The sequence below is a fragment of the Microcebus murinus genome, chromosome 2 (assembly GCF_040939455.1).
Source record: "Microcebus murinus isolate Inina chromosome 2, M.murinus_Inina_mat1.0, whole genome shotgun sequence".
In the NCBI taxonomy this organism is placed as follows: Eukaryota; Metazoa; Chordata; class Mammalia; order Primates; family Cheirogaleidae; genus Microcebus; species Microcebus murinus.
The window spans coordinates 9,408,392-9,535,352 of NC_134105.1; the positions used below are offsets into that span (position 1 = coordinate 9,408,392).

A 126,961-nucleotide genomic window follows, 5' to 3' on the forward strand; every position below is an offset into this window, starting at 1 on the left:
GCATGCTCCAGGCAGCGGCGGGGCCCTGCTCAGCCCTCGACACCTGCCTTCCCCAAGCCACGTCCACCGCCGTGTCACCAGCGACGGGACCTGCCTGGCATGCCCACCCGAGGTGGCCCGGAGACCCCAGCCCCCCGTGCCACTGGCCCGGTTCTGCCGCAGCGCCCCGTGTGCTTGCTCACGTGTGTGTGTCTGTTGCCGTGTCGTGAAGCCGTGACCGTCACCCAGTCCAAACAAGTGCACAGCCCTCGAGGCCACAGTTATGCAACTTTCAGTGTGTGTCATAACAGCGTCACTGCTTTCTAGACTCAATAACTCTTTATTTTAGTAAAATGCCCCAGGAGTCCGTGGAGCTCTGTTGGACTTGCAGGGGTTTTATTTTTTTGGCCTTAGAATCTGCAGAATCGAGGAGGGACTGAGCCCGGCGCAGCCTCGGACCCGGGTTGCGTTTGCCTTAGCAGATATGTTTATACAGATGGATATAAAGTTTTCTTTTCCTTTTGGCTTTTTGCTTTTTATTCTTTTCTTTCCTTCTCACCCAAAAAAAGCTACTTCTTCATTCGGTGGTACGATTATTTTTTTTAACTAAAATAAGATAAAATTCTATATTCCTATGTGTGTGTGGTTCTTGATGGTTAGTGGGGCAGGAGAGGGACGGGGCAAGGAGGGGACGGGGACAGGGCCATCTGGGTGCCTGGGACAGTCACGTCACAGCCTGGGAGAAGCGCAGGGACCATTACCAATGGGAGAGGCAGGCTTTTGATGCCCACAAGCTGTCACCAGGCTCTAGTCTTAGTGTTTTGCCTAGATTAGTTCATTTAAATCCAGGGCCGGGGGCTGTGGCTCATTCCTGTAATCCTAGCAGCTCAAATGAGACGGGAGGATCCTTTGAGCTCAGGAGTTTGAGACCAGTCTGAGCAAAAGCGAGACCCTGTCTCTACTAAAAATAGAAATAAATTAGCTGAACAACTAAAAATACATAGAAAAAGTTAGCCGGGCATGGTGGCGCATGCCTGTAGTCCCAGCTACCTGGGAGGCTGAGGCAGCAGGATCGCTTGAGCCCCGGAGTCTGAGGTTGCTGTGAGCTAGGCTGATGCCACAGCACTCTAGCCCGGGCAACAGAGTGAGACTCTGTCTCCAAAGAATAAATAAATCCTCACGGTGAGCTTATGGGGGGCATTTTTATTCCTCATTTGCAGATGGGAGCGGGGAAGCCCGGAGGCCTCCCGGAGGCCCACAGGTGCGTAGGCGGCAGGATCTGGGCCGGGCTGCGAGTTCACAGCCGTGGCCTAACCCTCTGCCAGCCCCGCCTCAAGAGCAGAGAAGAGGCCACGGCACACAACACGGGGGCTGGAAGTGGCATTAAGGCCCCGGGGATTCTGGCTTGCTGCACCCTATAGACCCCTGTTAGGCACAGAGACACCCAAAGTCTTGAGCAGGCCGGGAAAACTCCCAGGAGTTGGGGGGGATGGGCACCAGCAGCTGCCTGTGTGGCTTTGGACAGATCCTCCACTGGGGCTCAGTCTCCCCATCTGCTCAGTGCGAGGGTGGGCTAGGGTCTGGGGTCTCCCCAGCCCAGTGGTTCCAGGTCGGGTTCCCTCCTCTTGGGGAGCTGGGGTTTGGGATTGGGCTGCGCACGGCTGCCCCCGGGTGGCCATGGGTGGTACTACAGCAACCGGGGCTCCCTGGCAGGCCCTGCCCAGGGAGGGCAGCGTCCTGGACTTGGTTTCCTGGGACACGCCACCTCTACACGCTACCGGGTGCCTGAGACCCTGCCACCACTGTCAGCGCAAGAGTTAAGCGCTGCCTTCCAGCACCTCTCCCACAAGGGAAGAACATCAGAATCCATAACACCCACCCGGAAGGGGTCTCAGGAACAAGGCATGGAGGGAGCTGGAAGGCAGGGGCTTCAGTTCGGGCTCCAGAGCTCGGCCCCGCTGGCCTGGTGACAGACATGGGCCTCAAGTCCTCGGAACGTGAGGCAGGGGCCCGCTGCCCCAAGCCAGGGCCCTCAGCCTCGGCCTGCACACGACTCTGTGCCCAGCCTGGCGGAGGAAGCAGGGGGAGGAAGGAAGAGGCCCAGGGTGATCCAGGGACCGAGAGAGATGGTTCCTTAAAACCCTCCCGGCCCCGTCACCAGACACCCCACCCCCACTGAACCCCCAGCCCTCACTGAACCTGTAACCCCTCACTGAGCACCAACCCCCTGCCGGGCCCCCCACCCCTCTCTAAGCCCCTGTACTTCCATCTGGCTTTGAGGAGAAACCTGCCAGCACCTCGGGCCTCACCCAGGACATGACAGCTGCCACCTGAGAGTCCCGTCCCAGCGGCTAGGAGACTTGGGCCCCAGTCGCTAGCACCTGCCTCTTTTCTCAGGCTCTCATCCCATCCCCGCCCTCCCCGCCTGGCATTGCTCCTGAGGCCCCAGGGCACCATCTGACCATGTCACCACCCCCTGGCCCCGCCTCCACTGAGTCACCTGTGGTTATTTTTCCATTTTCTGGTACAGTCTGATCCCGAGTGGCTCAGGGACTCTGAGGTCACAGGTTCTGGAATGAACCTGTCACTCCAGGCCCTGAAAATCCCAGCGTTCAGCAGCATGGAGGTAGGGAGTCTAGTGCCCTCACATCTTCAAGCCCTTGAATTTATTTTGGACGTGGAATCTGTAGAGAAGGACTCTTTTCCCAGCCTGCACTCCATCAAACTCCCGCCCAGAACGAATCTCCTCTCACACAGAGCTCCCAGCCTTTGGCCCATCTCACCAACGAACACTTATCGCCCTGGCCAGCAGGGAGCTCCCCCGGTGCTGAACGGGGTCTTACCATGTCTGTACACCCAGCCCCAGCACAGGCCTGCTCGCAGTATGTGCTCAGCGATCGTGGGAGGAGCGCATGAATGACCAGATGTTTTCTGTGTATATAGTGTGTCGCTGCCTCACAGTCTGGGCAAACAAAAGTCATATCTTTAACCACTTCCGTACGGCGCTCACCAGACTCGAACCCGTGCCCACAGGCGGCACTCACAGTCTGCACGACAGTCTGTGCTGTGCATTGACGACGAGTCCGTTTTGCTCTTGTGTGATGAGAAAGCTTGAAAGCACTGAAAGCTTGTTTTACTTTACAGGCAGCTTTCCTTGTAATGTAAATCAGAATAGGTGACACATACATACGTGTTTTTATTACGTTATTTTTAAATGTTCACAATTTTATTTTGATAGATGAAAAATTAGAAAAGTCACATCACGGCTGTCGGCTAAAGTCGCTGTGCGCGTTCATCTGTGGCTGTCGACTATAGCAGACGCTCGTACCGCAGTGGTTAAACACGCAAGTTAATCCAACGCCAAGGCCCCACCCTTGCGATCGCAGGACACTCGCTCTCTCGGGCTTCCCCTGCAGGTGCCCACAGGCCACGTGGGGCTGCTGCTGCGGTCTTGGTTTGCTTGGCCAGAAGATCAGGCCAGCCAACCCAGTGTCACCACAGTAACTCAGGCAGTCTGGGCCACCTGGGTAATGGCATCCTCTGACGGGCTCGGCCCTGCACGGGGGGCTGGCCCGGGCCGTGCAAAAGCTGGAGCGGGTCCCACCCTGCCCTCCGTTTCCCAGCGAGAGCAGCTTTCTCTCGGCCGCCCAGGGCACAGCCCAGGCAGCTCTGGGACCAAGGGCAGGTGCTCAGGATGATCCGCAGAACATTCTGGAACTCTGGCTCTGCACTTCATATAAAAGCTCACGTGAGCAGGGGCCACAGTCAGGGCCCACGCACCCAACGGGGACAGTGGGCACAGTGCCAGGAGCCCAGGGTTCCTTTAGGGGCCTACAAAAATGTGTTCATTTCATCAAAATCAACAGGAAAAAAATGACTAGAATCCAAACCGGACTACATTCACCTTTGTGCCCGCACAGCCACAAAACATAGTTTTAGTACTTTTTGATGGAGGAAGGGGCCCGTGAAGGCAAATGTGCCCCACGACCAGGTCAGTCTCAAGCCACTGAACTTGACATTCAAGTCGCAGACTCTCAGGACTGAAAGGAACCTGAGAGTCCGTCTGGTCTTGTCCGCCCATTTTAGAGGTAGGTAGACTGAGGGGCCGACAAGTAAGCTGGCTCCAGGAAGAAACCTGGCCAACCAAGCACCTGCCGCTGAGCCTGGGCCATCCGCAGCCCGGGAGCAGGTGCAGGAGAGCGCAGCCAACGTCGGGTTAAGGAGGGAGAAAGGAAAAGGCAGGAAGCCACCTAACAGCACTGCAAAGACAGAGGAAACCGCGTGTCTTAGCAGTTTGAAGCCCCCGCTGGTGTTAGAAGCACCCCCTTCAAAGCCCGGCTCTGTTGCCACCCAGCTGTGTGACCCTGAATGGTCACTTAGTCTCAGCGGCCTCATGTTTAAAGAGAGGATAATAGCATCTACTTCGCGTTGTTGGAAGAGTTGGGTAAGATAATGCAAGAACTAGTGAGCACAGAGCCGGCCACATGGTAGGTACCCAATAAATAACTAGAAAGAATGAGGTAGGGAGAGAGAATGAGAGCACACTATAAGCAAAGTGGGGGGGAGGGGGAGTTGCCAAAAAACATTCCGCAGCTCAGAAATTGCTGTCGCAGGATATTTGGGAAGTCCACGCTTCTGAGCTAGCCCCATCTCTCGTCCAAATTAAACATAACCACCCAAGGTCAGGGAAAGAGCCTTATCAGAGCAGGTTTCTCTCCAAGGGGGTGCCTAGCCTTGACCAGGGTTCACCCCCCTCCTGCCTATAAGTGCACCCCAGCCCGCACTGCCGGCCAGTCGGCCCTGAGCACCCGCACCATGTTGGGCATCACCGTCCTCACCGCGCTCCTGGCCTTCGGTAAGCGATGGGGTGGCCTCTGGGGACAAGGACAGGACCAGGCGGTCCTCCGCTCTCCAGGAAAGGCTCTTCGGGGCCCACCGTGGGTTCAGATGCTACTGACCGGCTGTCTGTCAGGCCAGCCTCTTCCCGCTTGGCAATTCTGCTCCACGGCTGCAAAATAGGGACAGTGACCTGCCCTGCGCTGGTCGGGTCACAGGCCAGGGGATCAGCGGCGGGGTGTGGAAAGCACCGAGCAAGGGGCAGGGACACAGCATACGCCCCGTCCTGGGTTCACTCCAGGGACTTCGGGCCTGCCTTTCCCACAAGCAGCTCTTCCCCGGGGAAGCTCTGCTCCCTCTCGAGGTTTGGTGGCACTCTCCCATATTAGGAGCCAAGGGACTTGGCCTAAATGCCACTCACTCTCTCTCTGCAGGACCTGAACAAGTCACTTCACCTTTCTAAATCTCATTGGCTTTTTTGGCAAATGAGAGCACTTGGTTAAGAGTCCTTCCAGCTAACAACAACAACAACAATAATAATAGCGACTCTCCCTAGCTCTCTGGGAGGCCAAGGCGGGCGGATCGTTTGAGCTCAGGAGTTCGAAACCAGCCTGAGCAAGAGCGAGACCCCGTCTCTACTATAAATAGAAAGAAACTAATTGGCCAACTAATATATATAGAAAAAATTAGCCGGGCATGGTGGCGCATGCCTGTAGTCCCAGCTACTTGGGTGGCTGAGGCAGCAGGATTGCTTGAGCCCAGGAGTTTGAGGTTGCTGTGAGCTAGGCTGACACCACGGCACTCACTCTAGCCTGGGCAACAGAGTGAGACTCTGTCTCAAAAAATAATAATAGCGACTCCTGTTTATTGCATGTTTATTATGTCCCAGGCACTGTGTGCTAAGCCCTTGTTCTGCAAGAGTTAATCCTCAAAACACCTTGAGAGGTAGGATCTATTAATACGCCCATTTTACAGATGAGGACACTGAGGTTCAGTGAGGCTCAGTGTCTTGCCCAATGTCACATGGCTAGTTAGTGGTACAGGACAGGCTGGTGACCACTCCACAACGACAATCTGGCACTCTGTGGATTTAATGTGCACACACACACACACACACACACACACACACACACTGCCATCATACAGTGGCCTAAACAGGGACAGAAGAGCAGGAGGGACACAGGCATGCCCGGGCACTCACACACATGCCAGCCTTCCTTTTAGTTCCCTCAGTGTGTTAAGCGCCGTCTCTGTGCTGGGCCTTTTGCTAAACTCTTTATGCAAGTTGTCTAATTTAGCTCTCAGGACGAACTCACCAGGTTGGTGCTATTCTTCCCATTTCACAGAAAGGGAAGCTGAGGCTCAGAGAACTAGGTGGCGTCCCAAAGTCACGTGGTCAAATATGAACCTGTGTCCACCTGCCCCAACATCTGTGCTCTTTTCACCTGCCCTCCTCCCCCGGTGGGGAGGCCAGCCCCACTCACCTGCCCTCCTCCCCGTCTGCCTCCCCAGCCTCCAGCTGCGGGGTCCCCAGCATCCAGCCCAACCTAACGGCCCGGGTGGTGGGAGGAGACAGTGCCGAGCCCCACAGCTGGCCCTGGCAGGTAAGCACGCTGCAGGGGCGGAGAAGGAGAGGGTGCGGGGAGGGGCCCTGGGGACCTGTGGGCTGACACGGCGCCCCTCCCCCCCTGCAGATCTCCCTCCAGTACCTCAAGGACGGCACATGGAGGCACACATGCGGTGGCACCTTGATCGCCAGCAACTTCGTCCTCACCGCTGCCCACTGCATCAAGTGAGCAGGGACGGTGCCCCAGGGGCCTGCGGTCACCCCGGGGCGGGGGCCTGACTCGCTGCTCTCACTGAGCACCAACTGCACACCCCAGTGCCAGGTGTGGGGCCAAGCAAGCTCCACCCCGTAACTCAGTTGTTCGTTTAGTCAGTCAACAAGTGTTTCATGAGCACCTACTAAGTGCCAGGAAACACAGCCGCAAGGACAGAGTCTGTGCCCTCAGGGAGCCTATATTCCAGCTCAAGGCAGAGCAACAGACAATTCAACAATAAATACATAATGGACTGGGTGGTAATGAAGAAAAATAAGGTCAGAAGGTGACAAAAAGAGCAAGGGGGCTCTATTTTAAATGGGCTGGCCAGGGGACCTCTCGGAAAGGACACACTTGAGCACAGACCCGAAGGAAGTGAGGGAGGAAGGCACGGGTCTGGGGGAAGGGTGTTCCGGGGAGGGAACAGTCCTCGCAGAGGTCTGGAGGAAGGACCCTGTGGTTCGGGTGGGAAATGACAAGGAAGCGGTGTGGCAGGACAGGGTGTGCCAGGGGAGGGCGGGAGGGCGTGCATTACAAGGGGGACAGGTGCCCGATCACGCAGGGCGGTGTGAGGACTTTGGCCTCGACCCTGAGTGAGACAGAGCTGTCGGGAAGGGTTTCGAGCAAAAGAGGGTCGCAGGCCGACTTACATTTGCAAAGACTCACACTGCCGGGTTCAGAACAGACAAGGAGGGAGGCCAGAGTGGAAGCAGGGGGCAGGTAGGTGGCTGTCGCCATAACACAGGCAAGAGGCAGCGGGAACTTGGGTTGGTTTATTCTCACAGCAGCCCTGGGAGGTAAGTTCCATATCAGCTCCACTTCACAGATGGGGCAACTGAGGCACAGGCTTCCCGGCTAGTAGAGGCGAGACTACAGCATGAACCCAAGGCCCTTGACTCCCAGTCCCGGGTCCTTTCCCTGCACCCTGGGAAGGGACAGTGGGGACAGACGCGCCCTTCCTCCACCCCAAAGGAGTCCCATAGTGGCCACAGGGCTGGGTCACCGAAGCCCCGAGTTCCCTCCCCATCTACCCCACTGGCTGGTGGGGGCAGGGGCCACCCTGACCCGGCCCCTCCCTCTGCCCAGCAACGCCCTGACCTACCGCGTGGGCCTGGGCAAGAACAACCTGGCGGTGGAGGACGAGCCAGGCTCCGTGTTCGTGGCTGTCGACACCATCCACGTCCACGAGAAGTGGAACTCCTTCCTGGTGCGGTGAGTGCCCCGCTGACCAGCTCACGGCCCCGGGGACAGCGCAGAAGGAGGGGCCCCGCGGCGGAGCTGCGCAGCCTGTCCCCCCCCCCCCCCCCCCCGCACCGGGCCCCGCCCCCACCTAGCAGCCCGCGGATGACTCTGTTGCACAGAATGGAAAATGCTGAGCAGGGAGGACACCCCTCCCGTCCCCCTCACTGGCCAAGGGTCTCTGAAGGTACACGAGGAGTGAGACCCCTGAGCCCCCCACAGTGTCTTTCCAGAGGGTGAACAGGACCCGCCTTTACCGAGCGCCTACTGTATGCACACGCTGCAATAGGCACTGTATATGCCCTCCCTTATTTAATCCTCACAACAGCCCCGGACAAAGAACCAGGACTCAGAGAGGTTGAGGCGTTCGGCCCAGGTCACAGGGCCCAGTGCTGCCCTGTCTAAGGTTGCCAGCTCAGCTTTCATCCTTGTAACATGAAAATATTGAAAATGGCATCTGCAAGTGCCGCTCTTTTATCATTGTAATTTCCCATTTGCTGCGGCTTGGCTTCGTTTCCGATCTGTCCTGGGGTCCCCGGTTAACCCTTTCCCCACTCGTTTCCCGATCTGTCCTGGGGTCCCCGGTTAACCCTTTCCCCACTCGGCGACACATGCAGAGAAGCACCACGGCCAAACAGGGTGGGCGATCGTACCAGAGGGGGAATCATTCCTGCTCTGACATCCGGAAAGGCCAGGGAGAAGCTGGTGGTCGGGATGTCGATGGAGGAGCCCTGGCCACCCCCTTGGCCTGACGCCCAGCTCACAGCCCGAGCCTGGGGGCCTCCCGCCCACTCACCCTCTCCTCCCCGGATTCCAGCAACGACATTGCCCTCATCAAGCTGGCAGAGCATGTGGAGATGAGTGACACCATCCAGGTGGCCTGCCTGCCGGAGGAGGGCTCCCTGCTGCCTCAGGATTACCCCTGCTACGTCACCGGCTGGGGCCGCCTCTGGAGTGAGTACACCCCTGGCAAATCCCAAGAGCCTTCCTGGAGGAGGCGGCACGAGCTGCCTACCTTTGCCCACCGCTGCTCATTTTTGCCTAAACATGTTCACATCGTTTTAAACTTTGTAATAATAACAGCTAATATTTATCAAGCACATACCATGTGACAGACACTCTAACAAGCACATAGGAGGGGTGTTGTAAGGATTAAACGGGTTAGAATTTGTCTGGCCGGGCACGGTGGCTTGTGCCTGTGATCCCAGCGCTTTGGGAGACTGATGGGAGGGTGGCTCGAGCCCAGGAGTGTGAGGTTGCTGTGAGCTGTGATGACGCCACGGAACTGTAGCCCGGGTGACAGAGCGAGACCCTGTCTCAAAAAAGAAAAGAGTTTGTCAAGTGCATAGATTAGGGCTTGGCACAGAGCGAATGTCTATAAATAAGCTAAGATGAGCTTATCTGGGGTGGGGCTGAGAGCCTATGGCATGCCATACGCCCGAATAGGTCCCCGCTGAATTAAAAGTTAAATGGGGCCGGGCGCAGTGGCTCACGCCTGTAATGCTAGCACTCTGGGAGGCGGATTGCTCGAGGTTGGGAGTTCGAAACCATCCTGAGCGAGACCCCGTCTCTACTAAAAATAGAAAGAAATTAATTGACCAACTAAAAATATATATACAAAAAATTAGCCGGGCATGGTGGCACATGCCTGTAGTCCCAGCTACTTGGGAGGCTGAGGCAGGAGGATCGCTTGAGCCCAGGAGTTTGAGGTTGCTGTGAGCTAGGCTGACAGCACTCACTCTAGCCTGGGCCACAGAGTGAGACTCTGTCTCAAAAAAAAAAAATAAATTAAAAAAAAAAATAAAAGTTAAATGGAAATCAATGAAACTACAGGAGACTTAGAGGAAAATGAAAATGCTGCTCAATAGTTAGAAAATCTCAGGCAAAAAGACCTTTTAACGTGTGCCACCAAAGGCAGGGACCTACAGGAAAAGAGTGACAGTCACCCCCCCAGAAGCCAATCTAAAGACAACTTGCGCAGTTAGTCCTTGCGGGCTGCGCATGGGTGAGCCCTGCCTCCGCCCGCTCCCCGCCCCACCCACGGAGGGCTGGCGGCATGGTGTCACGGCATGGTCCCCACAGCTCCCGTCCTGACGGCCTGGGGCAGGGCAGACAGGGTGGGCGGGCCTCCCCGCTCACCACCCTGTCCCTCTCCCCAGCCAACGGCCCCATCTCCGACGAGCTGCAGCAGGGCCTGCAGCCCGTGGTGGATCACGCCACGTGCACCCAGAGGGACTGGTGGGGCTCCATGGTGAAGGACACCATGGTGTGCGCCGGGGGCGATGGCGTCATCTCCGCCTGCAACGTGAGTGGCCAGGCCCTACGCCCTGTCCCTGCGAGGAGACCCAGCCCTGGCTGGGCCCAGCAGGCTTATGGGGAACCCGTCACCTTGACCCCCACCCCGTCCCCCACACTGTGGTGAGCGCGTGAGAGCTGCACGTGAGTATCTGAGTTCAAGTCCCAGTCCCGCCTCTTACTAGCTCTTTAACCTTGGGAAGGCTGTCGAACCTCTCCGCGCCTCAGTCTTCCCATCTATAAAATGGAGCTATAGTAACCACTTCACAGGGTTGCTGTGAGGACTAAGTGAGTCTAAAGGACATAGAAGAGGCTTCACTGGAGTCTCTACCCCTGTTCCTTCATGCCACGAGCTCCACCAGTCTAGGGAGACAGGGAACTTAGGGAGTCTGACACGGAACCATGAAACAGGGACTGTCCCCGTTTGCAAACACAGGACCCTCTCGCCACTCGCACCCTCCTTCCCCACTCCTCCAACACGGCTCCCAGCATCCTCGCTTCTCTGGACAGCTCACGGGGTCTTAGACATGGTACTGACGCACAGAGAGGGTTAGCACCATCCCAAGATCACACAGCAAGCCACGAGCTGGTCCAACCGCCCCAGGGCCTCCCAGAAGGAGGCCAAGGCAGCCCCAAACCACATTCCGTTGGCCAAACGAGGCCCACACAGGGGCTACCGCGGCTGAGAAGCCAGCCCACACCCCCGCCCCACCCCGCCCCTGCTTCCCGTCCCTCTGGGGCAGGCCTGGTGGCTGATGCCCCGCTGGCCTGGCGCAGGGGGACTCGGGCGGCCCGCTGAACCGCCAGGCTGAGAACGGCTCCTGGGAGGTGGTCGGCATCGTGAGCTTCGGCTCAGGGCTGGGCTGCAACACCCTCAAGAAGCCCACGGTCTTCACGCGGGTATCCGCCTACATCGACTGGATCAACCAGGTGGGCGCCGCCCCGCGCCCCTCGCTGCGCTGTCAGCCCCGCCTCCCCGTGCCCTGCCCCTCGCTCCTTCATTCATTCACTGGCTCACGCCTCTGTTCACTCGTTCACGTGCTCACCCGGTGACCCGCTCGCGCACTTATTCACAGTCACTCTCATGCATGCACTCGGTCATTCGAGGGGCCTGGACTTGGGCGCGGGGAGGAAACAGCCACGAGCTCCTCCGCCCATCCGTGCACCGCGGTCGGCAAACACTCACGTCCCCACCCAGGCGCCACACCAGCAACCCCGAAAACTGAAACGTGGCCCCCGGAGAGCAGGGCCCAGCAGAGGACAGGGCCTGGTGTGGATGGCCGTTTGTCCTCCTAAGGGTGGGGGCACAGAGGGGCACCTGGGCTGGTGGCCTTCCCACTGGGGACCGGTTGTGCTCTGAGCCCCCTTTGCACCGTGGGCGGAGACCCCCGCACGGAGACAGGCTGGCTTGCCAAGGCTGCAGGCTGCGCCCCCCAGACCCGCCCTCCCGCCCGCAGAGCCTCGTGCTGCCCAGAGGTGGCTCGCCCTAGAGCCGCTCACACTGTTCTCTGTCCCCTCAGAAAATGCAGCTGTGATTTGTCCTCGGGAGCCACCGCAGCAAGTCCCTGCAACAGTAATAAACCGCCTTCCCTCTCAAGCGCCTGGATTCTTGATTCGCGCCTCCCCTGTTGGTTCCCGGGCTCTCTGAGAGCTGCCCCTTTGCACCAGGGATCCGGAGAGACCCCTCAGCCAGGCCGGCTGGGCTTGCAAGGAGCTGCTGGGGGCATGAATGCGGCTGGGGTCCCAGGAAGCCGTGAGACCCTGATCAGATCACTCGCTTTTCTGATCCTGCCTCCACAGAGGGGCCTGGTGGGTCCTGGAGCCCCCAGCTGCAGGTGGAGGATGGGGTCTCCTAGGGCAGCCTCCCCAGCCCAGAGAGGCCAGGCCAAGGAGGATGCCCGGAGCTCAGGGACAAGCCCAGGCTCCCTGAGGAAGGAGCTCCCTGGCAGGTCCCCTGACCCAGCACGGGCCCTGTGGCTGCAGGCGGCCTGGGCTCCCTGCCCTGACCCACGCGGGGCCCCAGGCTGGGCATGGTGCGGGTACAGGAAGAGCCCCCGGCGCCCGCTCAGAGGGCACAGCTTTGAGGAAAGCAATGGTGTCCACATAGAGTCACAGGGGTCAGAGCTGGACAAGAGGGAAAAGGGGCCCGGAGAGAGGAGAGTTGGGGCAGGGCACAGGTGTGGACAGCTGGCAGGGCGTGAGCCCTGAGAGCTCCAGGAAGGGACAGTCCTCCTAAGGCTGACCGGAGGGCACTTGGGACCAGGGACAAGAGGGACCCAGTGTCCAGTGAGGCACATTCCGGGTGGGGAACCTGACCCAGACCACAGGGGTCCCTGGTCTGGGGCGCCCTGAGAACGTGCTGCCCCACAGAGGAGCCCCACCCCCGCCTCTGAGCCCCGCCCAGGGGCGCCCTTGGCCACAGCCGCCTCTCACTGGCCCAGGTGTTGTCCTGTCTCTCCATCAGACTTTGTGCCCTGGACGGGGTCATCTGATGTAACTCCCACTCCCCCACGCTGCCAAGGTGATGCTCAGGAAAGACTTTATTTGCGCAGCAAGCAACAGGGCCTACAAGTAGCCTAGTACCACTCGGAGCTGGGAATCTGGAGGTGGTTCAGACAAGATCCCGGCTCCGCGGGAGACAGACCTGCAAACAGACCATCGAGTTCCCTGGTACACATATAAAAATGGAAATGTAGACCAGGACGACAGTAATGGGACAATTAAACCACTGTTAGTTGGCAGGAGGAATCCAGGATGGCTTCCTGGAGGTGGTGATGCCCAAGTTGAGCCTTACAATTTGACTAGAAGGTGACCAAGTCCAGAAAGTACCCCTGTTTGCTTGACCCAAGGTTTGTTCCCAGCTACCTTCCTTCGTGCCCGTCTCTACATTGCAGGTTATATGCTAACCACTGCTGTCCTCAGCTCCCTTACAGTTAGGGAGCTATCGGACTCAGTTCTGGCCTATAAGGTATAAAAATTAAATAATATCTAACATTTATTGAACACTTAGTATGTGCCAGGCACTGTTCTATATGGTTTACATTTATTATCTCAAACCCCCAAAACAACACTATGAGGTAGGCTGTTATTAACATCATCCCCATTTAACAGGTGAGAAAACTGAGCCCAGAGAGGATTAGTGACTTCCCAAGGAGGTTTAAGCAGAAGGTGGTGGTGCTGGGATCCAGACTCCAGTAATCTGGCTTCAGAGCCCATGCTCTTGTCCACCATGCTCTGCTGCCCCACAACGTAAGGAGAAATCCCCTGGAAAAGCAAATGTTTCCTGCTAAGGTAGGGTCTGACAAAGCTGATGCCTTCCTCTTCCCCCTCTTCCCCTTCTTCCTGCCTTGAATGTGGATGCGATGCCTGGAGCTGAGGCAGCCATCTTGTGGCCAAGAGAATCACAAGAGACATCAGCTCAGACCTCATTAAGCTACAGCTCCCACGCCAGCAACCATCCTCCTCTGAATGTCTTTCTAGGGGAAAAAGATAAATCTACATTCGTTTTAGCCACTGAGGTAGGTTTTCGGTTACTTGCAGCTCAGCACATCCTAATCAACACCCTAGTGAACAACAAAAGGGGTCACTCGCCAACCCAAGGAGCAGCACGAGCCAGGGCACAGTGACTTTGGAAGAGAACTCTGGCAGCTGGTGTTTCCAGAACACAACGGCAGGGGCAGGGGTAGCACGACAAACTGCCCTGATTCACCTTGAACTGAGGGATTTTCCAAGACACGGGTAGTTCAGTGCAGGAACACCAAGACGCCCGGTCACCCTAGCAGGGACAGTGAGCAAAGGCCCTCCACGGAAGGCCGCGTGCCGTGGCAGGGCCCGATGGCACTGTGTTCTGGGGGCAGAAATGACGCGGCCCTGCCCGAGGCGGCAACGAAAAGGAGGGAGGGAGGAGCTCCGCGGTGATGTGAGAGGCGCACGTGCACGCTGAGCAGCGGCCTCCTCCAGCCCCGCATCTTTATAAACTTCAGGAATGTGATTGAATCGTCAAAACGACTACGTGTTAGCAGCATGGTGAAACCCAAGCCACAGTTTTCTTTGTTCAACAGCAGTGTGAACTTCTGAGATTTAGGGACGAGATCCACTGTTGTGCCCAAGAATCAATGCCTGTGTACAGTAGACAGAATAATGCCTCCCCAGAGGTGTCTACATCCTAATTCCCCGGCACCTGTGAGCGCGTCGCCTTGCCTTTCCGATACGATTGCATCAGGGTCCAGGGTGCTCGTCCTGCATGATCTGGCCGGGCACAGTGTAACCGACGGGGGTCCTCACCAGGGAGACAGGAGGGTCAGAGAGGGAGGCATGGAAACGAGGGCCGGGACTCGGATTCAGGGAGAGCTTTGAAGATGCTGCGGCTGGCTTTGGAGACGGGGCGGGCACCCCCAGGATCGCAGGCAGCCGCTAGCAGCTGCAAAAGGCGAGGGAACGGACTCTTCCCTAGAGCTGGCAAAGAGCCCAAAGAGACAGGGCCCTGAGAGGAGAATTATTGCTCCCAGACAGTCGCACAAGGCTTCTAGCCATTGCACCAGCTGCTGTAGCATGATACTGCTGCCTAGCAACCAACCCCCAGCCCCTAGTGGCATCCAGTGGTGGGCAGTTACGTTACTGCTCACACATCTGGGGGCAGTGGCAGCTGAGTCAGGCAGCCCTGCTGATCTGGGCTGGACTCACCCTATGCCTAGGGGTCGCCTGGGTGTTGTATGGGTCAGGCTGGGACAGCTTGGCTCTGCAAGAATCTTCCCCCTGCCCTGGGTGGGCACTGGGAAGTCACGTGGCAAAGGGCGTGGATGCAGGAAGTGTGAATAACCAGGGCTGTCTTGGCGGCCCGCCACATCCACATTCTCGGCCTCAGATTAGTGGCATGAAGTATGGCAGGGCAGAGGGAAGGCATCTGTCAGGCTGGAGCCCTGAACTCTGCCACTGACAGGCAGTGTCAATGGCCGGGTCACCTGACCTCTCTGAGCCTCAGTTTTCCTCATCTGTAAAATGGACACATGCCCTGTCTCCTTATAGGAAGCCAATGAAATAACAGAGGCTTGCAAATAGGAGGAGTCATTGCTCCTAACTCCTCCCTCCCCGGACTCCTGACAGCAAATCCTCCCGCTCTGTTTTGTTCCCCAGGAGAGGAAGCCTCACTCCATGCCGGCCTTAGGCCTCCAGCTCATCCTTGGGGTCCAGTTCCTATCGGGTTGGGACACGTGTCTACAAAAGTTCTCGTGGCCGTGGGTAGGGGGGGCCGTGTGCAGACAGAGAACACACACACACACAGCGTCTCCCCAGAGCATCTGTTTTCTGTAGAGATCTGGAAGGAAGAAAAAAACATTATATTAAAATAAACCAAGCTACATTACTAAGTCGCAGAATTCCAATTAAGCTTTCCAGACGAAGGATGAGGCTTCTGAGACATTTCGTTGCTGCGACTGCTGTGTGCTAGACCCCAGATCATCACTTTGCTACAAACTTGAGCCTACAACGCAAATCTGTTTTGTAAATAAAGTTTTATTGGAACAGAGCTATGCCCATATGGCTGCTTTTACACCACGACGGCAAAGCTGACAAGTTGTCACAGAGACCATATGGCCCAAAAGTCTAAAATGTTTACTGTCTGGCCCTTTACACGAAACGTTTGCCAACCCCTGATCTAGCGGGACTGTCTGATGGAAAAGTTTGAAGAACGCTGGTCTGTTCTGATACCCGAGGGCTGCAGGTCTAAGGCACTAAGTGCGAACACTCACTGCACACTTACTGAGCGCTCTGAGTGAGCAAACAGACTGTTGTTTAGTCCTAAGGACCCTAAGAGATGACCTGTACTGACCTTGTGTCTATGAGACAGGAGGAGAAAGCCAGGAATAGAGAGGTGGAACTTGCCCTCTCTCGGAGTTTCTCAAACCGCGCTGAGCAGAGGAACGAGTTCACCTGCGGGTCCCAGTGAACCGCAGGTGCGGAAGGTGGGACATCTGCATCTCTAACAGCTCCTGGCCGTGCTGCTGCCGCTGGTCCAGCCCACACTCAGTAGCCAGGATCCAAACACACAGTCGCCACAGGGGCGCCAGGACCCACGCCCCTTGCCACTGGGCTACATAGATCCTAGAGGGATTGTTCTGGATGGGTCGAAAGCCCTGTGGGAATTTCACAGCTGGACCTGCCTGTCCCACTGAGACCTCAGGGACCCAGCCCAGGTGAGAACTTGACAGATTGCCTTGTTGTCAAACAATGTATAAGTGAGCTCTCAGGGGGTGGGAGGGGAAGAGGACTATAGTGGCTACTTGCTCTCTGCCCTCCCAGCCCCCATGTCCTCCCCACCCAGCACAGAAGCCTGGATTCTGGTTTAGGTGCTGTCCCCCGGCATCCCTGCTCTGGTGGTCTGGGTGTAGCACCTGCTCCAGGCCTGGCCAATCAGTGCATGGCATCCCCTCCACCACCACAACCATTGGTTCAGGGATGGGCATGTGCCCTGAAGCAGGTCCAATCAGAGAGGTCACAGGAGGTCCGCAGGGAGCTTCCAGAAGCCTCTCACTCGTGCTGGGTTACAGGATGCAGAGATGTGAGGCTACTACAGCAAAAGGAGACAGGAAGAGAAGGGGCGATTTTGTTCCCCAGGGTACACTTGGCAATGTGTGGAGACATTTTGGTTATCACAACTGTTGGGGGTGGGGTACTGGCACCTAGTGGGTGGGGGCAGGGGTGCCGCCAAATGTCCTGCAATGTGCAGGACAGCCTCAAAACGAAGAGTCATCCTTCCCAAAATGCCCTCGGGACTGCAGTTGAGAAGCCTTGGGCCAGAGATTCTGCAGTGATCTTGTCCCCAAGGAAGGGAGACCCTGGGGCTGCCACAGGCCACTTAACAAAGCCTGAGAATGGAACTCACAACACCAGGCAGAGCCACAAGAGGGGAGAAGCCAGGTCCTGGGGACATAATCAGGGCCCAGGAACCAGACATACCTGAAGGCACCTCTGCTACTGGACTTTTCCATTTTGTGACCCAAGGAATGACCCTTTGGTTTAAGCCAATTTGAGTGAAGTTTTATGTCACTTTCAAATCCTGACAGCAAAGTGGTAAAACAGACTGGCCTTGCGTTCCTCTCCTGCTTCATAGATGGGCAAGCCCAGGCTGGGGTTGAAGTCATGTGTGAATTGCCCAAGGTCACTCAGCACACCCATGGCATGTGCCAAACTCGTGTTTGTTCCGTAACCTCAGACAGGAGAAACCTTCTTTTTATATTAAAACAAACACAGATACGGGGAGCACAATGACAAATTCACATTAACCTTTACTAACCTTTAAGATAAAAAAGAGACTTCTGAAACGGTTGTTTTCTGCAGCAACTGCTACAGGCTATAAACAAGAGTCTGGACTGCTCCAGGGAGTCAGGGGTAGAGTTGGGACTGGAACTGGACTCTGCTGACATCCAGTCCAGCGGGATTTTCCACCTAACTGCCCTCATATCTGCATGATCCTTGGGAGACTATGAAGTCCTTCTACACCTGTTTTCTTACTCACACAACAGTTCTGCAACCAGGGCCTGGATTGCTATCTCAGAAACTAAGGTTCAGAAGAGAAATGATTTGTCTGGGCCACCATACTCCAAACTGACCGAGCAAGGACTCGAACACAGGTCCTAAGAGTTCGAGTCCACCTTCCCCTGTGCTTTTCCAGCTGAGGCAAACACTGGAGTCTCTGATCACAGAGCAGAGCCGGCTCTCAGCGCCTGGCCTGCCCAGCACTGTGCTCTGCCCAAAAGCAACGAGAGTGACAGTCTCAGCAAGAGCAAGAAAGTCCATCAGGAAACCCACTCACTCACTCCACCTCCCCTGCCAACAAGGGGCTTATGGCAGTACTAGGACGTGGTGCACAGTGCTGGAATCATAGGTTCAAGTCCCCATTCTGCCACTTAGAAGCTGTGTAATCTTGGGCAAGTCACTTATCTGTCTGCACCCGGCTTTCTCCTCTGAAATAAGGGAGCCTCTTAAGGGGTTTTCTAAGGCTTAGATTAGATAACAAATGTGAGTGTTTGGTGAGTGTCGGCTTGCCTGTCTTTGTTCTCCTTTAGAAGAAACTCCTGTTTTGACCCCATGTGGAAGACAAAGTTATTGGGCAAATGCAAACTTCTATCGTCTTAGGAGCAGACAATGAAACCCAACCTGATCCATGCCAACAAAGCCCTCCTCTGCCAGGGCTCCCCTTCGCCCCATCACTGGGGCTGCCAAACCTCAGTTGTATGGGCCTGCCTTGCCCCTCTGCTGGGTAGCATGTTCCCCACATTATGCAAATCCTCACCACGACGTTGTGAAACAGACTGGACACAGGTTTCTCTCCCCGTTTCACATGGGTAGCCTGGCTTTGAGACGTACATGACTCATCCAGTGTCACAAAGCAAGCCACGGCATGGCCAAGGACAGGCTTCCTCAACCCCAGCGCCATTGACATTTCGGGCTGAGCAAGTCCTTGTTGTCCTGTGCATTGTAGGATGTTTAGCAGCATCTCTATTCTCTACTCACTAGATGACAATAATGCATCAACCTCTGCCATGGCAACAAAAATGTCTTCAGACGTCAAAGGTCCCCCAGCAGGCTAACCCAGCCACCTTGAAAACGACTGAACCAAAATGCTGTTTGTTCAGCACGCCAACTTAATATTTTCTTACATAACACAATCCAAGGCCAGATGCAGTGGCTCATGCCTATAATCCTAGCTCCTAGGGAGGCTGAGGCTGGAGAATCACTTGAGGTCAGTAGCTCCAGACCAGCCTGAGTAAGAGTGAGACCATGTCTCTAGTAAAAAAATAGAATAAAAAATTAGCTTGGCAACTAAAAAAAGAAAAAATTAGCTGAGTGTGGGGCACACCCCTGTAGTCCCAGCTAATTGAGACACTAAGTCAGGAGGATTGCTTAAGCCCAAGAGTATGAGATTCTGTGAGCTAGGCTGACACCACAGCACTCTAGCTTGGATAACAGAGTGAGACCCTGTATCAAAAAAAAAATTCAACCCCAAGGACCAACAACTAATATTTTTCTTCCTTCCCTAACACAAATATAACCTCTTGAAAGCAGATAGAACCCATATTCCAATACCTACCTTTGGCATTTTTTTTCTAAGTATTTCCTAAGTGATAGTTAGGATGAAATAGACAATAATATCTGGACACAAGCCGGTTTTTCCACTGGGCTTTGGGAAAATTCCGATCTTGCGAATTCCCAGTGTATCTCTCGCTGATAAGCCTGCCCTTAAGACCAGGGCATTAGCCAGGCCCAGGCGTACAGAACCCCAGGGACACACCATGATCAGAATCCTACTGCTGTCTGCATTGGTAGTTGGAGGTAAGTCCTGTCACCCAAAGACCCTGGATTTCCAGCCCCTGGTGGGGCTGGGAATGGGACCTTCCTGCCTTCCCCTCTCCTCCTTCCCGGCCCCATTGCATGCATTCCTATAGCTGTAAGAAAGCTGGAGTGGAGTTCAAAAGAACTGGAGCAAAGAACAGAACTCTATGATCTCTTAGGATCCTCCAGAACTAAGATTTTCTATTTAAGGGGTGGGAATGCTGTGAGTGCAGAGTACATTGCTTGGGTCACTGCTACCTGGACTCACAACCCTCTTATCATAGCTCTCAGCTGTGGGAGCCCCACTTACCCACCCCAGGTGCCCAGGGTGGTTGGAGGTGAAGATGTGAATGAAGCCCAACAGCTGGCCATGGCAGGTGAGTCAACCACACTGTACTTCCTCCTTCCCAGCCCCACTCCCCTCACATCACCACTTTGCCCTTCCACCATGGGCTCTATTGTGCAGGCAGAGGTGAGGATTGGTGGGCAGCATGGCCACTTCCCCAGTAAAATATATTTCTGTGGCCTGGGCCAGCCCTGGGGGTCAGGAAGAGGTGCCTCCTCCAGCTTCAATAAGGAGCTACTCTACCCCACTATTCCTGCCCACAAATTCACATAGTCTTATGATGTGGCCCGATTACAGAACGGGGGATGACACAGAACATAAAATAATGACACAGACACACATGGACATGACAATGACTCGAGTGACCAATGCACCAGTCGCTTTATTTTTATACCCTCCAGACCCAAGGTTAGTTCCTTGTACATGAGCATCTGAGCATAGCAGCAATATCAGCCAATTCCGGAGTTGTTTCAAAAGGGAAACAATTTCCCATGGTCTCAGATCTCAAAACAGTTACTAAAGTTAAGGTGCCGGACAGAGCTCAAAAGCCAAGGCCGAGATAGGCAACATAAAACAATGCAGCCATTTGAAGTGCTTCTTGGTCTCAATCCCAGGCAGCGGCTCCTTCCTGGCCCCCACGGTTGTGCCTGTCTTAGGTCGCCCCCCCAATGGGGAGTGTTACCCATCATTGACTACCAACCATCAATCGGGGGCCAGTTCTTGGGAGAGTTCTTCTTGTTCTTGTTCTCATGGCCTCTAGACTCCCACCACGGGGGCCCTCCAGTAGGGGTTGGGAGCATTTGCTTACATGCAACAACTCAGGCCTCTTATCAAGTCACAAGGCAGCGACCGTGTCTGAAGAAAATGCTGACTACTGCTGCCTCAGGCAGCGCACATTACAGATGTAGTGAATGATTAGTATAAGGTATAACACCAGAATCAGTCTTACTCTGCTAACCAATCAGATGCTTGCATGCAAATATACTGTTGTCCTATGAACCATTCATCAGCACCTATGCAATTGAGCCTTGCTTTAAGGAACCAATCAGTGCTGTGTATGCAGATTAATTCTTAACTACAGGCAAAGCAATGAAAATTGATGTTACCAATGAAAATAAATGTTTCCTTACATTCACATAACCATAGTGATAGCAAGACTAAGATGCAGGTTGGCACACGGGCACAAAGTACTAGGACATGTCAGTGGTGAGACTAACCCACATCTACCCCAACTCGAACTCCCGGCCTCAAGTGATCCTTCTGCCTCAGCCTCCAGAGTAGCTGGAATTACAGGTGTGCACCACCCCATCCAACTGTTAGTGACAGGACTCTCAGTGCAAATGTATGGAGTTCACATCATCATAAATAAATATAGGAAAATCTCTCTTGTCTGACATAATTGGGACTGAGTAATTGAAAAGCCGATTATAGATAAATTATTTTAAATCATATGTATATGCTTTAAACGTTTTATCTTAATTTAGACCATGTAAATAAACGTTCATTCACGTTTATTTTTAATCTTTTTAGTTGTTTTTTGTTTGTTTGTTTGTTTTTGAGACAGAGTCTCACTCTGTTGCCCTGGCTAGAGTGCCGTGGCATCAACCTAGCTCATAGCAACCTCACACTCCTGGGCTCTAGGGATCCTCCTGCCTCAGCTTCTCAAGTAGCTGGGACTACAGGCATGCACCACCATGCCCGGCTAATTTTTTCTATATATATTTTTAATTGGCCAATTAATTTCTTTCTATTTTTTTTTTTTTAGTAGAGCGGGTGTCTCGCTCTTCCTCAGGCTGGTTTCGATCTCCTGACCTTGAGCGATCCTCCCGCCTCAGCCTCCCAGAGTGCTGGGATTACAGGCGTGAGCCACCTCGCCTGGCCAAATCTTTTTAGCTTTAACTGTCTTTCTCATATAAATCATCCCCATAATATATCATCTACAAGTTCATTTCTTTAGAGCAGAAACCTTGAAACACTCATGAAGCAATCTGAGTAACGAGCCCATCCAGACTTTTATGATGTTTTCCCCCAATCTTTCCACTTTCTCAGACATTAATTCAAGAGAATGTTTTTTTAAGAGCCATGGTTATCCAGTCTCTTCCAATCATTTAACTTAGTTTCCATATAAATCACAACTCTCTTTTTGAACCCATATTTTGTTAGTTACACGTTTAATCAGATTTCATTACTGCAAGCAGAACAGACGCAAACAAGTGTGGGAACAAACCCAGCTGAATGATCGTGAGTTTCTACACCTCAGTGATGGGTGCACCCAGGGTTCTGCTAGCCTTGACTGTTCGGGGTGCCTCATGCCGCAGTCACTGTGTATCGAAGGAATGGCCACCATCTAGGCCCTGCCCCTCCATTAAGAGAGCTTTGTGGCTCATGCCTATAGGCCTACCTACTTGAGAGGCTGAGGCAGGAGGATCACTCGAGGCCGGGAGTTTGAGACCAGCTTGGGCAACATAGTGAGTCTCTAAGAATAACTTTAAAAAAAGAGAGGGCCAATGATAGAATGGTGCCTGCTATTTCACAATTTGTATACGTGGCGTTTTGTACTTTTGCTTTTCTCAAAGTCGCAAAGTACTTCTTCTCTGGGAGGTTAGAGGAGGGGCCGTGTCCCCTGTGCTGCAGGGCCCCAGAGCACAGGCACACTTGTGCCGACATCCCCTCAGTGCTGCCGACCGGAGTATTTCCTCACCCTTTTGTACCAATGTATCCCTGCCTTGGCAACCAACTAATATGAGTTTTGGAAGACCCTGCACTTCCTGCTTCTGTTTCCTGGGAGAGATCCGTTTATTGGGGTGGGTGGGCAGGTCTAGCTGGGCAGGAACTCCAGGGAGGCAAGCAAAGCACTAACTTTACGGGAAAAATTTAAGGGGGCAACACAAAACTTGGCAACCGAAATGAATGATATTTGCATGCAATATTTTTAAAAATCAAACTTTATACAAAAGTATGCATAATGAGCAAAATATCAATGTTTTAAACAAAGCCAGGATTAATGTGACCCAGCACTGTACTGTCTGAGAGGACTCTTCTAGCCGACACCCACCCCAAGACTGTGGCCCCGGGTCAACACTCCTAAAACCGAGCCACCACACACTGAAAAATAAAGGGCTACAAGCTTTTTTCTTTTCTTTTCTTTTCTTTTCTTTTTTTTTTTTTTTTTGAGACAGAGTCTCGCTTTGTTGCCCAGGCTAGAGTGAGTGCCGTGGCGTCAGCCTAGCTCACGGCAACCTCAAACTGCTGGGCTCAAGCGATCCTCCTGCCTCAGCCTCCCCAGTAGCTGGGACTACAGGCATGCGCCACCATGCCCGGCTAATTTTTTCTATATATATTAGTTGGCCAATTAATTTCTTTCTATTTATAGTAGAGACGGAGTCTTGCTCTTGCTCAGGCTGGTTTGGAACTCCTGACCTCGAGCAATCCACCAGCCTCGGCCTCCCAGAGTGCTAGGATAACGGGCGTGAGCCACCGCGCCCGGCCAAGGGCTACAAGCTTTAAAACTAAAGTAGAATTGAAAGTTTTCCAAAAAGTATAAAGTTCCCAAAAACAGATTCTGGATCCAGGCAGGTAGGGCTCAAATCCTGGGATGACCTGGAGCAACTCGATTGCCCTCTGGAGACAATACTAGAAATACTCTAGAGCCCATATGGCACAGACCCCATTGTGCAGATGCACATCAGCTGCCTTGGTTTACTCAGCTGTGAAAGGGGAATAATGATACTGCCTCAGAGGGCTGCTGTGGTTGCAAGGTGATCTGATGCACATTCTAAGCTCAGCACAGTGTCTGGCCCCTGGCAAGTGCTCAAATTATTACACACGTAAAGTGTTTGCTAAAGTGTTTGTGATTACAGTATTAATCCTCCCAAGAGCCCTGCACAGCGGGTATTATGTTCCCATTTTCCAGATAAGGGAAGGACTTATCTGGGACCAGAAAGGGTACAGTTAGCCGAGGGGACAGAGAGGATTCGAATTTGGTCCAGTCCTTGCTCTTTGGGCCACACTTTGCTGCCCCCAAGTAACATGTATTACATGGACACAATTTCACATCTGTAGGACATCTTCAGCCTATTTTTAGATGGGGGGGGGCATTTTTAGGTGTCCTTTTCCATTTTCTATAATTTTAAATATCTTTTTAAAAGCCAATTCCTCTAAGGTTCCTTGATGTCGAGCAAATGAGCAATGCCGAGTGGCTAATCAGAAATGCAGGCATCTGCCAGCACAGAGAGAATCATTCCCCACAGTGACAGGACCCCTGGTCAGAGCAGCTCAAGCTCTGCTGTCACCTCCCTCCTTTCTGCTTGGCCATGGCACAGACTTGAAAGACAGGAGACCAGGAATGAAGACAGGAGACCAGGAATGAAGACAGGAATGTAGCTAATACATAGCTACAGTAGTTAAAAAGTTTTATTACAGTAATAGACAAACAAGCCAGTGCAACAGAATGCAGAATCCAGACATAGCTCCATGGATATATTGGAACTTAGCATATGATAAATGTGGCATTATATATCAGTACAGAAAAGATGCATTATAGTCAACCTAGAATATGGGACAGCATGGGACTGGAACCGTGCCAAATGCTACCGCCCTAAAATTTATAAAACCTAAAAAGAAATAATTTTTTATCAAAAAGAGAAACATGCTAAGGAGCTGGGGGGGGTGGAAGGAAGTCAGGTGCACTCATGCATTCTCACATTCCTAAACTAGAGCAACAGGTGACAAGATCTACAGCAGAGATCAGCCCCTTGCCCTGGTAATTCCACTTTCATTCCTGGTCTCCTGTCTTCATTCCTGGTCTCCTGTCTTCATTCATTCATTCATTCATTCACTCATTTGCTTACTCAGCACTTATTCAATCAGTATTTATCATGGACCTGCTACGTCCCAGACACTGTTTCTAGGCACCTGGAACACAGCAGCAGGGGAAAATTCAGGGAGGTTTTATTAAAGTGGAGGAGTAAGAAATAAACAATTGAGTAAATTCATAACATGTCACGTACTGAAAGATAAGATGATAAAGAGTAAAGCAGGACAAGAGGGAAGAGAGACGTGTACACAACTGCATGTGTGTGCACGTGTACATGACTGTGCATGTGTGTGTATGTGTGTGCGCACCGTTTTGGATACGGTGGTCATAGAAGGTTCATAGAGAAAGTAACCTTGAGCAGAGACATATAGGAAGTGAAGTAGAGAGCTATGCTGTTACTTGGGAGAAGAATATTCCAGGCAGGGGGAACAGCAAGTGCTAACTAAGGCCCTGAGGCAGAAATGGGCTTGGTACATTTGCAGAACCGCACGAAGGTCAGTATGGCTAGAGGAGAGGGGCTGGAGGCCTAGGAAATGAGAGAGGTCAGGGAGGGCCTAGGAGGTCATCGTACAGTTTGGGATTTTACTGTGTTCAAGGGGGAGGCACTGGAGGGTCTGAGCTGAGCAGAGACATAATCAGACTTACATTTATTTGTTTTCTAAATTTATTTATTTATTGTTAGAGACAGGATCTTGCTCTGTCACCCAAGCTAGAGTGCCGTGGCATCATCATGGCTCACAACAATCTCAAACTCCTGGGCTCAAGCCATCCCCCCCCACCTCAGCCTCCTGAGTAGCTGGGACTACAGGGGAATGCACCACACTGGGCTAATTTTTCTATGGTTTATATTTTAAGAGATGGGGTTTCCTACATTGCCCAGGCTGGTCTTGAACTCCTGGCCTCAAGTGATCCTCTTGCCTCGGCCTCCCAAGGTGCTGGGATTATAGGCGTGAGCTATCACTTCCGGCCCCAGACTTACATCGAAGAGGATCATTCTGGCTGCTGTGTTGGAAAATACGAGTGGGAGCAGGGAAAACAGACAGGACACTAGACGAGAGATGACAGTGGCTGGGGCGAGCAGCTCAGGTGGTGCCGGGGTTGCCGTCACTCCACGTGTTCTGAAAGTAGAGCTGATGGAATTTGCAGATGGATTTGAATGCGGGATATGAGAGTAAGAGAAGAGCAAAGGATGACGCCAAGGATTATACTTGAGCAGTAAGAAGGGTTGCCATTTACTGAGACGGGGAAGCCTGCGGAAAGAACAGGGTTGGCCAGTGGAATCCAGGAGTTTGCTTTGAGACGTATTAAATCGGAGGGAGCTAAGCAATAGCTCTCAAGAAGGGAAAGATCTCAACAAATCAACCTGCAAAAAGATGTTCAGAGCAGTTATGTTTGAATTGTCTATTTCAGTTTTTGATATTTTGTTTGCCCTGAATTTTTGTATCAATTTTGATTTTTTTAATAGCATTAAAATGATTTTTCTCTTGATGGCTGAGTTTTTTGGCACCTCCTTAAGCTTTGCACCTGTGAGTGCCTCACTCGCCTTACCGGGTCCCAGCCCTGCTCTCGGGACACCGGACAGCAGCGCGGCCTGGACCTTTCAGCCACCAGCGTGCTTGTGCTTCTCCACAGGTCTCCCTGCAGTACAGCTTCAATGACAAGTGGTACCACACCTGCGGAGGGTCCCTGGTGGCCAACAACTGGGTCATGACAGCTGCCCACTGCATCAGGTAACTGCCACGCCCCAGGCGCCTGGCCTGCCCACCACCAGTGCTGCCTCTGGGAGGGGCCCAGATGGCCTACACCACGCTGTGCAAATGACCACCTGCACAGCCAAGGCACAAGCTTCGTCCATCTATGCTTCTGCCTGTTGGACGGTCCATGGGTCCATAAGTGGCATGGGCCGATTGACCTGTGCCAGGCACTAAGGGAAGATGCAGAGGAGGGGACGGTATAATCCCTGCCCTCCGGGGTTGTAGATGTGGCCTCTGGATCTGGAATTGGGTTCCCTCTAGCAACTTAAATAACTTCTCCAAGCTACAATACCATCACCTGCAAAAATGGGATAACAGAATTGAGTGTGGATCAAAGGGGCCTGGCACTTAGTAAGTGCTCAATTAAAGTGAATTATAACATATACGCCAATTATAAGGCCCAGGGGGAAAGAGAAGATTCTGCAACGTTGTTCACTTATCCTCTTCCTTCCCTGTGACCTCTGCTTATCACATCAGCTGGAACTCACCGAAGCTCCTGAGGTTTGGCTGGGCCCGTGTCACTCCTTGCTAGGGGTGGTTCCTTTCTCCCACCTAATTCATAATAAGTTCTACGAGGTGATGGGAAATTAATAAGGCTTGGGAGTCAGCAGTCCTGGCTTCTGGTCCTGATTTCTCACCGACTGTGGGACTCTGTGGGACTAGTTACCCCTCTCTGGGCCGCAGTTTCCCCATCTGAAAATGAGAGCTGGAGGGTTAAACCAGAAAATGCCCTTGAGGGCAAATAACTCCTGTGTCTCTGTGTTCATCTCAATCCCTTCAAAACAACATAGAGATTATGGTATCATAACTTTCGTATTGTAGCTTGTAGTTTGTGCAGTAACAATCATTACATAGTTGTAGTTATTATGCTATATAGTTTATGTTACATTAGAACCAACTGCCCCTGGGGAAGAAAAACCCCCAAACTCCAGCTGGTGGCTCCCCCAGCAGTCACTTACAACCCCATCACTACCCAAAGCCAGGCCTCTGGAGGGGACACATTGCAGGGATCCTCAAATGTTTTAAACAGGGGGCCAGTTCACTGTCCCTCAGACTGTTGGAGGGCTGGAATATAATTTAAAAAAAAAAAACTATGAACAAATTCCTATGCACACTGCACATATCTTATTTTGAAGTAAAAAAACAAACGGGCAAAAACACCTGCATGTGGCCCGTGGGCCATCGTTTGAGGACGCCTGCTGATTAGAGTGTCCCTGCCAGTGGGGGCAGCCGGGAGCCCAACCTCTCCGCTCGGCCTCCTTTCTCCCAGATCCTCCTGGACCTACTGTGTGGTGCTGGGCCGGCAGAAGCCCTCCACCGAGGAGTCGGGCTCGCTGGCTGTCATGGTCTCCAAGCTCGTGGTGCACGAGAAGTGGAACTCCAGCCAGGTTACCAAAGGGTACGTCTGGGTGCGCTTGGAGGGTAAGGCTGGCAAGGAAACAGGGATCTCACACAGGCAGTGGGCTCAGCCTCACCCCGTCCTTTGCTGGCTCTGCAGGGAGGTGGAAAGAGCCCTGACTCTTAGGCGTGGAGCCAGCCCCAAAGGTCCCTGGGGTGGGGGCTGACCTGGGGAAGGGAGAAGCAAAGACTGCTAGAGTGACCTGGGTTTCCTACCAGCTGTGCCTGCTGGCCGCCTGGCCACCCCAGCCCCTCACTGACCATGCCACTACTCCGTGCCAGGGATGGCGCTGCAGATCCCACGACTGGCAGGGGAGTAGGGCACAGTCTCTCTGCCTTCCCCCTCTCAACAAGGCGTCTGTCCTGCCTGTCAGGGCAGCCTGGGGGTCACGTCCACAGAAAGATGACAAGGGTCTCAGAGCTCTCCAAAGCCCCACAGGGCAGAGAAAGTCAACCCTCTCTTCGTGCTCGGCCTCTCCACTGACCCAGGAACGACATTGCCCTGCTCAAGCTGGCTGTGTCTGTCTCCCTGAGTGACAAGATCCAGCTGGCCTGCCTCCCACCTGCTGGCACCATTCTCCCCAACCACTACCCCTGCTACGTCACCGGCTGGGGAAATCTGCAAAGTAAGTGGGGGGCCCAGAGGGAAGGGAGGTGATGTCACCCCTGTCCATCCAGGGCCTCTCGCCGCCCTGGAGAGGCCAGATGGCATAGACTGGTAAGTGTGCCTGGGTTCAAATCCCAGCTCTCCCGCTAGATAGCTGTGTGGCCTTGGGCACGTTACGTAGCCTGTCCACGCCGCAGTCCTCAGCTGTAAAATGGAGATGATGATAGCGCCCACAGCACAGAGCTGTCCAGGCGATTGAAGGAGGGCTCCCAGGGGAGGCCCTTAGACAGGGCCTGGCACATCGCAGCCACCGGTGTCAGCTGTCACGATGCCTATGATGGAATGAGACTTGTACAGACCGCATGACATCTTCCGTACGGCCCAAGGCCAGAGTCAGAAGAGCATTTACTCTGTGACTCCCGCCTTCTGGAGCTCCACAGGGTCCCTGGAGACCTCGGCAGACCCTGCACTCCCCATAACGAAAGCTGTCCCATGTGCCACTAACCAATCAACTGTACAGTAGTGTAGACAAACAGTATAGACACACAGGGCTGCTGCCATGGCAACGCTGTGGAGGGGAGAGAGTAATGGGGGCCAGAAAGAAGAGGCTACAGCCCCAGCAACAGGGAGACCTTGTTTCTACCAAAAATAGAAAAATATCCAGGTGTCCTGGTGCTGTGCTCCTATATTCCCACATACTCTGAAGCTGAGACAGGAGGATCGCTTGAGCCGCGGAGTTTGAGGTGGCTGTGAGCTATGATCGCACCACCACCCTCCCACCTGGATCACAGAGAAAGACCCTGCGCCCCCCAAAAAAAAGAGCTAGACAGAAAGCCCAGCAGGTGTCCACTACTTCCCTTTTTCTCAGGAATTCCTTCACCCCTGTAATGCTCTCTCTCTGGTCATTCAGCCAAGGGGAAGAGCCCTGACGTGCTGCAGCAGGGCCGCTTGCTGGTCGTGGACTACGCCACGTGCTCCAGCTCTGGCTGGTGGGGCAGCATCGTGAAGACCACTATGGTCTGCGCCAGGGGTGACGGCGTGGTCGCCAGCTGCTTCGTGAGTACAGAAAACCAGGTGCCCCCGTTATGCCACCAAGTGTGGCTGGGGATGGGGAGAGAGGCTCCAGGAGTCCAGGGGTCTGTCCTCCCCCGCCTCCTGGCAGAAGCACCCAGAAACAGCTCCGGACATATCCCGTGACCTTTGACCTTGTGGCCTCCAGAAGACACGTTTTGAGATTCTCCTTGCAGTGTCCACCCCCTCAATACTGGGAAGTCCTTCCTTGGGTCTCAAGGCCTCCCATTACTGTCATCCTCTTGTTTATTCTGTCCTCTGCGTAGGGATGGAGCCAAGGGGAGGCGTTCTGAGGGTGAGGGCACTTCTGGCTTATCTGTCCAATTAATCTCATCAACGGCCCAATGTGTCCCCTCAAGGCAGCTGCCACAGAAGCCTTCCTGGAGACATACAGCACAGCCCTTTGGACTTTGTCCCGTAGTGCAGAGTGGGACGGAGTGGAAGCAGCTCCACACCTTTGAGATCACTCCGTACCCCACACTCTCTGCCCACATAGACAACCCCCCGCCCCCAGGAAATTCCCCTCTCGGTGGCCGGGAACACTGTCAGGGCTCCTAGGTGAACCTCACGGGGCTTTGTGACGATTCGCTGAGACGAGGCGTAGAAAGCGCTCAGCCCGGCGCCGGGCGCACGGAAAGGAGGGGTGCTAGCGCTTGTCGGGATGGCGGTACCACCCTGAGCTGTGACACCAGGGCTGGCCCCAGAGGGCAGAGGGGCCCACGGTAGAACAACTGGAATGCCACAAGCACGGAGGTTCTAATGCTCGGCCTTCCTCAGGGGGACTCCGGGGGGCTGCTGAACTGCCAGGCGGCCGACGGCAAGTGGGAGGTGCACGGCGTGGTCAGCTGCTCGTCCTCCCTCAGCTGCAACTACTACCACAAGCCCTCCGTCTTCACTCGGGTCTCCAACTACATCTCCTGGATCCAGTCGGTAAGAGCCACGCGAGCCCTGAGCCCAGGGGCACTGCCCTGCTCACCTGCCCCTGCCCGGAAGGAGGAGTCTGAGAACCCCTCCTTCCTCCTGAGGTGTAGGCAAGACCCCCCCTCAAAGTTTCTGTGTGCACAAAGTTGAGCAAAAAGGAACATGGAGCGTGGCCTTGTCCACAGAGGTTGAAAACAAAGGGTTCTCCTTCCTCAGGCGGGTCCATGAGGATTAGTGGGACATTTTGGTTTTTTTTTTTGTTGTTTTGTTTTGAGGCAGAGTCTCACTTTGTTGCCCAGGCTAGAGTGAGCGCCATGGCGTCAGCCTAGCTCACAGCAACCTCAAACTCCTGGGCTCGAGCAATCCTGCTGCCTCAGCCTCCCGAGTAGCTGGGACTACAGGCATGCGCCACCATGCCCAGCTAATTTTTTCTATATATATTAGTTGGCCAGTTAATTTCTTTCTGTTTATAGTAGAGATGAGGTCTCGCTCTTGCTCAGGCTGGTTTCCAACTCCTGACCTTGAGCAATCCACCCACCTGGACCTCCCAGAGTGCTAGGATTACAGGCGTGAGCCACCGCGCCCGGCCGACATTTTGGTTTTGCTTCCCTGTGTGTAGGCACCGAGTCCACCAGCCAGTGCTAGAACCACTCGGATTCATCTGCAAAGCCCAAAATCTAACAGTTTGAGACCTCTGCAGCCTTAATCATTGGAAACCAGTCCACAGCCACTCTTCCCAGTCGGCTCGGGGCTGCGGTTCTGGGATTTCACGACTTCCAGCTGTGGAAAAGGACAGACCCAGGCACATGGGGCTGAGGTGGCCCCCTATTCTTGTGAATGTGAACTCAGACAGCTGTCCCCTGTGAGCTTCCACACCAGCTCAATTTCTATATTTTTGAACAGTGAACACACATTTGTTTACAGTAATCATGAAATTATGTATTAACAAAACAATAGCAGTCACCAGTATTAGGGAGCAGCCATGGGCACAGCAGCAGTGAGCCGAAGCAGAACAGGAAGCGTCATCACTAGAAAAGGGGACCTGGGGGAGGGTGGGGGCCCCGAGCCCAGTGATGGACGCAGGGAGGGAAGAAGAGGACACTCTGCCAATCAGAGGCACTTTCTTAACCACCCCTGGCATTGCCACCACCTTAGTTTGCTCTCCTGTAAAATGGGACTTGACCCAGACCAGGGCTCCTCCACATTCTTAGGAGCCAGAGAGAGTGACGGTGTGGCCTTTGTGGCAGAGCCCCCAGCGAAGGGGAAAGCTGGCATCTGACTGCTTAGGTTTAACTTGCAGAGAACTGTTAGATTGACTTTGACTCACACTCATGAAACCAAATATGAACCTGCAGCCATGGGCATGTGGTCACAGGAGGAAAACTGGAGTCAGAACAAGCAGGTGGCTGTTTCCAAGGTTTCCCAGGAACACCTGCCAGCTCCTCGTTCACTGCTCTGTCTGCTGCCATTTCTTTGCCAACACGTGCTCATAGGCATCAGAGATTCCAGCAAAATTTGTTGGAGAAAAATGGAAAATCAGAAAAAAAGAGTAGCCATTAATTAGCTTTTGCGCTTTTTTTTTTTTTTTTTTTTTTTTTTTTGGTAAATTGGGGGAAAGCCATTTTCATTTGGGCAGAGGGAAATGTGAGTCTAGCTGCTGTGGTCCCGCCAGCGTTTCAAATGACACTGGCCTGGACAGAGGATGCTGAGGGGCCTTTTCCCAGCCCAGTCCTAGGACCCCTTTCCAGCCCCAGCTGCTGCTGAGTCTCTGTGCAGCTGGTCTCCGCAGCACCTTGGGGGCTCAAAGCAGGGGCCAGGGGCAATTGTCCTGACTCCTTGTCCCAGTGTCAGCTGTTCCTAGCAACACACACAAGCATGACAGAGCACGCCAGACTCTAAAGCGTGGCCAGATGGCAGCAGGGATCAGCCGGGAAAGCGAGCCTTGCAAGGCACTGGGCAGAGGTCCTGCATTCACGGGAGGGCAGCCAGGGCAGGCACAGATGCCCGGGAACCGGTTCCAGAAGTGGAAGAGCCAAGCGCCCAGCTGTCCTCAGGTGGGGGGGGGGCGGTCCCCCGGCAGCTGCAGAGGGCCTAATGAAACCTTGCAGTGGTCCCAGCCCAGGGGCACACCATGTGCAGCTTGGAGTCACCCACAGCTGCAGCCTGTGGGTGCTCGGGAGCACCTGCCTGGAGAAACCCAGACAGGTGACAAGGTCAGGAAGCTGCCAAAAAAAGATCTGAGCAGTGAAGCTTCAGGAGGAGACAAGTGGCCAAGGGCATTTGTCCTTTCAACAGATGTCTCCTGAAGACAGCAACACAGGGACCTTCAGCAATCACTAGCTTTATTTTTTTTTTCAGAAGATAATGCATACTGTTTGTAAAAATATTAAAAGAATGAGTGTATCAAGTTAAAAAGCAGAAGTCCCCTATCGTTTCACATCCACAATTCCACTCTCCAGAGCTGTCACTGTTAACAGCTCAGGTGTGGTCTTCTGGGCGGCACATGCCTATATAAACTGTCTACATATGTACATAGACACATGCTGTCTGCTAACCAAAAGATAGGGTCCTGCTCTCCACACTCTTCTGCAACTTCGTTTATTCACTTAACACCCACTCACATTTTTTTTTTTTTTTTTGAGACAGAGTCTCGCTTTGTTGCCCAGGCTAGAGTGAGTGCCGTGGCGTCAGCTTAGCTCACAGCAACCTCAAACTGCTGGGCTCAAGCGATCCTCCTGCCTCAGCCTCCCGACTAGCTGGGACTACAGGCATGTGCCACCATGCCTGGCTAATTTTTTCTATATATATATTAGTTGGCCAATTAATTTCTTTTTATTTATGGTAGAGACGGGGTCTTGCTCTTGCTCAGGCTGGTTTCAAACTCCTGACCTCAAGCAATCCGCCCGCCTCGGCCTCCCAGAGTGCTAGGATTACAGGCGTGAGCCACCGCGCCCGGCCCACCCACTCACATTTTACATGTCAGTACATACATCGGTGTCATTCTTTCGAGCAGCCAAACAGTGCTTCATATTGTGAATATAATGATCAAAGCTTTCACCTATTTCACATGTTTGACACAGTGCTCAAGTGAACATTCTTGCACATAATTATTGCACACGGGTCTGAGTGTTGTGCTATGGCAGCTTTTACTGGATCGTGAACTTGGCATATTAAAATGTTTAATAGATACTGCCAAACAGCCTCTGAAACCAGGTGACAGCCCACCCACAGTGCTAACAGTGCCTTGCAAACAGCAGTTTTGATATGAGAAACAAAGGAAATCTAAAAGCTCACCCATCCACACATTTGGCATATAATTTTTAGGGGTTAACAGACCCCCCTCCCCCTGTCCCTAAAACCCAAACAGGAGACAAGCTAAGACCCCCTTTATAGGAAGACCCTAACAGGTCAGTGAAAAGCTGTGATCACATCTTTTTCTGGCAAACATCATCAGAACTCCTCAGGCAGGCACAACCCCAGCGCAGGCTACCTGGGATTCATATGAGTAGCACAGCCTGGAAGGACAATGACGGGAAACTGCCAAGCGCAGCACTGCTGTGTGGTTAACTTGATTATTTTGTGTGCACCCTGCAGGTGATTGCAACGAACTAACCACAAGAAGTCTCCACCACTGTTTCAGACTTGGGAAGGTCACAGAAAGAAAATGATATTATAATAAAGTAACAACTACATGAATCACATCTTGGTGAGAGTCTTATTAGCAAATCATCTAACATCCAGGGCCCTAAGAACAAGAAATAGTCTGGGGAGAGCTTAGAAGACCCAGGGGTGGGGCCTTCTCTGGGGAAGCCCGACGGCCCACTGTTGCACACCACACTCACACTGCAGCCCAGGGGGTGCCTTGGCAAGCGAGGCACATGGCAGGCATAGGCTGACACTCAGGAGACCCGGGTTCCAGCCAGGTCTCTCCACTGGATAACTGTGTTCCCTGGGACAAGAGACTTAACTCCCTGAGCACATGGTTCCCACCCTAGTTGCCTTCCTGGGAAGGGATAATGATCAAGTGAAATAAGATATGTGGAAATGAGCCCAGGCATGGTGGCGTGCACCTGTATGCTCAGCTACTTCAGAGGCTGAGGCAGGAGGATCGCTTGAGCCCAGGAGTTTGAGGCCAGTCTGAGCAACATAGCAAGACCCCAAGAGACATGGGGAAATGTTTCGAAAAAAACAAAAGTGTCCTTTATATGGAAGAACAAAAGTTTCGAGCAAAATGAGGGGGGAAATAGGCAAAGAGAATCCATATTTCCCCAAAATTTATTTGTTAAGAATAATGCAATACAGAAAAAATTAACAACTTTTAAAACTTCATTTGAATTCACAGATTCCAGCTGTTCAGACTCTAGAAGCCTCCGGCTTGCTGATCTAAGAGAGATGCTGGTTTGTTTGTAGCCAAAAATCTCTGCAGATCAGTGATTCCCAAGTGGGGGCACTTTTGTCCCCCAGAGCATATTTGGCAATGTCTGAAGACATTTTAGTTGGCCCTACTCGGGGACAGGTGCTGCTGGCATCGAGTGGGTGGAGGCCAGGGATGGTGCTAAACATTCTACAACAGACAGGACAGCCCCACACGTCATAGTGTGGGGATTAAGCCCCGTCTAGAGAAAACCCAGGGCTCGCAGGCCACAGTCACTAGCCCAGGGCCAGCCACTAGTGAAGAGGCCACGAGGTATCCACGGCTTTCTTCTGTCCCTCGCCTGCCCCTGCTGAGCATGTGTCCCCGGTCTGGAAGCTGCTAAGAGCCCGGCACGACAGGGAAAGATCCGACCCTGTACAGGCTGCAGGTCCCTGAGTTGCAGCGAAGTCCAGGCCCCAGCCACCACCAGGCCTGGAGCAGGAAGGTTCTGGAGCACAAGAGAAGGCAGGGTGAAGGGTCCAGGCCTCACTGTGTTTTAAAGAAAAGTTTTTTCCGAAGGAAATTAAAACAACCAGGCATCTGTTTGTAAATCCCTTTCACAGAAACAGCGTTGGCAACCTGTGAAAACACAACCACAGGGAGGTCTGTTGAGTTCAGTTCTCTCCAGTGAAGGACAAATCCAAAAGAGGGGCTGGGGGATGTCCCCTACATCCACACTGGACAACAGCTCTAACTGCATCCTTGCCCAGGGGATTTAATGAAGAAGCACCTCAAATATAAGTTTAAAAAACTCAAAATTCACCATGTTCAGATCAGAGTGAAATGTTAATACCCACCCAGCTCTGCTCTGCAACGCGCAGGGACCCACTCTTCCCACAGGGGCAAGGGGTGGTCTCGGCCCTCGAGCAGAGCAGGAGGGACCCCCATGTGCTACTTCCCGAAGGTAGCCGGGACATCTGGGACCCTGGGAGGAAGCAACTGCTCTGAGTGGGGTTCCTATGGAGTGTGTTGGCCCTATCAGGCCACCCTTCCCCATCTGTCATCTCCCTAGGGCCTCTTGAGAAAGGAACGTACTAAACATTGATTTGGCTTTTGTTTTTTGTGTTTGTTTTGTTTTGTTGAAACAGTCTCCCTCTGTTGCCCAGGCTAGAGCGCAGTGCCATCATTGTAGCTCACTGCAACCTCCAACTCCTGGGCTCAAGCGATCCTCCTGCCTTGGCCTCCAAGAGTGCTAGGATTACAGGCATGAGCCATAGTGCCTAGCCCTAAAGAGGGATTTGTGATTCTTGCGGAACAAGAGAAGACCGAGGTAGTGCAACAGGTGCAGGGAGGGGTCCCACAACCCACCCAAGGGGGTGCCAGGCTCTGGCCGGTGAGCCATCCCACCCTGGCACTAAGGAAGGGCTCCCATCAGTGGGAGAGCAGGAGGTGTCAGACTGGGAACCTCAGAGGACACAGGGAGGGCAGCCCCTTGAATAAAAGGCAAATGTCACCACTGGCAGCAACGTCTCTCATAAAGAGAAACAAAAGCACTGACCCTCATGGCAAGCCAAGACTCAGAGGCAGAGGGCTCCTACCGCCTTTTACCTTTGGTTTGGGCCTGGTGCCCTGCTCGCCCCCGGCTACCTTGCCCTGAGGAGGACACCTCTACCCCAGCAGGCCCCCCATCCCGGACTTCGAGAAGGGAGCCAGCACTCACCCTGAGCAGCAGGGACTGCAGGTCCTCCACGTGAGCCCACTGCTCAAAGATGCTGTCCAGGGTCTCCACGTACCAGGAGCCGCTCTTGGTATCCCTCCAGGAGACAAAACCTTCGGAGGGAGGGAGGCTGAACTCTTTGGAGAGGCGTCCCCTCCCCCACCGCACATGCAGTCTCCGGGACCTCCAGACCTGGACCCATCCACACATCCTGCAGGAGCAGCCTCACCCCTGCAGCTCTGCCCAATAGTGACTTTATTTCATCTTCATCACCCCTCCTGCCTTTGGCTAGGATTCCCGCCTTCCTGATGAGGAAACCAGGCCTCAGAGGAGTCAAGTGACTCACCCAAGGAGTAGGAAGGGAAGGAAACTACCATCTGTGGCACCTGCCATGTGCCAGGCACCGTGCTCAGTGACAACCCCTGAGGTGTGATTACTATTCCCATTCTAAAGCTGAGAAGGCTGAGGCAGGGTGAGGCGGCGAGGGCGTGTGCCCCACTGTGCATCCTCGCCCCTTCAGCCTGAGCCAGTGCTCAGAGAGGTGAAGTCACTTGCTCAGGGTTACACAGGTGGCAAGAGGCAGAACCCGGCTCACACCCAGGTCTTTTCTTTCACAGCACAGCTGCCTGCAGGGCAGACGGGAAGCCCCGTGACTGGGACGACAGCTCTGAGGTGCTCACCTGGGAAGGTGGAGTAGGACACAAAGATGTCACTGGGGGTGGGCAAACTAGACATGGCATCCGGCTGGTCCATTGTCCCAGAGCCCTCCTGGAACGGGGTGGCATCTGTCTCCGGGTTACTGCCCGAGAGCCTGTCTTCAGGGGAAGTGGAGGCCACCTCAAACCCATGGTCTTTCTGCCCTGCGGGAAGCAGAAACAACCACCACTCACCACAGACGCTCACAGACTGGGGCTCTGGCCCTACTTCTTGGCCCACCCACCTGCCCCCAGCCTAGACCCCCTGTTCCCTCTCGAGCCAGGGTCCCAGTGCTGGGCACACATGAGCAGCAAACAGAAAAACTTTACTTTTTTCCACAACAAAGCTATTACATGTTCACAAGGTCAAATTTGGGGGAAGAAAGGGGAATCCAGAAATTTTAAAAACTGCTATAAAAACAGGTTGTAAGATATACATCTAAAATAATTGAAATCAGGTATTCAAACAAAAACTTGCACACACGTGTGCATGGCAGCACCACTCACAACAGCCAAAAGGTGGAAACAACCCAGTGTCCATCAACACATGAATGGACAAACTAAATGTGGTCTATCCAGACAAAGGAACATTATCCAGGTTTAAAAAGGACTGAAACACCAATACCTGCTGCAGTGACACGATGAACCTTGAAACACTGTGCTGAGAACAGAGCTTGTCCTAAAAGCCACACAAGATATGACGCCATTTATATGAAATATCCAGAACAGGCAAATCCATAAAGGATTTCCCGTGGGTTATTACGAAGCCTTCTTTAAACTCCCGGTTAATGACACACAGGCAGAGACATGTCCATCTAGGGGCATCCTGGGGTGCGGAGCACCAACACGGACACCAAGACAAGACACAGGTCAGGGGAAGATGGGTCCTTCTGTCTCAGGTGCTAAAATCTCAGACAATACTTGAAAAATTTTGAACTATCCTTCTCAGTAATGATTGATGGAATGGAAGATCAAAAAGAGAACGATGGAATGAACCAAGAGCTGTTTAAATTCTGAATAATCATCCATTTTATATAGGTGGCTTTGAAATGTTCATTATAAAACAAATAAACATCTTTAGTCTTTTTTTTTTAAAAAAATCTCAGACAATAAACTGTGTCCTCAATTTACATTGAGACTTAGATTAAAGGAAAAAAAGCCATATAAGGTAGAGATCAATGAAATATGAAAATAGAAAAACAATAGAGAAAAAGCAATGAAACCAAAAGTTGGTCAAAAAGATCAACAAAATTAACAAACCTCTAGCTAGATGGACTGAGAAGAGAGAAGACTCAAATTACTAAAATTAGAAATCACAGTGGGGACATTACTACTGATTCTACAGAAACAAAAAAGGATTATGAGAGTACTATGAACCATGGTACCCCAACAAATTGGATAACCTAGATGAAATGGACAAGCTCCTAGGAACATAGAATCAAAGACTAAGTCACAAAGAAATATAAAATCTAAACAGACTTAGAACTAGTAAGGAGACTGAGTCAGTAATAAAAAAACTCTCTGGCCAGGTGTGGTGTCTCACACCTGTAATTCTAACACTTTAAGAGGCAGAGGTGGGAGAATTGAGGCCAGGAGTTTAAGACCTGCCTGAACAAGAGCAATACACCATCTTTACAAAAAAATAAAACAATTAACCACGTGCGGTGGTGTGCACCTATAGTCCCAGCTACTTGGGAACTTGAGGCAGGAGGATCACTCAAGCCCAGGAGTTTGAGGTTGCAGTGAGCTGTGATGATGCCACTGCACGCTAGCCCAAGAAACAGAGCAGGACTCTCTCTTACAAAAAAAGAGGTTAAAATGGTAAATTTTATGTTTACGTGTATTTTACACAATAAAAAAGCCCTATAAAACTTGTCTTTTTTGTTGTTGTTTAAAAACATAGTTAAGGAAGCTGTCCACTACATCACAGTGTCCCCTTTAATGTAACAAAGCGAAGAAATGTTCCTGACTTCTGTCCTGCAAATACCAGATACTGTGGACCTTGTGATCGTATGTTGTCTTGGCTGCTGGAAAGCACAGAACATGTGCAGGCCCCCCAGCAAGCACGCTGGAATCATAGCAGACACTTATGGATTCCAAACTCACCCTTCCTTCCTTCTCTCCTTGCACTTCCTCTCCATTTTGTTCTACTGAAATATTTGTACTTCTTGAGCTATCACAATCCTTTCATGAAATCAAAAAAACATCAGAAACATACCAAACAGACACCAAGTCACAGGTAATAAAAACCCTTGAAGAAGTTTACATCTTCTAATCTAGTACTTTCCTAAGGAAAGAATTCAAGTTCACATAAAAGCTCTCTATATAAAGGCACCTGTGGTCATGTGTGCCAAAAACTAGATGTCACCTAAATGGCCACCATTAGGAAAATGGTTTCACAAATGAGTGCATGTCATGAAAACGGAACATCATAAAGCCATTTGCACTGGTGATGACGGCCACCACAGAGATGTGCCGATGATGCTTCAGAGACAACTGTGTTCAATGAGCAAAGCTGACCGTGCCCACGGGCTGGGATCCAAAAGGAAATGGAAGGAATGAGATGTCTGTATCAACTCTCACATTCTGGATGATTTTTTTTTTTTTTAGGTTGTCATATTTTCTGTCTTTTCAGTTTTAAAATCCAAACTCCCCTAAAGCAGTGTCAGGCTTGGAAAACAGAGAAGTCAGGGCAGGACTCAGGCCACACACAGCTCAGCCACGGAGCCATCGAAACGGTGACACTGCGGGAGGGCTCCTGGCATGAGGTCCTCTGCCATAGGGCTCATGGTGGGGGGGTAGGGGGCACAGGGGGCAGCTAACAAGAGCTTAGGTTAGAAAAAGAAAAAAGCAGGGGGCAGAGTTGAGTGGTTCAGAGGGTTCCTCAGGAAAACACTTCTGGAGGTGACAGTGGCCCAGGCTCTGATGGAGAGATCAGGGAAAGCAGTCCTGGTGGGAGAGATGACATGTCAGGCTGCAGAGCCAGCAGGTTGGTGTGGCTGGACCTATGTGACGGAGGGGGGGCAGTCACAGTTCACCGAGGGAGCTGGGGGCCCATCTGCAGGGGGCAGAGATGGTTCTGGCAACCCCATAATAGCATCTACTGACCTCGCTCCACACAGCTAAAGCTCCGGAGCTGCTGGCAATCTGCATCCTCCCAGATAATGTGCAGGGGAGCAGGCCTCTGCCCTGGATTTTGTGCCTCTCAACCACACTGCTGCTTCCCCGAGGGCCCCCAGCCTGCAACGTGAGGTTCTCATATCTGCAAAAGCCATACTTGTCTCTGGCTTTCTCAGTTCACTGCTGTTGGTTTGTTCTCGGTAGAGATTCTGGAATCTGCCCCAGCTGTCTGTGCAGCAGCAGAGGGAGGAGGCTGGGGACGTGAGTGTGGGACCGTGTCTGGCGTGCCGGGGCAGCCTGCTGCAGCAGCGGCAGGGGGCACTGGAGTGGGGTGCCACCAGAACGGCCCAAGGAAACAGGGGTGAGCAGAGAGATAGCCTGCCAAACACGGAGAACAGACACCGGGATCACAGAGGGGGGTGGGGAAAGGGAAAGAGCGGGCCAGACGGGGGATGCTACTGCAGCTCCCTTCCTGCGTCATGCCATCCTGCAAATGTGATGTGAAGGCCCAGCCTGCAGGGCGATGCATCCTGTGCACAGCTTGGTTCTTAGGCAGCCTCATTAATGCACAACTCCCTGCAAGGCAAGACTCACTCCCCCGCAAGAATGAATACACAGTGGGAAGAGGTGATGTTCCCCCGCACATGAAGTCCACGACCACCGTAGCACATTGCTGCTGCTTTCTGCCTTCTCCGCATGACCTCTGAAATTCTGAAGAAGAGTCACCCCAAAATTGACAGCTTGGCCTCACAGAGGCGGCCATGTGCCTTCAGCCAAGTGTGTCCAGCTGTTTTGTGCTGTATCACGCTGGTATCCCACACCAAAATTAATGACTTTGAAGCACGTTTTTCCAGCCCCAGTGCTGCGCTACCTCTTAACGAAGGGGTGGATGTGTTGCGGGATTTTTTAATTGTTTTAAATTATTACAACAGAGAGTTTTAAAATAGCAATACAAGAGTCGCCAAAATGCAGGGCAGGTGCGCTGATGCATGTAAACAGGACACCCTGCCACAGTGGCAGAGAATGGGACGTTTCTGTGTATTTCTGTTCTCGGCTGACGTGGCGCCACCATGTGGCAACAGCGATAAACACCAAGTCACGCAGCCTGCCAGGGGCAAAGCAGGGACCAGAACTCCAAAGGGAGCATCTTACTCACTGCATTCCAGAGCTTGGAAATCTTGCTGCTCCCAGTAAGTTTTGCTTTGCTTTAATGGCAGGAATCTAAATTAATTCAAATTCTGTTCAGAGGTACTTTTATATGGTTCTACTTCAAATTCAAACAATTAAAATCCACATGAGATGCAAGCAGACTGTGAGCTCCATGCCAGGCTGGGGCTGGGCTGGGGGGCAGCAGGCCTAGCTCCACCCTCAGAGCTGACCAGGGATGAGGCCATCCCAATCCAAGCAGAAAAAGCTATGGCAGCAGAAGAAAAGGGCCTGCAAGATCACAGGGGCCAGCTAACCTTGACCTTGTACAAGGAATGGGGTGTTTAGATAAGACTTCCTGGAGACAGTGACAATAAGTTGTAACCAGAAGGATGGAGAATTCAGAGGTAGCCAGGGGGCCGGGCGCAGTGGCTCACGCCTGTAATCCTAGCACTCACGCCTGTAATCCTAGCACTCACGCCTGTAATCCTAGCACTCTGGGAGGCTGAAGTGGGAGGATCACTCAAGGTCAGGAGTTCGAAACCAGAGGTAGCCAGGGGATAGGCAGAGCCTGGGATATCCTGGAAACGCTGAGCCGTGCTAGGGCTGGGGGACAAAAGTGGCAGGGGCCCATCATCAGAGGCCTCGTAGGCCCACTAAGGAGTTCAAAGAGTGACACTGAAGCGATGCACATGCTGCTGAAAATGGATGGGGGAGGGATGCACAAGAGGGGCTAACCGTCCAGAAGGCGGGCACCCCAACAACCTTCATTCATGGCCCCTTGCCCTCTCCACCTTTCATATCATTCGCATGAGAGAGGAGCCACAGGCTCCAGAGTGAGGGCATCACTTGACCACGCATTTTAGATACGAAAAAAAGTGAGTTAGAGCAGGACGTCCAAAACCCCCAAGAGCAACCACTTCCCCCTTCCTAATGCTGTTATTCTGAGGTAACTACGCTGGCGACAGGGCCGTGGGGTGCACTGGGTCTTCCGGAGTAGGGGAACGGGGGGAGTCTGGGTTTTCAGCTAGTAAAATGAACACATGTTAGGCATTGTACGGACATTAATTAGTGCACTGGATATTATCATGATAACGCTGCCAGGTGGGTTCTGTTAGTCGCCCCATTTGCCTAGGTTTCTAGAGGTTGACTGGCCCAGGACCGTCTAATACGATGAGTGAGTAGCCGATCCAGGGTTGAATGAAGTGTCCTCAATCACTTGTGACCAAGCTGTGAGCATGGGTCATGACAGTGACTTAATACAGCTCATGTCAAATTATACATTCCAGGGGACTGAGACCCTATCTCCCTCTGTCCCCAGCACCTAACACACAGCCTGGTGTATACAGCAGGTGCTCAACAAACACTTACTGGATGAATCATGTGACCAGAACCTGCTTTCGTAGACAAGCCCCATCCCACCCTGCCAGTGTGGAACAGTATGGGACAGTAGGAAGGGCACAGGAGAAATACCACAGGTGCCCACGTCATAGGATGTCAGAAGATACGGTGCTGCCCCCTGGACAAGCTGGACATTTCTGTGGGAAAACGACGCCCACTCCCCTCGCAGATCAGGCTACGGGGCAAGAAACAGATACACCTTTCAAATGCTCCAGCCCCTGCAGACCCCGGGGCACAGGGGACTCCCTGGGACGGAACTTCTAGCGTTTCCACTACTCCTGTCATGACCCACAAGCCAGGAAACCTGATGTTTCTCTCCCTTCTCTCTCTCTCTCTTTTTATCTTTTAACAAGAAAGTCAGGTAACAGTAAGTAGGGGTTAGGTTTAAAATCAGGGCATATGGCAAAACTACAAATAATCCTTAAACTATTCCTCAAATCCCTTGGACCCGGGGCCTTGGGATTCCCACAATTAAACTCTTTGGTTCCCCCCTGCAGTTCAGCTATGGCCTCCCTTACTCTGTGACAGTGGAAAAGGCGTCGAGTTGATGGAGGTTGGGGAATGGTGACAAGGAAAATCACAAGGGTTGTTTTCCTCCCTCCTCTGCTTTGAGTGTGTTTGTGCCAAGTGTCTGGAGCTGAGGCTGCAGAGCACGTGCCCACGGTGCTGCTGCGCCGTGACTCCAACCTCTGCAGAGCAACAGAGCCTCAGCCTGCTCCGGTCAGGTGGAGGTGCTGCCACGGGGGACCCCCCAACTGCCTGGAGAGATCCCGAGGACTCTGAGGGGCTGGGCAAGAAGGAAGCAGGCGGCGGCTCCTTCCCCACCAGATCCGCCTGCCAGGAGCTGCTTACCCCCACCACAGGCCTGGATGAAAAAGAGTTTGGGCTTCCCTCCCAGGCTGGGGCAGCCAGTCCCGTTGAAGATGTTCACGATTCTCTCGACTGACACAGGACAGCCGTCTGTGCCGTAGACGGCCCCTGGGAACTGGAGGTGGCTGGCCTAGAAGACCAAGAAAGAACCCTGGTTACAAAATCTAGAAGGGAGGGTAGGAAGGAATCCAACAGAACAGCCTGTTCAGAGGTTTTGTGAGGGGGGACCAAGTATTGAGAAGGTCCCAGCCAGGGGCACGAGGCTGACTCAGACAGATCAGGCTGGCTCTGGAAGGGCCCTGCTCAGCATCTACCCCAGGCGTCTCACACGCACGTGTCTCTAGGGGCCAGGTGGCCCAGTGGGAGCACGCCGGCCAGCTTCGGCTAGACCATAGGTTCCCAGAGGGTGGCCCCTGGGCCAGCAGCGTCAGTCTCACTTGGGAACTTGTAAGAAATGCAATTCCCGGGCCCCAACCCCACCTCCTAAATCAGCCAGCCGGGAACCTCTGATGCAGGAGGGCACAATCCGCTCCTCAGAGGACCAGGTGGCTCCTGAGAAAGCAACAGGAGGTGGACAGGGCACCACAACTCCACATCTCTTCCCCACAAAGCCAAGGGCGTTTGGGACACAGGAAAGGACGGGGTTCCTACACAGCCTCTCAGCACAGCCTGCACCCGCGGAGCAGGGCAGGGCGGAGGGGGCGTCCCACCTGACAGCCGTGAGACAGGATGACCACCACGCAGCAGTCCAGCGCGCTGTGGTCCCGCCGTGCCAGCTCCACCAAAGCCAGGACCATTTTCTACGACGAAAGGCACAGGTGAGCCAGAAGCTAGGACAGATTTCCAGGCAGTGAGAGGGCCCTGCCCAAAGGCCTGGGGACAGCACTCCCTCGGCTCCCAGGGTCCGGCACTGAAATAGTGATAGTCCTAACAGTACTAACAGCCACCATTTGCTATGCGTGGGCACTGTTCGCCTAACTCCACAACAAGATGAGTATCATTCTTGCTTTCTGGACGTGGAAACTGAGGCACAGGAGGTTGCTGCCCAGCAGGTAGCCGGAGAGCCAGCCCTTAAGCCCAGGCTTCACTGAGTCTGAAGCTTGAACCTGGAACCACCACCCAGACTGCCCCCCACGGTCCTCCAGATGTCAGGGCTCGCCTGGACAGTCAGCTGGCTTTCGGGGTCCCTCACAGGGCCACGTCCCCACCCACCCAACAGACAGAGGGTACCTTGGCCGTCAGGTCGCACTGCACCTCCACCGAGAAACGCAGCAAGGAGAAGCGGCGCCGCAGCTTCTCGCAGTCGACGTTGGAGCCGGCGCGGGTGCTGTGGCCCGAGTCCGGGCAGAAGTTCACGTTGTTGATGATGAGGCAGTGGCCACAAGGGTCTGCGTCCAGGACGTACGCCTGCCCAGCACAGGGACCGACATAAACCCACGGGCGCACGCCCCAGGAGGCCACCTGCGGTTCTTACTTATGTGGTTAACGTCTGGAGGGACAGGACAGGAAAAGGGGTCCCCAGCCCGCAGGCCAGGCGGGAGAGAACCACCCGCAGGACAGACGGGTGGGGACTGGCAAGTTTGGCTACACTCTGGAGAGAAGAGCAGCTCCTAGTATTTAGGGATGGGAGCTGCTAGCTTGGAAATCCAACAACTCAAGCATTCACCCCAAAAGGACCTTACAGGTCACCTAGTCCAGGGCGCACCTGAGAACTCGTGCCCAGGCCCCACCCCCGAGCGTCTGAGGCTGCTGCCTCCCTAAGCGCCTTCCCCTTATAACTCTCTCCCACGGGAGCCTGTTCCTTTTGTTTAAGGTATATATCACTGTTTGTGTTTATTAACTATATATTTATTCATTTGCCTAACTTCTCTCTTCCCTGCTAGACTGATGGCTATTCCCCAGGGAACACCTGTAGAGCCCAGAGCACACGGGAGCCAATGAATGCTTGTGAATGAGACAGTGGTGACTTGGGATGGGGGACACAGCCGAGCTTGCCGCCTGCCCCTCCTGAGGTCTGCCCCCTGACTTCACACATGAGGAAGAGCAGGGTTGAGCAAGCCATGTCAGCAAGCGCTGGGCAGGGGCAGGGAGCCGGGAAGGCTGGGACTGGAACCCCACTCCCCAGCGGTGCTGGGTTCCCTGGGCTCCTGACACAGCTGCAGGGAAGGACCTGGCCAGCGGAGAGGAAGGGCCCAGAGCCCAAGCAACTGGCCCCAAACCACACGGAGACTCACCAAATCCGCATTCCCCTTCAGTGTCTTGGGAGCACCTAAAGACACAGAGAAAGAGGGAAACATGAATGTCACAGTCCAACAAGGCAGGAGCAAGGGACTCTGTGAGGACAGCCCCACAAACACAGAGGAGCAGGATCTTGGGGACCCTCAGGCTCTGCTAGTGGGAGAATCAAGCAGCAAAGCCACCTTGGATATCTGTAGAAGTTTCTAATAAAGTTAAACACACACTCACCCTCTGACTAGCAAGTCTACCCTCGGGTATGTGTCCAAGAGAAATGAGTATATATGGGTATAAAATACTAGGGAATTGGCCAAGAATGGTCACTGAGGACTTATTCATAATGCCCCAATCTGGAAACAACCAATCCAACGACAAGTTGATGGGTATGTAAATTGTGATACAGCCATACAAGGGAACACCACACAGCCTAAAAAAGAACAAGCTACTAATTCATGCAACGCTGTTGATAACCTTGAAAACATGCTGCATAAAATCCAGACACAGAAGAGTATAGACAGTGTGATTCCATTCGTGTGAAACTCCAAAACAGAAAGGGGTAAGGGAAGTTCAGGGGAGCAGATGCTGGCTGTCTGGAGAGTCCACGGGGCCCAGCACACAGTAGGTCTGCAGGAAATATTTGCAGAATGAATAAATGAATAAAGATGGTCACTTTCCTTCAATGTCAAAGAGTTTTCATTTCACTTAGCAAGAACTTAACTGGCCACCAGCCTATAAGGTCATGAGACATTTCTTTTTTTTTTTTTTTAAGACAAAGTCTCACTCTGTTACCCGGGCTAGAGTGTCATGGTGTCAGCCTAGCTCACAGCAACCTCAAACTCCTGGGCTCAAGCGATCCTTCTGCCTCAGCCTCCTGGGTAGCTGGGACTACAGGCATGTGCCACCATGCCCGGATAATTTTTTCTATATATTTTTAGTTGGCCAATTAATTTCTTTCTATTTATAGTAGAGACGGGGTCTCACTCTTGCTCAGGCTGGTTTCGAACTCCTGATCTCGAGCGATCCGCCTGCCTCAGCCTCCCATAGTGCTAGGATTACAGGTGTGAGCCACCGCGCCCGGCCAAGACATTTCTTCTTTTTTAAACAAGAACACAGTGGCTACCTCCAGGTTGTGGTGAAACCTACACTTGAGTTCCAATGATCTGCCACTCCTTGCTTATAGCAGGTCTGGACCTCTTGCTGGGAACTATTCTCTTGCCAGTTTAAAAGCCACACCAGAAAAGCATTTACATCCCATTTTCCAAATTAGGAATGGTTTTAGGTAAAACGGAAGACTCCTAGAGTCCACACATTTAATTCTGAGAATGTTTGCTCATTTCCAAAATTCTGCTGCACCCCAGAATCATAACCACTTTCTACTACTAAGGAATTCATTCATTCCCCAATTAGCACTGTCAATGGACAAACCAAAATGGCTTTGGGGGGTGGGGGCGACAGGCTACAGGGGTCTATGGAGGGTAAAATCAACAAAGGCCTCCCAAAAGAAAGGGGTAAGGAAGACATTCAGGCAGACGCCACAGCACAAACAAAGGAAGGGAGGCCTGCAAGAGCGTGGCATGCTCGGGGACCCCCAAGGAGGATGTCATGGTCAGATACGGGGTGCCTGAGAACAGTTTCTCCCAAAATGGCAGCTCCCATGGGGACGACAAAACGCATGGCTAAGTGTGTGTGCAAAAGGATCAGTCTTATAGTCTGAGGGTCACTGGGTATGTGCCCATGTCTCTAACACAAAGAGAAGGGGGAAAGCATATCCCCACTGCTGCCCGAAGGAAGGAAGGCATTTCGTCCCACTGAACAAATGGCTGGAATCTCCCCAAAAGCAACAGCAGGGGGGGATTCACAAGGGAATGTCCCAAACCATCCAGAGATGGGGTCAGCTGCAATTCCAAAAGAAGAAGCCACGGACGCCGGGGTGCTCAGTGCAGAGCATTTACCAGGGAAGCTTAGGCACAGAGCAACCCTCAGGACAGCAGTGAGAGAAAAGGGGTGTCCTGGCCGGGCACAGTGGCTCACGCCTGTAATCCTAGCACTCTAGGAGGCCGAGGCAGGCGGATTGCTCGAGGTTAGGAGTTCGAAACCAGCCTGAGTAATAGAAAGAAATTAGTTGGTCAACTAATATATATAGAAAACATTAACCGGGCATGGTGGTGCATGCCTGTAGTGCTAACTACTTGGGAGGCTGAGGCAGGAGGATCGCTTGAGCCCAGGAGATTGAGGTTGCTGTGAGCTAGGCTAACGCCATGGCACTCACTCTAGCCTGGGCAACAAAGTGAGACTCTGTCTCAAAAAAAAAAAAAAGAAAGAAAAGGGGTGTCCTACCCAGGTATGTCCATAGCAAGGGGGTCACGGTGTGGAGTTTATAGGAGGGTTAGGGGATGTGGCTCAGGGCCAGGTCTAGTTTCTTTCTAGTAAACCTAGATACCTCTGTCAGTGCCTGGGAATGTTCAAGGCCCTGGTTTGGGTTCAAGCCTGCTGGGAGAAACCAGTGGCTGGCTGGGTCACAGAATAGTCAAGGCACTCTGTGATTCTCAGTCATGACACAGAAAGAAAGTGGGGATACGGGGATATGGGGGACCCTACAGAAGGGTAGATGTCCTAGGAGTAGGCCCTCCCCAGCCCTTGGCAATTCAGAAATCACAGAAGGAAGCAGAGCTGACCACCCGACCAAGTGCTCACTCAACGAGAGGCCCCAATAGTCCCGCCATGCACTGCCACACTTACTCCTCAGAGCAGTCCCCGAAGCAAATAAGTACTGTCATTTATCCCCACTTGCCAGAGGGGAGTGGGAGGCTCAGGGAGTCTGAGTGGTAACAGGAGGCGAACACAGCCACCAGCCCCAGAGTGGAAGGGCCAGAGTGCCAGAAAGAGCTAAAGAGCCAACTTCTACTTTCAAGAAAGTTCCAACCCAGGTAAGGCATGAGCAGAAAAAGCCACTGTGATGTTAATTTCATGTGTCAACTTGACTGGGTCACAGGGCGTCCAGATATTTGGTTAAGCACTATTTCTGGTTATGTCTGTAAGCATGCTTTGGGGTGAAATTGGGCTTTAAATGGCTAGACTGGGTAAAGCAGACAGCCCTCCCCAACATAGGTGGGCCTCATCCGATCCAATGAGGGTCTGAATAGGACAAAAAAGCAGAGGAAGGGAGAATTCAATCTCTCTCTGTCCAACCACTTGATCTGGAACGTCGGTCTTCTGCCTTCAATCTGGGACTTACACCATTGGCACTCCTGGTTCTCAGGCCTTCAGACTCAGACTGGAAGTATGCCACCAGCTTTCCTGGGTCTCCAGCATGCAGACAGCAGATCATGGGACTTCTCAGCCTCCATAACTGCATGAGCCAATACCTCATAATAAATCTCCATATATGTGTGTGTCTGTGTGTATCTAGATATAGATATATCTATATCTATATTCTGCATCTCTGGAGAACCCTGACTAATGTAGCCACCGATAGTTCTCCCAGCCCTCGCATGCAAGAGGTCCTGGTTGGGGCAAGCAATTACACACAAGGCATCATGTCTGAAACTAAGAAAGTTAATTCATTCTGAAGGAAACAGCATTTCCCCTCAAACATTCAAAGACAAAGTTACCTTTCTGGCAAGCCCCCTGTGGCATGCACTCCCAAAGCACCATGTTCAACTTTCTCAAAGCACTAACCACAGCTGTGATTAAAGACCTAATTGTGCAGGCATGAATGAAATGTCTGTCCCTCCCCACATGAGAGCAAGGACTGTGCATCTTTGTTCAATGCTGCATCCCAACACCTAGCTGATGCCTAGAACCCAGCAGGTACCTACCAAATACTTGAGTAAGCTAATGACTAAATGGCACAAATACAGGAACCAGAAAGAGAATGAGCCATTTGTTCTTTATGAGGCAGTGATGGAATGAGTCTGGACTTCAGAGCCTGAGTACTTTTGGGTTCAAAGCCCGATTCTACCATTCACCAGCTGTGTGACTCTGGGCAGGTAGCTCAGAGTCTCTGGGCCTCTGTTCTCTCCATCTGCCTCATGGGATCAGAGGAGCAACTACCAACCTCACAGGATTGTGGTAAGGCCTCAAATGATTGACACATGTCAAACACATAAAACAATACCTGACACATTAAAAGCTCAATAAAACTGATCATGGTTATTATAATTATTCATTGCCACGCATACTCCAGAGCAGTATGTATACTCAACCCCAGCACTGTCGCTGTGGGCCTGATTATTCTTTACTGTGAAAAGTTGTCCTGTGCATCTTAGGATGTTTGGCAGCATCCCTGGCCTCTGCCCACTAGATGCCAGTAGCACCCAACCACCCTCAGCTATAACTACCAACTATGTCTCTAGACATTGCCTAATGTCCCTTGGTGGGTGGGGGCAAAATTGCCCCCACTTGAGAAATGCTGATCTACAGCACCCTGTCCTACATAGCTTATTAAAGACTCCGTGAAGTCCTATTGGTGACCCTACTCCTGCTTATCCAGATTTTCCCACACTTACATGACTATAGAGCTCTTTCTTTGTGAGTCATCATGAAATCTACATTGGGAAATATTCCTGTGCTGTCCTCAGGAATCTAAGGCCCAGCACCTAAAAAGGATAACTCTCAGCAGCAACATGATAAATGGTGCAGTCACTGTATCAAGCTAGAAGACCCAGGCCCAAGTCCTAGCTCTGCACTTGAACTTGCTTTGTGACTCAAATTGACATTTCCCAGAACCAGACAACAGATGAACTTTATAGTTTACCTGCTTTCTTTACAGTAGAACAATAATGAATATAAACAATTCCAGAAAATCTTCTGCCTTATACCTCAAGCAAATGCAGCTTCATATCCTAATCATGTTTGTTTGCTTTAATAGATTGTCCAAAATCACACAGTTATTCAGCACTACTCATTCAGGTAGTACCTGCATTTGCTTGAGGTGTAAGGCAGAAGAGTAGAAAAAAATGTTAATACTCATTGTTGGCAAAAATATGGGAAAATGGTCACCCTTAGTCATAGTTGGTAAGATTAAAAAATGACACATTTTTGAAGTATAAGCTGGTAGCATCTATCGGAAGGAAACATGTACCCTCGAACCCACAATTCATGTCTAGGCATGTATCCCTCAGTCAGAGATAGGCAAGCCCACTGCGGAAACAACACGGGATCCACTAACAAGAGCTGGCTAAAGAAATATGGCAAGGGTACATGTGGGGCTACCGGGAGGCAGAGCAGGCAGAATGGGGCAGCCTGTTCCCCGTCAGTGTTCAAAATTAAAAAAAAAAAAAAAGGATGGAGAAGCCTGGACTGCAATCTTGTTTCCACTTCTCAGTGCTGTGTGGTTTGGGGCGAGTCATTTCCCAATCTGTGACTCACTCTGTTCAATAGTAAAATGGGAAACATGTAGCACCTGCCTTACAAAAGAGTTGGGGAGATTAAATTAGATTATTTATGTAATAAGCACCTGAACAGTACCTGACAAATAATAAGTTCTCAGTAATGTTATACATTACTATTATTAGTATTATTAGCATCAATACCATGCAATGGTCCACCAGGCAACCATGAAATAGGAAGCACCAGATCCCCATGTGCTGCTGTGAGAACAAAGCCCTAGCTGCAAACAACCCACGTGTCCACCAACAGGAGACTGATTAAAGAAATTATGGATTAGGCCGGGCGCAATGGCTCACGCCTGTAATCCTAGCTCTCTGGGAGGCCAACGCAGGCAGATTGTTTGAGTTCAGGAGTTTGAAACCAGCCTGAGCAAGAGCGAGACCCCGTCTCTACTATAAATAAAGTAATTGGCCAACTAATATATATAGAAAAAATTAGCCGGGCATGGTGGTGCATGCCTATAGTCCCTGCTACTCAGGAGGCTGAGGCAGGAGGATCGCTTGAGCCCAGGAGTTTGAGGTTGCTGTGAGCTAGGCTGATGCCAAGGCACTCACTCTGGCCTGGGCAACAAAGTGGCACTCTGTCTCAAAAAAAAAAAAAAGAGGCCGGGCGCGGTGGCTCACGCCTGTAATCCTAGCTCTCTGGGAGGCCGAGGCGGGTGGATTGCTCGAGGTCAGGAGTTCGAAACCAGCCTGAGCAAGAGCGAGACCCCGTCTCTACTATAAATAGAAAGAAACTAATTGGCCAACTAATATATATAGAAAAAATTAGCCGGGCATGGTGGCTCATGCCTGTAGTCCCAGCTACTTGGGAGGCTGAGACAGAAGGATCGCTTGAACCCAGGAGTTTGAGGTTGCTGTGAGCTAGGCTGACGCCATGGCACTCACTCTAGCCTGGGCAACAAAGCGAGACTCTGTCTCAAAAAAAAAAAAAAAAAAAAAAGAAATTGTGGATTATTCGGAATAGGAACCACCAGCAATAAAACATAACAAACTACTGATATGCAAAACCATATGAATGAATGTCACAGATACAATGATAAGTGAAGAAGCCAGACTCAAAGAGTGCACAGGATTCCATCCACACTGAAGTTGAAGGACAAGTGAAAGGGGTAGCCTTGCTGAAATAACAGGAAAATACCTAATCCCCCAATTTTCCCAGTAGCAGTTAAAGATCAATCCTATAGTTCTCTCACTAATGGGCACTCTGCAGAAGTTCTGTTTTGCACAACTTCTAAAGAGAGCTGAATGGACGGAAAAGAGATGTAAATCTCTCTCATTCAAAATTGTTTTGTGAGAATCTGCTTTCTTACAGTCTAAAGAGTTCCTAAGCGAACAGCCAGGTGTGAGCTCCAGGCCTCAGCCACATCCCAAGGACAGAGTCACATCTGCTGCGATAATCCCTTCTTCAAGGAAAGGCAGGACTCTTGGACTTTGACTTCCTCACAGTTTTTGTTATCTACCTGCTGCCAAGAAGAAACAAAGGGGCCGATGGCATCAGTTTCTCCATTGCACCTGCCAGTCTACAACCCCCTTTAAAAAGCCTCAATAGCTGTTTATTTTGGCGGCACATTCTTCCTTTTCTACCTCCAGGTGCTGGTCCTTTTCGCCCTCCCCAGGGAAAAGTAAATAAACCTCTTCTTTCTATCCTAATCTCTGTCTGGAAAAATCTTTCTCTGCCTTCACTGTGAGCACCTACTAAGCTTTCCACCCTAACACAAGCAAAAGGGACCATGGCAATAGAGGTCAGAGCAGAGATGACCTTGGGTAAAGGGGAGAGGGATTAGACTGGGAAGAGGCAAGAGAGTCCTATAGGACACTGGAATGCTTTATATTTTCCCTGAGCCTCAGTATCCTCATCAACAAGGATGGGTCTGACACCTGCCTTGCAGGGTTGCTGCAAGGGAAGGAGGCAAGGGGTACACCGCACAGAGGCATGTTTGTATGGGGCAGACTCTGCAGAGGCCTCCCTCCTGCCTCCAGGCATGGGTTAGTCCAAGCCACCCGCCTGGACCAAAGGCAAGTCTTAAACAATAGCCCGATCCAGAAACACAGCTCAAAATTTGGGACACGCTCTATCAAAAGTAGGGAAAAGCCAAAAACAAAACTTGGCACATCCAAAACAGACTTCAGCAGAGCTTTTCAGAGGAGGGAATGCCAGAATTAAATCTCCTGAAGACCTACTGGAATATTCCACCCACCCCTATGAGCACTCAGAGAGACAACACCAAAATTCAATTCTGAATCTCAGCCTACCCAGCTACACCAACAGTCCCTCCCCACCCACCAACCACTCTCTTGATACTCACAGACATCACTGAATCCTCCAGAACCAGTGTCCACTGGCCTGGGTGGTTCTGGCCTGAGCACCACTGGGGTAGGGTTTCCTGGGGTCGGCTTCGACAGCTTTGCTGAGTGCCTGCTAGTTCGCAGGAATGACGCCAGCCCATCCTGGCCTGTGTCCTCTAAGCAGGAGATGAACAAGGGAAGGGCCTGACTCCCTCGAGTCTCCAGGTCTATGATCAGCTGCCTGGCCTGATCCCGCCGAGATCCAGAGCCTGCCCGCTGTTTAAAAAGAAAGACATGACACTAATTACCCACATACTTTCATGTGGCTCTCACCTGTCCCCCCATTTCCCCTTTAGTGTAAGTTAAGCAATCAGGAACGTGGGCAAAAATGGAGCCTGCAGGTGCACTGAGTGTTTACCTATTTATTCAGTACTTTGGAGGCATCTACTATGTGCCCAGCACTGTGCTAAGTGAACAGCCTCAGTCCTTAACGAGCAAATGCCTAATGGGGGATGCAATCAGACAAACCAGCAATGACACAGCAAGGACAGAAGCGCCCAGACAGAGGACACATGGGGTTGAGAAGGTATGGGACCATCCAACTCAGCCTTGGGGGATCAGGAAAGCCCCCAGGAGGGGAAGTCTTAGCTGAGACTCCAGGGAACATCAGGAAGTGAATAGTGAATTCAGAGAATTATAAGGCGGGGGGAGGGGGGGTGTAGGTGGACAGTGGCAAGGGACACAGTCTTTGTGTGACCAGGCCAAGAGAGCTATGAGTTTTAAGAAGGGAGTGGCAGAGTCATATCGGCCTTTTCAAAAAATCCCCCTGGGGTCAGAGTGGACAATGAAAGAGTGAGCCACAGGCAGGGTAGGAGGCAGCAAAGATGGTGCAGCTAGAACAGAGGTGAGAAGACCGTCAAGGTCGACAGACAGGTGTCAGAATGGCAGGGCCAGTCACTAAGACAGCAGGAAGATGACGGATATCTGCTGCCTGTCCTTAGAGACCCAACACTGGATGAGTTCCTTGGGCTCCACCAGCCTGTCCTCAAATATTCTACAGCTGCACTGTCCAAGAGAACTTTCCAAGGTGACAGAAATGTTCTTTATCTGCACTATCCAATACGGTAGCCACCAACCGCAAGTGGCACATGAGCATCTGGGTGATACAACTGAAGAACTGAATTTTTAACTTTAATTTTAATTATTTCAGATTTACATTTAAATAGCCACATGTGGCTAATGGCTACTACGGTGAACAGCACAGACCCATAGCCTCCATGAGCAGATGAATCTCACTAGCAAAACAGTTTGTTACATGCAAACAGGTCATGGTGTTAGGATTTCTCAACATTTGCCAGGCCGGGCAAGGTGGCTCACACCTGTAATCTTAGCACTCTGGGAGGCCGAGGCGGGCGGATTGCTCGAGGTCAGGAGTTCAAAACCAGCCTGAGCAAGACCCTGTCTCTACTAAAAATAGAAAGAAATTAATTGACCAACTAAAATATATATATATACAAAAAATTAGCTGGGCATGGTGGTGCATGACTGTAGTCCCAGCTACTCGGGAGGCTGAGGCAGAAGGATCACTTGAGCCCAGGAGTTTGAGGTTGCTGTGAACTAGGCTGATGTCACGGCACTCACTCTAGCCTGGGCAACAAAGTGAGACTCTGTCTCAAAAAAAAAAAAAAAAAAAAAAACATTTGCCAACACTCCCAGTAGGTCAGACACTGTGTTAAAGGCATGATTTCATTTTTTATCTCTGGACACCCTTAGAGGGTTATATTACAATTTCTCTACTTTACAGATGAGGGAAACTGAGCCACAGAAAAGTGGTTTTTTTGCTTGCTTGTGTTATGGTCTGGAGTGCAAGAAAAGACCACCTTAGAAACCGAATTGGGTCAAATTGTGAGTCTTTATTAGCTGGCCAGAACTACTTCTGCTCTGCAGAGTGGCAAGCACAGAAAGTAGCGATGAGCTAAGAAAAATGGCCCCTTTTTAAAAGCAAAAACTACACTCTAAACATCTAATTAGCAAGCACTTTTACAAAAGCAAGAGAAAGCCTTAATCTTACATTTTTATCTTGTTTTAGCACAATGTTGGGGGTGGGGAGGGTGGAGCCTTGAGATGGGTTTTATAGGCGTCACCTGCTGCAGCTAAGATTCAGCCGAGAGGAAGCCTCTGAAGCAGCCTAACTACAGACAACATTAATCTTAGTCGAAATACACTCCGAATTCTGTGATCTAAGCCAGGGTGCATTTCACTAGGTACATAAAGCATGTCAGGCGCCTCAGGGTCCAGGGTGTTTCGACCCTGGGATAGCGGCTATCTCTTATGGGCAGTTGTGCCATACACCACCGGCCTTCCCTTTATTTTCTCTAAACTTACTCATACTAACAGAGGCGAGATGGCAGGTCCGGAGTCAGATAAGGGTCAACTGAAAATTTTCTACTCTGCTAAGCAAGCAAGCATAATACAGAAGTTAATGGCGGGTCATTTGGTACCTGTGGTCCCTAGGCCCTAACAGTTTGTTCTTTTGGTTTTGATTTTTTGCAACTTGCTATTAATAAAATGTAACAAACCCAGGATGGGGCCTCAAATCCATCTGGCTCCAAAACCTGTGTGTTTATCAGCCATACCAGAGGTGGAAAAATGGTGGCCTTGTGGTTCACACAAGATTCTTTAAAACTCTGAATTTTGTACTAACAGTTTAAGCCAGGGAATTTGAAAGAGAAATCAATACTTCCGACTGGGCTCAGTGGCAGCTCATACTTGTAGTCCTAGCACTTTGGGAGGCAGAGGCAAGAGGATCACTTGAGCCCAGGAGTTTGAGACCAGCCTGAGCAACATAGCAAGACCCCATTTCTACAAAAAACAAACAAAAAAAAAAACAGAAAAATTAGCCCGGTGTGGTGGCATGTGCCTGTAGTCTCAGATACTCAGGAGGCTGAGATAGGAGGATTGCTTTGAGCCCAGGAGTTTGAGGTTGCAGTGAGCTATGATGATGCCACTGCACTCTACCTGGGAAACAGAGCAAGACCCTGTCTCAAAAAAAAAAAAACGATTGCCAGCTTCTCTTTAAAAATGTGAAAGATCTGGCAACATGGGGCCAGCATGCTGGTATGACCATGCTCAGCTAAAGATGGGGGGCAGTGCAGAGGCTGCCCAATGTAATGCCCACCAGTCAGGCCTCCACCGGCATTTGAGCTTGTGATCCCTGTGAATGTGCCTCAAGGCAAGGACTGTGGCCTCAAAGCATTTCCACTGCCCAGTACAGGCCACACAGCAGGTGTTCATAAGACTTGTTTTATTATTATATTAATTGGTAATCATTCATATGACAATCGATCAATTTCTCCTATTAAAGACTCTTTGGCTGGGCCCAGCCAAGGCCAAGCTCCTGGAGGATGCGCAAGCTAGAGACTCAGCCAGCAAGGCACCCCAGGGCACCGGCCAGGGTCTCTGGCCAGACACTCATACCCACTGCACTTCACCGTAGGAAATACTTCCTGTATCTCCACAGGCCTGTGGTGAGGGTCTAACAAGACAAAGATGTGAAAGTGTTTTAAAAGAAAACCTCAACCTCATTTCTAAAACCCTTTTACAAAACATAAATGACACATAAGGGGCTGGCCAAAGAACACATGGCATGCTGAGCCCTTCCTCTGTGCCTGGCACCACACTGTTTCATATCCATTATCTCATTTTGCCCTATGACATTATTGTTGTTTCCATTTCACAGCCCAGGAAACTGAGGCTCAAAGAGGGTAAGTGACTTGCCCAAGCACATGCTGCCAGAGAGTCTGATGCCAAAGTGAGTGAGTGCCTGTAACTCCAGGAACTCCAATGTTAGTGAAGAAAAGTACACATGCCTCCTTCCTCCCAAGCGTTAACGTAAATTAAAATGGAGACCAAGCCTGAAGAATCCCTGAGCAGACAAAACCAAGTAGGTCTCATAAGTGACCCAAATCCTGCATAATCACAAACATAAGCAAAACTTAACTTGGGTCATTTCTAGTAAATGTTTATGTTAGACAGAAATAAAACCACCCAGCCAATCACAAGCGGTCAACTAACCCAGGCTTGTGTAACTAGGGACTTTCCAACAAGGTACCTAAAAAAAGGCAATTTGATCATTGCAAACCAATAAAATAATTTGTTTCCACATCTTCCCAATAAATACTTGCCTCTGACATTTTGTCATCGTAACACTAAACCTCTTTCAGTCTGGTGTTCCCCAATTCATGAATTGCTTCTTACTCAAATTCTTCAAAATTTAGTTGTGCCTCAGCTGTTCCTTTTACCAAACAGCGCACGCTGACCGTGCAGGACGCGGAATCGCTTTAGCAAACACTCCACAAAGCGATGTCCAGGATCCTTGGCTTCGGCAGGAGGACTGTGCGGGCTCGATGCCGGAAGGGAAAACGGGGTTCCCACGCAACGGTTCCTCCAAGGGGATGGGTACCGGCTACCACAACGCGGCGGGGGATGGCGGGAGACGGCGGGAGCTCGGCCAGTAAGTCACGTTGTGCCTCCAGGACCCTCCCTGTGCCGCTCGCCTTACCCACCGCCGACGGGGAGGGCCGCGCGCCGCGCGGGAAGCGCGGGTGCGGGTGAGGCGGGACCGGGACGCACCTGGATGTCCTCGATCATGTCGGGCGTGAAGAGCTCGCGGCTCAGCAGAGCATCCCAGAGCAGGACCACCTGCAGCTCGCTGACCAGCCGCACCCGGGACCGCCGCAGGAGCTGTCGGTCCGCTTCATCCATGGCTGGCAGACGGCTGGGACCCAGGGCCGCCTCCGTCGGCTTCCGGGCCACGGCCGCCTCGACGTGTCGGGTCTTCGGGACCCGCCCCTACCCCAGGACCGCAGGCGCGTCACCGCCCCGCCCCCAGGATCCAGCTCCCCCCATCGCTCCCCCTCTGGGTCCACCCTCCCGTCACCGCCCCGCCCCCAGGATCCAGCTCCCCCTTCGCCCCGCTTCCTGAGTCCATCCTCCCGTCGCTGCCCCGCCTCCTGGATCCAACTGCCCCATCGCCCCGCCCCTTGGGTCCACCCTCCCGTCACCGCCCCGCCCCCGCGATCCAGCCCCGCCCCCTAGGTCCACCCTCCCGTCACCGCCCCGCCCCCTGAGTCCTCCCGTCGCTGCCCCGCCTCCAGGATCCAACTGCCCCATCGCCCCGCCCCCTGAGTCCATCCTCCCGTCGCTGCCCCGCCTCCTGGGTCCAACTGCCCCATCGCCCCGCCCACTGGGTCCACCCTCCCTTCACCGCCCCGCCCCCAGGTCCAGCTCCCCCCATCGCGCCGCCCCCTGGGTCCATCCTCTCGTCGCTACCCAGCCTCCAGGATCCAGCCCCCACATCGCCCTGCCCCCTAGGTCTAGCCTCCTATCGCTGCCCCGCCTCCAGAATCCAGTTCCCCTCATCGCCCTGCCCCCTAGATCCATTATCGCGTCGCTGCCCCACCCCCAGGATCCAGCTCCCATCGCCCCGCCCCCTGGGTCCACCCTCCCGTCGCTGCCCCACCCCTAGGATCCAGCCCCGCCTCGTCCCGCCCCCTGGGCGCATTCTCCGGTCGCTGCCCTACCCGCAGGATCCAGCCCCCCTATCGCCCCACCCCCCTGGTTACATTCTCCCGTCGCTGCCCCACCCCCAGGATCCAGCCCCACCCCTGGGTCTATACCAGTCACTGCTCCGCCCCCAGGATCCAGCCCCCTGGGTCGCGCTGCCTCCGGGGTTCATCCTCTGGTCACCGCTCCGCCCTCAAGGCCCATACTCCAGTAACTGCCGGGTCCCCAGGGCCCATCCTCTAGTCCCCTCCATCGCAATGCCCCCAGGGTCCAGCCTCCTGTCACTGCCCCGCCCTCAGGGTCTGGGCTCTCATCGCCGCCCCGCCCCCAAGATGCCCCTCCGCGCGCTCGCCCGACTTACTAGATCCAGCGCCTCCATCTCTCCGCCCCCAGAGCGCACCTCCGCACCTCGCCCCACCCCAGGGTCCATCCTCTCCTCACCGCCCGCTCCCAGGATCCAGACCCCCACCGCCTCGCCCCCAGAGACCATCCTTTTTGTCACAGCCCCGCCCCGCCCCTGGGCGCCCCTGCGGACCCTCGCCCCACCCCCAGAATACAGTCCCCCATTGCCCTGCTCGGAGGATCTTCCTCCTGTTACCGCTCCGCCTCAGGACCCACCTTCGCGTCACCGCCCCCCTCCCAGAGCAGGTGCCGCTTGGTAGTAAGTGACTCCAATTCCCAGCCCGCCGCAGGCCCCCCTGACAGGATTCACGACGACCGGGTCACATTACTAGCAAAAGGGACAGCCATGGCCTGTCCCGCCCCATTCAACCCCCTCCAGTGTATGGCTTCCCTCTATCCCCCTGCCTTGCTCCCAGTAAAACCATGAGTCCTCCCAGCCTCGGTGCCCAGATCGCAGCTTACTGTTCCGAACTCGCAGTCTGATCCAACCAAACCCGCCTTACACAGTCTTCCATTCCCCTCTTCCCTGCCCTCCTAACACCTCTCACAAAGATTAGGGGAAAAAAGAAACTGGCAGAAATCTAGTCCTCTGAACTCCCATAGTATTGTATGGTTGATTTCCACATTTCAGAAAATAATGGTTTCTGTTTACTGAACATTTGCTAAATCCCAACCATTGTGCTAGCCACTTTTACATGCGTAATCTCATTTATCCCTGACCACAATCCTGCCAAGGAAGGGAAGTATTCTTCTCCCCACCTCTTTTCCCGTTTTATGGTTGTAGACCCTGGGGCTCAGGGAACTTGTCACTGTTAAAGGTCACACAAGTAGTAAGCGGAAGAGGCAGGCAGGATTCAAACCCGAACCTGACTCTACAGTCAACACTCTTAACCAAGAGTCCACCTTAGAATATAATCGCTTGAGCAGCAAAACTTCAACCTCATTCATTTATTCTACAAATATTTATTAAGCCAGCATGTGCCAAAGTCAAACACAGAGAATACAGAGATAAACAAAACAAACAAAAATCCCTGCTTTTACGAGCTTACATTCAGTGGGAGGGGTCAGGAGATGAATAACAAAAGATATGTTAGATAGTAATTAATGCAAGCCAGAAAAAAAAATAAAAACAAGGCAGGAAAGTCTTTCTTTATATCCCCAAGGGACAAATTTCCTTGGCTGGAAGAAAGTTTACCTCATTCACCTCAGCCTTTTCCCTGTCCCCACCCCACCGCCCTCTCCGCCCTCTTCCGTGCTTAAGGCAAGGCCTGGCAGTCCCTTGGGCGGAGATCTCGCTTTCTGGGAAATGGGATTAGGAGTCCTGATTCTAGCCTTGGGCAAGTGCCTGCCCCTCTCTGGGCCTCAGCCTTCCCATCAATATATGGAGGAGTCGGAGGATCCCTAAGGTCCCTTCCAATCTGCCGCTCTAGGATTCTATGAATAGGGTTAAAGGCAACGGAGACCGGTGATTGCTTCCCCATCCTAGCAACCGTTGCTAGACAAGGGCCATCTCCTAGTAGGCGTGGAAACCCCTCCCTGAATCGGGGAGGTCTTTCGGGCATCCCGTCATGCATAGCGACTTCGCCTCGCTAGGAGGCACGTTTGGGCCTCTTTGGTCACGATCAACCCTTTAGCTCCAGCCAAAGAGCGCGCCTCGTTCCTATAGCAACCGCGCCAGGTCCACGCGCAGACGGCAAGTGGCAAGGGTCAAAACAGATGCGCAGAGTAGAAGCCCTCGACCTGATCGATCGTGCCTTCGGTGCGCCGGACCTTTAAGTGTCATGTGACACACACACCCCTCCCCCGTCTCCTCCCGCCTCTTTCCCCTCCCCAACCCCGTCGAGCGCTGGTGTGGACGGGAAGCTCCCGGCCCAGCGGATTAACTGGAGTGCGGACGCTGCAGCCGGTTGGGCCGGTGCCCTTTCCCGGTAACTCCTTCCCGGCGTGACGCGCGGAGCCGCCAACGCGGCGGAGCCGGGCAGGCTCTAGGATCTCCCATCAATTTCTTGTCGTTCCCAGTCCCTGGTGGGCCCGGGGAGAACCGGGAGCCGACAGGGCCCGGCCCCAGGACTCTCGGGGGGCGGCGGGGGAGGGGGCGGTCTCCTGGAGGGTCGCGACCTCCGGCGGGAGCTCGAGGCAGGGCTCAAATTTAAGAGTTTGTCTCTAAGAGCCTCTACAAGGTCCCGGAGATGCAGCCCAGAAAGGTGTCAGCCTACCTGTTGGGCAGGTGGTTTCCTACCCTGAGGCCGGCACCCTCGAGCTCCAGACTGTCAGCAAAAGAACTTCACTGCCCCCTGCCACTTGGGCCCCTCTAGCTGGAGGGTACTGACACAGATGAATGAGACAGTGATCCGTACTGCATATTAGAAATAATAATACTAACTACTACTTAATGGTTGTTGATTTGGTGCTCAGTAAATCTTTTACATATATTTAATCCCCCATGACGACCCTTCAAAATAGTATTATTCATTGCCATTTTATGAATGACACTGAGGTTTAGTATGTTTAAAGAAGATGCCCGAGGTCATAAAGTGGAGAACAAATACAGGGAGAAACTGGTTTGTTTTAGGATTTGATTCTGCATGTATGCAGTTCTAGACATTGGTCATCAGATTAGTCAATTTTGTGGAGGCTCCTAAGAAGCATTAAACTTCCATTTGTCAAAATCCACTGCTGTTACAGCTTTGTCCCTCTTGAGTCAGGTGTCATGTTAACACTTGAACCTTAAAACTAAATTTATGAAAAATCAAGATAAATGTGACCTTGAAAAGACATTGTATGGTATGACAAAGATCATAATTCTGAAAGATAAACGTCTACAATACTAGCACTACATTGTTTACCAATCAGCCAGGATTGTTTCCAAAACCGGCAATAAATTCAATCACTACACTCAACAGAGATGGAACTTAAACTTTTTAAGACTATGCCTGTTCTCCAGTCTGTTTTAATTCTTCTTTACTTGGAAAACTAATTTTTTTTTCTCATCTGAGGTTTCTATTTATGATGATCCTATTACTAACAAATTTAAGAGAAGCTTCTCATTTTCTTGTTTAAGTGGACATGGTGAGAAAGAATAGAATTGAGGCATACTAAATCTTAACTATACAGTTTTTAAAGAGTATTTCTTATTTGTACTTATTTAACACCCAAACACAACTATCTCATTTTGTAGTTTAGCACATGACAAATCTTATAATTTTATGAGTTTATTTAACATGCACTCAGTGAATTATTCTTAAACCATTAATTTTGTTTAAACCATTATTGTCAGAATAAGTTAAGTAATGTATTTAAGATGTAGTCACCCTGATTACCCTACTTATGTTTTCCCACATTCACTTATTATTTCTGCATCTCATTCATTTTCAGTCATTTTGAAAGCTTTTCTAATCCAAGATTCTGGAGAATTGCTATTAATTCTCATTGTTCATTTTTTCACCCTATAATAGTTCTTATTTGTGATATTCAAAAGTAGTAGTGAGATTTTTTTTGTTTTGTTTTAAAAGATACGGTCAAACAGCTTGACACTTTTCCTGCAAAATGTCTTCAGTTTGTTTTGGTTTTCATCTATATATCTTGTATCTTTACCTAAAAAGCAAGACTGTCTGGGTTTCTGCCACTGAAACTTAATTGCCTCTTCAATCATTTCAGCTCTGGAAAGGAAGAGAAATGGAAGTGAAAAAGTTGAGCATTTCCTGGCAGTTCTTGATAGTTCTGGTTCTGATCCTGCAAATTCTGTCTGCGTTGGATTTTGACCCATACAGAGTCCTAGGGGTCAGCCGAACAGCCAGTCAGGCTGATATTAAAAAGGCTTATAAGAAGCTCGCCCGGGAATGGTAGGTGAAACAAAGAAATAGAAGTTTAATATAAGCTAAGCAGTCTTAGTAGGGGAATGAAGCCTAAATTATGATTAGCTTTTATTTATTTGTCTGTTTCTATGTTTCATACATATATACATATAATATTTTATGTAGGAGAACTAATGTTCATATTCTGTAATTTTTAGTGATAAGATCCAAAACCTGTGTTTACTCTAAAATCCCCTTTTGGGAATACTTTGGCTTAAACAATTGCCTTATATATTGTTAGCATATTTAATGTTAAAGTAAGAAGAGCTTTAATTTCTTAAAAAATATAATCAACAATGCATAAACTACCCTTCCCATAATATTTTATTCATAAAGTAACTCTTTATGAGTGTAATTGCTAAAAGGAACAATATACAATCCTGTCCTCTAAATGATTAATTTTTAAGCTTTAAAAAAAAAAGTTTAGAATAAGAGCTTTTTGCCCTCAGTTTAAAAAAAATTCAGCAACCAAGTGTAGTTGTGCCTTGGTATCTGTGGAGGATTGTTTTCAGGACCCCTGAGGATACCAAAATCTGTGGATGCTCAAGTCCCTGATATAAAATGGTGTAGTATTTGCATATAACCTATGCACATCCTCCCATGTACTTTAAGTCATTTCTAGATTACTTATAATACCTCATACAGTAGTGAATGCAATATATATGGTTGTTATGCTATATTGTTTGAGCAATAGTGACCAAAAAAAGTCTATATGTTCAGTACAGATGCAGTTTCTTTTAATTTTCTGTCTGTGGTTGGTTGAATCCACAGATGTGGAACCCGCAGATATGGTGGGCCAACTGTACATTACTTTTTTTAAACTCTTATAGAAGTCTGAGCATGGTGGCTCAGCTCACACCTGTAATCCCAGCACTTTGGGAGGCTAAGACTAAGGCCAGGAGTTTAAAACCAGCCTGGACAATATAGTGAGACCCCTTTTCTACAAAAAAAATAGAAAAATTAGCTGGGCGTGGTGGCACATGCCTGTAGTCCCAGCTACTCAGGAGGCTGAGATAGGAGGATCACTTGAGCCCAGGAATTCAAAGTTAGAGTGAGCTATGATCAGGCCATTGTACTCTAGTCTAGGTGACAGAGCAAGACCTTGTCTGTAAAAAAGATAAACAAAAAAAATCAAAGAAAAAATTGTAATTGTTAGCAGGATGGCAATAAATCTAAACTTATTTTGGACAAAAGTCATTGGTGTCTTCCACCTATGCTTTGGCCATGCCAAGGAAGCAGAAGTGTTGGATTATGTAGCTGCAGGGGGAGCAGTAGCAGGAAGAAAGGATGGAAAGAAAGGACACAGTTGACTGCAAGCTAGCTGAACCTACTGTAAGCAGTGGAAGAAAGTTTGGGACAGGTGCCATCACTGAGCACCTGCTGCATGCTAGCCTCCAGATTCTATGTTTTTAGCTCATTTAAACCGTATAATCGACCTATGAAAGAGGATATTGTTGTCTATGTTGTGAAGATGAGAAAATCGAGGCTCAGAGTTGGTGAATCTGTCCTAGATTCCATAGTTTGACCTTGTGCATCAATAGTGTATTGCTAGGCCGGGCGTGGTGGCACAGGCCTGTAATCCCAGCACTCTGGGAGGCTGAGGCGGGAGGATCACTCAAGGTCAGAAGTAGAAACCAGCCTGAGCAAGAGCAAGACCCCATCTCTACTAAAAATAGAAAGAAATTAATTAGCCAACTAAAAGCATATATAGAAAAAATTAGCTGCACATGGTGGCACGTGCCTGTAGTCCCAGCTAGTTGGGAGGCTGAGGCAGAAGGATTGCTTGAACCCAGGAGTTTGAGGTTGCTGTGAGCTAGGCTGATGCCACAGCATTTTAGCCTGGACAACAGAGTGAGACTCTGTCTCAAAAAACAAAGAAAGAAAGGAAAACAGTGTATTGCTTTATTGTTTTTTAACCATTTATGCATCTAGGTATAAGTAAAGGTGAGTGGGTTAGTGTTTGAGTGGGAAGGAGCTGGATGATAACAGGAAACTATGCAAGAGTAAGCAGTGGAGGACTGTGCCTACCACTGTTGTGCTTCAGTGAGCAGATTTATCTTAGCATTAAACTAGTTAAAATAAAGGTAAAGGTAGTTTAAAATACAATGTTTGGGGCCAGGCACAGTGGTTCATGCCTGAAATCCTAGCACTCTGGGAGGCCGAGGCAGGAGGATTGGTTGAGCTCAGGAGTTTGAGATAAGCCTGAGCAAGAGCGAGACCCCATATCTACTAAAAAAAAAAAAAAAATAGAAAAAATATTAGTTGGGCAACTAAAAATAGAAAAAGGTAGCCGGGCATGGTGGTGCATGCCTGTAGTCCCAGCCACTGGGGAGGCTGAGCCCAGGAATCAGGTTGCTGTAACCTAGGCTGACCCCATGGCACTGTAGTCCAGTCAACAGACCAAGACTCTTGTATTGAAAATATATATATGTATATAATGTTTTGAATAAATTTTTTAGACCATATTTATATCATGAGTACCCCAGAATTGGAAACTAAAAAAACCAATTTCTAATTATGCAGGACCTCTTGCCAGTGACTCTTTACACCAAAGTTGCTTTCTGTATCTTTTCAGACTCTTGCCTCTTTATGTTTAAAACAAAATATATAAATCTGCAATTAATTCATAAGGTAACATTCTTTTGGACAGTGTGCAGCCTTTGACAATATTTTAAGAGCACAAATAACAGCTTGTATATGTGGGACCTATGAAAATGTACACATTTGACTTTTCTGTCTCCCAGAGCTGAAAAGGGTGTTATGATATTAATTACATAAGTCATATGCTTCTCTCCTTTAATTAGATTCTCTCTAGGAATAATTCATCACCATAGAAATATACCAAGTGTGTCATCCATTAAGAAAGCGTCTAAAGTTTTACTTTACTTTTGTAATTCTGCTGTGCTGTCATATTCTGCTCCTTGGGCTGTGGCAATGCTTTACCACTTGGAATGGTTTAAGTTTGACTTCATAATTGTTTCATATACTGAAAATAGCAGTGTTTCCCAGTTTGCCTTTTCAGAGTGAGCTGTAGCAGGGGGAAGTGGTTAATTGTAGAATTGGATCTATAGGTTTCCTCTCTTATGTCTTACTAAGCATTTCTCAGACTTCTTAAGAATTTTTCCTTGCTTGGTGAAACCATTTGAAATTACTTTTTTCTCTCAGGAAAACCGTTTCTCTCCCAATAACTAAGTTTTACCACAGGTAATTTTTTCATTTGTCACTCACATTTTCAAAATAACTCCTCGCACTCTAAGAAAAGCAAATTGATAATAACATGATCCAGTCAACTAAACAATAAATTATTAATAATTTTTCTAATTCTTTGTTGTATTACTTTTTCTATCTTTGTTTTTATTCCTTTAGGAGTAACTGGAAAGCCAGTAGATACTAAGTACAATATTTTCTTCCTTTGAAATTTAAAGGTTGAGTATTGTATTGGAGTTCATAATATAATTTCCTATTTGCTGAAAATAGCATAGGATGCTATCTTTCATAGGGCTGAATTTATCCTTTTGTAAATGTTTCAACCTTGTGGTATTTTCCCACAATTAGGAAAATATTCCTTATAAGCCGAAACTGCCTTGTGGTTTCCTCCCTGTTCCTGAGCCCTGGCCTCTTTTTCAGGATCTGGGTTTTCTAACCCAGCTGCCCTCAAGACTCTCTCTTTGGTTCAATTTTCTAAAAAGCCCCTTCCTTCTCCTCTTTCCCTACAGAGTTCTATATGTTAGATCTTCATTTATATGATTGCATAATTTTTATCCACTCAGCCTTTAGCCTAAGTTTGAATTTTATTTTTTTTTGGTCACCCAGAAACATGCTTTAGAACCACCATCTTGTTTCCTTAAGTCATACTGTTTTCATTATACCTCTGAGATTTTTCTTCCCACTAATATTTATAGCAAAGATTAAATAGTTAAGGAAAAAACGATGTCTAAATTCAACAGTCAAGCATTTTAAGTGTCCTTATGTTTAGAGAAATCAGAATATGTGGTATAATTCATTCAAACACATTCGTGCTAGAATAACTCTATCAAATTATAGATAGATTCTTTTTTATTCCAATGTATTTGGTACATTTTTAGTATTTGCTTCCAGTGGATTGTTTTTCTTTCCAAAACCTTAGAGGGAATTTGCTAGAAGTTAACGGAAGTGATTATATAGAGAATAAATTCTGGCCGGGCACAGTGGTTCAGGCCTGTAATCCTAGCACTCTGGGAGACCAAGGCGAGAGGATTGCTCAGGGTCAGGAGTTCAAAACCAGCCTGAGTGAGTGAGACCCCGTCTCTACTAAAAATAGAAAGAAGTTAATTGACCAACTAAAAATATATATACAAAAAATTAGCTGGGCATGGTGGTACATGCCTGTAGTCCCAGAACATTGAAAAATCGATCTGTACAAAACACTGATTTAGATTATAGGAGGGTCCAAGTAAACCTAGCCTCTTCTTTCCAGAACTTTAAAATCCCCAAAGCTGTAACCGGTATAAAGACAAGATGACTGAAAAATAATACATGCCAGCAAGATGGACACAGTTAATTGCCAGCTATACATAATAGCAAATGTTTAAGATTTAGTTCTAATATTATTTGAAATAACTTTGCATGAACTGTAGACTTTTTTCACATCTTAAACATGTGCCCTTAAAATTATCTATTTATAAGTAAAAGGCAATCCACAGGCAGAATGGGATAAAATGAGAGTAATAATGAAAACTAAAATGTTCTAATTTGAAAGTCAGCAGCAAGATACTATTTGAAACGTGATTGATACTAAATAAATTCACTCTCATCCTAAAACTGTTCCTTATGTCTACCTGTATTATCTGAAGAAACACCTAGATCAGTATCATTTTAACATTGAGATGAAATGCTGCCATTCTAGGAAAAGACGTGGGTTCTTATGGATAAGTGATTTAGTCTTGAACCAGCTTTAGCAATGGTTGGGAGCAATGTAAAGCATGCACAATCCCCCCCCCTTTCTTATTGAAATGATGCAGTACTATCTGGTGCTTTGAAAATGTGCCCAGCTGCAGTGTTTTGAGAAGAAATCACCTGTTTCAGAGTTTCATTTATTACATTCATATAAAGCAGCTGATTGCTTCTACATTTATTTTAAGAAACTATCCTAACAAAATGGCCCTCCATTTCGTCTGATGTAGTGAAGTTTGTGAACAAAGATGTTAAATGACTGTGTAAAAAATCAAATCCATTCTCCCTGCCTGCCCATTTGTGTTTCAGGCATCCTGACAAAAACAAAGATCCTGGAGCTGAGGACAAGTTCATTCAGATCAGCAAGGCTTATGAGGTAGTGTGTCAGACTTTGCGATGCATCCATTAGCTGTTATAAAATATGCTTTAAGTGATCAGTTTTATAACTGTCTCTGAGAAAGTGCATGTTCCCCATGCCCTTAACCCAGTTTCTAGGTGATAGTAGAGAGAACATATTTAGCCACTTCCAATATGTTGAAAGGAGTGCCTGAACACTTCAGCTCTCGAAAAAACTGTCCTATTTTAAAGGCTTTAATTAGAATTGTAGAATTACCTTGAATATATGTCTATTGCGTTTTTTTAGAAATTTACATGAAAGATTCAGATCTCGCAAACTTAAGTAAAAGTAAAAAAAAAAAAAGAAAAAAAGAAAATAATAAAAAAAAAATAAAAAAAGAAATTTACATGAAAGAATTCACCTATATTTATTAAACTGGCACAGGATTACAAATACATTTAAATGCAAGATTTTCAATAATTTTCCAACATGTCAGCTTAAGTAGGTTGGTCTGGAATATGCATAAAAGATAAGTCTGTAGCTTCCTGATTTGTGTAGAGTAATGCTTTTCAACAAAAAGTGCTTAGCTCATAGAATGACATATCATCCTAAAACAGATTCTTAATTTTTAGATATCAAAGCTATTTTTAAGTAAAACAAAGTCAACAGCATACAAGGTACTAGACTCAATTCTATAGCTACTTTTTTGGTATTCACAGCTTTTCATGTCTTGGTTTAAATTATTCCAACCTATAAGGCCTGACCAAGTCAATTTTCTTGTGATTGAGTCCTGGTGATCAACATTAAGTTTATTTGTTTTACTAAAGTGTTTAGTATTGTGATAGTTCAAAATCAATGCCAAGATGAGCATGACAACTAAACAACTGAAATATTTTGGTCTTGAATTTTCTTTAATGTTTCTATCGAGAGAAAAGTTTTTTGGGCCAGGCACGGTGGCTCACACCTGTAATCCTAGCACTCTGGAAGGCCAAGGTGTTAGGAATGCTTGAGGTCAGGAGTTCAAGACCAGCCTGAGCAAAGAGTAAGACCCTGTTTCTAAAAAAGTAAAAAACAAAAAATTTTTTTAAAAAGAGAAGGATTTCTTGGTATGTTGAATGACTGACTGTATTTAGACTATTTCATTAAGTCAGAATCTGTACATGTATTTTCTTCCTGTGTCTTCCAAGCTGCTTACAGAAAAGTCCTTTGGGTAAACTTTTCTTTTTTAACTCTCCCTCATCTCACTTTATGAACCTCTTATTTTGGTTGTTTTGATTTCTTATTTTTTTTTTTATCTTTGTAGATTCTTTCCAGTGAAGAGAAGAGATCACATTATGATCGCTATGGACATGCTGGAGAGAGCCAGGGCTACCAGAAGCAGCGAGAGTACCGCTTCCGCCATTTCCATGAAAATTTTTATTTTGATGAATCGTTTTTTAACTTCCCGTTTAATTCTGAGCGGCGGGAATCCATTGATGAAAAGTATTTACTGTACTTTTCATATTATGTGAATGAAGTGGTTCCAGATAGCTTCAGGAAACCCTACCTCATTAAGATCACCTCAGATTGGTGCTTTAGCTGTATCCATATCGAACCTGTTTGGAAAGAAGTAGTTCAAGAACTGGAAGGCTTGGGTAAGATCATTTTGTTCATTGGAAGATGTTTATGTAAGAAAAGATGACTTTTATATCTCTTGAATTGTATGAGATATTGGGGGAAAGGAGCAGTTAATGTGATTTCTAGTCACAAGTTCATGGTGATTGGTGTTTTCTGTGGACACATTTTCAATTATGTATAAGCCACTTTCATTTACATGACTACTTTGAAGTTTTATCTGTATAGTCTCCTAATATCAAGTTGGGGGCCTAATACATAGGAGAAACTTAATAATTACTGATTGAGGCCGGGCACAGTGGCTCATGCCTATAATCCTAGCACTCTAGGAGGCTGAGGTAAGTGGATCATTTGAGCTCAGGAGTTCGAGACCAGCCTGAGCAAGAGCAAGACCTCGTCTCTACCAAAAATAGAAAGAAGTTGATTGGACAGCTAAATATATATAGAAAAAATTATCCAGGCATGGTGGTGCATGCCTGTAGTCCCAGCTACTCGGGAGGCTGAGGCAGAAGGATTGCTTGAGCCCAGGAGTTTGAGGTTGCTGTGAGCTAGGCTGATGCCATGGCAGTCTAGCCCAGGCAACAAAGTGAGACTCTGTCTCATAAATAATTACTAGTTGAACAAAGCACCCCTCAAGCATCAATTTTTTTTTTAATTTTTTTTACTTATTTCCTTCATAAAGCATCAATTTTAATGCAGGTAATACTATGGTGTTTGTCATTTTATTTTGTGTATTAGTTTGCTAGGGCTGCCATAAGAACATACTACAGACTGGGAAGCTTAAACAACGGAGATTTACTTTCTCACAATTCTAGAGGCTAGAATCCAAGGTCAAGGTATCAATAGGTTTGCTTTCTTCTGAGGCCTGTCCGCGTGGCTTGCAAATGGCTGACTTCTCAGTGTATATTCACATGGTCATCTCTCTTTGCATCTGGTGTCTCTTTCTGTGTCCTTACCTTTTATAAGGACACCAGGCATGTTGGATTAGGGCCCACACTGGTGACTCCATTTTAACTTAACTACTTCTTAAAAGTCCCTGTCTTAGCTCAGTCTATAATTCTAGTAAGTCAGAACTCAAAATGACAAGGATGGCTGAGGGAGCTGAACTTTATATTATAGTATGTAATAAGGCCAAGAAGAGTTTTTACAGAGAGGAGTAATCGAATCAGATCTTTGCTTTAGAAAGCTGACTGGTAAAGCAGTGTGAAAGACGGATTGAAGAAGCTGAAAGGTTACCAGCCCTGGCGAGACAGCAACTGGTGGCCAGAACTAGGGCAGTGGGAATAGAGAGAGGAGGACAAATGTAGGATATTTCATGGTAGGATCATGGAGCCTAGGGGCACCTGTCTCCTGGAACCATTTGAATGTAAGAAATGAGGGAAAGAGGATAGAGGGACTATGACAGTCTGTATTCTGATCTGAGCTCCTGGTGGGCAGGGAATACAGAAGGGAAGAGTTGAATTCAGGGAGAAGTGGTTGTACATAACAATTTCAGTTTGAACATTCAATGTGAAACAATACAGATGTAATAATAATAGCTTATATTTATTGAGAGTTTACCATATACCAATTACCGTTTTAAGTATCACTTCATATTAAACAACAACCCTGAGAGACAGATGCCATTGTCATCCCTTTTTTACAGGTACTTAGCTCACCTCTGGTACCTCATCCAAGGTCACAGTTCGTGTTAGCAGTTCCGGGACTAAAACCCAGGTAGTCTGGCTCTACAGTCTCATAGCCACAGTGCTATGCTGCCTTTCAGTGTCCTTAAATTGTTGATGATTGAAGATCTTGCCATTCTTTTAGTTATGCTATATAATTCTAGTAAGTCAGGATTCAAAATGACAAGGGTAGAAAAAGCTGGAAATAGCATCCATAGAATTAATATTTGCTGAGTATTTTATCCATTCCCTACCCCACTCCTCAACTCCCATGGATTTCCTCAACCTGGAAGATAGACTGTGGCTAAACATATTAGATTACTTTGGTTTATAGGCCATTTTCCTCTTTGGAACATTCAGATTGGTTGAAGATGGCCAACAGCTGGTTTCCACTTGGTGGAAAAGTTTGGTGGTTACAGTTTGGTGACATTGAGATCTGATCAGGCCAATATCTGTGGCCATTCCCTGTCCAATTGAGGTATCACAATTCTTAAGATAGTTACTGCAGAACTATTTTGAATTGACAGAAAGAGCAGACAGTCTTAAAGATTAGCTGAGTGGTCTGAGGAAGCTTGCACATAATCTCAGAATAACATAGAACACCTGACTTGCATTGTATGAAAGAAAGAACAGTTCTACCTGGAGGAAAAATGTTGCACCTCTTTAGGTAGAATCTACAGTCACACAGTCTAGTAATAACTAGTATGCAAGGCCGGGTGCGGTGGCTCACGCCTGTAATCCTAGCGCTCGGGGAGGCCGAGGCGGGCAGATTGCTCGAGGTCGGGAGTTTGAAACCAGCCTGAGTGAGACCCCGTCTCTACTAAAAATAGAAAGAAATTAATTGACCAACTAAAAATATATATACAAAAAGTTAGCCAGGCATGGTGGTGCATGCCTGTATTCCCAGCTATTCGGGAGGCTGAAGGAGGAGGATCACTTGAGCCCAGGAGTTTGAGGTTGCTGTGAGCTAGGCTGATGCCACAGCACTCACTCTAGCCTGGGCAACAAAGTGAGACTCTGTCTCAAAATAAATAAATAAATAAATAATAAACAAACAAACAAACAAACTAGTGTGCAAAAGCAACATCCAATATTTATGGACAAGTGTGCTTTCCATTTCAAGGATGTCTCAGAAATGGTCAGCACTGTCCCTGCTTGAGGAGCTCACCGTTTAGTGGTAAAGAAAACACACACACACAGATTTAACACCACCCTGACATTTGCAGGTTCAGAATAACATAGTGCTGGGCGGGCGCGGTGGCTCACGCCTGTAATCCTAGCACTCTGGGAGGCCGAGGCAGGTGGATTGCTTGAGGTCAGGAGTTCCAAACCAGCCTGAGCAAGAGCAAGACCCTGTCTCTACTATAAATCAAAAGAAATTAATTGGCCAACTAATATATACAGAAAAAAATTAGCCGGGCATGGTGGTGCATGCCTGTAGTCCCAGCTACTCGGGAGGCTGAGGCAGTAGGATCTCTTGAGCCCAGGAGTTTGAGGTTGTTGTGAGCGAGGCTGATGCCATGGCACTCACTCTATCCTGGGCAACAAAGCGAGACTCTGTCTCAAAAAATAATAATAATAAAATAAAAAAAAATAAAATAGTGCAGAAAGAGTAAGCACACACAGGGTGACAAGAAATCCATTTTATATTCTTGCTTAAAACTTTTTTTTTTATCAACTTTCATGTGCCAGTTACTGTGTTAGATACTAAAGGATATATGATAATTTTTATTGAGCATTTCAGTATACTTGCATTCGGGAGTTTTGTATGGACTATCTTTATCCCCATAACCACCCAATGCAGGAGTGACTGTTATTATCCCCATATTATAGATGAGGAAACTGAGGCATAGGAAGGCTAAGGGACTAATTCAAGGTTACATTTCTCTTAAGCAGCAGTGTGGAGAATAGACCCAGGAGTTTCATTCTCTTAAACACTATGCTATAAGCCATGTGTAGTGGTGCGTGCCTGTACTTTCAGCTATGTAGAAGACTGAGGTGGGACAATTGCTTAAGCCCAGGAGTTCAAGGCTTCAGTGAGCTATGATCACTCCACTGCCCTCCAGCCTGGATGACAGAGCAAGACCCCATCTCTAAAAAAAAAAAAAAAAAAAAAAAAGACTGCACTTCTTCAGAAATAAGTAAATCCTGATCCTTATGCCCAGGAAACTCAAATAAGAGACACATTTAAATCATCACAGCACACTCAGAGTTTGCTGGGAGGTCTACCAGAGTGTCAGGGAGATTGAGCGTCTTGAAATCAAATATTATTTTAGGGAAACTCAATTTGGATGATCAAGAGATGATTATTCACCATGACTTCTTATTTAAAAAGAAAGAACAAGGGCCAAGCACAGTGGCTCACACCTGTAATCCCAGCACTTTGGGAGGCTGAGGCAGGAGGATTACTTGAGGCCAGGTGTTTGAGACTAGCCTGGACAACATAGTGACACCCTTCTCTACAAAAAGAAATTAACTCAGCATGGTAGCATGCACCTGTAGTCCAGCTACTCAGGAGGCTGGGGTGGGAGGAGTTCAAGGAGTTCAAGGCTGCAGTGAGCTATTACTGCATCACTGCATTCCAGCCTGGGCAACAGAGCAAGACCTTGTTTGTAAAATAATCTAAAAAGAAAGAATAATTCCTATCTTTCAAGGATTTGAGAAGTATGTAACAGTCTCATACTCTGTAGGAAAAGGATCTGCCTAGATATTAGTGAAAATATGTATTTTTTTCTGCTTTAGCTCTGTGTTCTTGATTTTGCTTTCTTTCTTGTCATTTGGCATTTTTGTAATTTGTTTATTAATAGGTTTGTATTTAGCCGGATTTAACAGTGGTGTGTTCTTCCAGTTGGCTCTGCCATCCCTTAAGGTATATTCAAAGGTGGAGAGAAAATAAATGTGTATGTGCTACTGGAGGGAAAAAGAATGAATTTCCTTAAAAGATGAAATATGTGTTTGCAATTGCACAATGACACCAAATATAATAGGGCACCTCAAATAACTGGCATGACAGAGATGTTTAGTACTGCACAGGAAGAAGACCTTTTCACAGTCTCAAAAAGAGGAGAAAATACAGTATTTTTAATTCCCCAGGATATGCAAATTAGCCAAAACATTGATTCATATAAAAATAAAGTAATGTTTGTGAAATAAGTCATATGTGCTTTGGCTGGCTTTTGAACGTGCTCCTCAGGTTCACTTGGGTTTCTGGGCACATCTGTCTGTTATCTAGCAAGGTTGCGGGAATGATTTCACTCACTGTTGGCCTAGCTGAGCTTGCTTACGAATCCTGAACTTTGGAACATAGAGAATTTGAGGCCGGGCGCAGTGGCTCATGCCTGTAATCCTAGCACTCTGGGAGGCCGAGGCAGGTGGATTGCTTGAGGTCAGGAGTTCAAAACCAGCCTGAGCAAGAGCGAGACCCCGTCTCTACTATAAACAGAAAGAAATTAATTGGACACTATATATATATATATATATATATTAGCTGGGCATGGTGGTGCATGCGTGTAGTCCCAGCTACTCGGGAGGCTGAGGCAGGAGGATCGCTTGAGCCCAGGAATTTGAGGTTGCTGTGAGCTAGGCTGACGTCATGGCACTCACTCTAGCCTGGGCAACAAAGAGAGACTCTGTCTCAAAAAAAAAAAAAGATTTTGAAAACAGGAGGAGGCTGGAAACGGTGGTATTCACTGTGACTCAGGATCCTAAGTTATTACCAGTCAGCATGGTCATTTCCCAGCCTGCATTGCAGGGAGAAAACAGTGCTGCCAACTTTCCTTACTCTTCTTTCCCAGCTAGGAAAGAGGGTGGGCAGAACCTAAAAAAATTCTGGGCTTCTCTTATTATACTTTTTTTTTCTCTTAGAGATGGAGTCTTGCTATGTTGCCCAGGCTAAAGTACAATGGCTCGTCACAGGCATGATTATAACACACTACAGCCTCAAACTCCTGGGCTCAGGCGATCCTCCTGAGTAGCTGGCGCCATAGGCACACGTCCTTATACTCTTTAACACGTTGACTGCCACACAAAAAAATCAGAAACTTTTAATAAAAAACTGGGTTTTATTACACAAATAGAATAAAAACTTTGAGTGTAATTTAAAGGTAAAAATAAACAGAAAAATGAAATTTATTGACTTATATTCATTTAATCCACATTTTTAGAATTAAATTGGTAATATTAATTGTAACAATAAGGACATCAACAAATAAGATTTTATATATGCTTCATGCAGCCCTGGGGTCAAAAGTAGAGTGACCCCATAATATGCCGAAATAAAAAAAAAAAGTAGAGTGAGTTAAACACAACCCTCATGGCAGTTAATGTGTTAAGTATTTTCTTTTTGAGGGAGAAAAATACTACAAATTTAAAACATCAAACATCTGTCATTCTTTATTCTATTCTTTATGGTAGTCAGTATATAGGAGAGAAGAAAAATGCCTCTAGAAATTAGAAATGGGATAATGATAGTAAGAACTGAAGTCCTCTGTAGAAGTGAGCCAAGAACGTAGCCTGAATAGATTTGGATACACCTGCATTTAATGAAGGTGATGTACGTAAACCTGAGGATTCAAAAGTCATTTAAAAGAGATGAAACCTAATCACTTGTATTCTGTTTTAACTGGAAGAAAAAGCTATATTTATGCCAGCCTAGGAAAATATTGGAAAAGGGGGCCAGCAGGAGAGAGAGTTCATCCTTGTTTATCCCACAGTGGGCAGAAAGGGACACTGAGCCTATCAGAGGGTAAAATCCCACCCACTAAGAGACAGTCTATGTGTCAGACTTCACCACAGTCTGGATGAAATTTTTTTTTTTTTTTTGAGACAGAGTCTCGCTCTGTTGCCCCGGCTAGAGTGCCATGGCATCAGCCTAGCTCACAAAAACCTCAAACTACTGGGCTCATGCAATCCTCCTGCCTCAGCCTCCTGAGTAGCTGAGACTACAGGCATGCACTACCACCATGCCTGCTAATTTTATTTATTTATTTATATATATATAGTTGTCCAGATAATTTCTTTCTATATATTTTTTTAGTAGAGATAGGGTCTCGCTCTTGCTCAGGCTGGTGTCGAACTCTTGAGCTCAAACCATCTTCCCACCTCGGCCTCCCAGAGTGCTAATGCTAGGATTACAGGTATGAATCACCACCTGGGCCTGGATGAAATACTTAATAATAATAGCTGTGACTAATTAGGTACCTACTATATTCCAGGGTGTGGGTTAGGTTCCTTTTTATAGTATGTCATTTAATCCTCATAACTCATTTGCATTTCATGAATAAACCAGGGCTCAGCCAGGTTAAATAACTTGCCTAAGATTACACAGCTAATGGGTAGCAGAGCTGAGATTTGAACCTGGATCTGTCCAACCTTGAACGCTTTACTTGATTCATTTATTCGTACAAAAAAAACATGCCTGGGCACAGTGACATGCAACTGTTATCTCAGCTACTTGAGAGGCTGAGGCAGGAGGGCTGCTTGGGGCTAGTAGTACGAGCCAGCCTGGGAAATATGGAGACACCCATCTCTAAAGAAATAGGAATAATAAAGAGTGGCAGCTAAGTGCCAGGAACTGTTCTGCCCTCGAGGAGCTTATGTTCTAGTGAGGGGAGACAAAGAAAGAAAATATTTAATCCACCAAATAGTGATACATTGTGATAAAGCAGAGATGGTTACTAAGAAACACCAGGGTCAGAAGCTGCAGTTTTAAATTGGGCTGACAAGGAAGGTCTCACCGAAAAGGCAGCCCACAAAGGGTGAGAGAATGAGCCTCCCTGATAAAGAAGAGTGATAAAGAAGAGTAGCGTGAACAGGAGGTGCAGAAGAGCTCTTCCGTTTTCCTTTGCTCTCCCACAGTTTCCCACAACCCCTGTCCTGAGTCTAGGCTGGTTTCTTATTTGGGTTTCTTATTTCTTATTTGTGTTGGTACCCTTAAGAAAACATTTACTAGAAAGGCATATTTCCCAGGATAGGTTAATAAATTGGCCTCTGATCTATGTAGCAATCTCTGGTAAGGTCATTTAGGGTAAGTCAGTCTCTAAGAAACTGATCAGAATGCAGGGCCTAAGTGGTCATGATGGTCAGCTGGGTCTGGGCTCAGATCTTGGTTCCAGTGCACACTAACTGTCACACCAGGTGAGTTTTCCTCAGCCTCTCCCAGCATCAGTTTCCTTATCTATAAAGCTAGCAATATTTACTATGCAGTGTGGTCTCAAGTATGAAAGTGATGATGTGAAAGATGTAATACGTGTTAGACTCTTAAGATGTGTATGGATTTTTGTTTCTTTTTGAATAGGTACACTATGTACAGATTGCTCATTTTTCTTTTGAAGTATTTCCTCATGATCTACTCTCAAAATTAGAAATAATGGGCTAAAAACTATAAAGATTTATAATTCTTCTTAAATACTGCCAGATTGCTCTGCAGAAAAACTGAACTGATCTAGAATTTCAGCAGCAGAAGAATGCTAGACAGTCTTTAGGAAAGATAACTCCTCCTACTAGGTCAGATTTTAATTTCACACCAAAAAATTACTTATCAGCATTTCTTCCAACTGCTATGATGACATAAACAGTCTTCATGTAGACCTTCTCTACTTTTCAGGTGTAGGAATCGGCGTGGTCCATGCTGGGTATGAGAGACGCCTGGCCCACCACCTGGGAGCACACAGCACACCCTCTATCCTAGGAATCATTAATGGGAAAGTGTCCTTCTTCCACAATGCAGTTGTTCAGGAGAACCTACGACAATTTGTAGAAAGTCTTCTTCCAGGGAACTTGGTGGAGAAAGTAAGTATCTATCTAGAACATGGCTGAGAAGTAGCTTAAGAGGTGCCTGGGTCTGCTGATTGCCTGGGAGTTTATCTGTGGTTCTCTCAGACCTGAGTTTCATTTTGAGCAGGGCAAGACACATCAATGAATTAATCAAACCAAATCATTTAAACAAAATCTATAGGAGACTGAAAATTAAAACAGATGAACAACAGAGACTAAAAGAATTAATTCCAATTAATAACCGTCTTATAGATGGTTTTACAGTGTCATAGGAATCTGAGCCTAAAATGACAGTGACTATTTTCTAAACAACCAAAAATTAGATCGCATAGTAGAATAAAGGATTTCTTTCCAGCTCGTGAATTTGTTCATGTGAAGGTATTTGTCTTATAAAAATATTCAAATTAAATTATACTTGGTTATATATTTAATGATCATATCTATAAAATGCCATATTGCATAAAAGCAATTACTTTTGGAATAACTTTAGAAGCTTATAGTGACACAACAATATGAATGAATTTCACAAAGAAAAGCTTGAGCTAAAGAAACCAAACACAGAGTTCATATTAGTTTATGATTTTTATGTTTAAGCACCTAATTTTTTCCCCAGCATCTTAGTTTAGGGATCATAGTAACTAGAAAAGGACTCTTCGTTTTGCTTTAAATAATGCATTCTTTTAACAATACCAGGGAAAGCAAACATAGAAAAATTTCCATCTTATTTCTACAATGCACTATTGCACTGCATTGCATGCATTCTATATGCAATGCATTCTATCTGCACTATTCATAGACTGTCCTGCTGGAATCATTATCCACAGAAGAAATATTTGTTGGAGTAAGCTTAAAAGGTCAGAGAGTATTATGGCTTCCTAAAAGATGATAGGTTGTCCTCATGGTCCTCAAACATACAGAATGACCTATTCTGCCAGGCACAGAATAACGTGAGTGTTGAGGACACATTTCAAGCAGCTCCTAGGCTAGTAGGTGGTTATTTCTATCCGTTATGTTGGAGCCCATCCTATCGAGTTGAGAAAGTCTTCCTGGCAGAAATGACCCTTGTGCTGAGTTTGCCAGGTGGAGAGAGAGAATGGGGGAATGCGTTGTGGGCAAGCAGAGGTCTGGAGACATGAAGGAGCCTGCTTTGTGTGAAGTCGTCATTGGTGAGCAAGAGAGGATGAGGTTAGAGGGGTTAACAGGAATCTCACTCAGGCTCTCAGAGCACCTCCGTGCCCCTGTAAGGAACTCTGGCCTTGGCCTACAGGTGATAGAGCCATCGTAGAGATTTCAGCAGAGGAGTGAAATGATCAGATCTGGGTTTTATATAAATCATTCTGGATGCTATGTGGAAAGATAAACTTTTTTGAACTATGAAAAATTTCTAGATAGAATCTAATTTATTCCTGTTTGTAATTTATTCTTTCAAAGGGATATTTTAAGACATAAACAAGGAAAAAGTAGCAATTCAGATGGCAATAAATGAAATTATATAAGGTATAGATGAGGTGGACCTTATTTTTATTTAAGCCATTTAAAAAGGGCAAGTATTGCATTATCTTCTGCAGCCTAGTAGATTAAGAAGTGTACTCTTGGCCATGTGAGGTGGGTCACACGTGTAATCCCAGCACTTTGGGTAGCTGAGGTGGGAGGATCACTTGAGGCCAGGAGTTAAAGACCAGCCTGGGCAACACAGCAAGACCCTGTCTCTAAAAAAAAAATAGAAAGGCCGGGCGCTGTGGCTCACGCCTGTAATCCTAGCTCTTGGGAGGCCGAGGCGGGCGGATTGCTCAAGGTCAGGAGTTCAAAACCAGCCTGAGCAAGAGCGAGACCCCGTCTCTACTATAAATAGAAAGAAATTAATTGGCCAACTGATATATATATAGAAAAAATTAGCCAGGCATGGTGGCGCATGCCTGTAGTCCCAGCTACTCGGGAGGCTGAGGCAGCAGGATTGCTTGAGCCCAGGAGTTTGAGGTTGCTGTGAGCTAGGCTGACGCCACGGCACTCACTCTAGCCTGGACAACAAAGCGAGACTCTGTCTCAAAAAAAAAAAAAAAATAGAAAAATTAGCTGGGCATGGTGGCAGGCGCCTGTAGTCCCAGCTACCTAGGTAGGAGGCAGGAGAATTGCTTGAGCCTAGCCCAGGAGTTGGAGGCTGCAGTGACCTATGATGACGCCACTGCACTCCAGCGAGGTAACAGAGAGAGACCTTGTCTCAACAAAAGAAGTATACTCTATAATTAAGCAAGAACCAACTTTTGTAAGCTCAGTTTTTATAATATGGTCAGTAATTGTTTCAGACATGGTTATGATTTCAGTGTATAAGACTGGAAATCGGCCGGGCACAGTGGCTCACGCCTGTAATCCTAGCACTCTGGGAGGCTGAGGCGGGTGGATTGCTTGAGGTCAGGAGTTTAAAAAGCCTGAGCAAGAGCGAGACCCCATCTCTACTATAAATAGAAAGAAATTAATTGGCCAACTAATATATATAGAAAAAATTAGCTGGACATGGTGGCGCATGCCTGTAGTCCCAGCTACTCGGCAGGCTGAGGCAGAAGGATTGCTTGAGCCCAGGAGTTTGAGGTTGCTGTGAGCTAGGCTGATGCCAGGACACTCACTCTAGCCTGGGCAACAAAGCGAGACTCTGTCTCAAAAAAAAAAAAAAAAAAAAAAAAGAATGAAAATGTGAAATCAGTATCTTTTAATAGCTTTAGTCAAATGAAGACAGAAAAATTAGTTGTCTGCATTTTTTATTTTTTACACATATCTGTTTTATCTCCTGACTGGAGTATAATACCATTGTTAAAAATTAAATATTGAGACCAACATTCTGTTTTCAATTTAAGGTTACGAATAAAAATTATGTCCAATTCCTCTCTGGCTGGCAACAGGAGAATAAACCTCATGTCCTTCTATTTGACCAAACACCTGCTGTGCCACTGCTATACAAGGTAGTTTCTATCTTGTCATAATGTTTTCATTTTGTGTGTGTGTGTGGAAAGTAATCTCTGAATTGGAACTTGTGGCCTATTTGTCCTTTTAGTAAGTAACAGTTTATTCCATGAGAAGTGTTTGAAGACCACAAGTGTTACTTAACCACCATAGGTTGAGCACCTACTGATTCTAGTTACTGTGCTGGTGCTTTCCATGCATATATCACTTAATCCTCAGAAGAACCCAGTGATAGAAATATTATCCCTATTTCATAGACCAAGATACTGAGGCTTAGAGTGGTCACATAACCTACCCAGGGTCTCACTACAGGGTGGTGAGTATGCGATTTCCATTGAGCCTGTCTGACTCCAAACCTGCCCTCTGAATGATGCCCTCTACTACACTTCAGCACACTTCTTGACATTACTGTGACATGAGATAGGAGAGAAAGGTTTCCTGGCCATTGGCATACCATCTTACTCACTGCCATCTTACCCAATTAGGGTACCAATAATTCCCCAAACCTATGCCTCCCACCCAGTGCAGATCTCAGTAAGATGATCATTTTGCTTTATCTGTGCAAAAAAGAAATATTTGCATTTACCTTGTTGGTATGGTTTTTGGGCATGGAACATCATAGAATCCCTGGAAGCCCACAGCGTGTGAAAGGTCTAGTAGAGCTGTATATGTATCTGCCTTCCATCTCCACCCAGTGATATGAGCAAGTCTCACTTGATTTGTAATTTGGATGCTGTGCTATCAATTTCATTGTCTTCCTCTCTATTATGCCCTAACAGTTGACTGCTTTTGCCTACAAAGATTATTTATCCTTTGGATATGTGTATATGGGTTTGAGAGGAGCAGAGGAGATAACAAGACAGTACAACATCAATTCCAACACCCCCACCATCTTGGTCTTCAAAGAACATATAAACAAGCCTGCTGATGTTATCCAGGTATGTGAGAATCACCTTGTTTCAAGATTTCCTTCACAGTTTATCTTAAGTCTTTGTGTAAATAAACAGCAAAATTGAACACAAAGTAGTTGAGGGAAAGAGAAATTGGTTTTCAATTTCTTCCTTCAGATGCACAAAATTCAAAAAGGAGTTTGTTTTTTATCTGACTTGATACAATTTTGCTTTTAAAAAAATCTTTTATCTCTAAAGTGTTCCTGTTGGAAAATCAACAGTCTGTTTCGAAAATAAATTACAAAAGTTGGACCAGTCATGGTGGCTCACATCTGTAATCCTAGCACTCTGGGAGGCCAAGGCGGGAGGATGGCTTGAGCTCAGGAATTCAGGACCCTGAGCAAGAGTGAGACCCCATTTCTACTAAAAATAGAAAACAATTGGCAGGACACGGTGACTCACATCTGTAATCCTAGCACTCTGGGAGGCTGAGGTGGGCGGATCGTTTGAGCTCAGGAGTTTGAGACCAACTGGAGCAAGAGCGAGACCCCATCTCTACTAAAAGATAGAAAAAAATTAGCCAGGCGTGGTGGCGCATGGTGTAGTCCCCGCTACTCAGGAGGCTGAAGTAGAAGGATCGCTTGAGCTCAGGAGTTTGAGGTTGCTGTGAGCTAGGCTGACGCCACGGAACTTTAGCCCAGGCAACAGAGTAAGACTCTGACTCTAAAAAATAAATAAATAAAAATAAAGGGGGACCACTGCATGTAAAACGAGGAGAAAAGGTGGCCAAGGACAAAATTCTGGACAACAACCAGCAAATAAAGCAAGAGGTCCCTGATGGAAATTGAGAAGGTGCAACGAGTCAGGAAGAAAACAAATGCCAGTGGCAGAATAGAAAAGAGAAGATCATCTCAATCCAAGGTTAACGGGTGAGGATTCCTGAATTGCTTTTTAGTAACAGTTTATACTCTTGAGAATTGTACTTATATTAATATATCCCCTGGGGAAAACTATATATCAAATACATTTACAAAACTACTGGTACAATACATGCTTTACCAACCTGCTCTTTATAGATAGAAAAATGCACGCTTAACATAAACCAAATTTTCCCACCAGCAAGTGGCTTAGTGTAACACTAGTATTATCAGTTGTTTCCTGCTGCTCTAGGTAATTTGTTTTCGTTGGTATATGGTATTTATGGCCACGTTGTAATCTATTGATTCTTTGGTCAGTGGACCTTTGGGGGCTTTGGGGAGCAGTGTGGCCACAAACATCTTACGTACCTGACCTTGAGCACAAGGTTCTCTAGGACAGCAGTTGTCAGAATGTGGTTCACAGACCTCTGGGGTTGCAGGGTCCCAAGGACCCTTCAAGAGGGAGTCTGTGAGATCAAAACTATCTTTATGATAACACCAAGACGTAATGTGCCTTTTTCACTGTGTTGACGTTTGTGCTGCTGGCACTAAAGAGCCGTGGGTAAAGCGCCTGTGCGGGAATCCAGCCAGGGCCCCAGCGGCCAGTCTGCGCTGTGTGCTTCACCCCAGGCCCTCGCAGCAAAACAGACAGAACACTGATTTCAGTTCCTATCCTTGCTGCAGCAGTAAGAAGTATTTTATTAAACTTAACCCTTGAGTACATATCTTTTTGGTATTTTTAATCTGTGTGATGCGATGGCAAGTGTGCATAAAGTTATTGGGCTACTGCCACAGGATGTCTCAGTGCTTACCTCAGGAGTTGGAACTAGCCATTTTTCTTAATGGAACATCATTTTTACTTGAGAGAATAACTGATGGACAACTGTGGTCATTTAAACTTGGGAATTTGGCAGACATTTTCTCAAAAATGAATGAAGTGAGCCTGGCACAAGCTTCCAAAAATTAGAATTTGGAAAAATCTGTATTGGCCATCATGAGCTTAACAGCTTCTCAAAACTTCCTGATAAGATTGGTTCATCAGGCCGGGCGCGGTGGCTCACGCCTGTAATCCTAGCTCTTGGGAGGCCGAGGCGGGCGGATTGCTCAAGGTCAGGAGTTCAAAACCAGCCTGAGCAAGAGCGAGACCCCGTCTCTACTATAAATAGAAAGAAACTAATTGGCCAACTGATATATATATATAAAAAATTAGCCGGGCATGGTGGCTCATGCCTGTAGTCCCAGCTACTCGGGAGGCTGAGGCAGAAGGATTGCTTGAGCCCAGGAGTTTGAGGTTGCTGTGAGCTAGGCTGATGCCACGGCACTCACTCTAGCCTGGACAACAAAGCGAGACTCTGTCTCAAAAAAAAAAAAAAAAAGATTGGTTCATCGATGTGATGTGATGTGATGTTTTTGTAAACATAATGAACTGTATCAGTGTTTAAAGATCAGTGGACCAGTATTTTCCAGATGACCAATGCATGATATTTAAAAATCATGTGTGAGTAAAGATCCATTCTAAGCACAAGGAACCTGGGTATCTTCTCATTTGTATGTGAGACTTTGGGTTTCCTCTTTGTGACATATTTGTCTGTTTACCCATTTTTTTCTATTGGATTATCTGCCTTTTTGTTATTGAGTTGTAAGGATTATTTATATCTTCTCACCTTTTTTTCTGTATTTTTCTCCTGGTATTTTGTTTATATGTGTGGCAGATACCTCTACCCATTCTATGGAATGTCTTTCACTATTTTTTTTTTTTTTTTTTGAGACAGAGTCTCCGTTGCCCTGAGTAGAGTGCCGTGGCATCAGCCTAGCTCACAGCAACCTCAAACTCCTGGGCCCAAGCGATCTTTCTGCCTCAGCCTCCCTAGTAGCTAAGACTACAGGCACACGCTACCACACCCAGCTAATTTTTCTATTTTTAGTAGAGATGGGGTCTCACTCTTGCTCAGGCTGGTCTTGAACTCCCGAACTCAAGCAATCCTCCTGCCTCGGCCTCCCAAGTGGTAGGATTACAGATGTGAGACACCACACCTGGCCCTTTTCACTGTTTTTATAGTACCCACCTTTTAAAATTATTTATTGACATACAATACACATGTAGAGAGGTGCACAAACCACAGGTGTAAAGCTCAGAGAATTGTCACAAAATGAGTTATGTCCATGCTAGCATCACTTGTTCAAGAAACAAAATATTGGGCCAGATGTGGTGGCTCATGCCTATAATCCTAACAGTAAGAGAGGCTGGGACTAGAGGATTGCTTGAGGTTAGGAGTTTGAGACCAGCCTGAGCAAGACCCTCTCTCTACTAAAATTAGAAAAAATTAGCCCAGCGTGGCGGCATACACCTTTAGTCCCAGCTACTCAGGAGGCTTAGGCTGGAGGATTGTTTGAGCCCAGGATTTTGAGGTTACAGTGAGCTGTGGTGATGCCACTGCACTTTAGCTGGGACAACAGAGACTCTTGTCTCAAAAAAAGAAAAGAAAAGAAAAGAAAAAGAAACAAAATATTGTCATCGTACTAGAAGATTCCCTCTTTCTCCCTCCCGCCTAATTACCTCCTTCCCAAAGGTCAGTACAGTCCTGTTTCTAACAGCATGGATTAGTTTTACATATTTTTGAATTTTATCCAAATGGAATCATACAGTGTACATATCTTGTGTCTAGCTTCTCTTAATTTACATGTTTGAGATTCATATATGTCATTTTGTGGAGCTTAATATTTGTTCATTCTCATTACTGAAAATTGCATGATAGGAATAGACCATAGTGTATTTGTCCATCCTATTGGTTTTCTTTTTTTTTTTTTTAAACAGGAGAAAAAAAGTTTATTTGTATACATGTAAGAGTTAACAAAAGAAGCAGCTTTGCCCCTCCTATTATTGACATACATTTGGGTTTTTCCAGTTTGCAATTGTTTGAATAATGCTGCTATGAATATATTGTATTTGGTGTCTCTTTGATGAACATAAGTTCTTTTAATATATTTACTCACATCAATATTTTCCTTTTGTGATTGGTTCTTGTTTGCTTCTGTTTAAGACATCCTTCCCCTACATCAAGGTCATGAAGATATTCTTCTCATAGAGCTTCTAAACATTTTATAGCTTTGCCTTTTATATTTAGGTATTTAAAATCATTTGGGGCGGGGCGCGGTGGCTCACGTCTGTAATCCTAGCACTTTGGGAGGCCCAGGCGGGCGGATTGCTCAAGGTCAGGAGTTCGAAACCAGCCTGAGCGAGACCCCGTCTCTACCAAAAATAGAAAGAAATTAATTGACCAACTAAAAAATATATATACAAAAAATTAGCCGGGCATGGTGGCACATGCCTGTAGTCCCAGCTACTTGGGAGGCTGAGGCAGGAGGATCGCTTGAGCCCAGGAGATTGAGGTTGCTGTGAGCGAGGCTGACGCCATGGCACTCACTCTAGCCTGGGGCAACAAAGTGAGACTCTGTCTCAAAAAAAAAAATCATTTGGAAATAATCTTAAGATCTGATAAAGTGAATCTCTTCCTTTGTTTTTTGGATTTGGGGAGAGGCTTTTTCTTTAAAAGCATCTTGGCTGTTGGTCTTTTGTATTTTTTGTATACATTTTAAATTCTGTCAAGTTTCATCAAAACAAATAAATAAAAAACTTATTTGGGTTTTATTCAGTTTGTACTGATTCTTTAAATCAATTCGGGGAGGATAGATGTAATAAAAAGCAAAAGTGATAAAACTTTTAGAAGTTCTATGAGAAGAATATCTTCATGGCCTTGTGTAGGGGAAGTATGTGTTAAATTGATTAGGTCTATATAAAATTGAGCTTTTCAGCCTATAAACATAACATATGTTTCATTTGTTTAGGTCTTTTGTAGTATGTCTTCATAACTTTTATCATTTTTCTCTGGAAAAATCTTATTTTTTTCCTAGGTTATATCTAGGTACCTTGTATTTTTTAATACTATTGAAAGAGTATCTTCTTTATTACATTTCTGTTTGCTGGAGTAAGTAATACAATTGATTTTTATAATTTTGATCTTCTGCCCATGGGACTTTTTTTTTTTTTTTTTTTTTGGAGTCTCGCTTTGTTGCCCAGGCTAGAGTGAGTGCCATGGTGTCAGCCTAGCTCACAGCAACCTCAAACTCCTGGGCTCAAGTAATCCGTCTGCCTCAGCCTCCCGAGTAGCTGGGACTACAGGCATGCGCCTCCATGCCTGGCTAATTTTTTCTATATATATTAGTTGGCCAATTAATTTCTTTCTATTTATAGTAGAGACGGGGTTCTTGCTCTTGCTCAGGCTGGTTTTGAACTCCTGACCTCGAGCAATCCGCCCGCCTTGGCCTCCCAGAGTGCTAGGATTACAGGCGTGAGCACCGCGCCTGGCCCATCAAAACATTTTCTAATCTGATAGGTTTTCTTTTTATTCAAAGTGTGTTTCTTAATTTCCATACATAAAGGGAAATGTTTATATTTCTGGTTTGCATTTTATATTGAGTTTTAGATTAATTACATTGTGGTCAGAATACCTGCTCTATATGATTTCAATCCTTTGAAATATATGAAAATTAGTAATAACAAAATGGTCATCATGCAGTTTTACAGTCTGCCTTTAATGTTGTAACATGTTGCTTTGTGGTTTATTTTTTAATTCAATTTGGTACAAATCCTGAATAAATTTGAAATAGAAATAAATAGAATAAATAAATAGAATAGAAATAAATTTGCCTAAAATTCAAAATGATTGACTTTTTAAATTTGTCATCATAGAACACTATACAAAAATTCTCCAGTGGAAAGAGAATACTTATTGATTTTTCCTTTGACTCGAAATACCCACATCATTGCTTTCAGCCCTGCATTGTTGAAATAGATCACCACGTGTTTATTTGCTCAAACAGGTCTGTCTTATTTGGTTATATTACTTTAGCAAAGGTCAGCCACATTATTTATCAAGCTTGTAAGTAAAGCCCATTTGCAGTTAGAAAACTGAATAAAAACCCATTGCTTCTTGGTTTTTCTCTAGGCCCGAGGCATGAAAAAGCAAGCCATTGACAATTTCATCGCCCAAAACAAGTATCTGTTGGCAGCCAGGCTCACCAACCAGAAGTTGTTCCATGAACTCTGCCCCGTGAAACGGTCTCACCGACAGAGGAAGTAAGGACTCAAGGCTTTGCCTCTACTTGACATTGCAACAGAGAGGACATTTTGCATTTTACTACAGGGTGATTAAACATCTACCCTGTGACAGTCAGAATTTATTCATCATTTTACCAAATATTAACGACCATAATGATAGTAGAATGTACTAGTCCAGGGAGCCACAGCACCAGATTATTGGATATGCCAGCCTGGTGTAGAGGTCAGAGAAGATCTCCCTAAGATGTAACACTTTAGGCCGGGCGCCGTGGCTCACGCCTGTAATCCTAGCTCTCTGGGAGGCCGAGGTGGGCGGATCCTTTGAGCTCAGGAGTTCGAAACCAGCCTGAGCAAGAGCGAGACCCTGTCTCTACTATAAATAGAAAGAAATTAATTGGCCAACTAATATATATAGAAAAAAATCAGCCGGGTATGGTGGTGCATGCCTGTAGTCCCAGCTACTCGGGAGGCTGAGGCAGAAGGATTGCTTGAGCCCAGGAGTCTGAGGTTGCTGTGAGCTAGGCTGACACCATGGCACTCACTCTAGCCTGGGCAACAAAGTGAGACTCTGTCTCAAAAAAAAAGATATAACACTTTAGCTGAGACCTGAAGGATGAGCTGACTTTAGCCAAGTGTCACTTTAAAGAAGCATGGAGTATAAGAGAATTACTGTCCCTACTAGAGCATTGCATGCAGCATGAGTCTTTGGAGGTCTTGGAAAGGAGCCAGTATAATAATTAAAAAGTTGAGAAGTATAGAGTACTGAATTGAATTAGCTGGGAATTGGGAAGGCTACGGTATAACTTATTCAATGAACTATGTGAAGAGTTATTATACAGAATACCTGAAAACTCTGGAAATACAGGGAAAATATTTGTTACATGTTTCTGAGATAAATGAATCAATGGCTTTAAATTTAGGGCTATTTCATCTGTAAAAGGTATTTGGACATAGGAGAAAACATTGACCATATTATTTGAAAATACAACTGAAATATTGTTTAAAATAAAGAATTTCCCTGTGTTTCTAGACTTTTCAGACTCCTTTATAGTCTAAGAGAGAAGAAAGAATAACTTTAATTTAGACTTTCTTTATTAGACATAAAAAGAGAACATCCTGACTGTAAGGACTGTTGTTTACAAAGCCTTCAAGAAATACCCCAAATCCACGTACTTCTCACTTTTTTTTTAACCATTGCTACCCTAGAGCAGACCACCTGCCACCACGGTGGCAGCTTCCTAACTAGTCTCCCTGCTCCCAAACAATCTTGTACCTACCAAACAGTTCTCCACACATCAGCCAAGTGATCTTCAAAAATTCGAGTCAGATCAAGTCACTCTTTATCTCAGGGTCTTCACACTAGTTCTCCCTTCCTGGGATGCTCTGACCATTTCCTCTCACCGTGCACTTCATTCAGGTCCCTGCTCAAACGTCCCCTCAGGTGTTGCTTCCCAGGCCAGCTTGTCTAATGGATTATGACTCCCACTCCACTCTGGCCTCCCTCTCTCCCTTTTTTTCCTTCATTTTTTTTTCATAGCACTTGTTACCTGTCATGATATATCTTTTTGTTTGTTTTCTGTCTTCCCCACTGGAATATCAACTCCACGAAGGCAAGAATGTTGTCTATCTACCTGGCATATAGTTATTGCTCAGTAAATATTTGGGGAAAGGAATGAATGAATGAGTGAATCAATAAATAGCAAAACTTTCCACTGGAACCTTGCCAAGGAAGCCTTTCAGAATGAGGCTTAGTGGCCTCTGGCCTGAGACAGAGTAGATCAGCCCTCCCTGTGGTGAAAGAAATAGAACACATGGCTTCTAAGAGGCCCTGCTGCATCAAGGAATCAATGACCCATGCCTTGAAAGAAATTCCTAAACATCGTGAAGACATTTGGTTTGGGAAAAACATCACCAATTTGGGAAAAAAGCAGGTCATTAATGACTTGAAAATCCTCTCTCATTAGAGACATCGGCTTTCCCTGTCCAAAATTCATTTCAATAAGATGAGCACCTCCTCTTCTTCACCTCCACTTGCCATTACGGGTGCTGGCCCTGCCCTCAGAGATTGGTTGCAAAGTTTTCTCTTTTCTGTGTTGTACAGGTACTGTGTGGTTTTACTGACTGCTGAGGCTACCAAGTTGAGCAAACCCTTCGAGGCTTTCCTGTCCTTTGCTCTGGCAAACACTCAAGACACCGTGAGATTTGTGCACGTCTACAGCAATCGGCAGCACGAGTTTGCCAGCACCTTGATACCAGACGGCGAGGCGTTTCAGGGGAAATCAGTGGTGAGCTGCAGATCCTTCCTGATCCCAGGCTCTTCAGAGCACGCGGCACTGGATTCTGTTTCCTCCTTCCCTGGGAGCATAGTGTACGGATTCCAAGAAGTGTGGAAATCTCTGAAGCCTGTTTTGAAAGCCTACTCTTAAAACAGTCTTTCCCCTGGTCCTTTCGCATTCTAGGTTTCAGCCTCAGGCCTCCACAGAAAGCATCTTTCCTATCAGTAAATGCTGGCGTGCATCAGTCCCTTCACTAGTTCTTCCTGATGGCACGTCTCATTTTGCAGGGTCCTAGACCTGCAGGTCTTCTTTAGGCCACCAGTAATATGCTCTGGAGATTTCCCCTCCTGCCTCTTACACTTCATCCTAATTATCTCTCCTTCCTTTCTCTTCCCTTGTCATTGCTCCTTGCAGAAGCATGAAATTCTTCTTCTTTGACTTTTTCATCATTTTGGTAATCGTGGAAAATCTCACTTAAAAACAAAGTTTTCCTTTATTATAATATTAAGTCAGAGGTTATAGAACAAAGTCTGTTGAGAAAAAAGAGTTTTAACTTTTTTTTTTTTTTTTTGAGACAGAGTCTCACTTTGTTGCCCAGGCTAGAGTGAGTGCCGTGGCGTCAGCCTAGCTCACAGCAACCTCAAACTCCTGGGCTCAAGCAATCCTACTGCCTCAGCCTCCCGAGTAGCTGGGACTACAGACATGCGCCAACATGCTCGGCTGATTATTTTTCTATATAAGTTGGCCAATTAAATTTTTTTCTATTTATAGTAGAGACAGGGTCTCACTCTTGCTCAGGCTGGTTTCGAGCTCCTGACCTTGAGCAATCCGCCAGCCTTGGCCTCTCAGAGTGCTACGATTATAGGTGTGAGCCACTGCGCCCTGCCACTTTTTTTTTTTTCTGAGACAAAGTCTTGCTCTGTTGCTTGGGCTATAGTGAGTATTGTGGGATCAGCCTAGCTCACAGCAACCTCAAACTCCTGGGCTCAAGCGATCCTACTGCCTCAGCCTCCCGAGTAGCTGGGACTACAGGCACGCGCCACCATGCCCAGCTCTAATTTTTTCTGTTTTTTAGTAGAGACGAGGTCTCGCTTCTAGTCAGGCTGGTCTTAAGCTCCTGATCTCAAGCGATCCTCCCAACTTGGCCTCCTAGAGTGCTAGGATTACAAGCGTGAGCCACCATGCCTGGCCAAGTTTTAATTTTTAACAAAATCTTTGAGAAGTCATCATAAAAATAATTTCTCTTGTCAGAAAGATTTAAATCCTTTGCAAATACTTTAGATTCATCAGCATTTGTTTTTGAGCTCATTGCTAACTTCACTGGATCCTTTTTCCCATCCTGCCTGAAAAAAAAGCAAACAACTGCATGCTTTTGAGACATCTAATGGTTTTCCTCTCCTTTGCTTCCAGGTGTCTATCTTAGAAAGGCGCAACACAGGAGGAAGGGTAGTATATAAAACCCTGGAAGATCCCTGGACCGGAAGTGAGAGTGATAAATTCATCCTCTTGAGTTATCTCGACCAGCTGCGGAAAGATCCGGCTCTTCTGTCCTCTGAAGCTGTACTTCCCGACCTGACCGATGAACTTGCTCCTGTGAGCATCATAGCCAGCGAGGGCTCTGGGTCATGGTTCCGGTGATGGATCTCTGCCGAGAGCAGAGGTCCAGCAGCAGCGCCGTATTGCTGGGTGAGGGGTTCAGATCTGACCATCGTCCATTTTCTCTCTCAATAGGTCTTTCTCCTTCGGTGGCTCTACTCTGCTGCTGACTACATCTCATACTGCTGGAGCAATATGTTCTACAACAACTGGTAGGGATACTGCTAGGTTGAATTTCTTTTTCTTTGTTAATACTGGTATAATTGTTTTTATTTGAAAAGAATCCATCGTTTTTAAATTTCAGTGTATGCTTGATATGCGCAAGTGGAAGAATGTTTACACATTTTCAACAACTGTTCCCCTTTTTCTTGTAGTCACTTCACTTTTTTTATATCTGCTGGCTGACCCTTTCCCAGTGGTTAGGAAAGCGTCACCCATGACTGCTCTTCACTGGAGTCCGGTGTACAGATATACAAATGAGTCAGTGAATTAATCAGAGAAGGGCTGTCCTGCTCCCACTCCCCAATAAGACCATGACTTCCTGGAGGACAGAACCACATGTTATTCATGTTTGTGATTCCTGGCACCCAGTGCAGTGCCTAAGAAACCACAGGCCTTTGGTGAGGGTTTGTGGTGAACAAAATTTAGAACACCAATCCTAAATGAAATCTTGAAAGATCAATTTTCTCACCCTACTCCACCCCTCTGGGCTACATCTGAATTATTCTGGGTAGAATAAAATTGATAAAAATTTAGGACATAATTCCACAGACTTCAGACTTTTTTTTTTTTTTGGGAGACAGTCTTGCTCTGTTGCCCCTGCTAGAGTGCAGTGGCATCATTATAGCTCACTGCAACCTTGAACTCTCCACAGCCTTTTTAGTCACTGATACCTCAACATCAGAAAGTTTTTCCTTGTGGGCCAGGCACGGTGGCTCATGCCTGTAATCTTAGCACTCTGGGAGGCCAAGGCGGGAGGATTGTTGGAGGTCAGGAGTTTGAAACCAGCCTGAGGCTGGGTGCGGTGGCTCACGCCTATAATACTAGCACTCTGGGAGGCCGAGGTGGGCGGATTACTCGAGGTCAGGAGTTCGAAACCAGCCTGAGCAAGAGCGGGACCCCGTCTCTACTATAAATAGAAAGAAATTAATTGGCCAACTCATATATATATATATATATAGAAAAATTAGCCAGGCATGGTGGCACATGCTGTAGTCCCAGCTACTCAGGAGGCTGAGGCAGTAGGGTTGCTTGAGCCCAAGAGTTTGAGGTTGCTGTGAGCTAGGCTGATGCCACGGCACTCTAGGCCAGGCGACAGAGTGAGACTCTGTCTCAAAAAAAAAAGAACTTCCATGTGTATAACTTAAATCCTTTATTATCCCTTTTATTGTTTCCTTATGCAGGATTTATTAAACACAGCCTATTATACTGAGATATAAAATCAGAATTTTAGGATAAGCTGTCTGTGAGGCCAGGCACAGTGGCCCATACCTGTAATCCCAGCACTTTGGGAGGATTGCTTGAGGCCAGGAGTTTGAGACCAACCTGGGCAACATAGCAAGACCCTATCTACAAAAAGTTTAAAAATTAGCCAGACTAGTCCTCAGTACTCAGAAGGCTAAGTGAGAAGAAGTTTCACTTAAGCCCATGAGTTAAAGGTTGCAATAAGCTATGATCACACCACTACATGCCAGCCTGGATGACAGAGCAAGACTCTGTCTCTAAAATAAATAAATATCTCTCATGACCCATCTACACTGAAAAAAAGAAAAATAATAATAATTAAAATAAATGTATAGAATAGAATAGAATAAGCTGTCTGTGAATTAGAACACTGAGGAAACAATCTCTACCTTTCCCTCTGCCACCCAACACCAAAAAAAAGCCTCTATTTGCATGAAATTAGAAAGTGTTTATTGGTGTGAAAGTTTTTTGGGGATTTTTTTTCTTCTTTGAGCTGGAGAGAAGAAACCTAAAATCACAACATCCCAAGTCAAGCTAATAAGTTTATTAACTCGGTTTTAGGCGGGAAATGATGCCCCTCCTGTCCCTGATCTTCTCCGGCCTCTTCGTCCTCTTCGGCACCGTCATGGTCCAGGCTTTCAGGTAAATGCCGCCGCCTCTCAGCGCCACGCTGAGGGGTGAGTCCCAAACCTCCCTGGTGGTTTGTACACTTTTTGTGTGAAACTCCTTTTTTTTTTTTTTTACTTCAGCGAGGCAAGTGATGAGCGAGAATCAAGCCCTCCAGGTAAAGAGGACGCCCATGAGAAGGCTGGGAAGGCTGAGCCAAGCTTCACCAAAGAAAACAGCAGGTTTCACTGACTAACCCCAAACTCCCCTCCCCTCAGCAGTGACCAAGGGCCAATAAAGCAGTGTCGGGATGTATAGTAGACAGAAGAACTGCGGTTCATCTGCGCGTCAAACGCGGTCACTGCCGGCCAGTGTTTACTAAGGCCCTTAGGTATTTAGAAACAGCACTGACTTACCTTACACTTTGGGACTTCGTTTCCCAGCCTCAGATTTAACAATGAAGGCAAGAAGCAAAGAAGCACGTCAGGGAGCAGGTAGAGTTGCCACAAGCAGAGGATGATTTGTCACCATAACTGCTGATGAATGTGATCAGTCGTGAGTACACAGCCTGGCCTCTTGCCAGGGCCTCTGAGACAGAACAGAGTGCATGATGGCTGCCGGCCTCATTCTGTCCCCACACGACTTCGCCATCTGCAAGGCAGCATCAGAGAGGCTGTTTGTGGGCCAGGGATCACCAAGTCAGGGTCTGCCCCAGCTTGCCGATGTATGAGGCTCAGGAATGTTAAATAACATATCTAGTCTAGTTAGAACGTAGCATTTTCTTCTACTTGTTCCTTTTTAAAGTAATAGTGTTCCCCTATCCAGATAATATCTTAACTCCTCAATGTTTCTCCACAGCAAGATTCCTAAGAAAGGCTTTGTGGAGGTGACTGAACTCACAGATGTCACATACACCAGTAACTTGGTACGCCTGAGGCCGGGCCACATGAACGTGGTCCTCATCCTGTCAAATTCCACCAAGAACAGCCTACTACAGAGATTTGCTTTCGAGGTCTACACGTTCACTGGGTGAGTGTGTGTGCATGCATACGTGTGTGTGTGCGCGCGTGTGCACATGTGAGGGAGGAAGCCTGCATGTTTGTGTAAAGACAGGACTGGAGGAGAACTGCCCCCCCTCTTCCTTTTTGGCTGATCAGGGCCTTATCCACGCAGCTAGGTGTTGGCTGTGACCTTTTTAACCCAGACATCAAAGCCATCATGAGAGGGACCTCTTTTCTCACTTGACTTCATGTTCTGTTGGTTCTGAACAGAAGAGCTAGAACTCAATGTTATTCCCTGAGCCCTTTCAGAAAACTGTTCTCTAACCCTGTGTATTTTCCAGAAGCCAGACAGTGCAAGTGATATAAGTTATACCTAGCAGAGGAGGGGGGATGGGTGACTGAAGTGTCACAGCTGTTATAGAGGCCCTCTGGCTCCCACAGAAATCTTTCATTTTTCTCTGTGTTCAGGCCCCATCCAACACAAAGCCTTTTCCTAGTATTAGAAATCTCACTGGGGTAATTATTTTCTCTGCAGTTAAATGTGTTAGAAATATATTGAAACTTCATTCTATTCTTCCTACAGGAGCAACTGCCTACACTTCTCCTTCCTGAGTCTAGATAAACACAGAGAATGGCTAGAATACTTACTAGAATTTGCTCAAGATGCAGCCCCGATCCCAAACCAGTATGATAAGCACTTCATGGAACGTGACTACACTGGTTATGTGCTGGCTCTGAATGGCCACAAGAAATACTTCTGCCTCTTCAAGCCCCAAAAAACAGTGGAAGAGGAGGAAGCCCTGGGATCGTGCGGGGATCTTGACTCTTCCCTCCACCTGGGTGAATCTCGAGGGAAATCTTCCCATGGCCTTGGATCCAGGGCCATCAAAGAAAAATTGAGCAAGTTGTCCTTATGGATGGAACGCCTCTTGGAAGGCTCCTTACAGAGGTTTTATATCCCATCATGGCCTGAACTAGACTGAGAGGATTTCAAAAAGAGATTTGAACTCTTCAAACTTTTTAACATGCCCCTGTGAACAGGTATTTTCAGGACTGAAACTATCACAGCGAACAGATTATAGATTTTAGATTGCTCTTCGAGAACAATGGCTAGAAGAATCTTTCCTTTGTCCTGTTCTAACCTAGGAGTGAAAAACACCACAGGTTTGAATTCCCTCGATCAAACTATATTTTCCTTTGGTTGTTTTTTTTTTTTTTTCCTCATTTGAATGCCGCACTATTTAAAACAGACTGCTCATTCCCTCTTCCTTTGTCGTCCCTGTCACGTGCTCACCTCACCCTTCCCTGTCCTGTCTCTTATGTGGAGAAACACAGGGCTCACCCTTGCAGCAGCACCTGGATAGACCCTCCTGAGCCTGTCCCCCAGCTCCACGCCCTGCCCCACCACCCTGGCCCTGCTGTGCTTCTGCCCTGGCGCATGCTCTTGACACTGGACAGCCCACAGCAGCTTCTAGCCCTGCATCTTGAAAGAGGCCTAGTTCCCAGCAATCTCACATTTCATGGTTGTTCTGGGAGTAAGTGGCTAAAAGTATATTTTGGGGGTATCCCCCACAACAGTTTGTTGGCCACGGTTGAAAAGGAAAAGATGAGTGGGGGTTCTGCATGTGGGTTTCCAAGAAAAGAGAAAGGAGGCCTTGGCCGTGGCTGGAGCGGGGCAGCTCTGTGAGCCCCCCATGGGCTGCCTCCCAGCACTGCCTGCGGCCAGGGCAGGGGTCTGCATAGCCAGAAGTACTGTAATGACATTGAGTCGTGGACATGTGTGTTTTCAGATGCCTTTCTGCCTCCATCGATTTTAGAGTATGGATATTAGGAGCCATAACTTATAATCTTCTTCTCTGAGCGTAGAGATAAGCTGCTATAAAGCCAGTAGATGTTAAACTGAAGAGAAATTATTCCCACCTGCTATGAGTCAGGCTCAAGGAACCTCTTCACTCCAGTGGTGTCTCTTTAGTAAAATATCAGACATGTCTTTGTATCAAGGAACTTAAAATTTCTCAGCAATTGTATTTTGAACACTCTTACCCCAAAAGTGCTGTATCTTCAAGTCGTCTTTTGTGACACGTGAGCCAAGACTTGTTCTGGACTCCTGTTTTGCAAAAGGCTTTCCACTTCTGGCCTATATTTCGATATCTCATCTTAATTGTTTTCACTCTTAACTTACAACTGCTTCACCACTATCAGGGTGGGCTGACCGTCAGACCCGAGCTTGCTGAGCTGCAGTGTGTAACGGACTCCCGGCTGGATCATACCAGCCAGTTGGAAAACAGGGCAAAACCACCAACGGAGTTTGAGCAACGTCAAAGAGTGGTCTGTTCAAATGTCAAAGCAAATTGTCCTTTTGTAAAGTGAAGGGTGAAAATCAGTGGTAGAACATTTACTAAGTTAGTATTTCTTTAATCATAATTGCTTTAAAGTAAGCCACTTGAATCCTGAATAAATATTGAGCTACATTGGTAAGTAATAAATTCTTGAAGCCCAGGAATTCCTATAGTTTTCATGGAGTTTATAGCTTTATTAAAAAATAAAGAAATCACTGCCAGGTTTCATTCTTCCATATGATCCTCTAAAAGGGCTTACTCTGAATGCTATAGTTAGAAATGGTCAAGGAATTCAGCCAGGCACAGTGGCTCACGCCTATAATCCTAGCACTCTGGGAGGCCAAGGCAGGAGGATCACTTGAGGTCAGGAGTTTGAGACCAGCCTTCGCAAAAGCGAGATCTTGTCTCTATAAAAAATAGAAAAATTAGCATGGTGTGGTGGTGCACACCTGTGGTCCCAGCTGCTTGAGAGGCAGAGGCAGGATTGGAGTGAGGTATGATCATGCCACTGCACTCTAGCCTGGGCCATAGAATAAAACCCTGACTTCAAAAAAAAAAAATGAACTGAGTATGGTGGCACACACCTGTAGTCCCAGCTACTTGGGAGGCACAGGCAGAAGGAGGCAGGATTTCTTAAGCCCAGGAGTTTGAGGTTGCAGTGAGTTATGATGATGGTTCTGCACTCTATCCAGGGCAACAGAGCAAGACTGTCTCAAGAAAAAAAAAAAAGAAATGGTCAAGGAATTCCTTTGGCTTCTTTACACACCAGTCCTTAAAATTATTTTCTGGGTCTTTCATGGGCAGGTTGCTCATAAGAGTAGTCTTTGGATTTATTTGGTGGTAGGTTTAATTTCTGTTACTAATGAAATTCCTGACTTTAATTTCTTTTTTAATTTTACTTGTCTCTTTGCACTGAGCACCTGCCTTTAATTTCTGAAAACCAAAAACACCCTAGATTTGTTCATTTTAAAAACTTTGATCTTTAAAAAATAAAAAGCACCTTCAGGCTGGGGGCGGTGGCTCACGCCTGTAATCCTAACATTCTGGGAGGCCGAGGCGGGCACATTGCTCGAGGTCAGAAGTTCTAAACCAGCCTGAGCAAGAGCGAGACCTCGTCTCTACTATAAATAGAAAGAAATTAATTGGCTAACTAATATATGGAAAAAAAATTAGCTGGGCATGGTGGCATATACCTATAGTCCCAGCTACTCGGGAGGCTGAGGCAGTAGGATCGCTTGAGTCCAGGAGTTTGAGGTTGCTGTGAGCTAGGCTGATGCCACGGCACTCACTCTAGCCTGGGCAACAAAGCAAGACTCTGTCTCAAAAAAAAACAAAACACCTTCAGGGCTGGGCACTGTAGCTCACGCCTGTAGTCCCAGCACTTTGGGAGGCTGAGGCGGAAAGATCATTTGAGGCCAGGAGTTCAAGACCACCCTGAGCAACATAGTGAGACTGTCTCTACAAAAAAGAAAATAAGAAAATTAGCCAGGGCCGGGCACGGTGGCTCATGCCTGTAATCCTAGCACTCTGGGAGGCCGAGGCAGGTGGATTGCTCAAGGTCAGGAGTTCGAAACCAGCCTGAGCAAGGGCGAGACCCTGTCTCTACTATAAATAGAAAAATATTAATTGGCCAACTAATATATATAGAAAAAATTAGCTGGGCATAGTGGCGCATGCCTGTAGTCCCAGCTACTCAGGAGGCCGAGGCAGGAGGATTGCTTGAGCCAGGAGTTTGAGGTTGCTGTGAGCTAGGCTGATGCCATGGCACTCACTCTAGCCTGGGCAACAAAGCGAGACTCTGTCTCAAAAAAAAAAAAAGAAAAGAAAAATTAGCCAGGCATCGTGGCACGTGCCTGTAGTCCCTGCTACTCAGGAGGTCAAAGCAGGAGGATTGCTTGAGGCCAGGAGTTCAAGGCTGTAGAGAGCTATGATTGTGAGATTCCAACCTGAGTGACAGAATGCCTGTCTCTTAAGAGAAAAAGAAAAAGCACCTTCAGGCAGCCATACCTTCCATTTGCACTAGGAAAGGAGAGTGGTGATGAGATTGGCAAAATTTCTGCCAAACGTTTCAGTCCAAAAATTCCTCTGCAGATCCATTTGGGGATATGTCCCCATGAGGATGATAGGGAGCTTTTATTTTAAATTGAACTTTACCTTTTACCATCCAAGCCTTTCCTGCTGAATGTTGTTTCCATGAATTTGTTTACTTTTGTGTCAGTGGTGTGAGCTGTTTTGCTCAGCCAGTGCCACCGTTTCTGTCTCTGATATGTGTAATCACACAGGACCCAATTCTAGTTCTAAGTTAATGCCCTAGTCTTTGAATATCAACACTGATGTTTTCAGTGGTGGGTTTTTCTGGTTAATACAGACTATGCATCATGTTTAGCAGATGGGGTGAAACTGGCTTAAAACAAGTCTTTGTGGAATACATATGCCCATTTCAAAAATATTTTTTTATTGCTCAGGTGTTGGTTGCACAATTTTTCTAACACAGAGGTCATCAGCTCCAACTCAGCAACGTTTCAGTGAGCAAGACGACTGCCCTAACTTCCATTAGGGCCATGATCTCACTGCAGTCACTTATGGACCATGAGAATTTGACTGTAGCTTTCAGATAGGTTGATTTCCTCCTCATTTGCAGCCATTCACACTTGTACCCTTTTATTTATTACCGTCCTAATCAATTTACAGCTGTCATCAATACAGAAATGTTTTCCTGATATAAAAAGAAATGGGATCTGACTGTGTTTCAAGTGATTTGCTTTGTTTGGCAATAGGGGTTGGAAGCAAACACTCAGAACCTTTTTTTTTAAAAAAAAAAAAAAAAAAAAAGTAGAATTCTTTAAAAGCTGATGCAAAACATCTTTACAGATGAAATGTAGTTCACATCCAAGTATCTGACATTCTCCCCTGAAAACAAATACAGTATCGTAGCTGCTGAATCTGTTCAGTTTGTCGAGTGGGATAATGATATTTGGGAGACATCTGAAAAGAAGATGAATGACTATTTTGCACTTTTGATACTCTTAGGAACAAATAACTTATTTGGCAAATTGTGTCTTTTTTATGTTTTGGGTGTTTCTTTTTTTTGTTTTGGGGGTTTTTTGTATTGTGAACAGTCACTGAAGCTAATGTTATTTTGTTTTAAGAATATTACTGACTGGAAACAGAAATAAACTATTTTAATGTGTGATAATTATGGGGGTAGCCCTTGCATTGCAAGATGCTGATTTGATCATGGGTGCATTATCAACAAAACTGAATTTGCATGTAACTCAACACATGCTTGAGATCAGCACAGCTTAACTGCAGATTTCAGGAGTTGTTGTCATAGAGGGTACATTGGCTTGAAGAACAGATATTGCAAAACTGAGTCTTGTAGGAAGTGGATTAGAAGAAGTTTCATTAAGGGCTCCCTGATATTTTCTGGTTTAGAAGACATTTTGTGCACCTCCTGGGCTTTTGAGCAGGAACTCTTCTTATTAGGATCTCAATGTGACTTTCTTTCAAACTTGTTATTTATGTTCACAGTGGTCCTAAAATTAAGATGCAGTTCTAATCTCTTCAGAGGAGAAGATGTATTTTAAAGGAAGATACTATGGAAATATGGAATGTTTATATAGTATTTTTTAATTTCTTTTTTAAATTCATTTTTCCAATTTTTAAATAATATTGAATGAAATTCTCCATCCCCTCCCCCTTTATCCTCCACCATCTTTTAACAAAGGAAAAAAATCAAAGCAGTACAAGTGCTTCATTTTTTTTTAAGTTAATCCAAACTCCTTAGAAATATTAGCTGTTCAGGCCAAGGTGGGAGGATCCCTTGAGATCAGGAGTTTGAGACCAGCCTCAACAAGAGCAAAACCCGTCTCTAATAAAAATAAAAAGAAATTAGCCAGACAACTAAAACCAAAAAAATTAGCTAGACAACTAAAACCAAAAAAAATTAGCCGGTGGGAGGCTGAGGCAGGAGGATCACTTGAGCCCAGGAGTTTGAAGTTGCTGTGAGCTAGGCTGATCCCATAGCACTTTAGCCTGGGCAACAGAGCAAGACTTTGTCTCAAAAAAAGAAAAAGAAATGTTAGCTGTTTGGGTTAGAGTTTTACTGATTACACTGATTTCACAGCCACCAAAAGAGACTTTGAGCAGAAAGTTTTATTGACATAAACTCTTTCATACTCAAGACTGCTCACTCATAAATTCTTGGGAATCTGTCAGCAGTGCAGTCTGTTTTGTCTTGAAGAGAAGACTCAGACGGTTGTCACTTTGGGGAGAGCACACAGCATCTCAAATAACAGGTTGGCCGCCAAGAGGGCGGTGTTCCCTAGGAGGAAGTAAAACCTGAGTGAACAGGGCACGGACCACCAGCAAAGCCAAGGCCTCTCGGCACTGGCTTCCCTTCCTGCCTGCTTTCCCGGAGCCCTGACTTGTGTCCTCTCTGGGCTGCCCACCCGCCTGTGAACATGCTTTCCTGTCATTGTGGCTCCACCAGGCATCATTTGGAAATCATATTTTAAAGTTCAGAAGGTTCTTTGTTTACTCTGGGAACAGATTTTTCCCAAAGGGAAGCCTTTAGTAATGGTGTGTACTGTATTTATTACCTACCCTCTGAGCCTAATAGGCCTAACACTGAAGCTTAAGATTTTTCTAAATTAAAATTACTGGGATGGCATCTACTTTGAAGATCTTAATCAGCTAATTCCCCACTTGATAAATATGAATATATATTACTTATGCTTTAGAATTCACTTTTCAATGAAATATCAAAGGAGGATGGAACTGTGCCACCCTGTCACTAAACTGCAGGAGGCGGGGTGTTTCTCTTCTGCTGGCTGGTGAGAAAGCTAATAATACTTAGCTACCTCCCTGGGGGTTTGTTAGGGTTAATTAGCTCATGTGTGCGCGGTGTGCAGTAATGGGTTTATTTTCTTCACTGTTGGACGTGCTCAGCAGGCTCCCCGAATTGTATTAATATAAGGGGACCCATCCATTCCCTGCTTATTAACTAGATGAATACAATTTAAACTAGCAGCTGCCCACAGATTGCAGTCCTCTTGCTTACTTACCAGAAAGATCGTACAGCGGTGAGACTTCCACAAGATCACAGCCCACCACGTTCAGGCCTTGACAACCCCGGATGATCTCCAGAGCCTGTCCACAGCAATAATCGGTGACAGTGAAAAGTGACCAGTAGTGGCTTCAGTGGGTTGCTCCCACACGTGCCCACCCTTTGACTTGGAACTGTTGGCTTTCCCTCCGTAGGCCTTTATTAACTACCAGAGGCTAAGTTTAGTGTTAAGAAGGGGTACTATAATACCGTCCCCATAAGCCAACTACACATGGCCTGGAGGCAGGAAGACCAAATAAAGGACTGTTACGATACATGCCAGGTAAGAAGTGAAGGGTCTGCCAAAATCAGTCACTCCTCAATGAAGGAGTCTGCAAACTACCATCATCAGCCCTGAGCACACTGGTGGCCTAGCTGCTCTGCTTTGAAAATCCTATCCTGGTTCCTGAAGACTCACTACAAGTGCCAGGAAAGTGGGGTGTAAGGTACCCTCACCCCCAGGAATCTTCACCAGTGGAGCTTCCTTACCTGACTAGGGGTGAGACCAGCAATTTCAGGGGTCCCTGTCCCTGGGGCATAGGCGGGATCCAAGGCGTCAATATCAAAGCTGATGTAAATGGGTTTGTCCCCCATCTGCTGCCTCACTTCCCCCATCAGCGGCACCAGCGACTTCATCCAGCAGTCTTCAGCCAGGACCACCCGGAAGCCCTGGGGAGGCCGGGATGGAAGAGCAGGAGGTCAAGGCATCTGCGTGGCAGCACTGACAGGGCACCTCCTCTGTGCCACCCCCATGCTCAGCTCTTCGCCTGCACGTTACGTTTGGCCCTCTTTTTCCACAAGGAGGGGACTACCGTCCCCATTTTACAGGTGAGGAAGGGAGGGACAATGCTTGGTAAGGAAGAAGGGTCAGGGTGGACCTCGGAGTCAGAGTTAGAAGCTTGCTAGCACCTTCTGGACGCCTCTGTCCAGAAGACTGGCCATGATGCCCTAAAAGCAAGGGAGTTGGGCCTTTCCTGTTGGGGTCTTGTCCTGGGTGTTTCCCTGACAGCTCTTCTGCTTAGTGGGCACGATGATGAGAACTAAGAAGGTGGCAGCTCACCTTGGGTTCCAACCTCCTCACCTCTTTTCCAAGCCAGCAGCATCCGAGCAGTTGGTTGGTTTCTGCTTGTCCCCCCCAGCGATTGTCCCCAAGTGCCTCATGAACTAACCTCCCCACAGCTCTTTGCCCCACGTGACCCTCCCGATGCAAACTCAGCCTTTCATCCCCACTCTCTGAATTTGGTGACTAAAGCCCGTCGGCTCCACAATTGCCAGCGGGCAGGCAATGGACAGCAAGGCACTTTAGGGCCCAGGGGCGAGCGGGAGGGGCGTTCGGTCTGTCACCTGGCTCCTGTTGTATCTGTAGGGATCCAAGGTCATGGAAGGGCCACGGATGCCGATCTGCACCACCCTCCTACAGTCCAGGAGGCCCTCGTCCACACACCGGCGGAAGGGCGTCCCGTGATACAGCTTCTCCCCCAGGGCCTTGTCGGCCGTGTCCGTGTGGGCATCCACGTGCAGCAGCCCCACGGGGCCGTACCTGGGAACAGCAGGGCAGCTCAGAGGCCCGGCCTCCCTGTGGGGCCCTAGCACAGCCACCCGTCAGGCCACCAAACCCTGATGACAATTCATAGCCACAGAGGGGCACCTGGCATCGATAACCTGCCTTGCCACCAGTTTCTGTCTTCAACTCACTGAGCATCTCAGAGGAACAGTAAACTCAGAGAAGTCAGGCAGAAAATAGACATGTGCTTTGGCTGCCACCCACTACCTATCACCCAGAATTTGCTTCACTCAGAGACAGAGCGGGCAGAGGGATGAGAATGAAGGGCGGTGGTGGGAGGTGAGCTCGGCTGAAGGCTGAACTAATCAGCCACCCTTCTTCCAACGGTGGCACCAAGAGGATGCTTTGACCCACCTCTCCCTCCGTAACCTCCATCAACCCCTGCCCAAAATAAACATTATGATCCAAATCAGTGGGAGGCAAGTGCAGCTTTGAGAAAAGACCTGTACCCACCCACCTGCAACCAGAACACTACCCACATGCTCCTGCCATATCCAAATCCTGGAGCTGCCACCCTCCGCCTCGGCCCTTCTGTCTCTTTCTCAAATTAAATTGGCCCAAATTAGTCGATCTCCAGTAAGACTTCCACTACTGGAAAATGAGTCTTCTCACTGTCTGGGAAAGGGGCCCTTTCGGGAGAAAACAGGGCCCCTGAGCAAGCTCCCCCGTTGTGCCTGTCAGTATTTGTATTTGGCAGTTGAAACAAAACAGCAACTGAAGTTAACTGGGGTTGTGTATTTCACTAGGGGCTCATCTTCCAAACACAGAGGCAGGTTGGAAATGCTGAGTATGCATATCACGACAGATCTAGGGCAAGGGAGGGCGGCTAGAAGTATTAATAATAAATTGTCCTGGCTTCCAGCTGGTGACTGACAGAGACACCTGGAGTTCAACCTTAACTTTGATCCCCAGAAGCCACTCAGTTGGGAATGTCCTATCACCCCCAACAACCTGAGCCAGTAGCGGTCACCCGATGCCACACAGCAGCAAACGACTCATTCCCCAGCTCCTGGAGTTTGAAACTTCGCCTGGGCCAAGCTGTTTGGGACTTACTTTTTTGCTATGGCTTGCAATATGGGATATGTGATTGTGTGGTCTCCACCTGCAAAGAGAAAAAGAAGAAAACATCTGGCATGTGGATAGGATTATTACATAGAAGTAGGATTATTACATACGATTAGATTTACCCAATCCTGCCACCCTTTTAGACTGAGGAACTGTAACCACAGTTCCTAAAATAAGAACTTGTTCATTGGTGGGATGCTTAAGATGTCACTGTCATTTAAAAGAGGAAATTGGCCAGGCATGGTGGCACATGCCTCTAGTTCTATATACTCAGAAGGCTGAGGTTTCTGTGCCACTGCACTTCAGCCTGGGTTTTTTTGGGTTTTTTTAATTAAAAAAAATATTCTTTGGAAAGACATGCAACAAAAAAAAAAAGAAAAAGAAAAAATATCAACACCTAAGTGGACATATAGAAATAACATTTATTGGGTGTCGGGGAAGTGGGAGGGGGCAGAAGGGGATGGGTATATACAAACACAATGAGTGAGATGTGCAACGTTTGGGGGATGGTCACGCTTGAAGCTCTGACTCGAGGGGAGACGGGGGGCATGGGCAATACACGTAACCTTAACATTTGTACCCCCATAATATGCTGAAATAAATAAGTAAACAAAAAGAAAAAAATATTTTTTAAATAAAAATATAAATAAATAAAAGAGGAAATTGGACAAATTGAGGCTTATAGGTAAATGCCTAGAACAGTTCTGTCCAATAGAACTTTCTGTGGTGATGGAAATGTTCTATCTGCACTAACCTATGGTAGCCACTAGTCACGTGACACACGTAGCGAGTGTCACCGAGAAACTGAGTATTTTATTTTAATTAATTTTAATTTAAGTAGTCATATGTGGCTTGTGGCTATCATCTTGGACAGCAAAGACCTAGGAACATATTCCTATTGATAATTATTAATAATAAGAATAGCTACATTTATTGAAGTTTAAAATATATAAAGGCATGATGCTGGGTACTTCATATGCAATTTTTCTTTTTTTGAAATTGAGACAGGGTCTCACTCTGTTGCCCAGGCTAGAGTGCAGTGGCATCACCACAGCTCACTGCAACCTCCAACTCGTGGGCTCAAGCGATCCTCCTGCCTCAGCCTCCTGAGTAGCTGGGACTACAGGTGCACACCACCACACCCGGCTAAAAATCATATGCACTTTCATCATATGCCCCTCACACAATGCAGTGATGTGGGCAGTGTTAATCATTCCCATTTACAGATGAGAAATGAAGTATCAAGCAGTGCATATAGTGCAGCTAGTGAGCAGTGGAGCCAAGACTTCAAACTCTGCCATCCAGAAACCATACTTCTACCTCTATGCTACACAGTCTACGCCCTGTGATTTGGCAAAAATAAGTTTGGATATTTAGAGGAGGATCCCTGTCATTTGAACAATTTGTGAATGAGATAAAAAGAAATGCTACACAGGCCAGGCGCGGTGGCTCATGCCTGTAATCCTAGCACTCTGGGAGGCCGAGACTGGAGGGTTACTTGAGCTCAGGAGTTCAAGACCAGCCTGAGCAAGAGCGAGACCCCGTCTCTACTATATTTATAGAAAGAAATTATTTATATTATAAATATATTATATTTATATTTATAGAAAGAAATTAGCCAAACAACTAAAAATAGAATATATATGTATATATATATATATAAAGATATGCTACAGTGAGAGTGGGCAGGTAGGAGAGGGACATAGGGAAAGCTGCCCTACAGACTGATGTGGACCCTGACCAGGACAAAAATGCCCCTGCAGTTCTCCTTGCAAATAAAGTCATTAGAAACACTGTCTTCTTGAAATCACTGGAAAGCCCCTACTTTCTTTTTTTTTTTTTTTGAGAGACATGGTCTCACTCTGTCACCCAGGGGCCTACAGCAAAAAGGAAAAATCAGGAATATTTATTCTGTTTAATCTTGCTTGTTGACTTTTTTGGCACCCCTTAAATTTTGCACCAAAGCAAGTGCCTCACCCTAGTCCGGCCCTGTCGGTCATGCTACTCCAAAGTTTTAAATATCCTCTCCCCAGTGATTAAAATAAATGAATGAATGAAAATGTTCTCTTTCCTCCTGTCTCCACATTTGCAGTGGCTGGCCCTGAAGAAGCTGTATTCAAGCTCAGGATAAACAAACCCTCCGTGCAGAAAGCTATCCCAGCCGCCCTTGCAGACTGCTGTTACCCAAAGCCAGAGGGACACAGCCAGCTGCTACAATTTTCTGGTAGGCCTCTCGGATCAGCCGGCAGCTGTCTTGAAGGTTGTAAAGATTGACGTTCACGTCGCCCAGGTCTGCGACCATGAGGGACTGGAAGGGGAGGGCCCCCGTGCTCGGGTTGACTGTCCGCAGCATCACTGACTCTTCCCGGATTCGCCGAGGTCCAAATCTGGAGGAGGGAGAATCACATGTCAGCCGTCTGCAGGTGTATAAAGGCCCCACCTGGGCCAGGACTTCTCACCTCAGCACTGTTGACATTCGAGGCTGGATGGTTCCTTGTCGTGGGGTAGCGCATAGTAGGACGTTGAGCAGCATCCCTGGCCTGTACCCACTAGATGCCAGTAGCACCCCCTTCCCCAAGTTGTAACAACCAAAAATGCCTCCAGATATTGCCAAATGTCCCCTGGATGCAAAACCACCCCCTTAGAGAACCGCTGATCTAGGCTGTATATGGAAGAGATTAAATAAGACACAGATTCAGGAGACCACACTCATCCTCACCAATATACTAAATTGCATCAGACAATGTCATAATCTCCCCGAGTCTCAGTTTCCTAATCTGTAAAATAATAATATTTACCTTACACTGTGGTTGTAAGAATTAAATGAGACAATCTGTGCAAAACTCCCCCTGCACTTAGTAAACACCGAATAAATGCTGGCTTTCACAATTCAGACCAGTACAGTCAGATGTGATGTTTCTGAGCTGAACCAGGAATACGCCGGTGTTCGATAATTAGAAAAATAGATTTTACTTCCTCCAACTTCATTTTAGGAAAACTGCCTTGATTTGAGCATTTCTTGAGTCAGGTGACATCTAGAGGTTTTGGGAAAGGGCTGCCAGCTTCTGTTCTCAAATGCAAGGTCACCTGCTGCTGTAAGCTGGTGGGAACAGGGGTACCCACACTCACCCAGCAAGGCCCGCGGATGGGGACTTGGAGAAGGTTTGGGCTCTAGAACCCCTTCTTGACCAATGGATAACACCAAGATGAGGGAGGACGCGCTCTCCCATGTGAGCTCTCGGGGCTGCTCCCTGAGGCGCCAGAAACTCAACTGTCCTTAAATCATAAGGGGCATTTGGGAGTCTGCCACCAGCCTCCAACGCCACCCAGGGTGAGCAGAGGTTCCGTGCCGACAGCTATTAAGCTGCCCCGCCACGTGGCCCCCAGCCCTGGCCTCTCAGGCCTTACCTGGCGCCGGGCCGGTTGGAGGTCCCGATGTCCAGCGGCACCCCGACGAAGGCAGCGTCCAGCCCCTCGGGGGAGGCCTGCACGGGCAGGCGCATCATGGAGCAGACGCCCACCGGCCGGGCCACGAACTCGGAGCTGGGGGGCTGGTTCCGGGGGGCGTCGGAGGCCCGGCCGCGCCGCGGCTCGCAGAGCCCCGCGGCAGGACGCGCGCCCACCCCGGCCCTCGAGCCCCGGGCGCAGCGGGACGCCAGCAGCCGCAGCATGTCACCCGCGGCCCGGCCCGACCCGAGCCCACATGGCCAGCCTGCCAGCGCGGGAGCTGCCGGCTCAAAGGGCAGGGGCGGCCCAGATCGAAGGCGGGGGAGGGGCCAGACGCCGGCTCCCTCCCGCACCCTCTCCGGACTTCGGCCTGCGGTCACTGGCGACAGGCAGGGGACCGCCACTCACGCCCACCCCCACTGCCCAGGTGTGCCTGCGCCCTGCGTCCCCAACGCCTGGCCGCTGGCAGCCTCCTCTCCCATTCACAGTAATATTTTTAATAATAATAAATAATATTTTTAAAGCGTAAAGATTTGAAGGGAAAGACCTTTCTCTAAGCCAGAGAAATGAGAAATGCGTGTTTTTAAAAAATAATAATCTAGGCCGGGCGCGGTGGCTCAAGCCTGTAATCCTAGCACTCTGGGAGGCCGAGGCGGGTGGATTGCTCGAGGTCAGGAGTTCGAAACCAGCCTGAGCAAGAGCAAGACCCCGTCTCTACTATAAATAGAAAGAAATTAATTGGCCAACTAATATATATACAAAAAAATTAGCCGGGCATGGTGGCGCATGCCTGTAGTCCCAGCTACTCGGGAGGCTGAGGCAGAAGGATTGCTTGAGCCCAGGAGTTTGAGGTTGCTGTGAGCTAGGCTGACGCCACGGCACTCACTCTAGCCTGGGCAACAAGCGAGACTCTGTCTCAAAAAATAATAATAATAATAATAATAATCTATTAAGAAATGTCTGGGGGTGGAATTCTCAGGAAGCAACAAACTCTTTTTAAATAAACTTTTTAAAAGAGAACTTAGAAGTGAGCTTTAGGGAAGGTCACAGTGCCAGTGAGCCAGCGAATCTGCCCACCTCCTTATTCCTAAGGGGACAAAAAGATACACTAGAGAAAGAAGTGATTTGTAATGGAATTATGTGAGCCATTTGGCGGTATGATATATTTATGTATGTGTAAATATATCTTCTTTAATCTCTAGAAGTTGGGATTGAATGGAAACGGCCCAAATTAGCTACACACAAGGTCACACATGAACCCCCCACGCCATTCCAGCCTCCACTCTGCAGGTCGTGGCAAACTTTCCTAATAGCCAGTAACGAACGTTCAGTGCTAGACGAGGCCCTGGAACAGGTCCCAGCCATTTTCTGGAACAAATGCAACAATCGCTGTTATTCTCTGAATACTCAGACTCTCCCACTATTTCTTTCATGTCATTTGTCCTGAACGTATATGCTCTTCCCCTTTCATTCACCTGGCGGGTATTTATGAGCCAGGCACGGTGTGACCACGACTCCAACCTCTTTGCATTTCTCACTACTGCTGAGCACTCCACCTTGAAACTTTCCTGGGATAGGGGGAGAGGGTGGTCTTGACCAGGTGCCCTCAGGGGCTCCTGCCACCTTTCCGATGGCTCCTTCTCTGATGGCAATCTATCTCTTTTCATATCAAGGTGATGATTTTCACCCTCAGCAGGTCATCCACGGGACCAAATCCCAGCCCTGAGCTCCAGGTATTTGCTAACTCTCCACCTGGATGTCCGACGGCACCTCAGGTGGGCTGTACGTTCAGCCAGCGGCTTTCCACTCCCCTCTCTTGATCCTCTGTGTACCCCACCGTTTGGCAAGTCCCGATGGTTTCCTGCACACAAGCCTTCCCCTCACTTCCTCTGCTGCTGCTTCAGGCCTTCTCGCCTCCAGCTTTCCAGCTGATCTCTCCATTGCTAATGTCATCATAGACGTGCTTGCCAGGTAACACTTCCGGAAGCCAATCCACCTTTCTAACCATATTTCCCCCTTTGCACCTCCACGAGCTTGTCCCTCCAGCGTTGTTCACCTGCCTCAGCCCCACTTTCTCGCCTCCTTTCCTTTGTTCATGACATTCTCTTTGCCTGGAATGCTCTACCCTCCGGCCCTCACCTCCACTTGTCCGATATTCACTTGAAGCCCACACTGAAATACTCTGAACTCTTATAATCCTGACAGTTTTCTACCTGGCATAAGCATAGGACCTGGAATCAGAAGAGAGTTAAGCTGGGCGCAGTGGCATGCACCTGTATTCCCAGCTACTGGGGAGGATGAGGAGGGAGGATCCCTTTTTATTTTTATTTTTAGTTTTTGAGAAAGAGTCTCATTCTGTTGCCCGGGCTAGAGTGCCATGGCATCAGCCTAGCTCACAGCAACCTCAAACTCCTGGGCTCAAGCAATCCTCCTGCCTCAGTTTCCCCAATAGCTGGGACTATAGGCATGCGCCACCATGCCTGGCTAAATTTTCTATATATTTTTAGTTGTCCAGCTAATTTCTTTCTATTTTTAGTAGAGATGGAGTCTTGCTCTTGCTGAGTCTGGTCTCGAACTCCTGAGCTCAAACGATCCTCCTGCCTCAGCCCCCAAGAGTGCTAGGATTATAGGCGTGATCCACTGCGCCACCTCGCCCAGCCAAAAGAGGAGCCCTTGAGCCCAGGAGTTTGCCCCTGGACAACATGGCAAGACCCCATCTCTAAAAAAAGTTAATCCTGGCTCCACCATCACTGTATCTCAATCATTGATGGCAGACAAGATAATTGGCCCCCAATCTCCAAGGGTCTGGGGGCACAGATCAAAGTAGCCCTCCATGAAACACAATGTTTCTTTTAAGTTTCACATTTGATCTTGCAAATTTGTGAACGTTTTCCTTCAATTTCATGATGTGTTTATTTTAGCAGAGAAATATTTTATATTGTTAAAAGATAAAGTTAGGGCCGGGCGCGGTGGCTCACGCCTGTAATCCTAGCTCTCTGGGAGGCCAAGGCGGGCGGATTGCTCGAGGTCAGGAGTTCGAAACCAGCCTGAGCAAGAGCGAGACCCCGTCTCTACTATAAATAGAAAGAAATTAATTGGCCAACTAATATATATAGAAAAAATTAGCTGGGCATGGTGGCGCATACCTGTAGTCCCAGCTACTTGGGAGGCTGAGGCAGGAGGATTGCTTGAGCCAGGAGTTTGAGGTTGCTGTGAGCTAGGCTGATGCCACGGCACTCACTCTAGCCTGAGCAACAAAGCGAGACTCTGTCTCAAAAAAAAAAAAAAAGATAAAGTTAGGGGCCAGGAGTGGTGACTCAAGCCTGTAATCCCAGCATTTTGGGAAGCTGAGGCACAAGGATGGCTTGAGGCCAGGAGTTCTAGATCAGCCTGGGCAACATAGTAGGATCCTATCTCTACAAAAAATTTAGAGTGGTAATGTGTGCCTGAAGTCCCTGAGGCAGGAGGATTGCCTAAGCCCAGGAGTTCAAGGTTGCAGTGAGCTACAGTGACGCCACTGCATTCTAGCTGAGGCGACAGAGGGAGACTTTGTCTCCAATAATAATAAGAATAAGAATAAGAAGAATTAATTGGGAGGCCATTAGGATGAGATGACTCCAGTGCCTTGGGTTCCTATATTAGCAAACTAAAACCCAACTCAATGTAAATAGTAAAACAAAGCTTAAGTTTAACCAGTCAGAAACCACCAACTAACATCTAACTAGGGTTTTTTCACTTTAACCAATCAACCTTTTTTTTGTTTTGCTTCCTCAACACCTTATAAGAGTTTCCCCCTCAGTGGCGCACTGAATGGCTTGCAGTCCTGCCCGATTCACGAACTGCTGGATGCGCAAATAAACTCCCAAGCATTAATGTGCCCAACCTTGTCTTTTAATTAATTAATTTTTAGTTTAAAATTTTTTATAGTTTTAGATAGGGTTTTAGAGATAGGGTTTCACTCTGTCACTCAGGCTAGAGTGCAGTGGCATCATCACAGCTCACTGCAGCCTCTAACTCTTGGGCTCAAGCAATCCTCCCGCCTTGGCCTCCCAGAGTGTTAGGATTACAGGCGTGAGCCACCGCGCCCGGCCTCAATTAATCATTTTTAACATTATTTACCAGTTAAACTTTCCCCAAAATCTTTCAAGTAGTTATGACTCCTATAACAGGCATTGTTTAACCAGGTGCACCAATGTGTACATCCCTGGTTGATAGATACATTGGACAACACCCCAGTAAGGGAAACGTGGACTTAGCATGTCAACTGGAACAACTCATGCTTTTGAACCCATTTCCTACTCTGCAAACTGGAATTATAGCCCTTAGGTAACAGAAGGAATGGCCTGGGGTGGGGAAGGACAAAAATATTTTCTGTCTCTTTAAAACATCCCCCACTCTATTGGGAACTGAAACCTACATCCCTGCTCAGGCTAGTGGTCTGGAGAGACTAGGGTAATACAAGAGATGGTTCGGCCCCACCTATATCCCCTGTAGGTGGAGATCCCGGAAGTCCAGGTGGGCTTCCCAAGTGGTCAAGGTGGGGAGATGGGATGGATTACAATTGAACACCAATTGCCTAAAGCACCACTTTAAATTTCTGTTTATTAGTAGGACGATGGCATTATAGAAAGTAGTCTCCATCTTCCCCATTTGCCAGTCAATTAATAAACTTCTTTCCTTCTCAAACCACTGGTCCTTGTTCTTCTGATTTGGCCTTGGGCTCTGGCGTACGGACAAGTGCCAAGCTTTCTGTAACACTCACTGGTTGTTCCTATGAGGATTAAATGAGGTCCATGAGCATTACATGAGGCCCACTGTGAAAGATTGGTGTAAACCATACACTGATAAGTACTAGGTAACGCTATCGTCATATGTCTTATTTCCTCTACTGCAGTTTCCCAACCAGTGGCCATAGCACACTGCCATATTGCAGTTGGGTTACGGATGGGACACGACATAAAGATCCCGTGGTCCCCTGGGGGCCATCAGCTGGCCAGTCACCTCGGGTGCAAGCAGCTCATGGGGAGCTCCTCCACCGAGGATCCAAGCAGAACACAGTGTGACACCCTGCCCCGTGATTCCCCACAAAGAGACAGCAGGACCAGCAACATTTGCTGCTCGCCACGTCTCACCACCTGGACATGCGCCTCAAGGCCAGCTGCAGAGTGCTCCACCGCCCCTCACGGATGGACAAGGGCCCAGGGCCTTGCTGACAAGGTTGGGTTCCAGGCGCCCAGGGAGGATGAGCAGCAACCCAAGGTACAGCTGGTCAGGAGTGGAGGGGAGGGAAGGTGATCTGGCCAGGGCAGCCCCAGGCAGCTGCTCCACGGCATCTTTACATAGTATATCAGATATTTCTGTCCATTTTTAGCCAGTGAACCATTTTAGCAGGGTCCGAGCTGACTGTAGGGGGATTGTTTTAACAATGCTTATGAGCAGGGTGGTATTCCAAATATTTAACCTTTGAGATGGTGAGACAGGCAACTGGCAAGCACTGCTTTGGGCACTGCCTTAGGCATTGCTTTGGGCATTGCTTAATTGTGCCGGCATTTTTTAACTGAGTCAGGAAGTCTCATAGCAAAGTTTCAAAATACTTTGATCAAAACAAGCTGAAGGCAGGACAAGTTCCAACCAGTTAGAACCAAGACGGTGGAGAAATCGAACACCTCTTGACCTGGCAGTTGGGTTATAGGCTTCATTACCAGGAAAGTTTCCAAGATAGCCTCCCATTCCTATCAAGCACCTGATGCCAGGTCACTTCCTATTTGAGCATATTTAGTCAAAAGGAGGGTGTCACCTTAAGTCTAGGAAAATACTGCCCCTTTCCAAGAAATAACATGAATATTCCTCCCCTTGTTTAGCCTATAATTAAGCTGTTGCTTAAATAGAGGGGCTAAAGGACCCATGGGGCCAGTTCGCCTCCCCAGGAAGAACTAGCCCCAACTCTGTGGAGATTTTCTATACTTTCTAAATAAAGCTTCTTTCACTTTATACTGTTGGCTAGCTCCTAAATTCTTTTTTGCATAAGCCACAGACCCACTTGGACTGCAAGTGGCTCCCAGCATTGAGAGTCATTTTCCCATATCAATGGCACAGACACTGACCAATCAGAACAGATGCCAGCTGTCCTGGACCTGTGGGTATCAGTTCATACCAAGTGGACATCAACTTGAAGGAACATGTCTTCAAATCAGAGCTCCATCATTGCTCTGAAACGTCTGACAAGAAAGAATTTGATTTAGACTCAGAAATCTATTAATGTTATCACAAGAAATTCCAATTGTACATTTATTTGTTAATGAAAGAAAAGGAAAACTGAATTTCAACTTTTTTTTTTGAGACAGGGACTCGCTTTGTTGTCCAGGCTAGAGTGAGTGCCGTGGCGTCAGCCTAGCTCACAGCAACCTCAGACTCCTGGGCTCAAGCAATCCTTCTGTCTCAGCCTCCCGAGTAGCTGGGACTACAGGCATGCGCCACCATGCCCGGCTGATTTTTTTATATATATATATATATATATCAGTTGGCCAATTAATTCCTATTTATGGTAGATACGGGGTCTCGCTCTTGCTCAGGCTGGTTTTGAACTCCTGACCTCGGGCCGTCCGCCCGCCTCGGCCTCCCAGAGTGCTCGGATTACAGGCATGAGCCACTGCACCGGGCCTGAATTTCAACTTCTGTAAATTTTTGAATGTTAAAATGTCTTTTAGGGCCGGGCGTAGTGGCTCACGCCTGTAATCCTAGCACTCTGGGAGGCCAAGGCGAGAGGACTGCTCAAGGTCAGGGGTTCGAAACAGCCTGAGCAAGAGCGAGACCCTGTCTCTACTAAAAACAGAGAGAAATTAATTGTCCAACAAAAAGTATATAGAAAACATTAGCCAGGCATGGTGGCACATACCTGTAGTCCCAGCTACTTGGGTGGCTGAGGCAGGAGGATTGCTTGAGCCTAGGAGTTGAAGGTTGCTGGAAGCTAGGCTAATGCCATGGCACTCTAGCCTGGGGAACAGAGTAAGACTCTGTCTCAAAGAAGAAAAAAAAAGAATTTTTACTGTCTATCTGAATAATTCCTCACGGCGACCAAGAGCTTGAAGAGATCATTGTTTAAGAGTTCTGGGTCATTATTGCATGTGGCCCTTTCGAGCATAAAACCTGACATTAACCAGTTAACATTCACAGAAGAGAGCTAAAATTAGAAAACATTTTCTTTGGAAATTTTATATTAGCTCAATATTTAATGCTTTCCCTGATACTTTGATTTTTATTTTTCCAATCATGATTATACAATATGTAGATGTCTTTAATTTTTTTCACCCAAATCCCCTCCAGTTTACTTCCGTGGGAGACGCCAACTGTCCCATTTTCTATGTGCGAGGTGACAGGGAAGAGGTTGAGACCCGCAAGTAAACCATGTTGCAATATCTGCTTTGTCCTCTTGGCCAAGAGCCTCCAAAAACCAAGTAATAAATGTTCTGTGAGCCCGTGAATAATTGAACAGATCTAGAACTGTGAAGAGCAAGCAGCTCTGGGGTGATGTCTATTTCAGCCAAAAATACTGTGACAGCCGAGGAGTGTGGGGGAAACGCCGTGTGCACTTCAGCTGTCTGCGTGGGTTTTCTCTGGCCCGGCGAGCCTGACGCGAGGGCTCTGCACAGGGAGTCGACAACTTGAACTTGTCTGTGCTTGTGCAAGCTCAGGAATGACCCTGCAGCAACTCCAGCTGCCCCCAGACACCTACCTGGCTGGGGGCTTTCTGTGACTCTCACTCATCTGGTCACATCATCTTTCCCTTGTCTCCCAGCCCTAGATAAAAAATAGGGGTATTTTGGGGCATGTTCAGAATACTTTCATCTGTTAAAGGGAAAAAATGTAGTCAATGATATTTGAGGTATGGAGACCACTGCAATGGGATCTTGCAGTGAAGGAGAGAGAGTGGGCCCAACTCAGCAGGGCATGGCGAGTGGGAATTTATAGCCAAGGAGCAGCTGGGGTGCTCGAGTTTGGCCAAGCAAAATATATCACATCAAAGCGTGTCAGAATCCCCACTCTTCTATTCATTTTGCCTGTAAAGTTACACACTCAACAACGCCTCGTGGAAGACTTCACATGCTCACATGGATTTACCTCCCATAATAGCATCGTTTTTTTTAATAGCATCATTTTTAATTAGAGACAATAATATGTGCTATTTGAACAAGAGATTGGTTCTTCAGTCTCTTTGATTAATCCAACACCTTTTATCCAGACACCAAGAAATTGGCACTCTCTCCCGGTCTCCCTCTTTCATATCTAAAATGAGCTTCCTAGGGCAGGAGAAAGGGAGGGGAGCGCAGGAATTTATCTAAAGGAAAGACTCATCCAGTGAAGTTGAAAGAGTATCATTGTTATGCAGTTTCAGAGTCAAGCCAGGAGAGGGCACAGAAAACTTCTGCTTGATCTCTAACAAAGAAAGAGTCAGGGCCTGCACGGTGGCTCACCCTGTAATCCTAGCACTCTGGGAGGCCGAGGCGGGAGGATCGCTCTAGGTCAGGAGTTCCAAACCAGCCTGACCAAGAGCGAGACCCCGTCTATACTATAAATAGAAAGATTCTGTATTCCTGCTTATATTAAAAAAAATAAAAATTGGCCAACTCATATATACAGAAAAAATCAACCGGGCATGGTGGCACATGCCTGTAGTCCCAGCTACAGGCTGGGAGGCTGAGGCAGCGGGATGGCTTGAGCCCAGGAGATTGAAGTTGCTGTGAGCTAGGCTGATGCCATGGCACTCACTCTAGCCTGGGCAACAAAGTGAGACTCTGTCTCAAAACAAAACAAAACAAAAAACAAAGAAAGAGTCAGGAAATAGGGTTCGACTTCAAACATTCAATCAGGTGACACAGTTTATGTCACCTCCCAAACCATCCAGAGTACAATTTAGTCAATCTAATTTCATCCTGAGACCACAACGATTTTATTATACATAGGCTATCTTAATGTAATCTTTACACCATTTAAATTTTTCTTGAAGAAAATATTCAGATTTTTTTCAAGCCCTGGCCAGTCTTCTATGCATTTCTTTTATTCGATAGCATTTCTCTCTAAGCCTCTTCCGCTTCCAAACAGCTCCTATTCCTCTGCATAGTGGGGCTGTAACCTTTCCTCACTTCACGGTGATGATATGCACCATCAACCCAACCCTGTCCTTAGGGAGGAAGGTACTAGGCACATGCAAGGGCAGGTTATTAATTACAAGCTATATGCTCTGAGCAAATAAATCTGACTCAAGTTATTAGTAAGACTGAATACTCAACAATGGATGACTAAAGGGACTGTAGCTTAAAACCAAGGTTCTAAAGTGGCACAAAGCTCAGGGACACGTGGGAAAGCATTGTTTAGATGAACCCATCTACGAACCAATTCATGTGAGGCAATTAAAACCAGAAAAAGATCACTATCCATGTTTGGAGGGCAAGAATCAATGCTCGAAGTACAGATAAACATTTCCCACAAATAAAGTATGCATGATACAACATTTCCTATAGTATAATAAAATCATTGTTTTGATCATTGTTTTTTAGCCTTCTTTTTCTTTTCTTTCTTTTTTTTTTTTTTTTTAAGAGGCATGATCTCACTATGTTGCCCAGGATGGGGAGCAGCGGCTATTCATAGGTGTGATCATGACACACTACAGTCTCAGACTCCCAGACTCAGGGCATCCTCCTGCCTCAGCCTCCATACTAGCTAGGACTACAGGTGCACACCACTGTGCTCCACCTTGTTCTTTTTTATTATAACTTGCTTTTACATCCCAATTTCTTTGTGAATTCAACACTTGACAAGTTTTATCTCATTTGTCCTTCCAATGATCTTATTAAATATTTTATTTTTATTTAATAAGGAAACTGAAGTGCCCAGTCAGGGATGCCACTGTATCCTGTAAGACAACTCTCACCCCAGAATCCAGAGTTAGAGATGGTCTTACCTGTTTGGTTTGGGTCCCAATGGTTGGATGGTTGGTAAAATGAGTCTTCTGAGTTACTGCATAACTAAGAGTATAAAAGAATACTCCTGTGTTGACATCATTCCAATATCTACTTTCACAATTGTTCTAGAGCTCTATTTTTTTTTTTTTTGAGACAGAGTCTCGCTTTGTTGCCCAGGCTAGAGTGAGTGCCGTGGCGTCAGCCTAGCTCACAGCAACCTCAAACTCCTGGGCTCGAGTGATCCTTCTGCCTCAGCCTCCCGGGTAGCTGGGACTACAGGCATGCGCCACCATGCCCGGCTAATTTTTTATATAGATATCAGTTGGCCAATTAATTTCTTTCTATTTATAGTAGAGACGGGGTCTCGCTCTTGCTCAGGCTGGTTTCGAACTCCTGACCTTGAGCAATCCGCCCGCCTCGGCCTCCCAAGAGCTAGGATTACAGGCGTGAGCCACAGCGCCCGGCCTATTTTTTTTTTTAAACAAAGTCTCACTCTGTTGCCCAGGCTACAGTGTAGTAGCATCAGCCTAGCTCACAGCAACCTCAAACTCTGGGCACAAGTGATCCTTTTGCCTTGGCCTCCTGAGTAGCTGGGACTACAGACATGAGCCACCATGCCCGGCTAATTGTTTTTCTATATATTTTTTAGTTGTCCAGTTAATTTCTATTTTTAGTAGAGACGGGGTCTCACTCTTGCTCAGGCAGATCTCGAATTCCTGAGCTCAAATGATCCACCCGCCTTGGCCTCCAAGAGTGCTTGGGTTATAGGCATGAGCCACCAGGCCCTGCCTAGGCTGATTTCTTCCTTTTTTTTTTTTGAGACAGAGTCTCGCTTTGTTGCCCAGGCTAGAGTGAGTGCCATGGCATCAGCCTAGCTCACAGCAACCTCAAACTCCTGGGCTCAAGCGATCCTACTACCTCAGCCTCCCAAGTAGCTGGGACTACAGGCATGCGCCACCATGCCCAGCTAATTTTTTCTATATATATTAGTTGGCCAATTAATTTCTTTGTATTTATAGTAGATACAGGGTCTCGCTCTTGCTCAGGCTGGTTTCCAACTCCTGACCTCAAGCAATCCACCCACCTCAGCCTCCCAGAGTGCTAGGATTACAGGCGTGAGCCACCGCGCCTGGCCTGATTTCTAATCTAACATATTGTCCACTGCTTTGTGGATGAGTCAATGTGATATTGTGGTTTATAATAAAAATAAATATTTAGTCTTCATCCTGTTCCTGGCACAGAGCTCCCAAAACCCTTGGAATGCCTTAAGTAATAAGAGGGAGAAAGGTGACGAGAATGTCTATGTTATTTATAACATGCCCCTTTCAACCACACCTGAGTTTAGGTTAATGAGGGGACTTGTAGAAAGGCCTTAGGGATGGGGGCTGGATGCCAGGAGGTTGGAACTTTCAACTCCCCCAAACCTTTGGAGAAACAGAGGGACAGATTTCCTTTTCAGAGTACAGTGGCATCATCATAGCTTACTGCAACCTCCATTTCCTGAGTTCAAGTGATCCTCCTGCCTCAGCCTCCTGAGTAGCTGAGACTACAGGTGCATGCCGCCATGCCCCCACCATGCCCCGCCATAATTTTTTCCATTTTTGGTAGAGACAAGGGTCTCACTCTTGCTCAGGCTGGTCTCAAACTCCTGACCTCAGCAATCCAGTCTTGACTTTCCAGAATGCTAGGATGACTGGACTAAGCCACCCTGCCCGGATTTTTTTTTTTAAGATGGTGGTGTTATTCTGTCACCTAAGCTAGAGGGCATTGGTATGATCATAGCTCATTGCAACCTCAAACTCCTGGGCTCAAGCAATCCTCCTGCCTCAACCTACCAGGTAACTGGGATTGTAGGCTCGCCCTACCCCGCCTGGCTAATTTTTAAAATTTTTTGTAGGAACAAGGTCTCACTCTGTTGCCCAGGCTGATCTTGAACTCCTAGCCACAAGCTGTCCTCGTACCTTGGCCACCCAAAGTGCTGGGCTTACAGGCATCATGCCCAGCTGGAGATTAACTTAATCACCAATGGCTAATGATTTGATCAAACATGATTACATAATGAAACATTCATAAAATCCTAAAAAGATGGGGTTCAGAGAGCTTCCAGGTTGGTGAACCCCTGGAGATGCTGAGTGGGTGGAGTGCGTGGGCTTGGAAGCTCCACACCCCTTCCCCATAACTTGCCCTATACATCTCTTTCAAGCATCTGGCTGTTCCTAAGTTGTATCCTTTTACAATAAACTCGTAATCTGGTAAGTAAACTATTCTCTTGAGTGCACTGAGCTTTCCTAGCAAATGATCACGAACAAGGAGGAGGTGGTGGGAACCTCCAATTTATAGCCAGTCAGTCAAAAGCACAAGTGACAACTGAGACTTGTGCCTAATATCTGAAGTGGGGCATTCTTATGGGATTAAGCCCATGGGAGCTGATGCTATCTCCAGGTAGATACTGTCAGAACTCAGTTAAATTGTAGGATGCTGCTATAGTTTGGACATTTGTTCCCTCCAAATCTCATGTTGAAATTTAATCCCCAATGTTGGAGGTGGGGCCTAATGGGAAGTGTTTGGGTCATGGGGTGGATCCCTCATGAATAGATTAATGTACCGAGGGGTTGAGTGAGTTCTCACTCTATAAATTCCTGGGAGAATGGTGAGGCTCAGTGGCTCACACCTGTAATCCTAGTACTTTGGAAGGTCAAGGCGGGCGGCTTGCTTGAGCCCAGGAGTTCAAGACCAGCCTGAGCAAGAGCAAGATCCTGTCTCTACAAAAAATAGAAAACTGGACATGGTGGCTATAAAAAATAGAAAACTGGGCATGGTGGCTCAAGCCTGTAGTCCCAGCTAGTTGTGAGGCAGAGGTGGGAGGATCTCTTGAGCCCAGGAGTTGGGAGGTTGCAGGGAGCTATGATAACATCACCGCACTCTAGCCAGGGTGACAGAATAAGACCACTGTCTCAAAAAAAAAGTTTCTGTGGGAACTGGTTGTTTAAAAGAGCCTGGCACCTTCCCTCTCTCTGTCCTGCTTCCTCTCTCACCACCCAATCGCTGCACACACCAGCACTCCTTCACCTTCCACCATGAGTGGAATCAGCTCAAGGCTTCACAGATGGCCCGTTTTCCAGACAGCAGAATTCTGAGTCAAATAAACTTATTTTCTTTATAAATTACCCATCCTTAGACATTCCTTTATAGCAACACTAAACAGACTAAGACAGACACCCACTTGGCATCTGCAGAGAATTGTCTGCAGAGAATTTCAGAATTGCTTGGTGTGAAAAAATAACTGACACATTAGGATTATAGAACTATTCTGTGAGTAGAGAGGGAAACAGTTTTCCTGTCCAGTCAAATAGACCTTTCTTCTCTTGGTATTGGCCTGTGCATTTTCTTTCTCTTTTAATTTAAAAATTTTAATATTTTCTATGTTTTTAGAGACAGGGGCTGGCTCTGTTGCCCAAGCTGGAGTGCAGTGGTGCCACAGCATAGCTCACTGCAGCCTCAAACTCCTGGGTGCAAGCGATTCTCTTCCTCAGTCTCCCAAGTAGTGCACCACACCCAGCTAACTTTTTTTGTTGTAGAGCAGATGGGGGCGTGGGTGGCAAGGCATGGAGTAGGGAGAGAGGTGGGGAGGAGTCTCACTGTATTGCCCAGGCTGGTCTCAAACTCCTGGCCTCAAGTAACCCTCCTGCCTCAGTCTCCCAAAGTGCTGGGATTACAGGCAAGAGTTATCGAGCCCAGCTAATCTTTTGCTTTAAAATTCTTAATTTTTCTGATTATAAAAATAATAGGTCGGGCGCGGTGGCTCACGCTTGTAATCCTAGCACTCTGGGAGGCCGAGGCGGATTGCTCAAGGTCAGGATTTCAAAGCCAGCCTGAGTGAGACACCGTCTCTACTATAAAAATAGGAAGAAATTAATTGGCCAACTAATATACATATATATAAATTAGCCAGGCATGGTGGTGCGTGCCTGTAGTCCCAGCTACTCGGGAGGCTGAGGCAGGAGGATCGCTTGAGCCCAGGAGTTTGAGGTTGCTGTGAGCTAGGCTGATGCCACGGCACTCACTCTAGCCTGGGCAAGAAAGCGAGACTCTGTCTCAAAAAATAAATAAATAAATAAATAATAGATATGCATTGTACAAAGTGAAAGTCCACCGCAGTCTGCTCCTACCCAGTCGAGTTTATATTCCAATGCATATGAGACTTCTGAAAAGATCGAAACTGTTTCTCCTATATAAATTAGTTGGCAACTTGCTTTTTTCACCTTAAAAATGCCTTGGAAATCTTTCAGATAAGCTTTTAAAAAAACAGCTTTATTTAGGTGTAATTTACATACCACAAAATCCACTCATTTTTAAGTGTACAATCAATGATTTTTAGGAACCTTGTACAACCATCACAACTCAGTTTTAGAACATTTCTATCACCCCAAAAAGTTCCCACATGCCTGAAAATAAGCTTTTCTAAAGGGTTCATTTTTGTGGATAATTGCAATCAAGAGTAACAAATCCCAGAAATTTCCATTTTGCCTGGCTTCCATTTGCTGCTGGCAGACAAAAAGAAAATTGCAAAAGCCCATCAACAAATGCTGGAAGAAAACACCATAAGCTGATCAACAGCTGTTTGCTCAAAATAGTTTATTCATCCATTCCAGCTTTCACTGAGTGTCAGCCAAGTGCCGGGCGTTAGTTAAATCTGTCAGGGATATAAAGACAGGATAAAAGCTGTCTTCCCCTAGATGTAATTGGATGTGAGTTCAGTAGTATACAATCTAACTAAAAGAGTTTCAATATTCAATGGTTTTAAGTGGTAAATGTGTCCCATATGGGTGTGATATTTGGACTTCCACATAAGTCTAGATAGAGCAACAGGGACCAGACTCATTTTCCCACCTAAAACAACTAAAATAGGAACCCAAAAAATGTAGAAACGGTTTTCAGGACACTGGACATTAGGCCACAAAGGACAGTAATCCCTGAAAAAAGGACAACAAATGAGGTGAGACCCTCATTTACTGCCTTGGGAGTTTCCAGGCTACAGTGCAGGGAAGGAAAACTGAGGCAGATCCTGGTGGAATCACTGAGCTGTGGAGACAGAAATGAGAGTTTTGGGAGATCAAGGCAGCTAGAGTTCAAAGGACAGAGTACCAGAGAGGAGGGAGCCGTACACAGGGAGAAAAAAATCCCAGAGATATGTAAAATTTCCCCTTCAAGTATTCAGCAGAGTACAAGTACTCAGCTCAGTACATTAGTGTAAGAAAACTACTCAAGGCTGGGGAAAGAACCACATGATAGGATTAGAAGGAAAAGTGTCTAATGTTCACACCTTGCTGGGAATAGTGTGCCTATTCCTACCAGCCAGGTTGGAAAAACTCATAATTTATGGGGCATTGGGAAAAGTACTCATGAAGATCATGCCTCAGGGGAATAATTAGCCCCAGAGTTGGCATTGCTCTGGTCTTATCTAAAATATCTTAAAAGCTCACACCTGTCATCCTAGCCCTCTGGGAGGCCGAGGCGGGTAGATCTTTGAGCTCAGGAGTTCAAGACCAGCCTGAGCAAGAGCGAGACCCTGTCTCTACCAAAAATAGAAAGAAGTTAATTGGACAGCTAAAAATATACAGAAAAATTAGCCAGGCATGGTGGTGCATGCCTGTAGTCCTAGCTACTTGGGAGGCTGAGGCAGAAGGATTGCTTGAGCCCAGTAGTTTAAGGTTGCTGTGAGCTAGGCTGACGTCATGGTACTCTAGCCTGGGCAACAAAGTGAGACTTTGTCTCAAAAAAAAAAAATCTTAAAAGCAAGACTCCAAAGGATCAAACTATAACATAACTATACCACAAAAGAAAGCGCAAGAAGATTTACATGAATAAAAAAAATATCCAGCACCAAACAAGGTAAAATTCACAATACATGGCATCCAATAAAAAATTGCCAGACATGCAAAGAGATAGGAAAATATGACCCATAATGAGGAGACAAAACAATCAATTAGAAGCAACACAGATGTTGAAAATATAGCATAAAAGACATTAAAAGTTACCATACCTGTATTCCATACATTCAAACTGTTAGATAGAGACATGGGAGATATAAAAAAAATTATATTGAGATGAAAACTATAATGACTGAGATAAAAACCACAATGGATAGGATTAATGGTAGATTAAACACTGCCAAAAAATTAGTAGCCTTGAAGACACAGCAGAAAATATCAAAAATTAATGAATGAAAAAAGAATTAAGCCGGGCGCGGTGGCTCACGCCTGTAATCCTAGCACTCTGGGAGGCTGAGGCGGGCGGATTGCTCGAGGTCAGGAGTTCGAAACCAGCCTGAGCAAGACCCCGTCTCTACTATAAAGAGAAAGAAATTAATTGGCCAACTAATATATATATAAAATTAGCCGGGCATGGTGGCACATGCCTGTAGTCCCAGCTACTCGGGAGGCTGAGGCAGAAGGATTGCTTGAGCCCAGGAGTTTGAGGTTGCTGTGAGCTAGGCTGATGCCACGGCACTCACTCTAGCCTGGTCAACAAGCGAGACTCTGTCTCAAAAAAAAAAAAAAAAAAAAAAAAAAGAATTAAAGAAAAAGAATACAGCATCATTGATCTGTGGGTCGACCGCAAGTGACCTAATACATGTGTAACTGGAGACTTCAAAGGAGAGAGGCTGGTGGACAGAAAAGCATTTAAAGGAATAAGGGGGGCTGGGGGCAGTGGCTCGCACCTGTAATCCTAGCACTCTGGGACGCCAAGGTGGACGGATTGCTCGAGCTCAGGAGTTTGAAACCAGCCTGAGCAGGAGCAAGACCCCGTCTCTACTATAAATAGAAAGAAATTAATTGGCCAACTAAAAATATACAGAAAAAATTAGTTCGGCATGGTGGTGCATGCCTGTAGTCCCCGCTACTCGGGAGGCTGAGGCAGGAGGATTGCTTGAGCCCAGGAGTTTGAGGTTGCTGTGAGCTAGGTTGACGCCATGGCACTCACTCTAGCCTGGGCAACAAAGTGAGACTCTGTCTCAAAGATAAATAAATAAATAAATATAAAGGAATAAGGGACAAAATTTTTCCAAATTTATTGAAAACTAAAAACCCACAGATCCAAGCAACTCAATGTACCCCAAGCACAAAAATCATTAAAAATATTACTGTACCAGCCGGGCGCGGTGGCTCACGCCTGTAATCCTAGCACTCTGGGAGGCCGAGGCGGGAGGATTGTTTGAGTTCAGGAGTTCGAAACCAACCTCAGCAAGAGAGAGACCCTGTCTCTACTATAAATAGAAAGAAATTAATTGGCCAACTAATATATATAGAAAAAATTAGCCAGGCATGGTGGCGCATGCCTGTAGTCCCAGCTACTCGGGAGGCTGAGGCGGCAGGATCGCTTGAGCCCAGAAGTTTGAGGTTGCTGTGAACTAGGCTGATGCCATGGCACTCACTCTAGCCTGGGCAACAAAGTGAGACTCTGTCTCAAAAAAAAAAAAAAAAAATTACAGTACCCTATTAGAGTCAGAGAGCCTACTTATGACCTTCAAATCTCTCATGATAATTTTCATAAACTTTTTTATTTTTACATTTTTTTTTATTTCGGCATATTAAGGGGGTACAGATTTTAAGGTTTCAATAAATGCCCATTTCCCCTCCTCCCCCCACAAGTCTGAGTCTCCAGCATGACCATCCCCCAGATGGTGCACATCTCACTCATTATATATGTATATACCCGGCCCCCTCCCCCCTCCCACCTGCCCAATACCCTATTACTGTACCATAAACTTTTACATAAATGAAACCCCATCGATTCCACAAATTGTGCTGGGTTCCTGAAATCTAATTTTTCTTAAATCATTTGAAATTTCTTCTCTTGTAAATAGAGCAAATACTGGCTAGTC

General features: G+C 47.5%; 6 protein-coding genes across 8 annotated transcripts in view; 4 read left to right on the forward strand and 2 right to left on the reverse strand.

The window, feature by feature from the left end:
• EFHD2 (EF-hand domain family member D2) overlaps positions 1-606 on the forward strand; it is a 15,317-nt gene extending 14,711 nt beyond the window's left edge. Inside the window, exon 4 of the mRNA XM_012763040.3 lies at positions 1-606. This exon is cut by the window's left edge and continues 901 nt beyond it. The gene's annotated coding sequence lies outside the window, so the exon portion shown is untranslated.
• Positions 607-4,708: 4,102 nt separating this feature from the next.
• On the forward strand, positions 4,709-11,766 carry LOC105870484 (chymotrypsin-C). Its single transcript, XM_075994277.1, has 8 exons — positions 4,709-4,834; positions 6,328-6,419; positions 6,510-6,607; positions 7,722-7,847; positions 8,692-8,828; positions 10,034-10,179; positions 10,947-11,099; positions 11,690-11,766. The coding sequence occupies exons 1-8, from the start codon at positions 4,795-4,797 to the stop codon at positions 11,702-11,704; spliced, it is 807 nt and encodes a 268-aa protein (XP_075850392.1). The 5' UTR covers positions 4,709-4,794; the 3' UTR covers positions 11,705-11,766.
• Positions 11,767-19,459: 7,693 nt separating this feature from the next.
• LOC105870485 (chymotrypsin-like elastase family member 2A) lies at positions 19,460-31,691 on the forward strand. The gene is given in 9 exon segments (XM_076010041.1): positions 19,460-19,499; positions 19,784-19,848; positions 19,850-19,876; positions 26,294-26,391; positions 27,686-27,814; positions 28,303-28,439; positions 29,331-29,476; positions 30,269-30,516; positions 31,568-31,691. Coding segments are annotated over 9 exon segments (1,014 nt in total).
• A 2,978-nt stretch (positions 31,692-34,669) lies between these two features.
• CASP9 (caspase 9) lies at positions 34,670-58,480 on the reverse strand. 2 transcript variants are annotated; one of them, XM_012763045.3, is made up of 9 exons: positions 58,262-58,480; positions 53,650-53,905; positions 45,950-45,984; positions 44,946-45,122; positions 44,426-44,515; positions 43,698-43,845; positions 37,164-37,343; positions 36,487-36,596; positions 34,670-35,405 (listed from the first exon to the last, which is right to left on the reverse strand). In XM_012763045.3, exons 1-9 carry the CDS (start codon positions 58,391-58,393, stop codon positions 35,313-35,315), a joined length of 1,221 nt encoding a protein of 406 aa, XP_012618499.1. In that variant the 5' UTR covers positions 58,394-58,480; the 3' UTR covers positions 34,670-35,312. The 2 variants fall into 2 exon arrangements, with proteins under 2 accessions (XP_012618499.1, XP_075850398.1); XM_075994283.1 differs by lacking the exon at positions 58,262-58,480 and adding an exon at positions 57,814-58,230.
• Positions 58,481-61,388: 2,908 nt separating this feature from the next.
• Positions 61,389-96,780, forward strand: DNAJC16 (DnaJ heat shock protein family (Hsp40) member C16). 2 transcript variants are annotated; one of them, XM_012763041.3, is made up of 15 exons: positions 61,389-61,524; positions 63,254-63,438; positions 68,692-68,758; positions 70,023-70,353; positions 78,602-78,786; positions 81,621-81,725; positions 82,506-82,664; positions 88,540-88,670; positions 90,754-90,937; positions 92,339-92,521; positions 92,660-92,736; positions 94,550-94,630; positions 94,738-94,836; positions 95,453-95,623; positions 96,179-96,780. In XM_012763041.3, exons 2-15 carry the CDS (start codon positions 63,272-63,274, stop codon positions 96,576-96,578), a joined length of 2,340 nt encoding a protein of 779 aa, XP_012618495.1. In that variant the 5' UTR covers positions 61,389-61,524; positions 63,254-63,271; the 3' UTR covers positions 96,579-96,780. The 2 variants fall into 2 exon arrangements, with proteins under 2 accessions (XP_012618495.1, XP_012618497.1); XM_012763043.3 differs by lacking the exon at positions 63,254-63,438 and having other exon boundaries at positions 61,427-61,524.
• A 5,291-nt stretch (positions 96,781-102,071) lies between these two features.
• AGMAT (agmatinase (putative)) lies at positions 102,072-109,393 on the reverse strand. Its single transcript, XM_012763046.3, has 7 exons — positions 109,079-109,393; positions 107,855-108,057; positions 105,659-105,707; positions 104,386-104,581; positions 103,531-103,710; positions 103,001-103,085; positions 102,072-102,258 (listed from the first exon to the last, which is right to left on the reverse strand). The coding sequence occupies exons 1-7, from the start codon at positions 109,339-109,341 to the stop codon at positions 102,185-102,187; spliced, it is 1,050 nt and encodes a 349-aa protein (XP_012618500.1). The 5' UTR covers positions 109,342-109,393; the 3' UTR covers positions 102,072-102,184.
• Between the last annotated feature and the right edge of the window lie 17,568 nt (positions 109,394-126,961).

Excerpts from the sequence above, each read along its gene's own strand:
- CASP9 (XM_012763045.3), bottom strand. The coding sequence starts at position 58,393 with ATGGATGAAGCGGACCGACAGCTCCTGCGGCGGTCCCGGGTGCGGCTG. Across the intron at positions 53,906-58,261 it reads ACATGATCGAGGACATCCAG|CGGGCAGGCTCTGGATCTCG; the intron begins GTGCGTCCCGGT and ends CTTTTTAAACAG. Across the intron at positions 45,985-53,649 it reads TGGAGGATTCAGTGATGTCT|GTGCTCCCAAGACACTGAAG; the intron begins GTGAGTATCAAG and ends CTGTGTCTTTAG.
- LOC105870484 (XM_075994277.1), top strand. The coding sequence starts at position 4,795 with ATGTTGGGCATCACCGTCCTCACCGCGCTCCTGGCCTTCG. Across the intron at positions 6,608-7,721 it reads ACCGCTGCCCACTGCATCAA|CAACGCCCTGACCTACCGCG; the intron begins GTGAGCAGGGAC and ends CCCTCTGCCCAG. Across the intron at positions 10,180-10,946 it reads GCGTCATCTCCGCCTGCAAC|GGGGACTCGGGCGGCCCGCT; the intron begins GTGAGTGGCCAG and ends GGCCTGGCGCAG.
- DNAJC16 (XM_012763041.3), top strand. The coding sequence starts at position 63,272 with ATGGAAGTGAAAAAGTTGAGCATTTCCTGGCAGTTCTTGATAGTTCTG. Across the intron at positions 68,759-70,022 it reads AGATCAGCAAGGCTTATGAG|ATTCTTTCCAGTGAAGAGAA; the intron begins GTAGTGTGTCAG and ends TTATCTTTGTAG. Across the intron at positions 94,837-95,452 it reads TTCACCAAAGAAAACAGCAG|CAAGATTCCTAAGAAAGGCT; the intron begins GTTTCACTGACT and ends GTTTCTCCACAG.
- AGMAT (XM_012763046.3), bottom strand. The coding sequence starts at position 109,341 with ATGCTGCGGCTGCTGGCGTCCCGCTGCGCCCGGGGCTCGAGGGCCGGG. Across the intron at positions 108,058-109,078 it reads TCCAACCGGCCCGGCGCCAG|ATTTGGACCTCGGCGAATCC; the intron begins GTAAGGCCTGAG and ends TCCCTCCTCCAG. Across the intron at positions 105,708-107,854 it reads CTGTGTCCCTCTGGCTTTGG|GTGGAGACCACACAATCACA; the intron begins GTAACAGCAGTC and ends TTCTCTTTGCAG.